At 60.1% G+C, this 136831-nt stretch overlaps 6 protein-coding genes across 7 annotated transcripts; 2 read left to right on the forward strand and 4 right to left on the reverse strand.

Moving 5' to 3' along the window:
• Positions 1 to 12284: 12284 nt before the first annotated feature.
• On the reverse strand, positions 12285 to 24114 carry HDAC3 (histone deacetylase 3). Its single transcript, XM_021550242.3, has 15 exons — positions 23994 to 24114; positions 23580 to 23662; positions 20571 to 20713; positions 18692 to 18773; positions 18463 to 18519; positions 18317 to 18372; positions 16981 to 17114; positions 16652 to 16732; positions 16488 to 16561; positions 16290 to 16354; positions 15492 to 15581; positions 15333 to 15391; positions 14794 to 14873; positions 14355 to 14512; positions 12285 to 13468 (listed from the first exon to the last, which is right to left on the reverse strand). The coding sequence occupies exons 1-15, from the start codon at positions 24046 to 24048 to the stop codon at positions 13399 to 13401; spliced, it is 1287 nt and encodes a 428-aa protein (XP_021405917.1). The 5' UTR covers positions 24049 to 24114; the 3' UTR covers positions 12285 to 13398.
• On the forward strand, positions 23706 to 40736 carry RELL2 (RELT like 2). 2 transcript variants are annotated; one of them, XM_077786715.1, is made up of 7 exons: positions 23706 to 23740; positions 30653 to 30866; positions 32550 to 32612; positions 32692 to 32755; positions 33014 to 33202; positions 38339 to 39014; positions 40521 to 40736. In XM_077786715.1, the coding sequence occupies exons 2-7, from the start codon at positions 30659 to 30661 to the stop codon at positions 40551 to 40553; spliced, it is 1233 nt and encodes a 410-aa protein (XP_077642841.1). In that variant the 5' UTR covers positions 23706 to 23740; positions 30653 to 30658; the 3' UTR covers positions 40554 to 40736. The 2 variants fall into 2 exon arrangements, with proteins under 2 accessions (XP_077642841.1, XP_021403756.2); XM_021548081.3 differs by lacking the exon at positions 23706 to 23740 and adding an exon at positions 29646 to 29978.
• A 790-nt stretch (positions 40737 to 41526) lies between these two features.
• FCHSD1 (FCH and double SH3 domains 1) lies at positions 41527 to 46983 on the reverse strand. Its single transcript, XM_031506006.2, has 18 exons — positions 46963 to 46983; positions 46611 to 46708; positions 46250 to 46295; positions 45349 to 45422; positions 44975 to 45119; positions 44763 to 44899; positions 44625 to 44688; positions 44402 to 44530; positions 44122 to 44244; positions 43947 to 44042; positions 43763 to 43870; positions 43555 to 43659; positions 43151 to 43381; positions 42982 to 43065; positions 42718 to 42874; positions 42429 to 42634; positions 42089 to 42325; positions 41527 to 41928 (listed from the first exon to the last, which is right to left on the reverse strand). The coding sequence occupies exons 1-18, from the start codon at positions 46981 to 46983 to the stop codon at positions 41863 to 41865; spliced, it is 2127 nt and encodes a 708-aa protein (XP_031361866.2). The 3' UTR covers positions 41527 to 41862.
• Positions 46984 to 49281: 2298 nt separating this feature from the next.
• On the forward strand, positions 49282 to 51763 carry LOC116184135 (proteinase-activated receptor 3-like). The gene is made up of 2 exons (XM_031506053.2): positions 49282 to 49411; positions 50703 to 51763. The coding sequence occupies exons 1-2, from the start codon at positions 49318 to 49320 to the stop codon at positions 51761 to 51763; spliced, it is 1155 nt and encodes a 384-aa protein (XP_031361913.1). The 5' UTR covers positions 49282 to 49317.
• A 217-nt stretch (positions 51764 to 51980) lies between these two features.
• ARAP3 (ArfGAP with RhoGAP domain, ankyrin repeat and PH domain 3) lies at positions 51981 to 72999 on the reverse strand. The gene is made up of 33 exons (XM_077786716.1): positions 71867 to 72999; positions 71258 to 71316; positions 70919 to 70983; positions 70428 to 70498; positions 65873 to 66142; positions 65474 to 65543; positions 64954 to 65074; positions 64575 to 64762; positions 62084 to 62190; positions 61780 to 61979; positions 61549 to 61634; positions 60753 to 60935; positions 60379 to 60541; positions 59941 to 60072; positions 59712 to 59868; positions 59465 to 59567; positions 59063 to 59261; positions 58916 to 58979; positions 57947 to 58110; positions 57601 to 57813; positions 57355 to 57460; positions 56733 to 56880; positions 56502 to 56570; positions 56156 to 56230; positions 55929 to 56043; positions 55647 to 55775; positions 55327 to 55460; positions 55101 to 55183; positions 54858 to 54893; positions 54369 to 54432; positions 54138 to 54275; positions 53823 to 53861; positions 51981 to 53175 (listed from the first exon to the last, which is right to left on the reverse strand). Exons 1-33 carry the CDS (start codon positions 72904 to 72906, stop codon positions 52609 to 52611), a joined length of 5358 nt encoding a protein of 1785 aa, XP_077642842.1. The 5' UTR covers positions 72907 to 72999; the 3' UTR covers positions 51981 to 52608.
• A 6788-nt stretch (positions 73000 to 79787) lies between these two features.
• LOC110480252 (START domain-containing protein 10) lies at positions 79788 to 85428 on the reverse strand. Its single transcript, XM_021548080.3, has 6 exons — positions 84994 to 85428; positions 81823 to 81970; positions 81627 to 81730; positions 81424 to 81541; positions 81186 to 81238; positions 79788 to 80711 (listed from the first exon to the last, which is right to left on the reverse strand). The coding sequence occupies exons 1-6, from the start codon at positions 85156 to 85158 to the stop codon at positions 80499 to 80501; spliced, it is 801 nt and encodes a 266-aa protein (XP_021403755.1). The 5' UTR covers positions 85159 to 85428; the 3' UTR covers positions 79788 to 80498.
• Between the last annotated feature and the right edge of the window lie 51403 nt (positions 85429 to 136831).

Consider the following 136831-nt stretch of genomic DNA (forward strand, 5'->3'; position numbering starts at 1 on the left):
CACGTACTCCTGCTCCACACAATGCTTGCTTGACTTCTTTCTATTTACAACACACAATACTCTATTGTTAAGCTTAAAACTTCTCCTGCCTTGCAAAGCATATTTTTCTGCAGTCTTAAGGTCTGTCTTGGCCAAGCCTAAAATTCAAGCTATTGTTTCATGTCCTTGCTTGCTGTACCATTGTAGCTTTTCTACTTTCAGATTTGCAGCAGGAGCTAGATCTAAATTTTCTGGGTTTATTGGTTTTTTTTTTTTTTTTTTTTTTTTTTTTTTGTTTGTTTGTTTGTTTGTTTTTTTTGTTGGTTTTTTTTATATTTTTTAATTTTTAAATATTTTTAAATTTTTAATTTTTTTTTCCCCTTTCTGTTTCTGAGGCCTGCTTTCACACCTTCCTAGAAGTCCTCTTACTTTACTGTGTGTCGCACAGGGCTCCCCCTGCTCGGTGCCTGAACGCTCAGTGCCTCACCCGGGCTGGAGCAGGCGGGAGCGGGGGCAGTGCCCGTCCTGGGACAGCCACAAATCCTGCACCATGAGCACAAACATGCCTTAGGATTTCAGCTTTTATAGCTTCCATCTATTCCTAGCCCTGCAGTTCTTTAATGGAGAACTCTAAACTCCACATAGAGTGTGAGCTGCTGCTTTCCATTTTGGGAAACAATTCCTCTGTAGGCCTGCGAGGGATGTGAACAAAAGGGACTTGGGGGAGCAAACCTGGGGTCAGTGACTTCGTTACCTGAAGCTGGAATTGGAAGATTCACCCTCAATATGCAAAAGGACCAAACTTATAAAAGTGTGAAAACCTGTGACCATTTTTGGATGTAGACCCTGTCCCATAATCTGCTATCAATCACGTTTAGAAGCCATTTTTGGAATCCCCTGTCCCATAATCTGCTATCAGTGAATTTTGGAATCCCTCTCCACAGCCTCAGGTCAAATGCAGTGTCCTCTTGCTGGTCTGTGTCTTTCAGCACAGAAAGTTTAAAATTCTCAGCATGCAGGATTCCAACACCCCTGGATGGGCTCCATCTGCCCTAAAAGTACCTGAGGGCCTTTCAATAAATACACTTGGTTTTATTCCCTGTTAGAATCTGAGGTATTGATGATGCTGAGATTGGAAAAGTCTCTGTCTTTCAGCCCCCTGCCAAAGCAGAAGCCATCATTGGTCTGTGCTGGTTTCCAGGTTGTTTATTCTGTTTATCTCTCACATGTTCTGCTGCCCTGCCCAGCTCTGTCCTGCAGGGCAGCGTGTGGGGCTCTGCCCTCAGTGGGATGTGACAAACATTAAATACCAGAAACTCCCTGGGCTGGATTTACAAGAACGTGCCAATATCTGTCACCTACGTTGGACAGTGTGTCCCCAGCCTGAACCAACAGAAAAATGCCAACACCACAGTGAGACATGGAGGGCATGAAGAAGGAGAAAAAGGACAAGGCACACCCAATTTCCTCCACCTTGTCCCCTTTGGACCCCTAATCTAGAATCCTAAAATTTTACTTTTGCACCCATGCCACACTTAATTATGACTTATATCAAACACTCAGAGCTGGTAATTCATCCTGTAAGACTGAAAACTCTTTTCCATGGGCAGAGATCACAGCCAGTGTCTTTGGGGGCTCTGTCCAGGGGGGTTCCTGACCCCTGCCAGGGTCCCAGGGCAGCCAGAGGGAAGCCCTGGATTCCCACAGTTCCCTTAATTTCGCCTGATTTCTATTTTTCGCTAATCCCTAAAAGACATCGCGAAAAGGCGGAAAAGCATCCTGGAATTGCGGCAGCGCCGCTGCTGCCCGGGGCGGGCTGGGCGAGCATCCCTCCCCCGGCGCTGGCCCCGCGCCCGGCCGCCTCCGCCCCCCGAGCCCGCCCGGGGCAGCCTCGCTCCGCCAGCCCGGCACGGAACCACTGACCTATTTTCGTCCAGGCAGGCGCAAGATCACAGACAAAGGCAGCTTGAGCTCGGGGTGTTTAAAGGAAAAGCGGCTCGGAGTGGTCTGAATGCCCGCAGAGAGCACAGAGGCTCTTTGGGGTTTGGTTTCTCGCCCAGGAGCATCCTCGGGAGGGGCTGCGGGAAGGGGATGGGGCAGCTGGGTGAAAACTGACCAAAAAGATCCCTTTGGTGCGAAATCAGGGTTTTAGGAAAGGAATAAAAGAGTTTGGAGTAAAGTGGGTGTAGGATAAGCACAAGGACAAGCGGGATGTGGAAGGAGCAGATTTGGGAATTGTCCCACAGGGATTCCTCCCCCTCCCCGGCTCTGATGGACGAGCTGCCTGAGCAGACTCAGCTGATCACGCTGGAGACAAGTCAGCTCTCCCAGGGGCTTTTTGTTCCAGTTTGCTGGTGGACTTGGCCCAAATTTGGAAGTGTTTAATCCCCACCTCGGGCAGGTTTCGGAGCTGGTGGCTCCGGCTGGTTGGAAGTTTGTTGGATGCACAGCACTTCGGTTCTCAGCTATGAGGTGCCTCAAAAAACCCTCCCCAAAGCCTGAACTGCGCTCCTGAGCCTGGAAACCACACACACAACCCCGGGAGGCCTTTGGAAGCTCACAGACCCCTCGTGGAAGGGAGAGATGTGCTGTGCTCATCACAGGCACAGAGAGGCAGGGGCCAGGAGGGGACCACAGCCCCGAGCCCATCCCCGAGCATCCTTTGCTGGCTGAAACTGGAGTAATTTGGAACCCTGGGCTGCCTCATATCCCGGGCTGGGGGGTGCCTGCTCCCCCTCAGCACTGCTCAGCACAAAGGAGGCAGCGAAGAGTAACAAAAAAAGGCTCCCACAAATCGGGATGAAGACAGCAACTGCTCCATAAATGCTGGCAGCTCTCCTGGGACTCTCCACACAGCTGGGAAAGGTGCTGCTGCCAGGGTTTGTTGGTCATGGAGCTGGGGCAACCCCCTCCCCCTCCCGAACGTGTGCGGGCAGGAAGGAAAGAAAGAACAAGGACAGATCTCGGTCTCCCGAACAATGAAAACAGGAAAGTCCCTCTGGGCTGGGGAGCCTGGCAAGGGCTGAAAGCTGAGCTCCATCCTGAGCTCATCCTGAGTTCATCCTGAGCTCCATCCTGAGCTCCATCCTGAGTTCATCCCGAGCTCATCCTGAGCTCCATCCTGAGTTCATCCTGAACTCCATCCTGAGCTTATCCTGAGCTCCATCCCGAGCTCCATCCTGAACTCCATCCTGAGCTCCATCCCGAGCTCCATCCTGAACTCCATCCTGAGCTTATCCTGAGCTCCATCCTGAGCTCCATCCTGAGTTCCATCATGAGCTCCATCCCGAGCTCCATCCTGAGCTCCATCCTGAGCTCCATCCCGAGCTCCATCCCGAACTCCATCCTGAGCTCATCCTGAGCTCATCCTGAGCTCCATCCTGAGCTCCATCCTGAACTCCATCCTGAGCTCCATCCCGAGCTCATCCTGAACTCCATCCCGAGCTCATCCTGAGCTCCATCCTGACCTCCATCCCGAGCTCATCCTGAGCTCCATCCTGAACTCCATCCTGAGCTCATCCTGAGCTCCCTCCTGCTTCCAGGCAGCCTGGGGGGATCTGCTCAGCCTCCTGTGGAGACAGGGGTTAAAGAAAGCATCCATCTGCAGCATCCTGGGGCAGGGAGGGATGCAGGGAAGGAGGGGGCATCACCCAGCCCCGGGGGCTGCCAGGGGGGTCCAAGCAGCATTCCAGCTGGAATTCCACCTCCCCCCTCGCCCACCCTGCCCTCCATCCCCTGCAGCCCCTCTCCCTGCACCCCCTGGGTACCAGCCCCTCAGTGCCCCCCTCTCCAGCCCCACATCCCGCCCCGGCACCCCAAAAACCGCAGCCAAGCTCTGCCTCAGCACATCCCGCATCCCCCCCCGGCCCATCCTCCCTCCCCCCCGTGCTGACCTTTTTATTTTCTGCGTCAGGAGCATAAAATGGAGACTGCAGGGATGGGAAACCCTTCCCTAAGATGGCTGAGGGAGCAGCAGGATTTGCTCAGCAGTGCATGAGCTCCCTCTGCTGCTGGATGAGCCTGGGGGGGGGCACGGAGCTCGCCAGCCCTGCTCCAGCCCCACGGGCCCCAGGCAGCAAAAAACCCCCAGATTTTCCGAACGGGGTGATTAAAATTCTCGTGATAGTCAAAATATTGGGTTAAAAAGCATCAACATCCTTGTGACCTCCTGAGCTCTCCTGGCTGCCTCTCCCTGCCACGTATTTTACACTTATATTTTCATTGCTGTGTTACAGTCAAAATCCTCAAAAAAAGAGCGGTATTTGGTATTAAAACCAAAATATTTCACGCACACAGCTCCTAAAAATTATTGTCAGTGTCACACAAAATGATAGAATTTTCCAGGTTTGAAAAAACCCATTAAATTTCATTTATTTCAAGTTCCACATTAGGACAAATACCCAAAACTCGGTGTTTTCTCTCATGGGATGGCAAAAAGGGTTAAAGATGGATACGAGGGGAGGACCAGCACTCACCTGAAATGGGGTGAGCAGGTGTGGTCCCCAGGAAAGGTTTGGGGATGAAAGGGAACATGGAAAACCCTGCAAGCTGCTCCCTGAATGTCCAACCCTTAAGCCAGGACTGTGTCAGTGTAGGGCCAAATCCTGCAGGATCTGAGGCTGAAATTCTTTTTGCTTAAAATTTTTCAGCATTTTTGTCACCCCCTGAGCTCCCCTGGTTGCCTCTCCCTCCCCTTTTACCCTTCTATTTACCTTGCTGTGTTGCATTTAAAATCCTCAGGAAAATAAGAGTATTTTGTATTAAATCCAGCATTTGTCACACCCACAGCTCCTAAAAATTATTGCCAGTGCCCCACACAATTATATAATTTTCCAGGTTTGAAAAAACCCCATTACATTAATTTATTTGAAGTTCCACATTAGGATGAGCACCCAAAACTTTGTGTTTTCTCCTGTGGGATGGGAGGAAGGGCTGAAGGTGGGTATGAAGGGAGGACCAGCACTCACCTGAAATGGGGTGACCCCATTTAGGGCCAAAATCCTGCTGGATCTGAGGCTAAAATTCTTTTTGCTTAAAATTTTTCAGCATCTTTGTCGCCCTTTGAGCTCCCCTGGTTGCCTCTCCCTCCCCTTTTACATTTTCCTTGCTGTGTTACATTGAAAATATCCAGGAAGAGGAGAGGATTTTGTATTAAAATGAACATATTTCACACACACAACTCCTCGAAATTATTGCCAGTGCCCCACACAATGATTTTATTTTCCAAGTTTGAAAAAACCCATTAAATTTCATTTATGTGAAGTTCCACATTAGGATGAGCACCCAAAACTTGGTGTTTCCTCCTGTGGGATGGGAGGAAGGGTTGAAGGTGGATATGAGGGGATGATCAGCTCCCACCATTTAGAGCCAAATCCTGCTGGATCTGAGGCTAAAATTCTTTTTGCTTAAAAGTTTTCAGCAGCCTTGTCACCCCCTCTCCCTCTCCTTTTACCCTTCTATTTACTTTCTATGTTAACACATAAAATATAAAATCCTCAGGAAAATAACAGAAATTTGTGTTAAAACCAACCCATGTCACACACACCACCCTTAAAAATTAATGCCACTGCCCTACATAGTGATAGAATTTGCCACGTGTGAGGAATTTCATTAAATTTCATTTATTTTTAGTTCCATGTTAGGATGAGCACCCAAAACTCGGTGTTTTCTCTTTGGGATGGGAAAAAGGGTTAAAGATGGATACGAGGGGAGGACCAGCTCCCCCTGAAATGGGGTGAGCAGGTGTGGTCCCCAGGAAAGGTTTGGGGATGAAAGGGAACATGGAAAACCCTGCAAGCTGCTCCCTGAGAATTTCAAGGCAGGAGTGTGTCAGGGTAGGGCCAAATCCTGCTGGGTCTGAGACTGAAATTTCCAAGGAAATTGTGCAAAAAATTTTTCCCAAGATGAGTTCAAAAAGGGCCAAAAAGCATCGCTCGGGAAGGAGGCGAAAAGCACAAAAAAATCCCAGATCCAAATTCCATTTGTTTTTTGGTAAGAATTCAAACACTGAGGGGATGAGGAAGAAAAGCAAGGAGTTTTAAAAAATGGAGGAGACAGATGGAGGTGATGGGGGGTGAAATGCAGCACTGAAGGCTGGAATTCGGGCAGGAATGGGATGCCCAGCACCAACCTGAGCCCCTGGCTGGGCTGGGTGTGGGGCAGCAGCTCTCAGCCAGCAGAGCTGCACAGGGAAAGGCCTTATATAACTTCAATAATTTATATAACTGCAAGAATTCCTCCAGGGGCCTTCCCTGCGAGAGAGCAGAGCTTTTTGTGGGAGCAGGGTGAGCTGACCCAGAGCTGGAGCTCTGGGGTGATGCCTGGCAGTGTGCAGGATACCCAGGATGGGACACCCAGGGAGCCTTGGTTTTATTACTGCTATGAATATATATACATAATATACACTTTAATATATAGAATATAAAATACATTCTATATAATGAATATATATATAATATATATTTAAAAATATATATGAAAAAAAAAATAGGGGCATGTCCCCCTGCACGGCAGGGGACAAGTGAGGGTGGCACTGGGGCAGCTTGGCAGGAGCTTGGCAGGGCAGTGGCACTCGAGGAGAGGGAGTTTTTGCAGTGTTGCTGCATTAAAAGGGGCACCCAGAGAAGGGGCGCCAGGACAGCTCATCCCAGGAGCAATGGGGGACTGAAAAACTTGCAAAACCTGGCCCTGGGGCTCCGAGCCGGCTGAATTCCCAGCACAGCCCGGTGACTCAGCCTGGCAGGGCTGGGAACGCACGAGTGACACATCAGGGTGGCCCCAGGCTGGGCAGGACACGGGGACAGTGTGCGAAGGCAGGATTTGGGGTGGGATTTGGGATTTTGGCACTGCCGGGCCCGAGCCCCCGCTGCGGGGGCACTGGAGAGATGGGGGATCCCCACAAGAGGGGCAACGCACAATCCCTGATTCCTGATCCGTTTCACGGCACAAATTTCACTCAAATCCCCGCTCCTGCTCCCAAAAACGCCCCGTGCGAAGCGCCCCAAAGGCCGGACGCCGCCTCGGTGCGACCCCTCCCCGCGACCCCCCCTTTCCCCGGCAGCAGATGGAGACCCACTCCCAAATATGTCCCCGTCACAGGCAGAAGAAAGAAAGACAAATGTGGCCAGAAAAGCTCTTTGGGAGGACAAAAGCTCCTTGAAATCGGAGCTGAGCTGTTTTTTCCAGGTTGGGAGCGGGGGGAGGAAGGAGCGGGGAGGAGAAGGGGGGATGGAGGGGCGGGATGCGCACGCAGGCGGCACTTCCCGTCTTTGTCTGGGAAAGGAGGTCACAGGGGGGCCGGGGGATGCGGGGGGACGCGGGGGAGGATTCGGGGAGGATTCGGGGAGGATTCGGGGCAGGATGCGCGGCCGCGTCAGCGCCGCGTCAGGGCAGCAGCTGATCCCGGCTCCCAATCCCGGCGCGCTGAGCTCATCCCGGGAGCGGCGCCAGCGCGGCTCAACTGCGCTCACCTGGCGGGGGAAAGCGACACTGCGGGGACACGCCACGGCGCGGGGGGCACCCGCAAAAAGCCCCGCTCCCACCGCCGACACCCCCCCGGCACCCGCACTAAGCCGCGAATCCCCCGGAGAACTCCTTGCTCTAGCTCGGGGTTCAGGCAGGGGCTTCTCGAAGTTTAAACTGACAAAGAAATTCGCTCCTCAATGGTGATGGCACAATGCGAGCGCTCTGGGGGGCTGCGGTGGGCACTGCAGCCCCCCAGTGCCTCCCAGTGCCCCCCAGTGCCTCCCAGTACTTCCCAGTGCCCCCCCAGTGCCTCCCAGTGCCCCCCACCCAGTGCCTCCCAGTTGTGAAAAACGCCAATCACTTGGTTTTTAAAATTTTAGAAGTTTAATAATAATAAAATGGTTACGAAAATAACAATACAATTAGAGTAATAAAGTTTTAGAGTTAGGGAAATTGCAAGACAATAAAAAGCAAAGAATTACAGACGTCCAGATGCTCTGGGACACTAAGTCATGAAAAGCATGACTTGTGAAAAAAGGAATCACCCTTAAACCAATACACTTGTTGCATATTCATACATCTTTCGTGGTTATGCATACGTCCTATTCTAAGCAATAAACTCTGTCTGTTGTATGTCACCTGTTTCCTTTAATCCCCAAGGTGTCTTCGAGTCTGAGCAAGGCCTGAAAAAATTAGCTTCTTCTGATTAGAAGGCATAAATTCCTCTCCTTTGGAAGATTTAGGTGTTCCTCAAAGTGAGTATCTCATTCCTAAACAAACAAACAAACTTCCCCCACATACATAGTCTCTATTTTAACATTATGTTGTAACCTAAAACTACCCTTAACACACTACGTAAGAGAATGAATACAGCATCACTTTCTAACATTACACATATAATATTCACTGTAACATTTGCGAAAAGCCAATCATAAATACGTATTTTTCACACAGTTCCTCCCAGTTCCTCCCAGTGCCTCCCAGTGCGCCCCAGGCACCAGCACGCAGCCCCAGCAGTGACAGCCTGAGCGCTGCTCGCAGTGGCATCACCCCAGGACAGGCTGGGTGCAGGTGCCACCTGCAGCTCCCCAAAAAGTGAGGGGTGACAGGGGACTGGCACCAGGTGAAGCCACCACGGTGGCAGCAGCGATGGGGACAGCAGCAGCTCCTCTCTCCCAAAGATTCAGCCCTGGGACACAGCCTGGCCTCGCTGCCACTCGCTTTTCCACGTGTCCTCTGTTAAAAGCACCACTTCCAGCCAGGAGAACACCTGGGCCAGGGTGGCTCCGGGGGCTGGACCCGGCCAGGTGCCCCAGGCATGATGCTGAAATGGCAGGAAAGGAGCTGCTGGCCCTAAAACAGCAGGAAAAGTCAATCCGAGACAAGCAGGCAACACCTGGTGTGAGGTGCAAACTACTGCTAAAAATCCCAGCTGTGCTCCAGAAAGTTTGTGAGATGTTAACTTCTGCTAAAAATCCCAGCTGTGCTCCAGAAAGTTTGTGAGATGTTAACTTCTGCTAAAAATCCCAGCTGTGCTCCAGAAAGTTTGTGATGTGGCAAGTGCCACTGTTGAGATGGACACACGACGCACACACTCGTGCAGTGACAACAGTGGCTTCTTTTTTATTATAAGTTGTTCTAAAGTTTTATACTCTTAACAAAGTGTGATTTTAAGTCATTTGTTACATCAAAACAGCTCATTATATTCCTTGGACAGAGCAGTAGTTTATTGTATTTTATTGGTATAAAATAATTAATGTCAATAATTAATTGGGAAGAGTTTATAACAAATTACCAAGGCATGTACACTGCTCACTAAGGCAGGCATCCTCTAACTGCAAATATCCCTTATGTGTCTATTTTATTGGTTTCCATGCTGGCCTTGCTGTCTTCTTTGCTATGGATAAACTCCTATTTTATCAATTTCTTCTTCTGCTAACTCAGTCCTCTGGCCTGCAGAGCAGCTGCTAAGCCCATGCACAGGCACGTCCCTCCAGGCTCTGCTAAACACAGAAAAGCTGGGAATCAGGGAAGGTACAAACACTTCCCAGAGCAGCCAGCACCCTGCCTGTACCTGTGCACTGTGTGTGTGAGATTGGGAACATTGCGGGTTCCAGGAACTGCAGGAACAGCCTCAGACCCCTCTCCCAGGGCTCACAGGGAGTAGGTACCCCACACATCCTGCAGAAATCACTCTCACCACAAAGGCCAGGGAGAAAGTTCTCCAAACATGTTCCAGAAAGCAAAGGAACATTAATTCCCTGTCCCAGTTGAGATGGAGACAAAGCAACACACTCCATTTTCAGAAGGTTTCAAATCTGTTTTTATTATAGCATGCATGCTTTTTATATATTCTTACAAACCTCCTAAGTTTACTCACTTATAAGGAGACAAAGTGCTCATTGGAACAGGCAGCTGCAGGTTTCTCTGATTTCTCCTTCTTTCTTTCTTGGTTTCTGTGTCAATGACCTTGGTAGGAAATTCTTTCAGGTGTAAAGATGGATCCTCTTACCAAACATGGATCTTATCAGACTTCTCTCTGGCCCACAGAAGTTGCTGTAAACCTCTTCACAATTTCCCAGCAGTGCTGCTCCCAGAGCCCTGCCAGAGCTCCCTGGTGCTGGCAGTGTGTGTTCACACCACCACTCCAGGAGAAAGGAGGAGGCAAGAGCAGGATGAGAGCCACCGGCTCCCATCAGGTAAATCCTGATTTATTTACAGAGAATATTTTCACAAGGGTGGTTAAATATCAGAGAAGGGAGATCAGTTATGCTGAGAGAGGAGCTGGGACAATGTCTGGCCTTGCAGGGACTCCAAGTTGACTGCAAAACGCCCTGAACAATCCCTAATTTTGGACTGGCCTTACCTGGGGCCGGAGGAATGTGCCTGAGCCCTCCAGAGGACCCTTTGAACCAAAATCATCCTGTGATGCTGATGGGAGCCTGGTGAGCTCCCCCTGCTTGTTCTCCTCAGCAGAAACTTTTGGATTTACCAGTTTTTGGACAGATTTCTCCATTTTTCCTAAGAACACTCCAGGCGGAGAGAGAAGTTTCTGTCCCTGTTTGCTGCCACTCCTCAGCCAAGGTTGGCACATCAGAGCAGATGGAGGGAGAGGGGAGCCACAGCTGCAGAGTCCCAAAGGCCGCTGAGGGGACAGAGCTGGGGACACTGGGATGGACAGGGAAGGGGAGGCGTGAGAGCCAGACCTGGCACATCCCAAAATCAGCTCCTGACAGTGCCACTGTGTGCTGGGCGTCTTCCACAGGGGAAGCAGGTGCTGGTGTGGTGCAAACATCAGCTACAAATCTCAGCTGTGCTACAGAAAGTTTGTGAGGTGGGAAGGTCCCTCCAGGCTCTGATAAGCAGAGGTGGGAATCAGAGAAGGATAAACACTTCCCAGAGCACCCAAAACAAGGATGCTCTTATCCCAATTTCCTACCCAGGCACAGGGGTGCACAAGAGGGGTGCTTGTGCCACATTTGTGGAACAGCCTGAGCTCCAGGAGAAGTTGCAGTGAGTTCATTACCTTGGGGTTACTGTTTTGGGGCTCACAGCCAGGACAGAGTCAGGTAAAGCAGGAAAAAAAAAAAAAAAGTGTTTTATGTGATTCTTTATGGGAAATTAAGACAGAATATTTATTTTTCCCCAGGAGGGAATCTCTGGGAGATTCTGTGGAGGAAGGGCAGTGCCAGCCTGGCCTCATCCCTGGTGCCAAGGGATGTGCTGGGCACGGTGTGGAAGCTCACACAGGGAAGTCCCAGAGGTGCAGCAGGAGCAATCCCTGCCCCTGTGCCCTGTGCCAGCCAGGCCTCTGACAGTGCCCAGAACCCCCAGACCTCCCTGAGAACACAACCAGGACTCTGCTCCCACCCCAAGCCCCAGTCTGGGGCGGCAGTGACTGGCAGTGACTGCACACAGGGGCTGCAGCAGGGCCATGCAGCCTCCATAGAATTCCAGCGATCCAGCTGCCACCTGGTGTCCAAGCACAGCCCTGCACAGGGAGCCCAGCACACTGAACAGAGAACTCAGCCTGGTTCAGGTGTAAACATCCTTCCACCTGGGACATTTCCAGGGTTGGGGCACCCCCAGCCTCTCTGGGCACCCTGTGCCAGGGCCTCCCCACACTCCCAGGAACAATTCCTTGCCAATATCCCATCCATCCCTGCCCCCTGGCTCTGGGAAGCCATTCCCTGTGCCCTGGCACTCCAGGCCTTGGTGAAGTCCCTGCTGTTGCAGTCTCTGACTCTCATGGTTATGACACTGATGCCTTTCCCAATTTTCCCTCCTCAGCTGAAGGATCCTGATCCACCAGACCCTTCCTCACACAGGAGCTGTGTTAGACTTTTGATCATCCTTCTCCACCCCCAGTCTAATTCTATCACAATTTCTATCTGAGGGATTTCTCTGGACACCCACTGCAGTAACCCTAACCCCCTTCTTCATGTTGTAGTGACCAAAACTACAAAACAGTCCCCAAAAGGGCTGTGGGACAGTGGGAGTGCAAAGTGCAGAAGCTGTTATGGTCCCTGCAACTCACAGAAATGGTGGCATTTTAAATAACTGCAGGAAAATTCTCCTCAATCAGCTCAGCAGCTCCCTGCAAAGCTTTGGTGGACTGAGAGGCATAACAGGGGTGTCCACCCAACCCAGCCTCTTGAAAAGGAGTTCAGGGTGCTCCCCTCATGTGCAGTGATGCAAAAAACTCACCAACATTTGCTCTGAGGAGCAGAATTCCCTCCATTCCTTCAGACAGTGGATGACACTGCCCTGCCAGGGGCATGCTTGACCCTTTGGAGAACAGGAGCCAAAAAGGTGTGGGGATGAAACAGACAAACAACAGGTCAGGTAAGAAAAATACTGCCTCTTCTTTAATGTTCAAAGACATCAGTAAACAAACAGAACCGTACAGACAGAGGCTGAACCCCCCTCCCCAAACAGCACGTTCCAAACCACCACAGGTACCAGCTGAGGCCTCGGGAGAAAGAGCAGCAAAATCTGGCATTGGAGGGATGGCCAAGGGAAATCTCTGCTGGGTGAGGGCAGAACAGAGCACTTGGAGGAAGCAGCTTCCCTCACCCAGCAGCAGAGCAACATCTGCTGGGTACAGCCCAGGAACTGTTTCCTCTCAGAGCAAACAGCCCAGATCTCTTGCTGACACACAGGAGGACCATGTGTGAACTTGGGAAACACAGCTGGAAGCTACATTAGAGGTGCAGGACACACTAAGTACTGACCTGGGCAGCCAAAACTCTGTTCCACAGGTATTTAAGCCTCCCAAGGAATAAACGCAACAGGGATGTTGTGTCCAACTCAGCCAAGTGCTGCAGAACTCGTTTGTAAATGCAGATGTGGGTGTGGGGGGAAGGAATGAGCCTGTGCTCTGCACACATCCTTCCATCCACTCCACTGAGCTGCTCCAAGGACATCCTGACCCCTACCCCACAACTGGCCTGGTCTTCTCCAATAATTCCTGGAGCTGTGGGGAGCATCAGCTGCTTAGAAGGGACATCAGGAGCAGCTCTCAGTGCAGGCTGCAGAGGACACCGGGCGGTACCTGAGTGCAGGTCAGGGAGAGAAGGATGGATCCCGAGTGGTGCAGAGAGGCAGAGATGGTAGGCACAGCTGCTCCAGCTCCCAGCTGGCTGGCAGGAGCCTGCAGGGGAACCATGGAGCGTGGCTCAGGCTCTGAGGGCAGTCCCACAGCTGCCAGCCAGGACTCAGCACGGCTCCATCCCCACAGCGGTGACAGCCGGAACCATGACATGGTGACAAGTAAGGCACTCACGTCACCTCTGTGCCTCTCCAGGTGGCAGGAGCCTGCAGTGGGGCTGTCTCTGCTGCCACCACACGCAGTCCAAGATGAAGTCAGGGCTAAACTGGCTCCTGCAGGACCAAGGTATGTGCTCCAAGCATCTGTGTCCAAGGCGGGAGGCCCCGCAGCCCAGGGCAGTGCCCTCAGATCTCCACGTCGCTCTCCTTGTCATTGTCGTGGTCACCGTCGTAGAACTCGTTGGGAGCTTCAGGCCTGGGGGAAGAGAAATCCCTGTCAGGGAGGGAAGAGGAACTGGAACCCTTGGGGCCTGAGGGAATGTCATATTAGGAGACCACAAAAGCTCCCTGGGTTTAAACAAGAGACTCAGAAGTGACTTAGCTGCCCATGAAAATGAGATGGGCTTTAAGGTCCCTTCCTGTAGGAATCCAGAGCTTCCCTCTGGCTGCCCTGGGACCCTGGCAGGAGTCAGGAACCCCCCTGGAGAGAGCCCCCAGAGACACTGGCTGTGATCTCTGTCCATGGAAAAGAGTTTTCAATCTTACAGGATGAATTACCAGCTCTGAGTATTTGATGTAAGTAATAATTAAGTGTGGCATAGGTGCAAAAGTAAAATTTTAGGATTCTAGATGAGGGGTCCAAAGGGGACAAGGTGGAGGAAATTGGGTGTGTCTTGTCCTTTTTCTCCTTCATGCCCTCCATGTCTCACTGTGGTGTTGGCATTTTTCTGTTGGTTCAGGCTGGGGACACACTGTCCAACGTAGGTGACAGATATTGGCACGTTCTTGTAAATCCAGCCCAGGGAGTTTCTGGTATTTAATGTTTGTCACATCCCACTGAGGGCAGAGCCCCACACGCTGCCCTGCAGGACAGAGCTGGGCAGGGCAGCAGAACATGTGAGAGATAAACAGAATAAACAACCTGGAAACCAGCACAGACCAATTATGGCTTCTGCTTTGGCAGGGGGGGCTGACAGACAGAGACTTTCTACAATCTCGGGATCATCAATACCTCAGATTCCGACACCTTCCAACCCCAAATTCTGGGATTCTATGACTTGCTCTAGGAGTTGGGTGGATTCCTCTGCACCCCCTCCCAGGGGCAGGAAGGGAAGCCCATTGCTCAGAAGAAGCTCTGGTACCTGTTGTAGTTTTCCTCGGAGCCCCTCTCCTCTGGATCGGGCTCATCCGTGCGGTCGTAGCTGAGCAGGTCCGAGGGGACGTCGTGGATCTGCACGCTGGGAGCGTGGTTCAGCATCTTCAGGTTCTCAAATATGGTCTGCCTGATCTGATCCAGGTACTGCAGGGACAGAACATGCAGGGATCACCACAGTGGGATGTGTCACAGCTCTGTCACCTACCTGCATCACTTCTGTGCTGGCCAAGAGCATCAAATTTGTTCAAAAAGTCAGAACAGAGTGAATTCAATTATCGACACTCAATAACGAACACTGAGACAACCCAGTTGTTGTTTCTCATTTTTTTTTGCCCTGGGCTCCAGCTGGTTTCACAGGACAGAGCGTCAACCATAGGATTTTGGAAATTCCAAGCTGACATTACAGCTTGGCTGCAAGCACTCACCTGCCTGGAGTTCTGATTCTCAATCCTCGTGCTGACATCAGGGTGAAGGGTGAAGTCTGGAGCGAAGTATTCAAAGTACTCTGAGATGGAAAGAGGCAAAGTTAGAGCACAGAGGGCCAGAAGCTGTGCAGTGAGCAGAGCTCACCCTCAACCTGCCTGGGGGAGAGCAGAGCTTAAAAAGCACAGTGATATTCAACCCTGAGTGCAAGGGATTAGACAAAACAACAGGAAATGGTGCAAACTAAATCACCCTGGCCACACACAGCTCTGTCTGCCCAGCAAAGTGGGTGGTGGGAGATCACAGAATGATTTGGGTTGGAAGGGACCTTAAACCTCATCGCATTCCAACCCCCTGCCATGGGCAGGGACACCTTCCACTAGACCAAACCCCATCCAACCTGGCCTTGGACACTTCCAGGCATGGCTAAGGCCATCTCCAAGGTCAGGAAGTGCTGACACGTTGGCCCTGGTCAATGCAGAATAAAACATGCCAAGAATTTCAGATGAGCTCATGAGGAAAAAAGGCAACTCCAACTTACCACTGTATGGGAGCTCGTCACTAATTGGTTCATCCACGAGCAAGGACGTTTCATAAGTCCTGAAAACACGGGAAAAGAGGAGCTCAGGACATGGGAAATGCAGGGACAACTCCCACAGAAGTGCCCAAGCAGTGCCCCAGGCAGGCAGAGGGGACTCACCAGCACCGTGCCACGTTCCGGACCGTGTAACCTCCTCCTCCCAGCACCAGCAAGGGGATGTTGAAGCTCTTCACGTACTCCACACACTCCCTGCAAACCCCAAAGAGGAAAATGCCAGAGCTGGATACTGCAGCACAGGTTCATGAGTCATAAATACCCCCCTGAACTCCAACACCACCATGGCTGGTGTGATACACCTGGAGCTTCCACCCAGGGACCTTAAAATTCATCTCATCCCACCCCTGCCATGGCAGGGACACCTCCCACTGTCCCAGGCTGCTCCCAGCCCTGTCCAACCTGGCCTTGGGCACTATCAGGGATCCAGGGGCAGCCACAGCTGCTCTGGGCACCTGTGCCAGGGCCTGCCCACCCTCCCAGGGAACAATTCCCAATTCCCAATATCCCATCCATCCCTGCCTTCTGGCAGTGAGAGCCATTCCCTGTGTCCTGTCCCTCCATCCCTTGTCCCCAGTCCCTCTCCAGCTCTCCTGGAGCCCTTTTAGACACTGAAAGGGCCTCTGAGCTGTCCCTGGAGGCTTCTCCTCTCCAGGTGAGCATCCCCAGCTCTCCCAGCCTGGCTCCAGTCCTAGAACCATCTCCATGGCCTTCTCCCTCCTCCTTCACCATCCTTCTGCAGCACCTCATACAAAGCCTCATTCTCAGACCCCCTCCAGTCACACAAATGTTAAAAAACCCTCAAAAACTTCTGGCAAGCCAAAGCCAAAGGTCCAACCTCACAGCACAGACTCCTCAGAGCCCTTCAGGTGGTTTTTCTGTGCCCAGCCCTGCTGTACTTACCCATGGCCTCTTATACTGAGGTTAAAACATCCCAACCGGTCACAACCCAGAGAATCAGCACCACACTGGGGAACAGAAAAACAAGGGAATTTTGGTACTACTCTCCAGATCCACACCAGGGGACAGAAGGTTAACACAGACACAGCTCTCTGAGCCCTCTGAAGGCATGGATGTGTGCACAGAGGTTTGCTTCCTTACCTGCAGGACTATGCAGGTGGGCTGATAGTAATCTACCACCTGGTTAATGACTGGCTGGAAGAGGTGCTTATAACCTTTGGAGAGAGAGGTGGATTTGTCATGGCTCTGGAGCAGGAGGACCAGGAAACCCCTGGGGCCAAGGGGAAAGGGAAGGGAACACCTACTTTGGTCATCGATGCCATCTCGGAGGGGCACGTTGAGACAATAGTAACGGCCACTCTCTGCACCCACCTCATACATGTCACCTGCAAAACAGCACAGGCACAACAGCCCTGACACTTCAGAGCTGTGCAAAGGCCAGGTCTGAGCTGGGCTGAGTCTTCCCACCTAATCAGGACCCCTTTCTTACAAGCAACTACAGTTCTGTTCCTCTCTAATCACCTTCTTCCACCATATCCCCCTGCAGGTTGAATTTTGTGATTTGCTCTTTTCTACTCCAGCAGAGCTTCTAAGGGGTTCTGAAGCAGGTTCCCACTAGAAATTAAAAACTTACCTGTGCCAGGAAAGAAATAGTTGCCATATTTGTGAAATGACACTGTCATGACACGATCTGTCAGGTAGAAAGCCTCCTGCACCCCATCCCCGTGATGGATATCGATGTCGATGTACAGCACCCGGGGGTGATACCTGTGGGATACATCAAAGTTGGGATTCCAGCCATTTGTACACACTCAAACATCTTCCTTTAATGTGCTTGGAAGTTGCTATTTAAAACATTTTCTTCTGAGGTGGCTGGAAATGGATATTAGAACAAAAAGGTTTTTAGATGGGGCCAGAAATGTCTTGGACAAGAACTTGTTTAAGCGGCTGGGTGCTCAAAAGTTGCAGATTCTTGTTTTCCATGTGCTCATAGTTAATCTTTAAGAGCTCCAGTGATTTTAATCGTATCAGGAAATGAAAGGCAAGCTGGCATGGGGGAAGTGGGAAATGGAGCACTGTGTCCCAGCTGGTGAGCACCAAAAATTCCAGGCTGAGCTGAATTTACTGGAGAAGCAGCCAGAGACACAGAGTAAGAAGCAAACTCAAAATGCAATCACCTAGTGCAGAAATGGCTCCTGGAAACAGGCAACAGAGAACAGGGACATAAATAATATCCCATGAGGGGTAACTGGGCTGTATTTGAGGTCTCTGGTGGATGGGATTAGGAAATGGGAGTGCAGGGAAGGAGGAACAAGAAACCCCAGTACATCCCATAAATCTGACTGAGAGCAAGTAAACTTGCCAGCAGTCATGTAACTACTGTTTGATCAACTCCAAATCCTTTTTAATTCCATGACAACTTGTCTGAGGTTCAGTGACAATGAAGGCACTTTGAAGTACCAAAAAAAAAAAAAAATCTCAGATCAACTCAAGACATTAAAGGTATTTCTGTAACTTTTCCTCTCATTCTGAATTTATTTTTCATTTCCTAAAGTGAAAAATAACCTGACTCTTTTCTATGGAAACCAAGTGTCCTTTGATCATCATGTGCAGCCCAAATCCTGTTCTTAAGGTGCCCAACAAAGATTTGAGTCACTTTTGTGTTTCCAGTTAACCAAAACTTGCATTTACCTACAAAAGGCTCACTGTGGCAAAAGGGCTGAGACTCAGGAGCCCCTGAAATGGGATTGAAGAACTCTTCTGTACCCCTCAAGCTCCCTGCAACAAAACTGGAGTCAGATGTTCCAATGCTCAAACCCTTTCTTGTGTCTTAAGGATAAGGCCAGAACAAAAATGAAGTTTTTGGGCTTCTTGGATTCCATAAAGGCAAATGAGGCAAGGAATCAGAGAAAAAGGAGAGGGAAAGCACAAAGCAGCCAGCAGAGCTCAGCCCTTGGCCCTGTCCTTACTTGAGCAGCTCCAGGATGCCAATCACGATGTCATTGACATAACAAAAGCCCGAAGCCTGGAAGAGAGAGAAACCCCAAGAACTTTAGGATGAGATCAACACAGAACCCAGGCCCCAAAGACAAGAGGAATCCACAGATCTCATTACCTCAAACTTTTTGGCATGATGGAGGCCCCCTGCCCAGTTTATGGCAATGTCACAGATCTAAGAGAGGAAAGAGAAGTGAGTTTAAAGTGACAATATGGTGACAGCAACCCTGTACCCTCCTTCTCACTCCCACCTGCCCATCCCAGGGGTCCAGGTCCACAACACCCTCCTAGCTTTTCCCCCAAAGCTCCAGCTGGGTTCCAACAGACCAGCTCCTCAGCCCCCTTACTTTGTTGTTCAGCTGTGTTGCTCCCTGCAGGGAGGCCCCAGTGTAACGAGAGCAAAACTCAAAGAGGCCTGGAAACACTGGGCTGAAAGAGAAACCACATTCCAAGTCAGAACTTCTCATTCCTCCCTTCTCCTCCCCTTCTCTGCAGAGCACAGCCAGGAATCAAACTGGCCAGGGGTAACACCTGAGCAAGAATAAAGCTCAGTTTCCTGTGAAAGAGGTAATTTGGAATCAGGATCACTCTGACCCTGCCTGTAACTCACGGAGCCCCAGTAGGGGAGTGAGCTGGCTGCAAACACAGTGGGGAACACAGGGAAACTGAGAGTGATTCCCAAAGCTTCCAAACCAGCCTTGAGAAAGCTTCACAGTTCCAAAAAGCTGTCAGTCTGTCCTGCAGCTCTGCTGGTGTGTGCCCAGCATGGACATGACAAGACACTGCCTCAGGAGAGGGGGGGACTGTAATAGCTCCCAATCCCAGAATGATTTGGGTTGGAAGGGAACTTAAAAGTTTATTTCCACTGTCCCAAGCCCGCTCCAGCCTGGCCTTGGGCATTGCCAGGGATCCAGGGGCAGCCACAGCTGCTCTGGGCACCCTGTGCCAGGGCCTGCCCACCCTGCCAGGGAACAATTCCCAATTCCCAATATCCCATCCATCCCAGATCTCTGGCAGTGGGAGCCATTCCCTGTGTTCTGTCCCTCCATCCCCTGCCCCAAGTCCCTCCCCAGCTCTCTCGTCAGCTCCTCCAGGTACTGGAAGGCCACAATGAGGTCACCCTTTCCCTTCTTCAGGCTGAACGATCCCAGCTGTCCCAGCAGAGCTGCTCCATCCCTCTGCTCAATCCTGGTGCCTCCTCTGGATTTGCTCCACCATGTTCTTTGACCCCCAGAGCTGCATGCAGCACTCAAATTCTTACCAAAGACAGTTGCCACACTCCAGAAGAACTGGAAGCCCTTCCAGAACAAGCAGAGTCTGCAACCCACAAAGCCCAAGTCTAGATCCAAAAAGGAGCACAGCAACACCCCCATGAAGGGAAAGGAATCAAGGAGGCTCCACACCCTTATCCACACATGTCTTAGGCTGGAAATGGGGGTCTGTACTCTATTCCCATCTGTCAGAGCTGGGGCACTATCCTCTGCTCATGGGGCAGTTTTTTCTTTATCCCTCTCACAGCCAATCCTCCCTCCGGGAGATCTCTGCTGTCCATGGCCACTGAGTGTCCCTGCATGGCTGAGAAAATTCCATCATCCATGGGGAGATGCTGTGCCCAGGGGAAGAGCCAAGAATTCCTACCTGGATCCAATCTGACCTGGGAACAGCACAGCAGCCTTTGCCCCCTGCATTCCCAGAGGAGCAGCTTTCTCCCCACTGCATTCCCAGAGGAGCAGCTTCCTTCCCCCTGCATTCCCAGAGGAGCCCAGGCCCATCTCCCCCAGCCCTGGAGCTCCAGAGGAAAACTCCCCCCTTGCCCAGGATCCTGCTCCAGCAGAAGCACAGCTGGCACTGCAGGAGGGCTGAGCTCCCCTGGGATGGGGCTGAGCCACCTCCCTGACCCACAGGGGACAGGGCTGCTCTGACTCTGGCAGGGGTTTGGTTTTGTTTGTACCATTGCACTTGTAATTTTAGTTTTCCTAGTACAGAACTGTTATTCCTATTCCTGTATCTTTGCCTGAGAGCCCCTTAATTTCAAAATTACAACAATTCAGAGGGAGGGGGTTTGCATTTCCAGTTCAGGGGAGGCTCCTGCCCTCCTCAGCACACGTGTCTGTTCAAACCCAGACAGGGCAGGAGGGTCACGCTCCTCATGCTGCCTACACCAAGGCAGAAATGGAAGATTCCAGAAGAGCTGCAGGGCCCAGGGCAGCTCCTGGGGGCACTCACCAGTCGTCACCCACGTTGAAGGCGTTGAGGCTCTTGGTGAAGCCCTGCATGTTGTTGGGGCTCACCCTCTGCAGGAAGTCGATGTAATCCTCGGAGTGGAAGCGGCACATGTCGTGCTGGGACGCCTGGTAGGGCTTGAACACCTTCCAGAGACAAAAGCAGGAGTTATTCCCCATCCAAACTCTGGTTCCTTGGGCTGGAAGGAATCTCAAGTTAATTGACAAATGGCCTGCATGAGGTACATAAACAATCTGCAAACACTGGCACTTGTGTTCATTTGAATTCAACAGCTGCTCCATGAAATCTGCTTCTCCTTTCATTCTTCCCTTTCACAAATCCAAATCCTGCCTCTGCTGACTGCAGCTCTTGCCATAAGTTTTCTTCCTACCCCAGGGCACATTCGCCTGCTGGGGCAGCAAAATAAACCACAGTCTTTCCTTCCCTGGGGGGATCCTTCCTTCCTCACTCACCAGTTTAAGACCTTGATTTGGGGTGGTTCTGATCCCTCTGTAAGATTTACTGACAGGCTCCAAATTATTTGGGGAAACCTCCCAGACAGATGGAAGAGCTGCATAAGTTTTGTTTCCTTTGGAAAGAAAAATGGGGGGAATGGTCAGGGAGGTGGATGGACTCAAATCCAGGATCTTGTGACAACACAGTTTTGGCACTTAGGGCACATCTCTCAGTAGAGGGGAAGTTAAAAATTAACACCACCATCTCTTATCAATTCAATTGATAAAAGAGATTTTCTGTGATTACTCTTATTATTTTAATTTCTCTTATTTTAAGCAAGCACTTGACAGAAAAAGTGGAACATGAACACAACAGAAGATGCACGAGCTGGTCTCCAAAGGGAAATTCCTCAGGACAACTGCACCATGCTCCTGCTTTCTGTGCTGAGCAGAAAACCTGGTCCTTTTCAGAGCCACAATAAACCAGAACAATCCCATCTCCTCCTCTCCTGGTGCTTTCCATGTGGAATTTGGTGTTCCTCAGAGGTCTGCTGCCTCTGACAACTCAAACAGAGGATGAGGCAACTCCTTATTCCCAGGGATCCCCCAGGAATCCTGAAGTTCATTAAACCAAACCAGACCAAAACTGATGGCAAGGAGAGGAGAAATGGCTCTCACTGCGCAGCCAGAGGCTCTCAGAGTAGGGATGTGGGGATCAAACAGAAAGGGAGGGGAAAACCAGGCTGGAATGTTCACCCAGCTGCTGGCAGAACAAAGCTGGCTCCTTGCAGCCTTCCCAGCAATCCCAGCCACGTTCCCGAGCTGGGGAAGGTGGGAAGAGGCAAACCCAGCCCAACAGGATCACAAGCTTTGGTTGTAAGGAGGCAGAAACAATGCAACCACAGCACAAAATCAGCAGGAATTTCCCAGTCCCAATGCTCCAAACCCCTGCTTTTATTTGCTCCTGACTTTGCCAGTCCCTGACTGTTTGGGGATGAAGTTTTCAGCTTCCCAGTGCAGCTTGTGGAAAACAAAACCCCTCAGAAAAAGAATTTCAAGACTGAAAATGTAAAAGAGCTCTGCCCACTGCCTCCTTCAGGAAGGGATTTGCCATTTAAAAGTGTTAGGTCAGAACATGTTTTTTGGTTGTTCCTGCAAGGAAAAGCCTGGGGAAGTTTCTTGTGGAAATAATAATAATTAAAAAAACTCTGGGGAAGTTACTTGTGGAAATCCACACAGTGACAGTACAGATCTAGAAAAGAAACTTTGCGAAGACTCCCCACAGTCTTTCCAAGTGCTGCATTTCCACACAGTCACTGCCCTGGATGTGGTTTTATTTGGGAATTGTATTAATTAAGGAAATTTTTGTCATGTCTAAACACCTAAAATTGTTTTCATAGATTGCATCTCTACAGATGCCTGACCTCAGCAGCTCCTTGGAATCCTCTACAGCTGCACCAACAGCACAGGACTGAGGTGTAAAACCATCGTGAAGCTGTCACCCACCCGTGGGGCCCAAAGCTCTGCAACATCACTGAACACATGAAACGTAAATTTTAACGAATTTAGAGATTTTAGAGGAGCTAAGATTTGAGTTAGAGATAAGCCTTACTAGAGTTAATTAAAATAAATAAAATAAATGAGTAGGCCTTGATGAAGTTAGGAGTTAGTAGTTAACTAATAATTGATTGTTTGTCAGCACAATGTTTAGTTAGCTGGGTTTATAATGAAGAATACACAAACTGACAAAGAGCTTTTAGGAACATAAGACAATTGTGGGCCTCCTCTGTTCCAAAACTAACTGAAGACAAGGAATGGGAGTTCTACCAACAGTTCATTTGTCATATTTGCATTGAAAAGGTAGAAAGGTCACAATGAGGAAGACTTCATTGACTTCCTCATTTTGGGACCCCTCCCCATGAAAGGGACACCGACCCATTTCAAGGGACAAAGTAGGCATGCTGAATGGCTTTTGAAATTATTAGCATAGGAAGTGAGGAATGGGATGTACTGACATGATGAACATGTATTTGTATTTTGGGTATTCAATACTTGTATGGATAACAGGGCTCTGTAATCACTTGGAAGGGGAGGTGTGGATTTGGGAGCAATCCCTCATGCTGCCCGGCATTGAATAAACACACATTTTCTAACTTTAAACTGTTAGAGAGATTTTATCCGTCACAGTTGGATATCTGTGCTAGATCAATATCCATATTTTTTAAATAAATCACACATCACCCACCCGTGGGGATCCAAACCTCTGCAACATCAGTGAACACGTCACCCACCCGTGGGGCCCAAAATCTCTACATCACCCACCCGTGGGGATCCAAACTTCTGCAACATCAGTGAACACATCATCCACCCGTGAGGATCCAAATCTCTACAACATCAGTGATCACATCACCCACCCGTGATACCCCCCAAATCTCTACAACATCGCTGAACCTGTCACCCACCCGTGGGGCCCCAAGCAGCCCCGGGGGCTCGGTGTGGAGCCCTCCTTGGTGCCCCGCCGCCCCCACCCCGCCCGGTTGGGACACGCGTGGCTTACGATCATTTTCTTGTAGAGGCCGTAGTGCAGCACCAGGCTGTGCGTGAGCGCCAGGCGGTGCGGCTTCATGGGGTGCCCCGCGCCTGCAACGGAACCGCGCGGGATCAGCGGCGCCACAACGGCCCCGCCGCCGCCGGGCACCGGCACCGCGCTGCGCACAGGTCCGGTTGGGGGGAGAGGGGAGCGGGGCTGGGGCACAGCGGGGCTGGGGCACAGCGGGGCTGGGGGACAGCGGGGCTGGGGGACAGCGGGGCTGGGGGACAGCGGGGCTGAGGGGCTGGGAGACAGTGGCGCTGAGGGACAGCGGCGACCGGGCCGCGCCACACCCCCGCCTCCAGCCGGCTCCGCCCAGCCCCAGCCGCGCGGCGGCCGCTCCGCCGCTCCGCCCCGGCGCTGCCCCGGCCCCACTCGCACCGTAGTGGAAGTTCCCCACGTCCGGGTCGTAGAAATAGGCCACGGTCTTCGCCATGGCGGACAGGCCGCGCCGCGCGCCGCGCTCCTGCTTACGTCATCTCCCCGCGACAGCCGCCCGGGGATGGGGCGGGGCCACTACAGGGACACGCCCACAAGGGGCATGGCCTCACCGGGGCGTGGCCGCCGCGGCCCCGGTGCCGCCGCCGCTCCGCCCGACCGGTCCTGGTCACCGCCAGCGCCCCGGGCTGGCCCCGCTGCTCCCTGCCGCCCGCACACCGCCCCCATCGGCCCAGCTGCCCGCAGGACACATCGCAGGCTCGCCTGCCTGCCCCGCGCCTGCCCCCGCTTGTCCCAGTTACCGGCTGGGCTCTCTCCGGTAACCCCGTGTCATCTCCCTGCTCATCCTCAGCTCCCACCGTTATCCCTCATGCCCCTCTCCTACTGCCAGTTACCCTCAGTTACTGGCAAGTGCTCCCAGTTACCCCCCCCAGCAGATCACGGTTACTGCCAGTGCTCCCAGTTACCCCCCCCCGGCAGATCCCAGTTACTGCTAGCTGCTCCCAGTTACCCCCCCAGCACATCCCAGTTACTGCCAGTGCTCCCAATTACCCTCCCGGCAGATCCCAGTTACTGCTAGCTGCTCCCAGTTACCTCCCCGGCAGATCCCAGTTACTGCTAGCTGCTCCCAGTTACCCCTGGCAGATCCCAGTTACTGCCAGTGCTCCCAGTTACCCCCCGGCAGATCCCAGTTACTGCCAGTGCTCCCAGTTACCCCCCAGGCAGATCCCAGTTACTGCTAGCTGCTCCCAGTTACCCCTGGCAGATCCCAGTTGCCCACAGGATTCTTTTCTCCAGGCCCACAGCTGGCCCCCAGTCACTCCCAGTCACTCCCAGTCATTCCCAGGCCCCCCTTTCACCCCAGTCCCCACTCCCGGGGCACAGGGGATGGGCAGGGGGGTTTCCATGGGACACTCACGCCCTGATGGGACTCGTTCCATTCCAGTCCCTGAAGGATGGGGACCTGCTCCTGCCAGCTGTCACCAGGTGCCACCCTGGGGGGTGCAGGCTCTCCAGACCTTTGGCAAGAACCCTTTGGAGGCAGCGCCAGGCAGGAGAAGGACAAAAGCTGGGTGGGAAATTGCTGGATGTCAGGAGGAAGCAGAATGGGGAAAGCTGGAGCTGACAAAGGATGGAAACAGGAGCATGGCGTGAGCAGGGCTGGCTGGGAACGGCAGCACAAACCTGCTCCATGGGGGCTGGAGAGGAGGAAGGACAGACAGAGCATGAAGCCTTGTTCAAAGGCTTGGAAATCCAAGGCAAAATCCATGCTTGGTCCTGCCAGCCTCCTGCCTGAGGCTTCCTGCAGTTTGGGATGAGGGAAGCTGTGCTGGAGACAGGCTCCTCAACCCAGCGGGTCTCAGAGACGGGCAGGACCCCCAGAGCTGCCTGAGGATGGGCACCAGGGCATTCCCTGGCATCTCAGTGGATGCCAGGCTGGGATTTCCAGGGGATGGCAACCCCTTGGAAGCAGCAAGAGGAGCTGCCCGCCTGTATGGGATGGGGCATGGCGGGATGGCCGGGGGTTCTGGGGCTGTGCTGGCTGCAGGAGTCAGGGTGGGATGGAGTGGTGGGGTCACTGAAGGATAGCTCTGGCTGCCTCTGCCCCCCCTGCGGGGACACTGCTCCCTCCACATCGCTCCTTGGCTGGTTTCCTTTCAGGATCCCAGCTCCAGCATGGGGCAAGGATCACAGGATGGTTTAGGGGATAGGATTGGAAGGGACCTTAAGGATCATTTCATTCCAATCCCCTGCCAGGGGCAGGACACTTCCAGAGGAGACCCAGGACCTCTCGCTGTGACCCCGCAGGGCACAGCTGTACCTGGGGACACTCAGAGAGAGCACCTGGCACCGAGCCCAGCACCCAGCGTGGGAAATTCAGCACTCCTGGACAACTGACCAGTGTGATTAAGCAGAAGCTGTTTGTTGTTTCTATTATGCACTTATTTATATATTCTAACTCCACTGCACACACTGGTCACACATTTCTTATCGGTTCTTTTGTCTTGTCCACGTGTTCTGCCTGCACCTCTCAGAATCTGGGACTGATCACAGTCCAGGTGCTTTGCTGCTGTTATTTGGAATTCTGTTTCTCAGCTTCTTCTTTCTTATTTAGCACAGTTTCTGTCTTAGTAAGCTTGATGGATTCTGGCGGGTTCTGAGAAAACTCTGGTGAGAACAGTTACAAGCTGGGTGGCCGGTGCACGCTGAGGCCTCAGTTCAGATACATTGCTGCAGGAAATCACCCGGATTTCAACGTGCTGAGCAGCACGGCTGAGCTGGGAGCTCCCAAAGCTCTGACGGTGCTCCCCATGACGACTGTCCTGTCCCTGCTCCACCAGCTGCTGCCACCAGATAACGCCTGGCTGGGGACACGGAGCCACCGGGGAGCACGTCCCAGTGCCCGCCTGGGGACGGGGTGAGAGAGCAGAGACACATCCCTGCTCGAGGAGAGCAGAGACACATCCCTGCCCGAGGAGAGCAGAGACACATCCCTGCTCGAGGACAGCAGAGACACATCCCTGCTTGAGGAGAGCAGAGACACATCCCTGCTCGAGGACAGCAGAGACACGGCCCTGCTTCCAGCTGGGATCACTCTGCTGCCTGAGCTCTCCTTCTGGAAGCCGGGTGCTGTTCCGGGCATCTTCACGGGTGTTGGAGCAGAGCAAGGGAAGCGTTGGAGAGGGATATTTTTAGATGCTCTTTGTGCTCAGAGAGCAGAAGCAGGCTGTGGTTTAACGGCCATTAGCTGCTGGGCATGTTTGGAAAGCTGGAGCAAGGCTGAGGATTCAGGGACATGTTTGACACGATGGCATGGAGCAGCTTTGCAGACGTCAGGACAATTTTTGGGCTGAGCACTGAAGTGAAGATCCCAAGATGAGCCTGGATCTGGGCACTCCAGCCCGTTTAGCTGCCACATGGACAAGCAGCGGGGCCAGAGTAGCTGATCCCCCAAAAGGACGTGGTCACATTGTTTGTGGGGTGACATTTGCTCCAACGGCTGCGGAAGAGGTGCGGGAAAAGAGCAGACAAGAGGTAATGTGGAATTTCACTGGGGCTGGGGCCAGCTGAGGGACAGGGTGACAGGTGACAGCACTGTCCCACCAGCTTCTCCTCAGCCACTCTGTCCCCTTCCTCCCAAGCCTCCAAAGCTTAAAATTTCAGTGTTTCCAGGCAATGCCTAGAGAGGGAGTAAAGCCTCCAAGGACTTCCAGGATTCAGGGAAGCCCCAAGGGGGGGACCTGGGAAGGAAGGGCAAGGGATGGTTTGGATTGGAAAGGACCTTAAATCTCATCTCATTCCAACCCATTGTCATGGGCAGGGACACCTTCCACTAGACCAAACCCCATCCAACCTGGCCTTGGACACTTCCAGGCATGGCTAAGGCCATCTCCAAGGTCAAGAAGTGCTGATATGTTGGCCCTGGTCAATGCAGAATAAAACATGCCAAAAATTTCAGCTGAGTTCATGAGGAAAAAAGGCAACTCCAACTTACCACTGTATGGGAGCTCATCACTAATTGGTTCATCCACGAGCAAGGACGTTTCATAAGTCCTGAAAACACGGGAAGAGAGGAGCTCAGGACATGGGAAATGCAGGGACAACTCCCACAGAAGTGCCCAAGCAGTGCCCCGGGCAGGCAGAGGGGACTCACCAGCACCGTGCCACGTTCTGGACCATGTAACCTCCTCCTCCAGCTGGTGCTGCTGGATGAGGTGAGCAGGCAGAAAGAAGGCAGCTGCCTATCCCAGAGCTCCAGTCAGATTGTCCTGTGTCTCAGACCCACTGCCTCGGCTGGTGGGGTCACACAGGATGGCAGAGGAGCGGGGATGGGGTCAGGAGGGACAGAGGATGCAGAGCCCAGACTGGATGAGCCATGAGCAGGCAGGCCCCAGCCACAGCTGCACCTCCCTGCCTTGGTGTGGGGCTTTGCCCCATGTGGGTTCTGTCCCCACACAGCCAGGATGAACTTCCTACTCAGAAGGGGAGCTCTGTTGTGTGGATTCATGCCTCAAATGCTGGCTGCTTTTGGGGCAGAGAGGTGCCAGGGTGGTGTTTGTGTTTGCGAGGTGCTGTGTGGGACCATTAAAGTGATAATGGGGTCCCACAGCAGGACAAGGACAGAGCCCCTGAAGGGACACTGAAGCTGAGGTGGTGGAAGCAGCACAGAGACTGGGAGCAGGTGATCCCTGGTTGGGAGAATTAGAAAGAGAAACACTCAGCTGGGGTGATCCAGGAGGGAGCAGCTTGACAGCCACAGAACCCCCTCCTCATCCTGGCTCACCCCACGAAGGCCAGGATTTGTCCTCAGGCAGGGCCAGGCTGCTGTGCCACGCTGTGTCCCCCAGCTTGTGGAAATGCCTTGACGCCAGAGGCTGTGGGAAAATGGGAATGTCCCCTTGAATGGGGAGTTCTGATCAGCCTGGCATGGCTGGAATCGGGACAAGGGGGCAGGGAGCTGGAAGGGGGTGAGGAGCTGGAAGGGGATAGGATGCTGGAAGGGGGTAGGGTGCTGGAAGGGGGTAGGGTGCTGGAAGCGGGTAGGGTGCAGCAATGCTCTGGGTGGGTGGGAATGCCCAGGAGGAGAAAAAGCGATTTATTGTGCAGGACAGCGTGCGTGGGCATGAAGAGAACGGGAATATGCTCACCATGACTGCGTCCCCTCAGGGCACTGCAGGAACCCAGAGCTGCCAGTTCCCCCTCTGCACAGAAACAAGGGCAAGGAGCAAACTGCCTTTGAGCTTTACTTTGTGAGCTCTTCCTCAGCAGAGACTTGCATGATGCAGCAGCTTGTTGGTCCAGGGTTTGAGAGCTCTCCTCTCCTGTGGCTCAGAGATCCATGGCAGGAGGAGAAGTCTTGTTCTTGCACAGAGGTTCCATTGCTGTGTCCCTGTCAGGACAGCGGGCAGATGAGTGTCACCTGTGATGTGGTGACCTCCTGAAGTCACACTGATGGAACAGGCTCCTGAGAGACAACTTGGTCACCTGTGCAGAGGGACAGGAGCCCTCAGCTGAGAGCCTGGAGGAGTCACAGGCTGTGTCACAGCAAGGCAGACTGCTGTGGTGGGATAATTCCCATGGGATAATTCCCACAGAGGAATGTGTGCATGGATCTGAGCTAGGTTCAATGGAGATGGGCTGGGAGGGGTTTCAAGGGTTGCATTCCTCACGGTTTGGGGGAGAACTGGCAGGTGGCTGAAGGATGGAGAGGAGCGGGTCTAATTTCCAGTAGCAAAGGAGTGGTGGGCGAAGCCTCCCAGAGCGAGGATAATGTGGTGGAGATGGAGAAGGAGGTCATGGGATCACCACAGCATGAGATTTCAGATGGCTCTTTTCTAGGAAGGAGGGAGACACAGGAGTCTCCCGGGGCTCTTTTTCCACCCTCTCCTCGGTGCTGGGATGCCGTGTGGGGGTCTGCACCCCTCTCCCCCCTACACCCTGCTGTGTGATCAGTCCTGCTCTCACTGAGCCCCACTCCCACCCTTCTCCCTCCCATCGCCAGGGCTCAGTGCCCTAAAATTCAAGGAAAGGAAGGTGCCAGGGGAGCTCGGGGCTGGCACGCGTGCGGGTGAGGTTGTTCACCCCGGGGCGGGCGGCAGCCTGGCAGCTTCCCTGAGCAGCGCTCCTGCGTGTCCTGCTGCAGCCTCCGGCACCCCCGAGCTCCTCTCCGCAGCTTCCTCCGCCGAAACAGCTCCGGGGAGATTTTTTTCTGCGATCGGGACAGGCGGGTGCTCTTGTGGCAGAGAGCGGCAGAGAGCGGCGGGCAGAGGCAGCTGGCTCCCTCCCGGGGAAGGCAGGCAGGGAGCGGGGGCCCGGGGCCGGAGGATGCTCGCCGCGGTCCCCGGCCGCGGGGATGCGGGGTTGCTAGGCGGCAGGTGAAGGTGAAGGTGAAGGTGAGGAGAGCGCTGCGGAGGACCGCAGGCCCAGGTACCGCCACAGCGGGGCCGGGGGACAGGCGGGGGGGACTTTCTCCGTGCCGGGAAGCGGAGCCGGCGAGTGGGAATGCGGGCGCCGAGCCCTTGGGAAGGGAGCCGGGGCGGAGGGAGCCGGCTCGGTTCTGCGGGAGGACGATGCGGGAGCAGCCGGCGGCTCGGCCCTCCGCCAGCCCGGCCGCCGCGGCTCCCTGCCTGCCGCTGCCGGTACCGGTACCGGTGCGAGGGCCTCGGCCGTGAGTACCGAGGGCTGCGGGGGAGCGGCGCGCCGCGGGAGGATGCTCGGCCATCCTCCGGCAAGGGCGAGCCGGGGATGCCGCCCGCCGCAGAGCCCCGGGCAGGCCGGGGCACCGGTGCCCTTGGGAAGCCGCCTGCAAGGGACGGGGGAGCGCCGCAGCCCGGGGCCGCAGCCCGGGGACGCTGCCGCCGCCGCTGCCCTTGGGATGCCTCTTGCCGGGGCCGTGCGGGGCAGCGGTGTCCTTGGGAGACACCTCCGGCCGCTCCTGTCTCCATGCGGCCCCGCACCTCGCCGGACCTTGCGGGGCGAGGGCTGAGCCCCGGGCAGCCGCCCCAGCTGGGGGCTGCCCCTTGCCCCCGGGAGGAAGGGGAGGATGGGCACAGGGTGGGGGTGAGCGCCACGGCTCTGACCTGCCTTCCCCCTGTTCCTAGATCCGCATGTCAGACCATCACCACCCCAGCGATGGGGAGTCAGACCCCCAGCACGGCATTACTGTGGTCTTCCTCCTTGTCCTTGTCTTCTTCATCATGGGGCTGGTGGGGTTCCTGATCTGCCATGTCCTGAAGAAGAAGGGTTACCGGTGCCGGACCTTCCGGGACGATCTTGACCCAGATGACAAAGACGAGGTGGAGGAGCTCCAGGATGGTGAGTGCTGGGGCTGTGGGGGCTCGCTGGGGGCTCGGCCTTGTGCCTGGTGTGGGCTGGTGCTCCTCATACACCCTTCTGGGACGTGGGATGGGGCTGGGAGGGTTACCTGTCACGTGTGGCTGCGTTGGGAAAAGGGGCTGGGAGGTGAGAACAGCGCGTTCTCTGGGGATCAGGAGTGTGAGGGCCAGGGCTCCCTCTGATCCATGAGCTGACAACGGCTGGCGGTGACAGGGAGGTGGGAACCAGTGCCTGGCCCTTCCCAAAGGAGCGTTATCACCAAAAGGTAATTCTGATGAACACCCAGGACTTGCTGAATGCCCAGCATCTCAGTCATAACCCCTGTTTCCTCAAGGAAAACCTCTCCCAGCTGGAGCACAAGCGCCTCGGTCCCTCTGGCATTAGGATGTCTGGCAGGGAGCCAGCTGCTGTTTGTTATTGGTCATGTCTTCTTCTAGTCCCTGCTGTGTTCATGCACACCAGAGAAGCAGGGCTGTTGCTAGAAGGGGAAGGGACCTGTAGGGAATTTTTTCCTTGGCTTCAGGGCACTGCAAGTGGCTCTGGGGTGGCTGGATTGGGAATGCTGCATCGAGCGTGGGTGCCTGGCCCAAGCGAGCTCTGTCATTCGGTGCTTTCCTGAGTCTCTGCTGAAGTGGGGAACACACATTCATTCCTCCGGCTGCTTCCCAGGCTGAGAACAGCCACATGGTGCCACAGAACTCCTCCAGCTCCCGCGTGCCGTTGGCAGTGCTGGGGAGGATCAGCACCTCCTGCTGCTGCTGCCGGTGCTTGGGAGGGAAACACGGCTCCTCAGCACATCCATGGCTGCAGCCAGAGCTTCCAGGTGTCCATGATGTGCTCCTCTGCATGTCCTGGCTGTATGTGACATGGAGACAGTCTCTGAACCTTCCAGGAAGGGCCTTGCCCTCTGGAGACACCACAGCCCAGGGACACCTCTCCATGGGCTTCCAAAATCATGCTACCAGCCCTGGAGCCTTTGAGGCAGCTGCCTGCCAGACTATAGCTCCAACCTGCTTACAGGAACATCTCACACTGCTGACCAGGCTGGAGGTCCATCCATCCATCCATCCATCCATCCATCCATCCATCCATCCATCCTTCCTTCCTTCCTTCCTTCCTTCCTGCCTCCAACAGTGGCTGGAAGCAGGTTGAGTTGAAAGCTGTGGGTGAACTCCACAACAAAGCAGGCACCAGCCAAGATTCCTCAGAACAGTCTTTAAAGCTTTTAATAGTGTGCAGCCCTGGTGCTCTCCCTGTCACTGTGTTCCCCATTTCTGTGTTTAGTGGGTCCCAGTGGGTTTATTTTCCGTGGACGTGTCCTGTTTACCCTTGGAACCTTGAGCACTTGCAGCATCCTGCAGCCAGGGGCTCCAGGGCTGGGCAAGGACCCTCCTCTTTTGACTTTTTGGAACCTGTTTCCATCTCAGTTCTCCAGATGCTCCTCTGTTCTGAAGGAGCAACACAACCCCCTCTCCCTGCACACGCAGCTGCTGGCTCAGCCATTTCTTTTCCAGGATGAGGGATCTGGTGTTCCCCAGTGTCTTCCCAGTGTGACAGGAGACTTGAGGTTTCTCCAACAACTCTGCTGATGCAGCTGCTCCTGGGAAGGGATGAGTGGAGCCCTGGAATCCCAGCTCTCAGTGCCACATTGTCTCTTTTCAGATGAGGCCGAGAAGAATGACGACACCGTGGAGAAGATCGTGAAGATCATCATCCAAAATGAAGGTGAGCACTTCCATGGGTCGGCCCGGAGCCATACTGACCACTTTGGCTGATGCATTCCTGTTTTTCCCTCTCTCTTCAGCAAATGTGGAGGCCCTCAAGGAGATGTTGGGGGAAAATGAAGAGATGCCAGTGCCAGTGCCCAGGTGAGGGAAGCTCATAGCAACTTGTGGCTACTCCACAGTGAGGGACAAGCAGCCCCTTTCCAGCTGCCTCAAAGCATCTTCCCACCCCTCTCCTGAGGGTTTTGAGGAGTGCTTCACCCCTTGTCAAGTGGAACAGCTCTTCCTCATTCCTGTCCCCAGCAGAGATCCCCCCAGAGCTGCTGCTCCCAGGGCTTGCTGCAGTGGGGCTGCACCAGGGCGTCTCTCGGAGGTGACACAACCTGTCCTCTTCTATTTCAGCCTTTGTCCCCACAGTAGCAGCCAGGACGGGGGCCCACCACATCACCACACGGTGCACCTGGGCTCCACGCAGGCCCCCTGCATCCACTGCAGCAGGAGGAAGAGGCAACCGCTGCAGCGCCAGGGGCGCTCCAAGGAGGGCAAAAGCAGGATGCATCCCGGAGAGACCACCGTCTTCTCAGTGGGCAGGTACCCAAACGAGCTTTGCCAGACATTTCCCTGCTGGAATGAGCACCACGGGCTCTCCTCAGTCCCCCTTTTCCTTCCCCCTTCCCGCGTGCCCAAGGTTCTCTTGCTGTCCTGCACGGAGATGCCCCAGCAGGAGCTCTGCAGCTGGAGTTCCTGAGCACCCAGGTGCTTCCTGCACCTGGCAATGCCTGTGGGATGTGGCAGGCCGTGATGCACCGGTGGCTTTCCTCCTTCTCCGGGAAGGTGACTCAAGCTGGGTTTTCCTGCTGAGTCAGTGCTGGGCACAGCCCCAGCTCCGTGTCCTTTCCACTGTCCCAGCTCGGTGCAAGCAGGGCCCTTGCTGCCCAGCTGGGGGCTTCAGGGACCTCACTGGGGGAACAGAGGGGACAGCATGTCCCAGGTGCAAGCCACAGCCTGCTCAGAGTGAAAGAGTGGCTGTGCTGCTCCAGGTTGCTGCCTCCAACCATGTCTGTAATTAGATGACACGGCAGCGATGTAAGAATAGGGGAGTGTTCCTGATACTTCCCACAAATGCTTTCCAGTCCCCACCTGGTTTCACCTCAAGGGACTTCCTGTGGTCTCTGTGTAGTCACTAACCTGTAGAGCTGTCTGAAGGCTTGCCCAGGCTGCCCCATTCTCCAGCAGAAAGGGTTAGGAAAGTCTTCCTGGGCTTGGCTCCCTCCGGCTGTGGAGACTGGGGCAGGGTGACAAGCAACTGCTGGTCCCTGGATGGCCACCGTGGTGAGACACAAAGCTCTGTCATGCTCAGATTGTGCACAAGGCCCTCATTCAGGGCCTGGGCCTTGATGAAACTTCATGTTGTGGTCCAGAGAGACAGTCATTTCATGGGAATGCTGAGCCAAAGTGGGCATGGAATCGTGGAATGGTTTGGATTGGAAGTGACCTCAAAGATCATCTCATTCCTCCCTCTGCCCTGGCAGGGGCACCTTCCACTGTCCCAGGCTGCTCCAAGTCCCATCTAGCCTGGCCTTGGACACTTCCAGGGATCCAGGGGCAGCCACAGCTTCTCTGGGCACCCTGTGCCAGGGCCTCCCCACACTCACAGGGAACAATTCCTAATTCCCGATATCCCATCCATCTCTGCCCTCTGGCAGCGGGAAACCATTCCCTCTGTCCTGTCATGTGTATTTTTCCACCGCCATGGGCAGGAGCCTCAGCAGGGAGGTGAGCTGGGGCTTTCTGGGCAGCTGGAGAAGCAGGGAGACCTGCTGGACCTCCCCAGGCCAAGCTGCAGCTCGGATCACATCTCTGGACACTGCCAGCTCCCGGCTCCCTCCGTGCCCGTTGCTGTCCTTGGAGGTGGTGCCCAGCAGGCCAGGGCTCTGCACAGTGGTGTACTCACCGCTAATTCATTCCCTGGCTGGTGCCCAGCTCCATCCACTCCTCCATGTCCTGTGTCCGTGCTCTTCCCAGCCTCCTCTCAGCACTCGGAGTGCTGGAGAAGATGTTCTTTCCCAAAGGCACCTTCCCGCAATTCCTGTTTTTTTCTCTTTAACCCTGTAATATCCCACCCCACACCAGCCTTCTCCACAGGGCATTTCTCCAAGGCTTTATCTTCAATCCTGAATCTCTTTGGTACAAGGTCCAGCTGTTAAGGGACCTATGTGCCCATGAGGTACGATCCCACCTCCAAATCCTACTTCTTATTTCCAAGCTGGCCCCTTTTTTCTTCCAGATCCTGGATGATTTTTCCAGGATTGCCCTTCCTGTGTCTTATTTGTGGCAAATATCTTGAAGTACTTTGTCCTAGCACTGACCCTACAAAACAGGGCTTCTTTAACTGATCCCTGGAGTTAAAGACACCCTCAGGTCTTGTTCTCCTGTATTTTTGGTATTGTTCTTGCTTTGGACACAGTGGTTGAGAATCCAGCCCCCTCCTGCATGGAATGAGCCCTGGTAGGCACAGGCTCATCCCCAAGGAGTGGAAAGGATGGGAGCTGTGGAAGTCCACCAAGATCATCCAGGGCTGGAGCATGGGGCATCTGAGGAGGCATTTTTGGCCTGGAGAGTTAGAAAGGGCTGATCTAATTGTCCAGTTCCCAAAGGGTGTGTGGAATTTAAATGAAGATGGAACAAGACTCTCCTCAGAGATTTGCACTGGGAAGGGCAAGAGTCAATGGCCATGAGTTACAACAAGAGAAATCCAGAAAAGATACAAGGAAAAACTGTTGTGCCATGAGGATGGTGCAGCCCTTGACAGGGCCCTCAAGAGTGAAGTGCCGGAGCCCACCCTAGGTTGTGGGTGACTCCATGTGGTGGAAGAATCTCTCCTCCAACCCTCCTTCCAAAGAAAGGCTCAGCAGTCTCTGTTGTTCGGTCTCAAGGCAGTTTATTGTGAGTTATCTAAAAGATTTTCTTCTGGGGCTGCTGTGGTTTGCTCACAGCTCAGGCAGAGGCACACACACACCCTGACATCCTCTCTGACCCCGACTGCTTCTTCTCTCCCCGCCAGGGCTGCTGCTCTCTTTTATATGGGACATTACATGTTACATGTTTACAGTTTTTCCCCAATGCCTATTACCTATATTAAATGGTGCTTTTCTATCTTTTATATGGTACATTACTTGTGACATGGTTACAGTTTTTCCCCAATGCCTATTACCTATATTAAATGGTGCTTTTCTACTCTAAACCAATCTGTGAGTGCCAACATCACCAAGAACATGGAGGTAAGGAAGAAGAAAGAGGGAGGACAGGACAGGCCCAAATCCCTACATCTTAAAACCTCTGACCCCCATGTACAAAACCAAACCCCCCTGTACAGCACTCAAAAATTCTTCCCTTTACTTTGTGACTACTTCTACTCTAATATCTAAATTTTTGTGACTTCTTGTTCTTCCTGCAAGGTTGGTAAATCATTCCATGGCTCAAACCCAAAATCACAGCTGTTTCCAGCTGCCTGCCAGGGTCTCAAATGCTTCTGACCTGGGCCCAGAGCATCCAAAAATGTCTGAGGGACATTTTGAGTTCTGACAGTGGAGGAATCTCCATCCCTGAAGATTTCCAAAACCTAACAGGGCTCTGGGCAAAGTGCTTGAGGGTGGGAGGGGGCCTAGACATGAGCAGAGGTCTGGAGTGGAGACCTCCTGAGGGCTTTTTGCACCTAAATTGTTCTAAACTTGTGTGGCAATCAGGGCTATGTATGGTATAGGATGATTTACCACTTAGCTCAGCGCTTTCCCTCAACCAGTAGCAGTCAGTGACTGACAGAGGTTGTCCATAAAACATCTCTGTCCTCAGCCCCATCAGCCAGAGTGGGACCCATCCCACTGAATCCCAGGGATGCTGATGAGGCAGCCAGCCAGGGCTCCTCTGCTTTCCCTCACCAGCCAGAGGTTGGCTACGTTACCTCTTGTTTCCCCTCTAGTCCAAACCCTTCCTGCTCTCTCCATCCACTCCCAACCCTTCCAGGCTGACGTTGCTCAATGGCATTACAAAGAAGTGATTCTGTCACTTGTGTTCCCTTCCTGTCCCTCTTCAGGGCCAGAACATTCTTTGGTCTTCCCAAATGGCAGTGCTGGTGTCTTATCTCCAAATATCTGGCTAGACCTGAAAGGTCACCTTTGCTGCTGTTTGGCCTGAGTTGAGCAGTCCTATGGGAACCTTCTCTGGAGCTGGAGCATTTCTCTTCTCCACCCTCCCGATCCTGAGCAGCTTTCTGGCCCTGCTGAGGGGTTGGCGCTGCCACAGGTTGGGCTCCAGCCTGGAAGTGGTCTCCTTCATCTCTGCCAACTCTCCTGGCATCTGTTCTTGTCTTTTGGATCTCTCTGCTTTTTCCTTTGGAACAGCAGTGCTGCCATGTGCTTCACCTTTGTGTCTTGCTCATCTTTCCACACCAGCAGCACTTAACTTTCTGAAATTGTGCTTTGCCCTGACACTGACACGCAGCTGAACTTCAGCAGAGCCAGGTCCAATGGCTTTTCCCTCTGCGATCCAAGCGCAGTGAGAGTGGCTGTGGGTGAGCCATGGGCTGCACGAGGTCTCACTGGTGGCCCTGGATTGCTCTGGCTGGTGGGCACCAGCTCCCGTGGAGGAGATTTCCTGTCTGCTGGTGCAGCACAGCTGGCAGTGCTGGTGAGGAGGAGTCACGGTGTGTCACAATAAGCACAATCACAATTCAGATTCTCAGGCTTTGCTGACACCTTACCCTTCCCAGGCTGAGGGAACTGGGAGAGGAGAAAACTCCAAGGAGACTTTAGAGCCCCTTCCAGTGCCTAGAGGGGTTCCAAAAGAGCTGCAGAGGGACTTGGGACAAGGACACAGAGTGATAGGACAAGGGGGAATGGCTTCCTGCTGCCAGTGACAGGGTTAGAAGGGATATTGGGAAGAAATTGGTGGGGAGACCCTGGCACAGGTTGCCCAGAGAAACTGCGGCTGCCCCTGGATCCCTGGAAGTGTCCAAGGCCAGGTTGGATGGGGCTTGGAGCAACCAGTTGAAGGGAAGATGTCCCTGCCCATGGCATGGGGGGGGGGGTGGCAGGGGTGGGGAACTGGATGATCTTTTAGGACCTCGTTCCAACTCAAGCCATTCCATGACTCTATGTTCCCTAACCCCTCTCTTCTCCCCACGTGCAATGTTGCACCACCTCTGATTATTAATCCACATTTTGAGGGTGTCAGACCCATTTCTGCAGCTTTTCTCCTGCCCACCCAGGAGCTCTGAACTGTTACCTGCTCATGGTGGAACCTTGGCGAACACTCAGGTCCCATCTGCCCCTTCAGGGGATGGTGCAAAATGTACTTTGGCAGATTTTAACCAAACAACTCTCCAGCCTTTGATCCCTGTATCCAAATCACTGCCAAAACCCTGTCCCTGCCCTCACTGAGGGCGCGCTGTCACCCAGCTTGTCTCAGAGCATTTCCATCTCGCTGCTGGGAGCACAAGCTCTGCCCCAGCCAAGATCTGGATTGCACAACCCATCCTTCTCTTTCTGTTTGTTTTGCTCAAAATGAAGGGGAAAAATCAGTTTGGGAACATGGCTTGTGTAGATGCGAATGGGTCAGAAAGGCTGGAGATCACGGCAAAGAGGAGATGCGGGGCTGGAGGTACAGGCGAGCTGGGAATCCAGCGGTGGGACAGCACGGAAAAACTGCTCTGTCCTGCCCCCGTTCCAGGTTCCGTGTCACACACATCGGGAAGAAGCCGTCGGTGCAGGAGCAGCAGGACGGTGTCCTGCCCGCCGGCAGCCGGGAGCCGAGCACGGAGGAGCTGGAGCACAGCAGCGAGATGCTCCAGCGGGAGCGGGCTCTCAACGGGACTGTCCCCACGGCCGGCCTGCAGAACGGAGCCATCCCGACGGGCACGCAGAGCGGCAGGAGCGCGGAGCAGAGCCTGTCCGCCAGCCCAGCCGCCAACACACCGGCCAGCTCCGGCAGCCGCGACAGCTGGCGGGCGGCCGTGGGGCCTGGCACGGCACGGTCTGGCCCGGTGGGGCCTGGCACGGCACGGTCTGGCCCGGTGGGGCCCGGCCCGGCACAGTCCGGCCCGGTGGGGCCTGGCCCGGCACAGTCTGGCCCGGTGGGGCCCCTGCAGGATGCTGGCTCTGCTCCCGGGAGCTCGAGCCGCCAGCGAAGGCTCATGAGCATGCCGGCGCTGGGAGCGTCGAGTCCCAACATCCCAGCAGAGCTGGCGAGGGAAGGAGCCGGCGTCTGCCTGGAGGAGATGGGACTGGCGTCGGCGGATGAAGTGTCGGATATTCACGGGAGCCTGAGTCTGCAGGAACAGGCCGATGAGCTGGGCAGAGACGACAGCAGCAGGAAACAGTCCGGAGGGGAGGATGGGAAGCAGCAGGTACGTTCCTCTTCTTCCCGATCCACCAGGTGGTCCCCTGGGCTGGAGGGAAATTGCTTTTCCCCGCTCATTTTCCAATGTCTGAGGCAGTGGAGTGACTGTGACATGTCCCACTGTGCTTCAGCGGCAGCGGGAGGTGCTGCAGACCTGCTGCTGGTTCCCCTTGGCAAGGGACTCCTTTTCCTTTGTGGTTGAGCTCTTGGGGACATCCACTGGGATTTTGACCTGGGAGAGCTCCACTGCTGCACGTGGTGTCCCCAAAACGGTATCCTCAACAGGGCCCAGTGTGGCCAGTAAGGAACAGGCAGGGGCAGATTTCTCCAGGAGCCTTTCTTACCTCGAAGGCCGGGAAATGGCAAAGCCAAGTGGACTTGGCTGTTTTGCCCTGCTCCTGAAGAGCTGTGCTCAGAGAGGAGGAAAGCCCACCCTGCCTGGAGATCCCTGCTACGTCCCAATATCCCACCCAACCACCTTGCTGGAGGGGTTAGGAAGCTCCAGGGGATTTTCTCCCTGGAATTGCCTCTGTGCTGTTACCAGTGAGCAAATGAGGCTGCTGGTGGTGGTTCAGACACCCAGAATTTCACTCACAGGCTTATGCACTCATTTGTGGTTCTGCAGCTGGGAAAAGGTGATTTTCCTGGAAGGGGGCTGGGAAACACCCCCCATTGTAGTGTCAGAAGCTCCAGGAGCTGGGCTTTGACTTTCCTTACAAAACCAGACCAGAGCACACGTGGCAAAGCCCTTGGAAGAAAAAGGAAGCCAAATGCCTGGGTAAAATTCCTGGCATGCTTCAAAGCCATGGAGATCCCTTGGGGCTGATTCTGCACATGCCAGCAGTCCTTGGCAGGGGGTGGGACGGGGCAGGACTGGGTCAGCATGGGAGAGGCCTTGGAAAGGTGCCTGGCTGGATGCTGGTTAAGGACAAAGCAGGATCCCACTGTTTCCCTCTTTGCTTTCTGGTGACCAGGCTGGAAGGTCTGAGCTGTTTCATGGGGAAGGGCAGCATGGCAGGACAATCTGATGGGCTGCATCCCTTCCCCAGAGACCTGGCGAGGTGGTGACAGAACCTCCAGTGGCCCACTAAGCCTTGGGAATCCCTCTGATCCCTGGGGAAGCAGTTAGGTGCAGGGCAAGCCCAGGCACATGGCGATGTCTGCCCCCTCTGCAGTGCCAGGCTCTTGCCTGGCTGCTGCCCGTGGTGCTGGGGTGCTGCAGGACACAGGGTCCCAGGAGAACGGTGACAGGACATCCCAGGGATGTTTGTCCCCAAGCCCTGGTGCCACTTGGACCCTCCCCCGTGCCTTCAGTCGCAGTCAGAGCCAGCATGAGGGAGGTTGGCTGCTGCTCCTCACGTCCTGCAGGTGGTGGGGAAGGGCAGAGATGGTGCCTGGGCTGTAGTCGCTCCTGGAGACTCAGTGCAGTTCTGCCCCTTGGGTCACTGCTGTGGCCAAGGGAGAGCCCCAGTCCAGCCCCTGGGAGCACTGACATCCCTCCTCCATCCCACAGGAGCCCAGTGCCACGGAGCAGGAACGTGTGTGACGTGAGTGCTCGTCCCCTGCCCCTGGGACAATGTGTGGGGGGGTGGGAGGGCACTCAGTGTCCCTGCCCTGGTGGGTCTCACCTTGGTGCTGCAGATGGAGACAGGGCGAGCTCTTTCTCCAGGGGGTCGGGATGTGCTTGGCCCCCTGGAGAAAGACTCTGGGAAGTCCCATTTGTGGGTGGTGGGGAGGTGGCATGGCTGTGGGGACAAGCCCTGTCCTGCCTCTCTCCCCCAGCTCCTCTCCGCTCCCGGCTGGAGCGTGCACGGGAGGCGCGCAGCCCCCGGACCCCTCGGGGCTGGGGGCTCTGCCGTGGGGCGGCCGCGGGGCAGCCGTGCCCGGCCCCGGGTGGGCAGCTACGCGCTTGGCATGGCCGGAGCGACGCGCCGGCGTCACCGACAACCGCGCTCGGCGCCAGCCTTCATCCCATTGGCAATAGGTACCCGAGAACCACCCACCGCACCCTCCCCGGAGACCCCCGAGGGACCCTCGGGCCTGGCAGGGGTGGGACAGCACCCAGAGCCCGCTGCCCCCGTGGCCCCCCAGCCCCGGGGGAAGGATCAGAGGGGGCCGCGGCGAGGGGCAGGGATGGAGGCAGCGGCTTGAGCCCCCCCGGGGCGGTGGGGAGCACCCCCCACCCACCCGGCACGTTCAGCACAGAGCACAGCCCCCCGGGCACCCCTGCCACGCAGAGCGGGCACAGGCACAAACCCTGCACCGGCAGGTCCCTGGGACATGCTGGCGGAGAGAGGAGCTCCCGGCCCCATCCCGGGACAGGAGGGGCCGGAGCCCGGCCCCGGGGGCAGGATGGCCCCGGGCCAGGCCAGCGGGCAGCCCCGGGGCCGCGCGAGCTTCGGTGTGTAACGCCCTGTACATAGACGAGCTACAACCATTAAAGCTGCTGAACCCCTTGCCAGGGCCAGCGGGATTTATTGATTTATTGGGAACAGCCCCCCCACGCCCGCTCCTGCCTGTGGGGAGGTGCTGTGGGGGCTGGCAGGGTCCAGAGATGAGCCCCCCAGGAACCAGGGCTGGGAGTGCACGGGCGATGCCAGGCAGGACGGGCAGAGGCAGGAGGGGGGTGAGATGGGGCCTGGATGTGGCACTGGACACCCCAAAAAAGGGGCTCTGTGGGGTGCTGTACTGGGATGCAGGACCACTCTGCAAGCAGCACTGGGCAGGATGCAGCCCCTGGAGAGACCAGCTCAGGGCATGGGACAGCTCCAGCCCCTGCTGCTGGGACAGCAGCCTGTGGTGGTTTGCTTGGGCAAAGCTTTTTGGGGGACGGGGGGCTGGGGGGACCCACAGGGTCAGCTGAAGTGAAGCTCGGGGTCGGGCTCGGGGGCTCTGCCGGGCGGCGGGGGCGGCGCACGGAGCTGCAGAGAGGGAGAGGAGAGGGAAAGGGAGAGGGAGAGAAGTGGTGCCTACATGCTGAGGCCACTCATCCCCCTTCTGACCCCCCAAAACACATGGGAGGCTCCATTACAGAAAGGCTGGGGCAGGTTCTGGGGTCACAGCATCCCTGTGGGGACTTACCGGCCGCAGGCGCGTGGCTGCCAGGTCTGGAGAACTCTGCCCGCTGCCCGTGCCATCCTGCCGGCAACCTGGGAGGGCCCAGCAGCTCAGCCTGGCTTCCCGGGCTCCCCCAGCCCCCTCCCAGTTTCCCCAGCACTCACCTCCCAGCGCCGTCTCAGGAGCAGGGCTGGGCACCAGGCTGGCCCCGGGCGCGAGGCCAGGAGGGGAGAAGGGTGGAGGGGATGGTGATGGCAGCTCCTGGGAAGACACAGCCAAGAGGGATGGGCATGGCGGGAAGGGGGTCTTCACCTCAGCACTCGTGGAAGTGCCAGGGTGACACAACGACCCTCCTGCTACCAACCTGCCCGGCTGCCTCCCGGGCCCCGGTGAGCTCCTCCACCACCAAGGAGGGGAAGACGCCGACGCGGCCGTCGAAGTCGCCGGTCCAGAAGCCATCGTCCACCTCGCCGGCGGCGCGGGGCAGCACCCGGATGATGGCCCCCTCGGGGAAACTCAGCTCCTCGGGGCTCTGCCCCTCATAGTCGTACAGGGCTCGCACCAGCCAGGCTGTGGGGAGGGCGGGGAGGGGGCTCAGCACCCTTTGGATCCTTCCCCCCCTCCCTGGGGTGGGGGTAATGCCCAGCACCCACCTCCAGGCTCCAGCACCAGTTCTGCAGACATGATGCTAGAGAGCTGGCGCTGCAAGGCAGAGGGGCCTGGGGGGCCAAGCCCAGCCCCCAAGTCACACCCCACGGACAGCAGATACTTTTCGGGGACGTAGCCGACCTGCCCAGCCTTGTTCCGAGCCTGAGGAAGCAGAAACCACGTGAACATCCCAGGCTCCAGAGTGGGGCCAGCCTGGGGACCTCCAAAAGGTGTCCTCCAGTATAGAGGGGGGCTCAGCCTGCTCCCACCTTCACCCACTCCTCTGCGTCCCCATCCTCGATGATCTCCAGCTCCTCGCCCTGGCTGATGGACAGCTCATCCGCCTGGCAGCCCTGCAGGAGATGGGGACAAAGTGGCAGAGAGGCTGAGGTGCCATCCCTGGGCAGGCAGGGTGAGGCCGGGCAGGCAGGGCCATACCTGGTAGCCAAAGATCACCCGGCAGGTGTAGGGGTAGGAGCGAGCAGCAGGCCCAGGCTCATCGTCCTCATCCGGCTCATCACTGTCCTCGTAGTCATCGAACTCGCCCGGGTCCAGCCCCGTGGGGGTCTCCTCGCCTGTCCCCACCATGGCCCCGGCCAGCCAGGCGTCCACGTCCAGCCCTGCTGCCCGCAGCAGAGCCAGCCGTGCCTCGGCCTTCACTCGGCTCACCTGGGGACACCATCCATTGTCACAGTCCCCAGGATATCACGGGTGGTGTCCCAACCCCATCGCCCCCATCCCCAGGCGTGGCGGCATCCCCAGCATCCCAGCCACCACCCCTCCCTGTCCCTACATCCCTCACCATGGGGGTGACAGACCTCGATGCCACCCCAAGCTCCCACCTCTGCCTTACGGATGTTTTCCCTCACTTCCTCCATCTGCCGCTCCACAGCCGCCGCCTCCGCCTCCAGCCCCTGCTGCCGCCTGGCCTCCAGCCGCTGCAGCACCTGGGTGGGCACCCACAGCTCAGAGGGTGGTGGCAGCTGGTGAGGGGCTGCAAAAGCCCCTCCCTGAACCCCCTGGTGCTCTGTGGGGAAGGACAACACCCACCTCCTCGCTGTGTGCCCTGTTCTTACGCTCCCGGGCCACCCGCGTGGCCCAGCGCCGCGCCTCTTTCTCCAGGCTGGCCCCGTCGTCTGCTGGTGGCAGCAGGCACACCTGGGCAGGGACACGGGGGTGACAAGGGGGTGGCTGTGCAGACCCCCACCTTGCTGTAATGACCCCCTCCACTTACCTCCTCCACCCCGGTGAGCTGGAAGCGCTGCTCGGGCGCCAGGGAGAAGGCGGGGTGGTCCTGCAGGAAGAGGAGCAGGTCCTGCTCCCGGCACACCTGCAGCAGGGGAGCAGTGTGGGGTGGGGGGCTTACCTGTGCCCTCGTGTCCCACCCAGCTCAGGAACAGCCCCATTACCCGTGCAGATGCCTCCACAATGCCCTGGAACCAGTCGCGGGTGGCCCGGCAGGTCTCCACCTCCGTCCGGCTGGCGGCCGACAAGTGCTCCCGGAGCCGCTCATAGAGGTCTCCATCCAGTGCCTGGGGAAAGCAGGAAACCCCCTCAGCACTGCCACATGCCCCCACTGGAGCATCCCTGAGCCCCCAGGGCTGCCAGCCCTGACCCTGTGCCAGCAATGGGGAGATGCTCCTTGTGGGACTCCGTGGAAGGGGCACGGGGGGTCTGGGCATCTCCTACCTGCATGGCTGCAGGCAGCTCCACACGCTGGTAGTGCTCCAGGTGGGCAGAGGCAGACACCAGGGCGAAGCTGTACTCGTTCTGCACCCCTGCCAGCTGCCTCGAGTGCTCGGCCAGCCGTGCTGAGAACTGTGGGGATGTGGGCAGTGAGGCTTGGCGATGGTGCCCCGCGTCCCCCTGTATCCACCCAGGTGGGTACCCTGCCAACCCCCGCGCCACCGACCTTGGCACTGAGCTTTTGCAGGCTGGCCTTGGTGTGAAATATCCGCCGGTCGCTCCTGCGGAGGCTGGGGAGGGTGGGAGGGGGGTGTGAGACCACCCCGCAGCCACGGCAGCCCCCGGCCCCGTGCCCCCCACTCACCGCGCCTCCACATCGGCCGCCTTGTCCTTGGCCACCTCGCTGCTGCGCTGGAGGTGGCTGAACTGCTTCTTCGCCTTGTCCAGCTCCTTCACCGTCTCCAGCAGCTCCACCTGCGCCTTCTGCAGCCTCTCGATGCCCTGCGGGGAGCGTCAGCTGCGGGGGACAGCTGTCCCCACCGCCCGGGCGCAGGGGACATGTCCTTGCCCCGGTACCTTCTTGAGCGTCCTCTCCTTGGAGAGGCGGGCGCTGCGGGCGGCCTCGGCGGCCAGGGCGCGGTAGCTCTCGGAGGCAGTGACACGGACCTGCCCGGCGTGTGCCGTCCCCTCGATGACGCCTTTCCAGACAGCGGCCACGCTCCTGTGGGCACAGGGTTAACACAGGGCCGGGCACTCCCTGCCCTGTGACAGCTTTTGGGGATGCCCAGCAGGACCGCCAGCACCCCCAGTCCCAGCAGGGCCCTGGAATTGGGGACATCCCGCCCACAGCTGTCCTGGTGACACCCAAATCCTGGTTGGCATTAAGCATCTCCAAGTGGGGATGCATATGGGCAGGCATAGCCAGCCCCAGCTGCTTGTCCCCAGCCCACCTGGAGTCGCCAGCCTCGCCACGGCCCCGCTGCCAGTCTCTCTTCACAAACTGGCTGGCCAGCCTCTGCAGCGCCTGCAGACAGACCCGGCATCACCGGCACCGCCCGACCCTGCACCCACCACCCCCCTCAGGGCCCAAAACTGGGCTGCCCCACCCTGGCTGCCCACCCCATGGACCTGGGGACACACACGTGGCCCCGCAGAGCACAGACACATCCCCATGGCTCGGTGTCAGCAGGATTCCCATCGTGCTCCCCATGACAAAGCCTTTCTGGGGGCAGCCACCTCAACAAAAGGACCACCCCCCGCTGCGACTTTTGGGACAGAGCACCTGCAAGGGGACATCAGTGAGGGACACTGGCTACAGAGAGAGAGTAGAGGAGCCCCAGCAAAGCCAAGCACAGCAAGACCCCAACCCTGGGGAAAAGGATGGTCACCCCCAGCCTGGGGGGTGTGAGGGAGATGAATGACACAGTGACCAGCTGCAGGAAGGGGGGACACAATTCTGCTGCAATATATGCCCAAGGGACACTGCAGGGACATCTCACATCAAAACCAAACTGACATTTCAGAGCAGCGCCCTGCGATGACCCAGCAGACAGCAGAGTCCAGCAGTTTCCTCCCGCCACAAGGTTTTCCCTCCAGGCTCCCAAAACACCCAAGGTTTGGCCATGCTGAGCTCAGCAGAGTCCCCAGCGGGTGCTGAACGTGGCCAGGGTCCTCCCGGCAGGATGAGCCATCTGCCACCACCCTCCGGGGCCGGCACGGAGCAGCCACGCTCCGGTAATTTCCGAGGCTGCCCTCCGCCGGCGTGGGGCCGTGCCCAGTTCCTGCCCCAGGCAGGCAGGGTGGGGCCTGGGCCCCCCCAGGGTGATCCCAAATCCCCTGGCAGATCCTTACCTGCCCGTACTCCCTGTCAATGGTGGCCCTCTGCTTGCTGTAGGACCTGGGGGGAGAGGGGACACGAGAGGACACACAGAGAGGGGCAGGGATGGGATCCCTCCCATCGCCTGCTGCCACCATCCCCTGCCACCATCTGTCCCCATCAGGCCACCCCAGGGGGTGATGGAGCCCATGACCTCGAGGTGACAGGCTCAAGGTGAGCCGTGCCCGCTCCCTGGCCCACCCGTGCCCGGCCTCAGTTTGGGGAACACGCACACAGACGTGGGACGAGCTGCTTCATCTCCGCCTGGGCACACGCACACACGGGATGAGCTGCCCGCTCTCAGCTTGACCCGAGCGTCACCTGTGCGGGCCCTACCTGATGTCCTCCAGCAGCTCGGCGTCCCGCTGCTGTTTGCTCTGCAGGCCCGACAGCTGCTCCAGGAGATGGACCCGCAGCTCCTGGGTGAGCTTCACCTGCGGCAAGGTCCCGCTCAGCCCCGGCGGGCACGGGGCGCGGGGACGCGCTGTCCGCCCTGCCGGGACCCGCTGCCCACCCGCCCCCACTCCTGAGTGCCACCCAGCCGCGGCCTCGCCTCCCCAGCCCCGGGAGGCTGCGCGAGGGGCGAGTCTCGGTCACGGCTGCAGGACACGGCGGCGAGGGAGGACGCGGCCCCGGTGACCCGCCCCGCGGCCCGGCGCGGCCCGGCCTGGCCCGGCCCGGCGCTCACCTTGCGCGGCGGCGGCTGCATCGCTGCGCTGGCCCGGTGCCGGCGCCGAGCCCGATCCCGGCGCCGGTCCCCGACCGCCGCCGCCCCGGCCCGCGTGTGCCCAGCCCGGAACTGCCGGGCGGCCTCGCCCCGCCCACAGACCCGCCCACCGCAGACCCCGCCCACAGCAGACCCCGCCCACAACACACAACCCAGACACCGCCCCACAGACCACGCCCACCACAGACCCCGCCCCGCCCCTGCCCTGCCCCATCAGGCCCCGCCCACTCTCACGGACGGACACGCCTCAGGCCCCGCCCATCGACCCCGCCCTCTGCCCCGCCCCTTTGTGACGCACAGGGAGCCCCGCCCAGCGCGCCCAGCGCGCCCCGCCCCTCGGGGCTGCAGCGCCGCCTGGCGGTCGGTGGTGCGCGTGTGCGCGGGGCGATGCGACACGGGGACAGGGGACAGGGGACAGGGGATATGAGAGAGAGGGACATGGGACACGGGGATATGAGAGAGAGGGACATGGGGACACAGGGATATGAGAGAGAGGGACACGGGGACACGGGGATATGAGAGAGAGGGACACGGGGACACGGGGATATGAGAGAGAGGGACACGGGGACACGGGGATATGAGAGAGAGGGACACGGGGACACGGGGATATGAGAGAGAGGGACACGGGGACACGGGGATATGAGAGGGACATGGGGACACGGGGATATGAGAGAGAGGGACACGGGACACGGGGATAGGAGAGAGAGGGACACGGGACACGGGGTTATGAGAGAGAGGGACATGGGGACACGGGGATCTGAAAGGGACATGGGGACACTGGGAATGAGAGAGAGGGACATGGTGACATGGGGATGTGGGAAGACAGGGACATGTGACAGGGATATGTGACACAGGGACATGGGGATGTATAGGTGGGGAGACAGGGACATGAGAACACAGGAATATGAGAGGCAGGGACATGCAGACATGAGGACGTGGGAGACAGGGACATGGGGACACAGGGATATGTGACATAGTGACGTGGGGACATGGGAGATGGGGACACGGGGACATGAGAAGACAGGAACGTGGGGACACAGGGATATGTGACACAGGGACGTGGGGACATGTACATGCAAGGAGACAGGAAGATAGGGACATACATGGGAACACAGGGATATGAGAGATGGGGATGTGTGGGCACAGGATCACAGGGACATGGGGTGATGGGCAGCACTGTGCTTGGACAGGGGGACACGGGGACATGGGGACATGGGGAGTGCTGGGGCACACAGCACTGGGATCACTGGGGACCAAGTCCTTGTGCATGAGGACACACAGGACACTGGTCCCAGGATGTGGTGACACATGGGTGCTGGGGGACTGGTCCTGGGATGTGGGGACATGTGGGACACTGAGGGGACAGCCCCCAGCGCAGGGACGTGTGGGGTCCCACATCACATGGAGGACACAGAGCCCCTGGCTTGGCAGGACCCTGCCATGGGGACATGGACACAGAGCTGAGCAGTGGCATTCAGTGGAGGCCAGCTGGAATCATGAGGGGCCCCCAGCCAGTCCCCGTCTGCTCCCTCCCAACCCTCTCCCCTCCCCTTCATGGCTCACTTCTCCTTCTGTCTGGATTTCTCTCTGTGTTTCCTGCACATCTCGTGCCTGCCCTCACTGTCCCCTTCTTTCTGTTCCCATGACATTTCTGGGGTTGGCTGCACATGTCTGGGTCCCCCTGGGGTGTGACAATGCACGAGGATGGGCTGGGGATGTGTCTCTGGCTCTGTTATTTCCCTTCTTAGCTGGAAAAAGAGACCAGAGGTCACCCAGCCACCCACTTTGGTGACAAGAATGGAACAATGCAGGGTGGCCCCATCTACGCTGTGACACCAGCTCATCAGCCTGACCCCACTGATGGATCCTGGGCATGTCTGGCCTGGCAGGGCAGGACAGGCAGGATGCCCAGTGCCCCGGAGCGCTGCAGTGGGGCAGGGCCACATGTCACCAGGCTGGGGACCCGCCGCCACCTTCCTGTCCCACACACGGGGCACAGACAGCTCCATCGTCCCGCCGTGTCTCCTGCCTGCCTCCGGCTGCCTCTTGCCCACTTCCTCCTCGCCATGGCATGCGGCTGTGTGACGGCAGCTGGAAATTTCCCCCCTCGATGGTGTGACCCAGATGCTCGCTGTGGTGACTGTCAGTGACCCCACGCCTCTGTCTGGCTGCCACGCCGCAGGGATGTGGGCAGGACACCAGTGTGACGTACAGAGGGGGGTGTCAGCGGGGAAAGGGACGGGTGACAGCCCCGCCGTGTCAGCAGCCCTGTGCCATTTGTGCAGACCTGGCTGGCACGGCGGCCGCTCCGCAGAGATGTCCCGGCGGGGGCTGTCACCTTCTGCTGCTGCCTGTGTCACCCTCCTGCTCAGCTGGGCCTGGCTTGGCTCTGCCACCCAGCCCTCCTCAGGTAAGTGCCCTGGTGGGTCTGGGGGTGATGGGGTAGGGCAGGGACACCTCACTGGGACACCCCAACATCACGTCCTATGATGTCCAGAGGAGGCAACGAGGTTGGTGAGGGGCTTGGAACACAAGGGAACGTCTGAGGGAGTTGGGGTTGTTTAGCCTGGAGAAGAGGAGGCTCAGAGGTGACCTCATTGCTCTCCACAGCTCCTGAAGGGAGGCTGCAGACAGGTGGGTGTTGGTCTCTTCCACCAGGCAGCAACTGGCAGAACAAGAGGACACAGTCTCAGCTATGTCAGGGAAGGTTTACGTTGGGTATTAGGAAAACAATTTTCACTGAAAGAATAATAAAATACTGGAATTGTCTTCCTAGGGAGGTGGTGGAATCACCATCTCTGGATGTGTTTAAAAAAAGACTGGATTTGGCACTTGGTGCTATGGTCTAGTTGTGGTGTTAGGGCATAGGTTGGACTTGCTGATCTTAGAGGTCTCTTCAAAGCTCATGATTCTGATATTCTGTGATTCTGTGACACTTGGAGGCGATGGCTAGGTGACATGGGGAGAGTTCAGGGCCCTGCTCTGCTGCCTTCCCTCAGTGTCCACACTGGGAATCTGAGTGAAGACCTGAAACCCAGACAGCATTTCGCCATTTGGCAGCAAAATTCAGACTACTGCTCTGGTAACCTGGATTTTCCATCCCCAGGATGCAGAGAGGGGGTGTGGGAGATGTGTTGGATGTAACCAAAGCCCCCTGGGGTAGGGTGTTCTGGGGACCATCAGGATAGAAATTCTGCAGCTGGGGTTGATGTGCATAGCTTGCCTGTTTTTTTCTTTGAGCAAGCCAGAAAAGGGATTTGATCCTGGGTTGTTTCTCTGGTGTCCTGGTGTCTTCCTGTTATTCACTTTAGTTCTTTGCACACAATGAAAAACCCCTGACCACAGGAAGATGAGGAGATGTCTCTGGCTGTGGTGGGGAGCTGAGCTGGGGACATGGCTGGGACTATTCCAACCCCGTGCTGCCCTCCTGATCCCGCTGTGCCGGGCTGGGTGGGACAAGGGCCATCAGCAGCACCAGGGATGTGGGAGCAGAGCCTGTCCGGGCTCAGAGCAGGGCACTGCTGCGCTGATGCCTGGCACAGGATGGGTCACAGCTCTGCAGGGTCAGGGCAGCAGGGCGCTGGGGGCTCCCCTGATGTGGGACAGGGAGATGCCACCTCCTGTGGTCACACTGCAGGGAGGGGTGACAGCTCCTGCCCTCGGCTGAGCCCAATACCTTGTGTCCCCTTGTGTCCCCGCAGCGCCCAACAAGAAAGGGCGAGCCCTGGTCCCCCTCACTCCCCAGGAGAAGAACATGTGCTCCCAGGCCTCTGAGGAAGATTTTCTCAACAGCACCCTCAGCACCCGCCTCCTGCCTGCCCTCTACTCCATGGTGCTGCTGGTGGGGCTGCCAGCCAACGCTCTGGCCTGCTGGGTCCTGGCCACCAACTTCAGGAGATGCTCCAGCACCATCTTCCTGCTCAACCTGGCTGGGGCTGACCTGCTCTTTGTCCTCCTGCTGCCCTTCAAGATCTCCTACCACCTCCTGGGCAATCACTGGCCCTTTGGGGACTACCTGTGCCGCACCATGGTGGCCTTCTTCTACGGGAACATGTACAGCTCCATCCTCTTCCTCACCTGCATCGGCCTGGAGCGCTACATCTCTGTGGCACACCCGTTCCTGTGGAAGGGCTCCAGCTGGACAAGAGGCAAAGTGGGCATCTGTGTGGGCATCTGGCTGCTGGTGGGGCTGGGCATGAGCCCTCTGCTTTTGCGCTCCCACACACACAATATCTCCAGCCTGAACATCACGACGTGCCACGATGTGCTAGAAAAGGAAACCCAAAGGTTCTTTGGTTACTATTTCCTGTCCCTGGTGGGGCTGGGCTTCGGCCTGCCCTTCGTGCTCATGATCATCTCCTACAGCTGCATCCTGGCGCGGCTGCTGGCCAAGGGAGGGAGCCACGGGCAGGTGGTGCGTGTCCTGGCCCTGGTCCTCCTGGTCTTCATCCTCTGCTTCACGCCCAGCAACGTGATGCTCTTCATCCACTACATGCTGGAGCCCACGGGGTGCAACAACGGCACCTACATCTCCTACGCCCTGGTCCTGGTGCTCAGCGCCTGCAACAACTGCTTTGATCCCTTCATCTACTTCTATGTCTCCCGGGATTTTCGGGCCTGGGTCCGGGATGCGGGAGGCTGCTGCCTGCTCGAGACCTCCTCGGTGAAGTCCACGGAGAAAACAGCCCTGCCCCTGAGGTCCAGTGGGCAGAGCCAGGGCTGCCAAGATGTGTCCTCCTGCTCCGGGGATGGGGGAGCCTGAAGCGTGCCCACACGAAGGGCTGGCAACAGACTTGGGCAAAAAATCCCACCTGGGTCTGAGGTTCACAAGGATTTTGCCTCAGTTTTGTCCCCCTGATGACATCAGCGCTGCCCAGTCCCATGGGACCCTCAGCTGGGTGCCTGGCACCCCGATCTCCCCACCTGCCAGACCCTGGCATCCCTCAGCGCTCCTCCTGCAGTGACCAAACCCTCCAGAGTACAAATAAACCTTTATTTCTCACTGCTGGTGGCAGGAATAGGTACACCCTCGCCGAGGAGGGGCTGCCCTCCATCGCCAGGACTACACGCCAGGCACACACGGCCAGCCCTGCTCCTGCTGCTCCCCCTTTCCCCCAAAAATATGCCACAGTGGATGCAAGAAGGGAAGGGGGGATGGCTTGGGTGTCCTGGCCCTGCCCCGCAGGCCCAGTGCTGGAGAGGGGACACGCTGTGATCCCCCGTGCTGGCAGGCACCCCATGGCCCCTGCCTGGCATAGTGCCGTGCTGCCAACACATGTGGGCACCACCTTCCTGCTTTTGTTTTCTGCTTTACTCACGTCCCTCGGTGCTGGGCTCGATGAGGAAGTGCCACTCACGAGCCAAGCACGGGTGGCAGCAGTCCCAGCCCTCCCACGAGGGGGTACCATGGCCCAGCATCCTGGTCACCACTTGTCCCTTTGGCTCCCGATCCCAGCCTGGCTCTGGGATGAGGAGGAGGAGCAGGGTGGGGGCTCCACGATGTGGCAGTGTGGGGTACCCCTCATCTCTGCCACTGGGGTACCCACCATCGCTGCCACCGGGCACGACTTGACCCCCAGGTCGGTGGCCACCCCTTTGGCACAGCGGTCACGTCACCGGCTGGCCAGGCCCCGGGGGTTGGCCATCGCTCTTCCTGAGGATGACACTGCTGAGCTCCTGCATCAGTTTGTCACTGATGGGTGAGGGAGGCTGCAAGCTCCTCTTCTTGGGCAGCTCCAGGGAGGTCTCTGCTGTGGGGCTGCTCCCCAGTGTGGCTGCCTGTTCCCAGTCCCTGCCCAGCGCTAGGGAAGGCTCCACGTTCCTCTCCAGAGAGGACGTTTTGGTGGGTCTGAGCCCTGGGTTTGGAGCTTTGTTGCTCTCCAGGTTCAAGCCCCTTTCGAGGGACACGGCTTTGGTGACAGAGGGACCTGTCACCCTGTGTGCTGGGCTGGCGGGCAGCGAGGAGCGCAGGGCGGTGGCTGGGGGCTCCTCGGGGAACGGGGATGGCTTCTTGGACCTGTCCACGGGGGGCACGGCCACCAGCTCTGCCAGCAGCCCCTGCCCCAGGTCCAGCGCCGCCAGCTCGGGGAAGTTCCCCACTTCCTCATAGACGGGGTCAGTGTCTGCCTCCTTCTCCCGCTGCTCCTCCAGGGAGTCCTGGTGGATCTTCATGGGCTGGGGAGGGCAGGGGGCAGGGTGAGGGGCACTGCCCACACAGCTCAGCTGTGCCCCTCTGTCCCCCCTCACCCTGCCCTCCCTGCACTGCCTGGGGATCCCTGTCCCTCACCATGGGGCCGATACCTGCAGGGGACCTGCCCTCTACCAGCTCCCTCGGCTCAGGCACTGCTGCTCTTTCTTCCCCATGGTGAGGAAGGGGGAGTTTGGTCCCTGCCTGGGCATGGTCCATGCCACCAGCGCAGCACCCCTTGGCAGAGCGTTCTGGGGTGCGGTGGGCAGGTGGTTGCCATGTAGAGCACAAAGCCAGGAGAAATGAGGTCCAGCCCAGTGGCCTTTTTGGAAATAACCTGATGACAAGGCACACCTAAACCTCTTTTCTCACATTTCTTCCATTGATACCCTATGGGCAACATGTGTGAGATGAGAGAGGCTCTGGGAACTGGGCTGGACTGGCGTGCTCTTGCTTGCCCACACTGGGACCATGCAGGGACCCCCATCCCCAGGTGGGGAACGCGCAGAGCAGAGGGCACCCCCTTGTCTGCCCCACAAGGTGGGCACATCTCCGAGCGCCCGTGGGATGCTGCAGGTGAGCCCTGGCACAGTGCAAAGCCAGCAGCGGGTGCTCCAGGTGCGCAGGTACTTACAAAGAACATGGACAAAGTCCTTCGCGTGTGCAGGCGGCGCTAGAAACAGAGGAGACGGACAGGGGTGAGCACGGAGAGCACGGAGCAGGGCCACGGCTGCTGGGCAGGCAGGGGAGGGCAGAGGGTGCAGGAGCCTGCAGGCACGGAGAGCTGCCACGGACACGGGCACGGACACGAGCGTGGCACACAGCACACACAGCACCCTTCGGTGCGCCCGCCGCTGCACCCTGCAGTGGGCACGGGGTCTTGGGGCGGGTACAAGGACCAGGATGGTGCAGGAGCACCTGTGGGCAGGAGGAGCTGCAGGGGCTTTACCAGGGTTTGGTTGGCAGAGAGCATGGTAGCGTCAGTGCTGTCCCCGTGCAGGGGCACCAGTGGCATCGTCCCGAATTTCTGCTTGGCCAGGTCGGAGGAGGAGCGCCGGCGCAGGACCACGGGGCGCAGGTCGTCGTGCTGCGCGCAGGGACAGGGTGGGCACGGGGGTCACGCCCTGCCAGCCCCGTCCCCGCCCTGCCCAGCTGGGTGGCACCACCAGCCTGCACCCACCTGAGCCTTGAGGATGCTGGTGGTCCAGTCCCACAGCTCGGCCTGCCCTGAGCACACCAGGTACCTGCAGGGCAGATCGTGGAGAAGCTGCCAGGGAGTGGGGGCAGTGGGGCCCATGTCCCCTTGTCACCTTCTCTGTGAGCCTGAAGCTCTCAGGTTCATCTGCACCCCACGGGGTTAAATCTCTGAAAATCTCTGTGTCCAAATTGCTTTAGGGCGAGGTGAGAGCTTTTTGGGCACTCAGCACCACCCAGGGTGCTGGTGTGGGTGGGGAGGCAGGAAGGCTGTGTGGCAGGGCCGTGGGTGGCCCCTGGAGCCTGGCTCCCATCCTGTGCCAGGGACAGCGGCCCCACCACTCTGCCCCTCAAGTGCCCCAGCTCTGCCCTGACCCCAGGGCCTTGTACCACTGCCCCTGGCTGTCCCACGCCCACTAAAACAGGACAGGTCTCGACCTCCTCCAGCCCCAGGATGGCAGGGGACAGTACTCACAGCTGCTGCTTGTCCAGGGTCAGTGTGAAACCCCACCTGGGAAGGAACACAAGGCTGTAGGGCAGCACTGCCAAGCTCAGACACAGCCTGAGGTCTGTGGGCAGTGGGGCAGGGGGCTGAGCTCGCCCCACAGGCACAGGCTCTGTGTCCAGGTGAAGTCCAGCAGCTGGGTTTGGGAGCCAGGAGCAGGGACTGAGGGATGGATATCTGCCCCAGTGCCATGGCTGGGGAGGTCCCACTTACTGAGCTGGCGGCTTCAGCTTCTTCCTAATGCCCATGTAAACCTTGGCTGCGTCCAGGGGCCACTCACGCTCTGGCTTCACACTCTGGGAAAGGACATCCAGTGGGTGCCAGCCCGGCTTGGTGCCAGCCTCCCTGCCAGGAGAACAGCCACCAGTGTGCCGCTGCCGTCCCCAGGCTCCTCCTCCCAACCCCGGGGCTGAGGTCCATGCCACAGCATCCCCCGTACCCTCTTCTCCTTGAGCAGCAGCAGCCTCCTGTCCTGGATGACGAAGTAACGCTCCTGAAACTTGTTCCCCAGCAGCCTGGGGGGCTCCTCACGGCATTTCAGCAGCCCACACTTGGGGGTCTCACGCTTGGCACCTGCCCAGTGGGGGGACATAAGGGTCAGGGGCATGGCAGGGTGGGATTGCAGGGGCATCCCCCGTGGGTCTCGGTGATGTGCCCCTGATGGCGGCAGGGCAGTGAGCAGGGCAAGGGGAAGCTCAGGCAGCGCTGTCCCTCTCTGGGGACACCCCGAGGGGCTGGGTCCCTTTGTGCTCGCCTTACCTGTGAAGAGGCAGCTGCCCTCGCCGATGGGCACCTTCCTCACCAGCAGGTACGCGGCGCTGGGCTCTGGGAGCTTGCACCACTGCAAGGCCTGCTCCAGCACCTTCTCTTTGGGGTGCAGGGGCCGCTCTGGGGACACAGCGACACTCTCACCACCGTGTCCCCTCCCCTGCGCCAGTTCCTGTCCCCTCTGCCACCACCAGAAAGCATGTCCCCCACACCTGCCCCTCCCCAGCCTGGCCATGCCAGGAGCATCCCCCTGGGCCATCCCCCCGTGCTCACCCAGCTCCCCGTTCTCCAGAGCCTCGAAGGTCAGCCAGATGTCCAGGCTGGCGGCCACGTTGCGCATCTCCAGTACCTGGTTGGTCAGCTCCTCTGCTGTCATCGAGGGGGACACCTGGGGCCGGACACACGGGGAGCTGTGGTGGGCGGTGCAGGATGGGTCCCAGGGGCGCCAGGAGCCGCGTCCCTGCTCACCTGCTCTGGCCCAGCCCTGCTTTGGGACTCACCTTCAGGGTGACGCAGCAGTCGGGCACCTTCTGCTCCAGGTAAACCTCGATGATGAGGTCTCCTGCCTGGGAGAGCTGCGGGGAGGCGTTGGTGTGGGTGCTGAGCACACCCCACCTTCCCAGGGATGGAGATGGTGTCCTGGGAAACTGGGGCTGCTCATCCTCCGGGCAGGGCCAACAGGGTGGTGGGCACAAGGGGGATAAGAGGGGGCACATCCTTTCCCAAATGAGGATATGGGACAGTGGGGACCCAGGGTGGGCAGCTGGCAGTGTCCCCATCCAGCAGCCAGTCCCTCCAGCCCAGGGATCCCTGATGTGGTGGGGGCCACAAGCACATTCCCAGTACCTGGGTGTCCTTCCAGGTGGTGATCAGGCTGTTCTCCAGATCCATCTGGGATACCTGATCCTCATCAATCTGCCAGAGGAAGGGTGAACAGGGTCAGCGTGGGGTGGGATCCGGCTTGGGGACACAGGGCCAGGATGGAGGGATGCAGGGGGAGGCAGAGGTGGGCACGATGGGCGATGCAAGGGGTCTGGATCAGACCCAGCACGGAAGGGGCTGCAGGCCCCTGCTTACATTGAAGATGCTGACGTAGTTGTCGATGAGATCTTCCATCACCTTGACCTCGTGCTCCCCTTTGCCATCGGTCTGGAAGAGGCTGGGTGCGAAGAGCAGCGACAGGTTCTTGGTGCTCATCTGGTTGAGGTCTGCACATTTCTGCACCCTGGCATAAGGAGCACAGAGGTGAGGGGCTGGTCCCACTCAGGGTGGGGCTTCAGCCCCGGCCACCCTCCTCTGCCTCATACAAAGAGCCTGGATGTCCCCAGCCCCTCAGCAGTGGGAACTTCAAACTGGGCAGTTCCCGTTTTGAGAACTTCCCTCTGACATCAAACCAGACAACGGCGCTACCTCAAAATCTGACTCAAGATGGGAATTGAGTGTTTTGTGTCTCTCTGGGGCACTGGATGACATTTACATCCTCCAGGGTGGTGTCCCCTAGTCCCAAACCTCCCGTTGCTCCCCCGTGCTGCAGGATGACTTTGGGAATGTTCAAGGTGCCCCAGCATCAGCTGTGTGGGTGGAGCAGGGCATGGTGCCTCCCTGTCTCTTAGGGATAGGAGCCAGCACTCCCTGGGCAGCAGGGAGACCCCAGAGGGCTGGCTGGACCAGGAGACCCTGACGGGAGGGCCCCACTGACCGGTAGAGGTGCCCGATGAGCGCAGCTAGGGTCTTGTGGTTGAGGCGAGGCAGGCGATGGATGAGCTCCTTGTACCGCTCCAAGCGCTGCGGCTTCGAGGAGATCTCTGGAGGGAGGAAAACCAGATCCTGGCTGAACCCAGCAGACCCAGAGGTGACACGGCACCAAGGCTGGCACCAGGACCCATCCAGAGGAACACTGGCCCCAGGGAACCCAGCGTGGAGCAGGCCTGGGTGAAGGAGGTACCTGCAGCCTCCTTCCACTGCGGGTGCAGCTCCAGGGTGAAGATGGGATCTTCCAGCTCCCGGAAGAACCTCTTCAGCACGTCAGTGACATCCTCGATGAAGTTGTCGCTGATGCGCAGCTTGACGTTGCGGGCATCCCGCCGGAACTCCTCCATCAGTACCTTGATCCGGGACTTGGCTCCGTTCTTGCGGTAGATCCCCTCGTGCCGCAGCCCTGGGACAGGGACACAGGGTCACAGGGGCTGGATCCTGCTCAGAGAATCCCTCATGGGGCCGGCGGCCCCGGAGCGGTGCCTCCTGCCTGGGTCCATCAGCCATCCCGAGGTGCCCGAGGGCACTGGGCTCACCGTACTGGGTGATGAAGGCGATGCAGGAGTCCACGATGATGGGGATGTCCCCCCGGCTCAGCTGCTGGTCCCTCAGAGCGTTGCCCCGGCCCCCTGCCGACGCCTGGATGTCACCGTACCACGCTGCCGAGTCCGCCCGCGACAAGCCCTGCAGGTAGAATGTCCTGAGAACAACAAGGGCAGAAAAGAGGGAATGAGAGTTGTCCCAGGGGCAGGTTATCCCTCCTGCCTGTGACAGGGAGTGAGGGCCAGCCAGGCTGAGCCGAGGACACCCCACCTCACCAAAACGGCTCTGCAAAGCCCTTGGTCACAGCCCTGCTGTCCCTGTAACTTCCCCACCAGGGATTTGGGATCAGCATCACCCATCCCTGTTGGAACCCTGGTTACTGGGAATTTCAGACTTCCTGTGCTGCCAGGTACCCCCAAGAGAACACTGCATCTAACCTGAGGCCATGGAGAAGGCTTCCAAAATGGAATGGCAGAAATGGGATTGTGAGTGTGGAGTTTGAATAGAAGGGTGTGATACCACATGGTGGAAAACTTAGAGTTTAAAGGTTTAGAATACAGTAATATATATAAAGTAATATGTAGGTTTTAGGGTGGAAGCTGGTCCTTGTTCACCATCCTCTTCACCTCCTTCTCCATGGGTTGAGTGGTATTGTGTAATTGGATAAAAAAGTCTGCACTGTGGGCCGTAGGTGGTTGGTTATTGGGTTAAAAGGAAAAAATAATTTAGGTGTTATTTCTTAATTGGACAGTTAATCTTTAAAAGGCCTTGTAGAGAGAGAGATAGGGCCCTATTTTAATTTGTTAGAGTGAAGTGCTGTAGCACTCATGGTTTGTGAGACCGTAACAGGGAGAAGAGCTGATAAAAATCTGAGTCCAAACACCTCTGGACGTGCCTTTGCCCTGGGCAGCAAGCCCAGGTTGCTTGGCTCACTCGCCATCATCCCCACAGCCAGGACTCACCTCCCCATCTCCACCAGCACCAGCAGCTCCTTCTTCTCCGGGGTGTCCATGGGGGGAACCAGACCTGCAGCGGGGCGAGAAGCTGAGGAGTCAGAGCCAGGCAGGGCCACCCCGCGGGGCCCGCCCGGGCCGTGCCACGGCACTCACTGAGCTCCTGCAGCCGCCGCAGGTTGATGCTGTCCTCGGCCCCGTCCTCCTCGGCGGGGCAGATGAAGAGGTGGCTTTTCTGCAGGATGAAGAAGGCCCGCTGCCAGCGCTCGGGGTTCAGCATGCACTTGTAGCGCAGCTGGCCCACGCGCTGGAACTCGTAGCCCAGCAGGCAGTGGCAGCTCACGGGGGTGAACCACTGTGGGATGGAACAGGAGGTGAGAGGGGTGAAGACACCGCCGAGGGCTGGCCCCCACGAGGATGGGGGCAGGTCACCAGGGAGGACGGGAGCCCCTGGAAAGGGAGGGGAGTGCTTCCCACTGCGGATGAAGAGCATGGGGAGCTGTGAGGAATCACGGCACGAAGCAGGGACACGCTGGGGACACGCTGGGGCTGGCTCACCTTGCCGATGGCACTGGCCCAGCCTTGCAGCGTTTCGGGCCCATCGGTTCCCAGCTGCTGCACTTTTTCCCCAGTGAGGAAGAGCTCAAGGGTGAAGCGAAACCTGCAGAGGATGAACCAGCCCATGAGGGCAACCCTGACCCTGTCCCCAGAGCCAGAGCAGCCACTGCACCAAGCAGGGAGCCCAGCCCTGCTGTCTGTGTGCCCCACACTTTCTGGGCATGACTGGGGGCACGGCTGGGGGTACCTTTCAGTGGGGCCGGGGCTGGTGAGTGTCTGGTGGGCTCTGTTGACCCCCAGGGAGAGAAGATCCCCGCTGTCAATGTGGCCCAGGGGCTCAGTGCACTTCTCAGTCTCGAAGAAGAGCAGGGCTCTCTCCAGGGAGCACCACGTGCGCTGGAAGTCTGCAGCAACAGGGGGTCAGTGGCACTGGGGTGGGCACGCTCTGCCTGCCCTCCCACGCTGCCCACACTCACCCTCTTTGCTCTTCCTGGCCCCTGGGAGCTTTGGGAGGGCTGTGGCCCGGTACAGGTACCCGCTGTGTGCCACTGGCTGGGTGATCTCGTTGTAGACGCCCTCTGGACCCGGGTCCTGCGCGCGGGGGCTCCCTGTGGGACACGGTACAGAGGGTGGGGTGGGAGCAGGCACCCACCAAATTGTGGGTACCAGAAGGACGTCCCCCTCATGTAGGTGTAGGCAATAGGGTGTGCAGGCATGGTCTTCCCTGAAAAGGGACTCCAGAGGAACCTCTCAGAGATTCCAGAGGAATCCTTGACAGGGCGGGTCCCCCAGGGCATCACAACACCTGACACCCCGAGTGTCCCCTGCCTTGGGCCATGCGAGGAGGGGCAGGGCCAGCAGTAAGGAGGAATTTTCTCCACCACAGCCAGATGAGGCTCGGGGGTGCTCTTTACCTGAAAGGTTCCTGGGCCTTTTGCTCTCTGGTCCCCACCAAAGGTCGGCCCCGGGGGTTGCCTCGCTGGCAGCAGGATCAGAGGCCACAGCAGCCTCCGAGGATGAGAAGAACTGCAGGATGGTCTTGAGCAGGGCTGGTCCTGCCACTGCAGTGCACAGCGCCTGGGGTGAAACAGGCGCATTTAGCGACCCCGCCCTGGCTCAGGGAGACCCCAGCTCCCTCCCAGGGCTGCTCCAAGGCAGCCAAAGCAAGGCACAACCTCCCAAAATCTGCCTGGCATGAGGGGGTGAGCACACACAGCCAGGCAGGAGGTGCTGGCACCTCAGACCAGGAGCTCTGGGGTGGCTCCCAGCACCTCGAGGTGTCCCTTACCTGGAGCACCTCCTCCTGGCTGGCGTAGCAGGGGTGGGGCAGGCGGTACCGTCCCTCCCGGTACTTGCGGGTGATGAAGTCCCGTCTCTGCTCGGCGCCGCTGTCCGGGGCGATGGCCTCGGCGGCAGGGAGCCGAGCGGCCCAGAACCGGTTGGCTCGGTCATTCCCCAGCACGATGAAGAGCTGTGGGAGAGTCCCACGGTCATGGCGGACCCCCGGGTCAGCAGGACAAGCAGGATTCCCAGTGTTCCTGAGGGAGACCACGGGGCTGCTGCCCTGCCAGGAGCAGCCTGGCCCCTGAGCACAGCAAGCTCTGGCCTGAGTGCCTCACCTGCACCATTTCACGGCACCCAGAGTGCCTCACCTGTATGATTTCAGTGCACCCCGAGTGCCTCACCTGTTTGATTTCACTCCACCCCAAGTGCCTCACCTGCACCATTTCACTGCATCCCTGAGTGCCTCACCTGTATGATTTCAGTGCACCCCGAGTGCCTCACCTGCATGACTTCACTGCACCCCGAGTGCCTCACCTGTTTGATTTCACTGCACCCCAAGTGCCTCATCTGCACCATTTCACTGCATCCCTGAGTGCCTCACCTGTATGATTTCAGTGCATCCCTGAGAGCCTTACCTGTTTGATTTCATTGCACCCCGAGTGCCTCACCTGCACCATTTCACTGCATCCTGAGTGCCTCACCTGTATGATTTCACTGCACCCCGAGTGCCTCACCTGCACGATTTTATTGCACCCTGAGTGCCTCACCTGCACCATTTCACTGCACCCCAAGTGCCTCACCTGCACGATTTCATTGGACCAGACGCTGGTGTCCAGCTTCAGGCTTTGCACCTTGGAAATGTTGGAGCCCAGGCTGCGGTGCTGCCCTGCAGGGAGCAGGACAGTCAGCACCCTGACCTGCTGAGGAACTGAGCCCCAGGTTATGCCCACACCCCAGACAGCACCCTGCCCGCACAGCCAGCCCCAGCCCACACCCCGAGGATGCCCCTGTGTCCCCAGGAGCTGTCCCACCTGCACACTGCTTGCAGATGACCACGCACAGGTTGATGGATGCCCAGTCGGGACTCTGAGCCCAGCAGTCGGCGCAGTATTTGTTGGCTTTGTTGGACCAGATCTTCTCCGCCACCTCGTAGTCGTAGAGCATCTCGGCGATGGCCTCCTGCAGTGCTTCCATCCACTCCCGCTTCTCCCGCTCCGACTCCGCCACGAAGCTGGGAGCACCAGCAGGGCCGGAGCTCAGGGGGCTGCAGCCGCCAGCACCCAGGCCCCGCTCCGGGCTGCTCCTCTCTGCTCACCCCCCTGGATGCCAGCATACCTGAACGTTTTGGAGGGGGTGATCAGCTCGAAGCTGCGGGTCTTGGCCTCGCGGATGGTGGAGCCGCGGATCTCGATGAAGCACATGGCGATGCCCATTTTGAAGAACTGCAATTCAGAGTGACAGCGCTGTTCGTTCTGCTGGGCACCACCCTGGGCACGCCTGTGGTGTTGGGGCTGCAGCCACGGCACCTCCAGCACCCCGTCCCTGCTTTGCCCGGACAAGGCCCTGCCGCTCTCTCAGCCACCTCTCATCTGACATAAAACACCCTGAAAATACCTTCAAAAGAAAGGCAGGTTCTGCCCACAGCCCTTGAGATGTGGCCACCCAGGTGTCCTGGGCTGTGTTTTGGGGTGTGAATTCCATCCCCATCTCTCAGAGGTGGGGCAGGTATCCTCTGCTCATGGGGCAGTTTTTTCTTTATCCCTCCCACAGCCAATCCTCCCTCTGGGAGATCTCTGCTGTCCATGGCCACTGAGTGTCCCTGCATGGCTGAGAAAATTCCATCATCCATGGGGAGATGCTGTGCCCAGGGGAGGAGCCAAGAATTCCTACCTGGATCCAATCTGACCTGGGAACAGCACAGCAGCCTTTGCCCCCTGCATTCCCAGAGGAGCAGCTTCCTTCCCCTGCATTCCCAGAGGAGCAGCTTTCTTCCCCCTGCATTCCCAGAGGAGCAGCTTCCTTCCCCCTGCATTCCCAGAGGAGCAGCTTCCTTCCCCCTGCATTCCCAGAGGAGCAGCTTTCTCCCCCCTGCATTCCCAGAGGAGCAGCTTCCTTCCCCCTGCATTCCCAGAGGAGCAGCTTTCTTCCCCCTGCATTCCCAGAGGAGCAGCTTCCTTCCCCCTGCATTCCCAGAGGAGCAGCTTCCTTCCCCCTGCATTCCCAGAGGAGCAGCTTCCTTCCCCCTGCATTCCCAGAGGAGCAGCTTCCTTCCCCCTGCATTCCCAGAGGAGCCCAGGCCCATCTCCCCCAGCCCTGGAGCTCCAAGGAAAACTCCCCCCTTGCCCAGGATCCTGCTCCAGCAGAAGCACAGCTGGCACTGCAGGAGGGCTGAGCCCCCCTGGGATGGGGCTGAGCCACCTCCCTGACCCACAGGGGACAGGGCTGCTCTGACTCTGGCAGGGTTGTTTTGTATTACTGCATTTTAAATTTTATTTTTATTTTCTTCCCTAATAAAGAACTGTTATTCCTACTCCCATATCTTTGCCTGAGAGCCCCTTAATTTCAAAATTATAACAATTCAGAGGGAGGGGGTTTGCATTTTCCATTTCAGGGGAGGCTCCTGCCTTCCTTCGCACACACCTGGCTGTTCAAACCAAGATGCCAGGTCCCTTTCTTTAGGGGATTTGAGTCAGAGGCACTCATGAAACAAATGTCAACCTCAGCCACCTCCTTAAAGCTGATGCTGCTTCATGCACAGCAGGCAACCTGGAAGTGAGGTGATGGAAATAAACGCAGGGGTGCTAAGAAAATTCATCAGGAAGGAAGTGAGGTGTCCTCTGGGCAGCAGCAGCAGCGTGGGAGGTGACAGTGACCAGCTGTCACTGCGAGTGCCCCTCGCAGGAGATGTGTGTGCTGCTGAGTCCGTGGCCATTGATCCACCTGCCCTGGGATGGATTGGGGTGCTTGGTGTGACCCAGGCCAAAATGCCTGGTGGAGATGATGATGATGATGCAGCAATAGTGAAAAGATTGGGCAGGGCCTCTGTTGGAGTTTATTTTAGGTTGGGGGTGGTTTTGTTTGGTGGAATTTTTTTTTTAATTTGTGTTTTTAAGGAAAGATTTAGAAGTTTTTTGTTGTTTGGTTTTAAGGTAGTTTATTGTAAGTTATTTAAAAGATTTTTTTTGAGCTGCTGTGGTTTGTTTAGCAGCTCAGGTAAAGGTATAGATACACTTTGATTTTTTTTTTTTAATTTTGTTTTTTGTTTAGCGTTGGTGCTATCTTTTATATGGTATATTATGTGTTAAATGTTTATAGTTTTTAAAAATGTTTATTATTTATATTAAATGGTGTTTTTTATTTTAAACTAATTTGTGAGTGTTAATATTACTAAGAATATGGAGGTAAGGAAGAAGAAAGAGGGAGGATAGGGTAGGCTTAAATTTTTTTATTTTAAAATTTTTCCTTTTATGTTGTGACTACTTCTACTGCAATATCTAAATTTTTGTGACTTCTTGTTCTTTTTGTAAGGCTGGTAAATTATTTTATGGTTTAAATTTAAAATCACAGCCGTTTTCAGCTGCTTGCCAGGGTCTCAAATGCTTTTGACTTGGACCTGGAACATCTAAAAATGGCTGAGGGAGATTTTGAATTCCGACAGGGGTTCACTCCTGGTACCCATCACTGCTCCCTGGGTAGGATCTCCAGCTTCTTGCTCTGCCATTCCCTTTTTCCTGCCCACCCATTTCCTCTCTGCTCTCGCTGTGGCACCAGCCCTGGCTCAGCTCCCTCCATCCCTCTCATCCCATGTGGGGCTCTGGCCACAAACCTGCTCGCTCTTGTACAGCCACATCTCAGGCAGGCTCAGGGCTGCAAACACCTTGGACTTCTGGCCCTTCAGCTCCAGGGTTCCCGATTTCTGGCAGTGGGCGGTGTTGGCAGGCCGGGGCCGGGACCCCACCAGGCGCTGCTCCATCACCTTCTTCTGCAGCGTGGAGCACCACTCATTCCTCTGGGCTGGGGACCAGGCAGGAGGGAGCGGGGCTGAGCCCTTCCCAACAGCCCTGGCAGGGAGCAGAGCACCCAGAAGGCAGGCAGGGATGGTTTGGGGATGGGGTGAGAGCTGCCTGCGGGATGCTCTGCCTGGGAGAAGGGAGGCAGGGATGGCTCCTCAGGGCTGGTGGGCCCTGACCCAGGTTTTCACTCACCCTCGTTCTCAGCGCGGAAGACAAAGATCCGGTGGCTGGTGATGACCTGGAACTTGTTGTCCTTGGTGGAACGAGCCATTTCAATCACAGACAGTGGGATCACTCCTTTGGGATAGGGCTCCTGGAACGAGCCCCAGGTGGAGTTACCCGCTTTGCCCTTTCCACAGAGCACCTCCATGACCTGGCACATCCTCCGCAGCCCCTGGGCGCTCTGCTGGTGCTGCCTCAGAGCACAGGTGGGCGCTGGGGATTCAGGAAGGGCTGGATCCATGGCTGGGACCCTATTCTAGCAGGACCTCCCCTTTCCTGCTCCCTGTTGGCAGAGGGACCTTGCAATCCTGGGCTCCCCGTGGCTGAGGCTGGGCTGGGAGCCTGCCAGGCATCGGCTGCTCCACCCTGGTGATGGCAGAGCGCTGCTGGCTCCTTCCAGAAGGACAAGGGCAGGCCAAGGGATGTGGCAGCTCCCCAGGTGGTGTCGAGGTTCAGCCTCCCCACCCTGCCCCACTGTGCCCCTTGGTACCTTCTCACTGCTGAAGTACATCAGGTTCTTGCCATCGAAACGGACGTAGCGCCTCTGGAAGACATAGTTCCTGTTGGGATGGCAGAAAAACTGTTGGGAAGGGGATGATTGCCCCTCCTAGACCCTCCCTCCTCCCAGGCACAGCTGCACAGAGAGCACCCAAGAGGTTCCTCTTCCAAGGGGAGCACAGTGACCAGCGCAGCCACCTCACCTTGCCCACGGGAGCTTTACCTATGGGGGCTGCCCCATCCCTGGAGGTGTTCCAGGGCAGTTGGACGGGGCTTGGAGCAACCTGGGATAGTGGAAAGTGTCCCTGTCCATGGCAGGGTGTGGAGTGAGATGATCTTAAGGTCTCTCCCAACCCAAAGCCTGCTGTGACCCCAGGCCTGCCCCACGTACCCCTGTGGGGACAGCTTGTCCAGCCAGCCACTGAGCATGGTGGGCCGGGGCTCGCACAGCGACGTGAAGCTGGCGTACGGGGAGATGGTGAGGTCATCCAGGGGCTCGTCGGGGTACAGGTGGGCTGGCAGGCTGAACGGGGCGCCCTCGGGGCACGGGGCCTCCACGGTGGAATACCCCTCGGTGTCGTTGTGGGCGATGCGCTCGATGAGCCGGCTCCGGCTCTCCTCGTCCTCGCTCCGGCCCTCGCTGCTGCACTCGCTGCTCGTTCTGTGGAAAAGGGGCTGGGAGGAGCTGGGCAGCACAGCGTGCTCCTGGGCACTCCCACCCCATCTGGGGACACCTGGCACAGCTCCTGGCCTCATCCTGACCTGCTTGGGGCACCCGGGGATGTTGGGGTTTGCATCTCTGTGGGAACTCAAAATGTCCCTCAGACATTTTTGGAGGTTCCAGGCCCTGGTCAGAAGCATTTGAGACCCTGGCAGGCAGCTGGAAACAGCTGTGATTTTGGGTTTGAGCCATGGAATGATTTACCAACCTTGCAGGAAGAACAAGAAGTCACAAAAGTTTAGATATTATAGTAGAAGTAGTCACAAAGTAGAGGGAAGAATTTTTTAGTGCTGTACAGGGGAGTTTTAACACCTGTACAGGGGGGGTTTCAGTTTTGTACATGGGGGTCAGAGGTTTTAAGATGGAGGGATCTGGGCCTGTCCTGTCCTCCCTCTTTCTTCTTCCTCACCTCCATGTTCTTGGTGATGTTGGCACTGACAAAGTGGTTTAGAGTAGAAAAGCACCATTTAATATAGGTAATAGGCATTGGGGAAAAACTGTAAACATGTAACACGTAATGTACCATATAAAAGATAGAAAATCACCATTTAATATAGGTAATAGGCATTGGGGAAAACTATAAACATGTAATATGTAATGTACCATATAAAAGACAGCAGCAGCCCTGGGCGGGGAGAGAAGAAGCAGTTGGAGTCAGAGAGGATGTCAGGGTGTGTGTGTGCCTCTGCCTGAGCTCTGAGCAAACCACAACAGCTCAAGGAGAAAATCTTTTAGATAACTTGCAATAAACTGCCTTGAGACCCAACAACAGAGACTGCTGAGCCTTTCTTTGGAAGCACGGGTTGGAGGAGAGACTTTTCCACTACACAGACCCACCCCTGACCCAGGGTGGGCTTCAACACATCTCCAGGAATGCTCAGGAGCCCTGAGGCCACCAGCAGCCCAAGACTCAGCCCTACATGATGGCACAAAGGCTGGGGCTTCCCAGCTTTAGGGAATGTCACACGGGCCACCACCATGTCGTCAAACCCCTGGCATCACCTCCTTCCCCTCTTCTCAGGCAGTGAAGGAAGCCAGGCAGCTCCCCAGTCCCATATCCTGCTCCCTGCTGCACACCCACCCCAGCTGATCCCTCTCTCTCCTCTCCAACATTCCTGGCACTGTGAAACTCCTGCCACGACACCTTCATGCCTGCTCTTGTGTCCAGCCAAAATGCTGGGCTGGTGGAACTCCTGCATCCATCTCCACCCCTTGGGAAGCCATGCTAAACCCCCAGCTAGCCCTGCTGCGGCTCTCCAGCCATAACAATAAAAGGAAATTATAAAAATAAACTGCAAAGCCTGCCTCTTCCCATCAGCCCTCTCAGCCAGGCATTTTTCTTTCCATGGAAAGGAAATGTGCTGGAAAATGTCTGACAGTCCCAGGAGGTCACAGGGGGCCTGCCCAGGTGCTATGGTGATGGGCAGGAAGATGGTTGTGGCAGCTGGGACATCCCAGTACCCACAGAAGGGCATCTATGCCAAATTCCCCTGTGGAATCCAAAGCCAGGGCAAAGAGAAGGCTCATAAAAAGGCAACAGGGATGATCCAAGACTTGTCCCAGCTTCTGTCTGAGTAGCACCTGAGCAAACTGGGCATCTCCAGGGGACAGGGTGAGTGATGGGGACAGGGTCATGAGGAGAACTGGAAGGACTCTCTTGGCCATCAGTGCTTCAGCCTCAGGAGCTGGAAGCCAAGGAGCAAGGTGGGAGAGGAGCAGGTGAGCTGTGGGAATCCTTGGAGATGGAGACAATTCTGGAGAAGAAACCCAGAGAATGTGAGAAAGTGTCTCCAGTGTAACTTCATGAGAGGCTTCAGGAGCAGGAGAATGACCCCAAACACTCCTAAAGGCTTCCAACACCTGGGTTTGGGCACTGCCTCATCCTGGGATAGGCCCTGGACAGGCACACTGGACATCAGATGTCCCTGATCCACATGGGACAGGAGCAAGCCCTAAATCTGCTGGGAAGATGCTGGGCTGGAGCTGTCCCAGCCGGGGACTGCTCCAGAGAAGTGGGGTAGTGACAGGGCTGAGGAGGGGATGGAGAGGGAAAACCGGGCTGAGGAGGGGATGGAGAGGGAAAACCGGGCTGAGGAGGGGATGGAGAGGGAAAACGGCCTCTGTGGCTCCAGGAAAGACAAGAAATGGCCCTGGCTGGCCGCGAGGCTCGGAGCACAAGGAAAATCGCTGTTTAATTAGCACAACAGAGCCTTGGCAGGGTGACTCATCTGGCTGGAATCCCGGCCTTGTCTGCAGATGCTTCAGGAAGGACTGGACAGGGAACGGTGTGGCTGGAGGACTCGGGGTCACAGCGGCACACAGCAGCCGCGAGTGCCAGGGCTGAGTGGGAGGCAGACCCACGGCGTGGGTCAGGGCAAGAGGAGAACGGGAAAAAATCCCAAACAGCCACTTCCTGAGCTGGGATTTACAGTCAGTGAAGCTGTAAAGAGACTGGAGCACTGAGCATCCGGCAGGGACAAGCAAAGCCCACCCACGGTGCCTGGTGAGTCTGACCCAGTCCCCTGAGCTCCTTGGGGTGACACGGACACTGCTGTGCCACCTCTGTCCTGCTGAGACTGATGGCTGGAGCAGGGCACCAGCATTTCAGGGGGCTGAGCATCACCAGCGTGGATGAATTTATGTGGGATTTACGTGCTCAGACTCAGAGCAGGTAAATCCCACCCCACGGTCCTGCTGCACCCTCAGAGACCCAGCTCCCTGTTTGCTGGAATTCTGCATTCATCTTCCTTTCTCCGGGGGTATTTTCTTGCTGGGGAGGTGGCCCTGCTCACCCCTGCCACTGACACTGCCACACCCCAAGCCAGGGAGCAGTGTGGGCCAGACAAAACTCCCCCAGAACAGGGCAAGAGGAGTCACCACAGGTAGGAAAAGGGGCAGAAGGGCTTTTCTGAAGTTTGGGACTGGGAAATATTTCCCATGACAAGTGGATTGGTGGGCTGCAGAGGACGCCTGGGGATTCCCAGTGACACAAGGATGAGGACTGGAGAAACACCGCTGCTGTGGGGGGGGGATCAGGAGGTCCCACAGAGGCGGCAGAGCCGGGGCAGGGCTGGCCAGCAGCCCCCAGCAGCTGAGCAGCATCCCACAGCTCTGCTCCAGGGAATGCGGTGGGAGCAGTGGGGCTGGGGTGGGGGGAAGCACCGGAGCAGCGGGATGATGGAGTCTGTGAGCACAGTGCAAAAGGTGCTCAGAGCTTTTCTGTCTCCTCTTCCACTCTCCACACCCCAGCCCTGCTTGGGCTGGGAGAAAAAACCTGTGAACTGCTGATGGTCACATCCTGCCTCTTCTCTGCAAGGGCAGCTGCAAACCCCACAGCTGCCAGTGCCTGGCCAGCTCCCTTGGGATGCTCTGGATCCCAGCTCCTGGGAAGCCCCTGGATGCACACAGGCCAGTGCCCAGCTCCTCTCTGAGCTGATGCAGAGGCTCCACAGGAGATTTCAGTATTTCTGCTCACAAAACTCCAGTTCCCAGCTATTTGCAATTCCCCATCTGTGGCTGAGATCTGTGCCACCACATCAGGTGCCACCACGGTGCCACACACCCAGAGCACCAGAGGTGCTGGGAGTGTCCCCACAGTGCAGAAAGGCAGGATGTGGACGTGCACTGGCCAGCAAGGGCACAGCAGAGCTGAAGGCCACAGAGCTGCAGCTCACCTCCTCCTCTGAGCAACACAGGAAAAGGAACCCTCCCCATCTGAAATGGGAAGAGCAGCTTTCCTTCCTCTTTCTGAGATGCTATCAGGAGTTATGGAAAGTACATTTCAAAAGTGTTTAAAGGTGCCCCTCACAATTTCACTGCCCACCACCGCAGAGTGACTGAGCAGCAGATGCTGATCTGAGGCTGCTGGAGCCTTCAGGGATTGCACAACCCCTCATCTGGGGCTTGGAGCCATCTAATTCCTGAGTAACCCCCGTCCCCCATGGTGTTTCCCTGACCCCAGAGGCCAAATCTGGGTTCCTCTGGGTGTACAGGTGCACAGTGCCACTGGTGCTGCCCTGGCTGTGCACTCAGAAACCTCTTGCCAAGAACTGTCCCCCAAGGGCCACCCACCAGCACATCTCATCTCCAAACCTGACAGCTCTTCTGGAGACTGCTGACACATCCCAGACACTCCTGATCAGCTCTGCCATGGGGTAAAAGCCCCCATCCCCTCTCGGGCTGTCCCAGGGCTGTGTCCTGTCCCCTGAGCCCTGCTGATCCCTACCTGCAGCCTTCTCGCTCCAGCTCCAGCTCCGGCACGACCTCGTAGCTCTGTTCAGAGGAGATGCCAACACCCTGGGAAGAGACAATGGTCACATCTCGTGTCCCCTGTGCCCTGTCCCAGCCCAGACCCCTTCGCCTGCCTGGCCTGCAGTGCAGGGGCTCAGCCTGAGACCCTAGCCCAGAACAGAATCCCAGAATCTCCTGAGCTGGAAGGGACACCCCCAGTCCAGACCCAGGCTCTGCCCAGACCCCCCAACAATCACCCCTGTGCAGCCCTGGCAGCGCTCTCCAAAGGCTCCTGGAGCCCTGGCAGCCTCAGGCTGTGCCCATTCCCTGGGGAGCCTGGGCAGTGCCAGCACCTCTCAGGGGAGACCCTTCCCCAGGCACTGCTGGGCACCAGGGCCTCACCAGCTGCAGCTCCCGACTCTGCAGCAGCCGGGGGGATGCAGAGTGACAGCAGGGGACAGCCACCACCCCACAGTGTCCCCTCACCTTTGGCAGGGCCACATGGCCAAAGATGGTCTCGCTGTAGGGGCTGACGGGCGGATCATTCACCTCTGTGGGCAGAGAGGGGAGGGGAAGCACCAATGGTGAGGGAGAGAGCAGCCAGGACTCCCAGTCCTTGTGAGGGACCCCCGAGCCCACCACAGCGCACCCCAACACCAGGGCATGTGACACAGGGACACGGGGGGCTGGGCTCTGCCTGGCACGGGCTCCCCGGTCCCCGAGGGAGGCAGAGCAGGGGCAGGGCTGGACAGCAGGGGGTGTGGGTGGCCCCCTGTCCCCCTTCCCGGGACACCGGAGGTCCCTGCTGTGCCCCGGGGGTCTCACCTGGCTTGCCGGTGGGTCTCTGTGGGATGGGGGGCAGGGCCCCGCCGGGCCAGCCGGGACTGCAGGAAAACAGGACAGGGGTCACTGCATGGGGGTCTCTGCTGTCCAGCACGCTGCTCCCCAGCCCAGCTTTGTCCCCTGGAATGTGCAGCATCCCCTCCCTTGCCCCCAGTGCCCTCCTTGCTCCCTTCTCTTCCCAACCCTGGGACTGCCGGGATGTTTCTGGGGCTGTGGGGCATTTCCCACCGCAGCATCTCCCCCCTCTGACACCTCCCACCTCGTTCCCAGCAGGAGGCAGCCCCAGAACCTCACTCAGGCACGCCCTCAGCATGCTGGGGACCGCCAGCTCTGCTGCCAGAGGGGCAGAGAAAGGGCAGCAGCCCCTCCCTGCATCCAGAAGGAGCCATCGGGGGGCCCAGGGCCGTCCTGTCATCTCGGAGGGATCCCAGCTGCCGCATCCAGAGCTCGGGGAAGGCACGGGGAGGGTGGTGAAAGGGGAGTGTCAGCACCTGGAGGCAGGCAGGGCGGGCTCTGGGGTGGGTCCCGGGGGCGGGGGGCACTCTGGACCCTCATCTCTGCTCCCAGGACTGAGGGAAAGCATCGCCTTACTCAGACCTGCCCTCTGGCTGGGTGTGCTCCTGCGGGGACAGAGCGGGGGGCTGAGGGACCCCCTCACCCCGGGGCCCATCCTCCCCTCCCGGCTCCTCCGCGGCTGCCGCCGGGCGCTCGAGTCCTTCGTAGATGGCGTTGGACACCATCTGCAGCCGGCCCTGCCCCGAGCCCGGCGGCGAGGGCGCTGCCCTGGGGCACGGCGAGGGCTCTGTCCCGGCCGGGGCAGCGCCGGGGGCCGGGGCAGTGCCGGGGCTGGGCTCAGCGGCCGGGCCCCGCTGCCTGTGCCGCGGGGGGACGCACGGCGCAGCCGGGGGGGATCTCTCCGGTGTCTCCGGGCTTTGTCCGTGCCTCGGGGGTGGCCGTGTCTCCTCCCGAGCGCCGTCCCGCCCTCTCAGCCGGGACGCTATCGCACCCATGGCCACGGCTGCCCCCGGAGCAGCGCCGGGCTCCGGGCTCTCCAAATCCGTGGAGCTCTCTCCTGGCACAAACCCCTCCAGTACCACGAAGGCTGCCGGTGCCCTCTCGCTGCCCGGGCCGTGCGCGGGCACCGTGGAGCGTGCCGGGGGCACGGGCACTAATCCCTGCTCCGGCTTTGAGCGAGGGAAAACCGTCCTCGGCTTGGGAACCGGCTTCACGGCGGCAGGAGCAGGGTCCTTGTCTCCCGGCGGCGCCTGGCTGGGCACGGTGACACGCGGCTGCGTCCCAAAGGCGTCACTGGTCCCTCCCGGCTCCGCTCTCATGGCATCCTTGCCCTCCTGGGGGGCATCCAGCGCCTCCGAGCCTCGGGACTGGCCGTCTGCTGCTGCAGCTCTGCCCCGGGACTGGCTCAGCATCCGCGTCTGCTGCGCCAGCGCCAGGATCCGCTTGCGGTGCCCGGTGGCCGTGATGCCGATCTGCTGCAGGTGGTGGCTGTCCAGCGAGGTGGCATCTCTGGCCACATGGTATCCGTGCTGCTTGAAGACATCCCGGTACCTCTCCAAGTGGATGGTGGCCAGCCAGTCCGCAATATCCGAGTCAGGGCCGCACGGGGAGCTCATGGCCCTGCGGTGCCTCCGCGACGGATGCTCAGCCCATCATCTGTGCGAGGAGGGGAGAGAGGGGCTGAGGGGGCGGCAGGAAGGGAAAGGGGGTGGGTTCAGCTGCCGCCAAGGGCGCGGATCCCGCGGCTGGGAGCTCGGGATGCTCCCGGAGGTCGCCGCAGCTCGCTGCTGTCCCCGCAGCCGCTCACCTCCTGCCAGCTCCAGGAGCCGGCATCCTGCTGTTCCCCTGCCCCAGCCTCCGCACCCCTCCCGGGGGCTGCCGGAGCCGGATCCTGGCCCCGCTTTGGGACCCGAGCCCGGGCAGGAGCCGAGGGTCCGGGGCTCTCGGGGAGCGGGCGGTGGGGCTGATGGCGAGCTCCGGGCTCCGCGGGGCCGCGGGCGGGCCAGAGCCGCGCACCGCGGGCGTGTCCCGGGCAGATACCGGGGGAGCAGCGGGGCCCCTCCCGGGGGATGAGGAGCTCCCGTGCCGGCCAGCTCGGGGAGGGCTCTGCGGCCGGAAGGGCCAGACCATAATCTCTCTCTCTCTCTCTCTCTCACTGCTGGCGAGGGCATGGGAGAGGTCAGCATGACTCACGGGCAGACAGAGCGGGACAGCCTCCCACCCAGCCAGCCCCCCACCCCCGGCCGGGCCGGACCCCACCGCCCGCACATGGCCCCGAGGCACGGCCAGGCTCGGCTGCCGCCAGGGACGCTCAGCCCGGGATGACTCCAGCGCAGCCCACAGCCTGCTGAGGGCCTTTTTCCCATGAATCACGCAGCTCCGCACTAAACCATCTGTGCTGACTGTGCTGCCACTGGGTCTTTTTCCAGTTCCTCCATTTCCCTCTATTGTTCGGCTCCGGCTTCCTTCCTGCTGCCTGCACGCTCCCACGCATCCCCTGCCCCCTCCCGCAGCAGCCGCGTCCCAAACCCGGCCCGGGAGAGCCGGGCTGAGCCCCCGTGCCCGGCACGGGCCCGGCCCCGCTGCCCAGCCCCGCCTGCCCAGCCAAGGGGTGCGTGGGTGCCGGGGGAAGTGCCCTGCGAGGCTGCGGTGTCCCCGGGCACGTGGGGACGCTGTCAGCGAGGAGGAGGGACGGCCACGGCAGGGGCTGGGACACGGGGAGCAGGGGGACAGGGCAGCTGTCAGGCTGTGTAGGACCGACAGAAATGTCCCACAGCGATGTCCCACAGCGACGTGGGCTGGGTGTCTGTGCCGCTGGGTTAAAGCGGGGTACCCGTTTGTGCCCAGCAGCTGGGGCCGAAATGGGGCAATTTCCCTCTTTTTCACGCCTCTATCACCCTGAGGGATCTGAGGCTGGCTCTGCCCTCTGCCTGCCCTGCCTGAGGCTTCTCCAGTGGGGAGATGGCTGCTGAGACCTCCCCGTTCCTGGGGCTCTGGGGCCGTGCCGGGCACCACGTTGTGGTGTGGCCCTTTGGGGCAGTGCAGGGCATGGGCAGTGACGCCTGATGGGCAGGTGGGCACCATCCCTGTGCTTACAAACCCATGCCCAGCTGGCACAGTGAGCATGGACTGTCCCAGTCTTGGCCCCTTCCCCACCGTCCCCAAATCTGTCCCATCCATCTCCTGCCGCCCCCGCGGTTGTCCCTCACCTCTGGCGGCCCGCAGCCCCCCGGGGACAGCTCCGGCAGGGCAGCACGGTGGCAGTGTCCTGTGGGCGCCGGGGCCACCCCGCTCTGGGCTCCCGGGGATGCCAAGGCAGTCCCGTGCAGGAACTGCTGCAGGCTCCGCAGCACCCAGCCTGTGCCTCCCACTGCCGGTCCCTCCTCCAGGCCAGCCCTCTGGTCCCCATCCCTGTCCCACCCTCTGTCCTGTCCCTTCCCAGGCGTGACGCTGCACCGGCTGTCCCTCAGCCAGCCTCTGCCTTCCTTTGGGCTAAACTGGGGAAAACGGGCTCAAATGTTCATGCTGATGAGGGGAATGGAAGGGCTGGCACTGGGGCTGGGTGGGTGAAATGTTGGGAAAATAAAAACCTTTGTGCTGATGCTGGGAATGCAGCACCTCAGCCCACTCCTGGTGCCCCGTGGGCAGGGGGATGTGGGGTGAGTTGAAGGGCAGGATGGCAGCAGGGGCTGGGGTGGCAGAGGAACATCCAGTGGGATCCTCCTGCAAGGAGCCTGAGCTTTCAGCACAGCCTGGCCCAGCTGATTTTAACACAACACCTCTTGCAAGAGCCCCAGCAGGGCTGGCTGTTGGTCCAGCTCAGCTCTTACCCAACCTTGAGGGTGCCGAAGGCTGATATCTCACTCCTGATGCCATGCTGATAACCTCTCCCTGCCCTCTGAGGGCCCAGAGCTGAGCACTCCCTTGCTCCAATGCCAGCAGGTCCTTCCCCACCCCAGCAGTGCCCCCAGAGCCACGGTGGGGTGGTGTGGGAGGGCCACCCGATAGAAAGCCCTGTGTGCAGTTCAGGGGGAAAGGCACTCACCACAGGCTGCTGCTGCAAAGCAGAAGCAGAATTCAGCACGAGCCTGGCAAGGCTTTTGCCTTCCCCCCCTTTCCCCAGCAGCTGCTCCAGCAGGCAGTGACACATCCCCTGGCATGGGTGACCCCATGGACCCGCTTGTGGGTGGGGTGTGGGGACCCTCAGGGTGCAAGGGGACCCACAGGGTGTGCAGGGACCCTGTGGCCCTGCAGAGCAGACCCTGCCATCCCGCTGCCTCGTAGAGGAAGCTGTTAGGGCCTGCTGTTCTTGGGAAGGCTGCTGAGGTCTGTGGGGTGACTGCGAGGGACAGAGCACAGCTGGGTGTCACCATCTCCGTCCCGCTGTGCTGCAGGCATTGCAGCAGTGAACACAGCCTGGCACCTGCAGCAGTGAATGCAGCCTGGCACCTGCAGCAGTGAATGCAGACTGAATCCCGGGCAGGGTCAGGCTGGAAGGATCCACAGTGGCTGCTCTGGTCCAAACTCGCTGCTCAGACTGAGCACAGGGCACAGGGCTGTGTCCAGGGGCCTCTGCAATGGCCCCAGCAGGGACAGCCACAGCCTCTGCACCCTCTGCCCACGGCTGGCACTGCCAGGGCAGGAGTTCTGCCTCCTGGGCAGGGGCAGCTCCTGGGCTCAGCCCTGCCCGGGGCTCCGGGGCCATCGCTGGGGCTGGAGCAGAGCCTGGGGCTGCTCTGAGTGCTGCACACAGGGACAGACTGGGACAGACTGGGACAGACTGGAACACACTGGGGAACATGGGGACAGACTGGGACACAGGGACAGACTGGGACACACTGAGACACACTGGGACACACTGGGGAACATGGGGACAGACTGGGACACAGGGACAGACTGGGACAGACTGGGACAGACTGGGGAACATGGGGACAGACTGGGACACAGGGACAGACTGGGACAGACTGGGACAGACTGGGACACAGGGACAGACTGGGACAGACTGGGGCACAGGGGCAGGGTCACCCCAGAGGTGCTGCCAGGGCTGGGAACGGGGGCAGGGTCACCGCTGACCTGCTGGCAGTGCTTTTGGGAGCCCTCAGAACCTGCTGCTGGGAGCAGGCTCCTCCCTGCTGCCAGGAGGGCAGGGATGGGCAGCAGGGGAGGGAAATGTCCCTGGGACATCCTTGTGATGGCAGGTCACTATCCTGGCAGGGTTGATGTACCCAGGGACAGGGCTCCCACACCCTCCTGGCTGCTGACAGGGCAGTTTGGGGCAGGAAACCTTCTCCACTGCACCCTTCTGCCTCCAAAGTCACCGAATTCCTGGGTTTGGGGCTCTGCTCCCTTGGCAGGAGGAATCCCTGCTCAAGCACCTGGTTCAGTGGGGGGAGTGCTCCTTCCCAGAACCCATCCAGGACATCCCCCAGCCATGGGACCACCCTGGAGCCCACAGAGATGGCACAGGGAGGGGAGCAGGGCACCGGGGCAGGGCACAGGGATGGGATGTTTCCTGAGTGCTTCCTATCAGCTCATGTATTGCAGAGCAGGTTTCAAAGCCTCTGCTGGCTCCCAGGGTTTGCCAGCCTGCTGGTGTGATTTATATATATATATATTTATTTATTTATTTATTTATATATTTATATTTATATTTATATTTATATTTATATTTATATTTATATTTGTATTTGTATTTATACTTATATTTATCTAGACAGCAGCATGTTTGGGCACAGGCACAGAGCCCTGTCCTGCCACAGTCACAGAGCAGGATGCTGGCAGGGGCTGGAGGAAGCAAACATCAAAGTGAAGGTTGGATCATTCCAGCATGAAGCTCTGTTTGATCCTTCCCTTTGGTGGGCAGTACCCAGGATGACACTGTCCCTCAAGATTCCTGTGTCCATCCATCCATCCATCCATCCATCCATCCATCCATCCATCATCCATCCATCCATCCATCCATCCATCCATCCATCCATCCATCCATCATCCATCCATCCATCCATCCCTCATCCATCCATCCATCCATCCATCATCCCTCCATCCATCCATCCATTCATCCATCCATCCATCCATCCATCATCCATCCATCCATCCATCATCCATCCATCCATCCATCCATCCATCCATCCATCCATCATCCATCCATCCATCCATCCCTCATCCATCCATCCATCCATCCATCATCCCTCCATCCATCCATCCATCATCCATCCATCCATCCATCCATCCATCCATCCATCATCCATCCATCCATCCATCCCTCATCCATCCATCCATCATCCATCCATCCATCATCCATCCATCCATCCATCATCCATCCATCCATCATCCATCCATCCATCCATCCATCATTCATCCATTCATCCATCCATCCATACATCCATCCATGGATCCATCCCTCCCCACCCCTCAGTTTTTCCTGCTCCCTGGGGCACATTCTGCTTTACCTTCAGCCCCACCCACGGAGGTTCCTGCTGAGGGACATGTGGGGCGATGGTGGGAACATCTCTGGGGGGCAGGACGGGGTGAGGGACACTCAAGGCTCATCCCCAGAGAGGAAATACCACACTGGACAGCTGGAAATGTGGGACTGGGACTGACCCTGAGGGTGTGCAGGGCACGGCAGAGAGCTGAGCCCCTGCGAGGGAGTGCAGAGGAGGAAACTGGAGTCCTGGAAATCTGCTGGACCTCTCCAGGCAAAAGACCTGCTCAAGGCCAGTCCATGAGGCTGCTGGGGGGGCTCCTCGCTGGGCTCAGAGCCCTGGTCTGGGTGGTGGGGCCAAAAGCTTCTCAAGACCAACCCATGAGCTCAAGAGTCACAAATCACGGGATCCAGGGATGGAGTCACATCCTGCCCCAGCAGGGGCACGTTTGACGCGGTGTGTGGCCAGATGGGGCCGGTGCCACGCTGCCGCTGCCCCCATCCATCAGGAGGGCTGACATCACTGCCTCCGGCCTAATCTCCCGTCCAGCAGCAGCTTCCCGTTTCCTTTCCAATCTCTGCGCTCGGAGCCGGGCAGGAAAAGCTCCCAGCTGGGCTCTCGTGCGGGGCCGCAGCCCCCGCGTGTCTGGCCCTCGTCCCACCGGGTCCTGGGCCACCCACCCCCCCAAAATCCCGGCCAGGGCCCCTGGGGGGCTCCGCGCTCCCCGCACCCTGCCTGCAACATCGGGATGCCGCTGGCCGGCCCCTTTCCTGTTTGTGCTGCAGGAAACCCACGGCGTTCCAAAAGAGATCCCCGCGCTGGGGCTGCTGGCACCCCACGGTGCCCCCCAGTTCCACCCCGGCTCACACTGGGGGCCAGGAGCTCTCCTAGAGCCCGGTGCTGGATGAGCACAGTGACAGGGACGCTCCCTGTGCCGCCACCATCCCGGTTTCGGGCCGCATCCCGGGCTGTGGGCTCACTCAGGCTGGCACAGCTTTCCCTGCGGTTTTCAGTGCTCAGGCAGCAGCTCCTTACTCCCACTCAGGGCTGGCTAAAAATAACCCCGGCAGAGCCGCAGCCGGGATCCTGCAGGGAGACATCCGGGGAATGAGGAGGATGAGGCTCCTTCCCGCAGGGAAGGGTCTTCACCCCAGCACCGGGCTCTGGGTGATTTTCCAGAATCATCCAGGGGTGATTTTCCATGGTTCCCAGCTCTGCCAGAGTGGTTTTGGGGCAATTTGGGGCTGGGTTGTGTCTTTTTAGAGGTAAAGTAATCCCTGTCTGCTGCCAGAGGTGGGAGCAGTGTGGGGAGAGGGAGCACCCCTCGGTGGCTGTGTGCTGCCAGGTGCCAGCTGCACATCCCCTGTCCCCGTTTTCCACATTTTCCTTGCAGAGGTGGCTTCTGTGCAGCCAGCCCAGCTGCAAACCCCCAGATCCGGCTATCCTGACAGCCAGACCCTGCTGTCCCCTTCCCAGCACTCTGTGTGTGTGGGGTGTCCCCTGAGGCAGTGCAGGGGACATTTGTGACCTAACAGGGTGGCTAAAGGGGACAGCAAGCATCCATGCCTGAGATTTTGGGGTGGAGAAAAGCTCCAGGTGTGGGAGAAGCACACACAGGGCAGCTCTGGAGGGAGGCCAGGCTGTCAGGGGGCCAGGGGGGTGAAGCTGGGTCAGAGGGACCCCAAAAGCTGCAGTCACATCCCCATTTGCACTGACCTTGCACAGATTAGGCTCAAACCCAGCTGGGGACAGAGCCCAGCAGCCACTTCGGAGGATGGGGGTGAGGAGTGGGTGGAAAATCCCTCATTTGTCAGCGTTTTCCCACGGCAGTGCCTGTCTAGACCAACTTCCCATTGTCCGGTGGAAGCCGCCCCCTGCCCACACACGCTCCCGTGGGGGTGCAGAGCCTGGCATCCTTCTGCCCTGTCCTGCTGCCACTCCTGTCCCTGCTGAGGGTCACCCCAGGGTGCTGGGGCTGCGTGGATGGACCCTCCTGTCCCACGCAGAGCTGGGTGCCTCTGGGTGGGCTCCGTGCCAGCCCCCTCCCCATCCTGTGCCAGCCCCACGAGCTCTGCACACACACCAACCCCTTTATTGTTGTGCCAGGAACCACAGCAGCAGCAAACACTGGGACAGTGGGGAGGGACACAGGTGGCCCAAGACCCCAGTGCCAGGACAAACCCCACAAACCACCAGGGGCAGGGGTCCCCAGAGCCAGCTGGGCTAGAGCCAGCCTGCAGAGGTGAGCCTGGTGCTCAGGAGAGGGCCTGGGAGGGCTCCCTGAGATGGGGGGGTCACACTAAACTTGAAGGGGCACGGAGGGCTGGAGGAGGTCCAGCCTGACCTCGGGGTTGGCAGAGCTGGACCTCAGGCCAGACGGGGTCAATCCAAACCTTGTGCTGCTGCAAAGCCTGGGCAGGACCCTCACAGACCCTGGGCCTTTGAGGGTCTTAGAGAGGCAGAGCCGTATCCTGGTGGCAGGAAAGCTCCTGCCCACCTCAGCCTGCCCAGCCTCTGCTGGGCAGAACACCCACTGTCAGCACTGTCTCCTCCGAGACATCTCCACGGGCACAGGGGCCACCAGGGTGCCCATCCTGCCTCTTTCCAGCACCTGTGGCACAGATCCCACGGGACAGTTCCCTGCTGCCTGGGTAGGGGGGGGGGGGGTCAATGATGAAGGAGTCAGAGAGCAGATGTGACTATTGGGAAGCGGGGAGCCAAATTCCCAGCTGTGCCCCTGGGTGCCAAGCCTCGGTGGTGAGGGCATTCCCTGGGCAGAGGGCTCAGGCCTCGTGGTCACTGGTGCTCAGGTGCTCCTCGGGCAGGCCGGTCTCGTCGATGTTTTCCAGGGAATCCGCGTGCTGCACGGAGAGCTCGGCCAGGCTCACGCTGGGCAGCGTGTTCTGCTCGGGGTACACCCAGGGCTTGTACTCGGGGTCGTGCCGGCGCTTCCACTCCGGGTACTTCAGCCCAGCCTTGTAGATCTTCTTCATCGCCTGCGGGCACAGCGGGGCTGCAGCTGCCTCGGGCTGTGGGCACAGCTCCCCCGCTGCAGGGTTTGGGGTGTTGCCAGGGGATAAGAGCCTGGATGCCCCAGCAACGTGCCCTGTGTCACCCAGCACTCATCCTGGGAGCTCTGCATCACTGAGGATCCATGCTGTGAGCTCTGGATTGCTCAGCACCCATTCTGCCAGCTCTGGGTTATGCAGCACCCATCCTGTGAGCCTTGGATTACCCGGGACCAATCCTGTGAGCTCTGGGCCACCCAGCACCCGTCCTGCAGGTCCTGGGTCACCTGTTTGGTGAGCTCTGGGTCTCCCAGCACCATTCCATGAGTTCTGGGTCTCCCAGCATCCACCCTCAGAGCCCTGTGGGCCCTGGGCTCACCCACCCTGGCCCCACCCAGGGGTAATTGGGCAGCTCATCCCTGCTGCCCGGGGCTCCCACCATCAGCCATGCATCCCCCTTACCTTTGGTGCCACAAACTGGGACACGCGGTTCACCACCCACTTCGGCAGCGACCCTGTAAGAGCCCAAAGCTCCATCACCCGGGGAAGCAGGGCCAGCTCCAGGGGAGGCTCCACGAGCCCTCAGCACGCCCAGGGCTGGGGTGGGCACCCCTTCACCCTCCATTCCCGGGTGCCTGGGTGATGCAGAGCCCGGGGGGTGAGCTCTGGGTGAGCCCCCTCCCCTGCTGTGGGCACTCACCGCGAGGGTCCACCTGGGTGAGGTAATAGAGGATGCAGGCACCGTCCCCGTTGGCCTTGATCAGGTACCCGGTCTGCAGGGACACGGCCCTCACGAAATCCTTGCGGGGCGGGTATTTCTGCGGGGACATTCCGGGCACCTCAGAGCCTGCCCAGCCCTGCCTGTGCCCGCGGGCAGCGCTGCCAGGGCTGGGGGCAGCTCACCGGGTGCTTGACGCTGTAGTTGATGATCATGTAGTCATTGCCCAGGGGCAGCCAGGAGCGCAGCGTGACGAAATCCCGGTTCTTCAGGGGGCTCGGGCACTTCCCTGCGGGCAGATCCCGTTACCCGCGGCCCCACACACACTCACGGGGGGCGTGGGGCTGGGGAGGGGGGCCCGGGGGTCTCAGGGCTGCTCACAGGAGTAGTATCCCACATCAGCGTTGACGGTGAGGCGCCCGATGTCGTAGGTCTCGATCATGTTGGAGTCCCACTTGCTGCGGTAGCGGGTGTCGTGCAGCACGTCGTAGAGGGTCTCGGCGGGGACGTCCTTGCAGGAGATGCGGGTCTGTGGGGAGAGGGGCGGGGGGCAGCACCCAGCGCCGGGGCTGTGCCCACCTGGGCACGAGGACTTTGGGCTGTCCCGTGTCCCTGTGCCACGGAGGGTGCTCTGCAGGACAGCCCCGGAGCCAGCGCTCCCGCAGCCAGAGCGGGCTTAGGATGAGCCTCACAGGATGGTCTGGCTGGGCCAGGCTTTGGTGCCTGTCCCCTGCCCCGTGTCCTTGCAGGGCAAACAAAGGGGTGCCCGTGTGCCTTCATGGTAGTCTTGGGTGTGGGGTCCGCTCCTGGGGGGTGTAGTCAGGCCCATTCCTGGGGGTGTCAGGCCCATTCCCGGGGGGGTTTTGGGGTCCATTCCCTGGGGGTGTCAAGCCCATTCCCGGGGGTTTCAGGCCCATTCCCGGGGGGTTTTGGGTCTGCTCCCAGGGGGTGTCAGGCCCATTCCCGGGGGGTTTCAGGCCCATTCCCGGGGGGTTTCGGGTCTGCTCTCAGGGGGTGTCAGGCCCATTCCCGGGGGGTTTCAGGCCCATTCCCGGGGGGTTTCGGGTCTGCTCTCAGGGGGTGTCAGGCCCATTCCCGGGGGGTTTCAGGCCCATTCCCGGGGGGTTTTGGGTCTGCTCCCAGGGGGTGTCAAGCCCATTCCCGGGGGTGTCAGGCCCATTCCCAGGGGGTTTCAGGTCTGCTCCCTGGGGGTGTCAGGCCCATTCCCGGGGGGTGTCAGGCCCATTCCCAGGGGGTTTCGGGTCCGCTCCCGGGGCTGTCGGCCCGGCTGTAACCGGAGCCGCGGAGCTGCCCGTGCATTATTGATGAAGGCGGCCGCGCTGCTCCCCTGAGCGCCGGCAGGAGGGAGATGTCATCTGCTCCTCGTTAGAGCCCTTGCATCTTTGATGAGGCGCCGGGTAACCCGAGATGGCCCTCCGAGCGCGGCAGGTCCCATCAATCTCGGGCCAGCTTTCCCGGTGGCCCGGTACGGGTGGACTCGTGCCCAGGAGATGTGCTGCAGTGCCCAGGGCACCGGGGAGGGTGGGCGCACCCAGCCCCTGCTCCTGCTCTCCCTCCTGCTGCACCCTCGCAGCGGGGTCTGGAGGTGCTGCTGCTGCAGGGTGAGGGATTTTTCCAGCTGCAGGTGGAGCTCATGGGCTTCCTGGAAACTCCGGTTGTCACAGAGGGACCATCGCAGACTTGCAGCCCCAAATTCTCCACTAAAGGCTGTCCACCATCCCCCCCCCCCCCCCCCCCAGCCTTGGATAAGCAGCCCTGCCAGGCACAGCAGCTGGGATGGGGAAAACACAGAACTCAGACGCGTCCACAGGGAATTCAGGTGGAAAAAAATCCAAAGCTCCAGCTGCTCAGGGAATCTGAGATAATTAGCTCCCTCAGTTAATGGACAGAGCGAGGCTCTCCTTACCCCAAGGGAGCTGTGCAGCTCGGACTGCATCCCATGTTTTGGGAAGGGGCTCTGGGCAGTGACAACCCCTGCACCGTGGCCAGGCCCTCTGCAGGGCAGGAAAAACCCCATTATTGCACTGAACCAGGCTGGGTGATGCTCCCTGACTGCCCGGACCTGCCTGGGGTCCCCTCAGAGGGGACAGAACTGCAACCCCTCTGCCAGGCTGGACTCCAGGGGCTTCTGCCAGCCTGTCCTGGTCCCTCTGGGCAACATCCACTTCTCCAGTCCAGATCGCACTATGGGGAGCCCTGTCCAAGGCTGGACCCGCTGGATCTGCCCACACCCGCAGAGCCAGACCTCTCCCTGCAGAGGCAAGCAGGCTGCTCAGGCACGATTTACCCTTGGCAGGTCCTTGCTGCTGTCACCACTGCCCTCCTCCTTCAGGACATGGCTTCTAGGAGCACATTCTCCATGTCCTTCCCAGGGATGGAGGTGACACAGCAGCCCACAGTGCCACCCTGGAGCTTCCTTTTGGGAGAGGATTATGATTTTTGCCTCTTTCCAGGTGTCAGGGACCTGCTGTGATCACTGGGATTTTCAAAGGTGCTGGCCTGACCCCTCAGCCCCCTTTAATCCTGTGTATGCCCAGCTGGTTTAAATGCTCCCTGATCCAGGTGCAGAAGCTCTTCCCTGGCTCACGGCAGCAGGGAAATGTGTACTGCAGCTGCAGCTCTGCTGAGAGTGCTGCTCCTGCTCCTCCCCCTGGCCTGAAGGGTCTCTGTCCACAGCAGCAGCGTGTGCCCAGCTCCTCCTCGTGCCCTGGCTGCAGGAGAGGAGCTGCTGGGTGTCCCGTGCTCAGCACAGCGGTGGGAGAGCCTCTTCCAGAGCGCTGTTCCCTCCTCCCCACCTCCCCATGCCCTCCCTGCTCCCCAGGCCATGCTGACCCTCCCGCGGCAGCCTGTTTGAATGCTCTCCACAGCTGGGCTTCCTGCAGGTCGGCTGTTCTGCCTCTCCTCGCTCTGGCAGATCCCATCCCTGCCCAGGGGTTGGGATTCTTGGTGCCAGAAAAGCCAAAGCCCGTGATGCCCACCCTGGGCTCACGCCGTGCCCCCAGCCCCCTGCAGCCACTCCTGACGTGCCCAGGGTCACCCGGCAGTGCCACTGGGGCTGTGCAGATCAACCAAAAGAGACCTGAGGGATGGCTGAACCTCCTTGTCCCTCTGCAGCACCCCAGATCCAGCCCCTGGCAAGCGACAAACCTCCCAGAGCAGCACCTGGCGCTCCTGCAGGATCTCACCCCGGGGCGCAGGGCCGGAGAAGGACACCAGGGACGCGTCCCATGAGCTCCCGGCAGGGCCAGCCCCGCAGTGTGACCGACCCCGGGGCTGATCGGGACCGGGGGCAGCCGCCCGTGAGCCCACCCGGCGGGACCGGCGGCATCCCGGCAGGGGAAGCCGCGGGCGGGCAGCAGGAGCCGGCGGAGCAGCTGGGAAACACCTCCGGGGCTCTAACCCTGCCAGCCCTGGAACTGGGGGCACGGACAGCCCCAAGCAGGCGGGACTGCGCATCTCCAGCACGGGGCAGTCCCCAGGGACCCTCGGGAGCCGCCGGGCACACGGCCGGGGCAGGGAAGCTCTGCTTACCTTGATTTTCTGCACGGTGCAGCTCTCCTCCTGGCCCTGACTCCACACGGTCACGCCGGCCTTGTTATACCGGCAGTGCCAGCCCTCCAGGCTCTCGCACTGATCCCTGAAGGAGCTGAAGTCGGAGTCATCGGGGATATAAACCACCTCCCCTCCTCTGGACATGGGGCTGAGCTGCTGCCCGGGCGCGGGCACTGCCTGCGGGCAGCCTCCGCCTCCCCTCCCGGGAAACCCAGCTCTGCCCTTGAGCTCTGCCTCGCTGGGCGCCCGCCGCAGCTCACATCACCCTGGCAGCCCCGAGCCCGTGCCCTGGAGCGGGCCCGGGCACGCCGGGCTGGGCAGAGCGCTGCGGGCAGCCCGGGCACGCCGCGCGGGGCTCCTCGGCCGCAGTCGCTAGCGCGGCTGCCGGCAGCTCGGATGTCTTCCCGGGCTGGCTCGGCAGCATCACATTTCTGCCCGCTGCCTGTCAGCTCCTCTATTATTCAGCAGGTAGCAGCGCGCAGGTGGCTCGGCTTTCAGGGCACGGCTGCCCCCGGCTCCCCGAGCCCCCCGCGCTGCCACCCCGCTGTCCCCTCGCCGGCGCCCTGGCAATCTCTGTGCCTGACTGCAGCACGGGCACAGGCAGGGATCAGCTGATGCCGGAGCAGCGGCCGGGCCTCGGCCCCGCGCCCGCAGCAGCGCGGGATGCGGGGCAGGGTGCGGGTTTGTGAGGGGGACGCGGCCCTTGCTGGGCTCACAGCATTGCTGCACCCCGGGGCGTGTCCAGCCCCCCTCCCACCGTGAGCAGGACACCACCGGCACAGGGAAGGACACCCGGGGCTCAGCCCAGCCTGCCACCTCCCCAGGAAAAAATACCAATTCTACTGCCCAGCCTGGAGCTGCAATGGATGTCCCTTGTCCCTGGGTACCAGTCCTGTCCTACCGAGAGAGAGGGACTGGCTCTGTCCCCAGGGCACCTGCAGGTTGCTGGTAGATCCCAGCCCAGCTCTCTCCCAGCCCCAGCCTGCAGCCCTGCTGGTCCTTTTCCAGCCCCTCCATCTCTCCCTGCACTGGGAGCCACTCTGAGCACAGAGCCTGGGGCTCCCTGGTGCTGCACAGAGCAGCCAGGCTGGGGCCCACACCCTCCTCGTGCTGCCCAGGGTGCAGCTTGTCCCATTTGTCCATCCTCCTGTCCAGAACTTATCTGGGACCTTGTCCCCGTTCCTTTCACTGGGATCCTGCTCAGCCCCTGGTCCCCAGCCTGCCTGAAACCTGGGGTTACCTCGCCCATCCTGTTGATGTCCACAAGGTTTCTCTTGACTGGAATTTTGGGGTTCTTGAAGTCCACCTGGAATGAGGCTCCACCACTCTCACACCCCTTCCCCCTGGATCAGCCTCACCTCCCAAGGCCAGGGTGCAATTCCCTCCTCATCCCACCCTGGGATGAAGTTTGGGAACAGCCCCGGTGCTGATCCTGGGACCGGCATCACCTGGGCACTGGGAAATGGGGAAAAACTGGAGAGGAGAGCAGGGAGAAAGCTGGAGAGCTGCAGCTCTCCTGGAGAGCAGAGAGCTGCCTGTGGCTGCCCTGCAGCTCTGGGGGCACAGGGGCTGTCCCTGTGCTGTGCTGCCCTGCAGCTCTGGGGCACAGGGGCTGTCCCTGGGCTGTGCTGGGGCTGCTCTGGGGGCACAGGGGCTGTCCCTGGGCTGTGCTGCCCTGCTGCTCTGGGGCACAGGGGCTGTCCCTGGGCTGTGCTGCCCTGCAGCTCTGGGGCACAGGGGCTGTCCCTGGGCTGTGCCGCCCTGCTGCTCTGGGGCACAGGGGCTGTCCCTGGGCTGTGCCGCCCTGCTGGGGCTGCTCTGGGGCACAGGGGCTGTCCCTGGGCTGTGCTGCCCGCTGGAGCTGCCCTGGGGCAGAGCTGCCAGCGCCACGCTCCGTGACAGAGCTGCCGCAGTGGAAGGGAGGGGAGATCCCGCTTGGAAAGACCTTGGGGTGGCCTTGGGGCCCTGGAGCAGGGAGCAGCTCTGGCCGGGCAGATTTATGGCCCGGAGCTGTCTGGCCCCATTGCTGCAGTGTGCTGTGAGTGTGTCCCTGTGCAGGGGGGGCTGTCCCCCAGGTACAGCCTGGAGGGACCTCGAGTGGGTGTGTGGGGAGGGCAGGAGCCCAGGCTGGTGGCTCTGGAGCTCCAGACGTGTCCATGGGGTGAGAGAAAGGAGGGCCTGCAGTGCTGGGATGGAGGAGCCCCCAGGCTCCATGGGAAGGAGCAGCACTGAGGTGGAACCAGCCCTGCTCTGCACCTGGCACGTGGCAGCATTTTTCTTCCAGCTGGAAAGTGGAATGGAAAGTTCTTCCCTCCTGCAGCAGCCTCTGGGGTCAGTGCTCAAGCTGGGAAACTGCACAGCCACCCAGGAGCTGGCTGGTCGCCATCACATCCCCCTGCAAGCCAGCTGGGCTGAGCTTGGCTCCCATGTCCCACCTGGAGCACTCAGGGCTTCAACCAACCCCTTCACCACCGTCTTTGGCTCTTCTGGAGCCAAGGTTTGGGTCTGGGTGGTGCCCTGGGAGCTGCCCAAGGGAGGAAGAAGATCACTGCAGCAAATGTGGAGCCTCATGATAACGCTGCCTCTGTCACATCTTGTTTAACTTCTCCTTGTGGAGCTGCTGGGTGAGTCCAGAGAGGCCAAGGGGATGCTCCAAGAGCTGGAGCCCCTCTGCCCTGGAGCCAGGCTGGCAGAGCTGGGGGTGCTCCCTTGGAGAGGAGAAGCTCCAGGGAGAGCTCAGAGCCCTGCCAGGGCCTGAAGGGGCTCCAGGAGAGCTGGAGAGGGACTGGGGACAAGGGATGGAGGGACAGGACACAGGGAATGGCTCCCACTGCCAGAGGGCAGGGATGGATGGGATATTGGGAATTAGGAATTGTTCCCTGGGAGGGTGGGCAGGCCCTGGCACAGGTGCCCAGAGCAGCTGTGGCTGCCTCTGGATCCCTGGCAGTGCCCAAGGCCAGGCTGGAGGGGGCTGGGAGCAGCCTGGGATGGTGGGAGGTGTCCCTGCATGGCAGGGGTGGATGAACTGAGCTTTAAGGTCCCTTCCCACCCCAACCATGCTGGGATTACGATGATTCTTTCATCTCAGAGGCAATTTTGTGATGTGCCCTTGAGGCCCAACAGTGCCACCAATCCCATCCTGGGCTGGGGCTCCATTCCCTGGGCTGACCAGGGCTGCTGTGAGCAGCAGGGTCCCGCTCTTGGCCACGCTGTCCCTGTGTGGAGATGACACAGGGGACTGTCCCAGCAGCAGCTCCAGGGGTCCCTCTGTGCCCTCTCCAGAGCCTGGTGGGGTCAGGGCATGTGGGGCCTGCTTAGGGCACAGGGAGGAGAACCCATCTCTGTCCTGTCTGTGTCTCACTGGTCCCTCCCTCCTCCTGCTCCTCCTTCCATTCTCCAGAACCATTTTCAACCCTCCAAGTGTCTTCACAGACCCCAGAGCTGGGATGTGGGATTTCCATGCTGGCAGTGGGGTTGCAGGGCATTGCATGTGGGTGTTCACAGCTCCATCAATGTCTTGGATGCCTCAGCAGGATGAGCTTCCAGCCTCTCCAGAGCTGGAGAAGAACATCCAATCCCCTCTGCAGAGGCTGCTCCTGCTCCTCTGAGAATCACCTTTGAAAGCCTTGGCAAATTGCAATGAAAATGTTTTTCCTACAGAAGACAGTTCTGCTTTGGCTCCATGTGAACCACAGCACTGACTCCCCTCAGATCCTTGTTCCTTCGGGGTTTATCCCCTGGGGAATGAACAAGAGAGTCAGGAGGAAAAGCCAAAGATGGATTCAGAGTTTCTTGTCCCAGAGAAACGCAGCTGGAGTGGCCAGGAAGGGTCAGAGCTGCACCAGGAGAAGGGGCTGGGAGGTGAGGATGGTCCCGGGGTGGGAGCAGGAAGGTGCTGAGTACCTGAGAGACATCAGGGGCTTGGAGGGACACAGACAGGGGCAGGAAGGGTGGGAAAAAGCAAGATCCTGACCCAGGAGTGGTGCAAGGCAGCAAATACAGGCTGCAGAGGGAGGTCCCAAAGCTCCAGGCCTGCAGGTACCCTGGAGCTGAGTGTGGTCCCAGGACTTCAGGAACCATCCTGGGGTCCCAGGGCTGCAGGGGCCCACAGGGGCTCTGGAAAGATCCCAAAGCCTGGGGGCTGCAGAGGCCCCGGGGGTCCCTGGGAGACTCCAGAGCTCCATTGCCACCAGAGCCATGGGGCTGCAGTGAGCCCAGGGACCCCAAAGTTACAAGGACAAGATCCTAGAGAAATTCCAGAGCCTCAGTGGGACCCTAGAGCCCTGGTGAGCCCCAAATCTGCAGGATCCTGAGTGCCTGGAGAGACCCCAGAGCCTCAGGGCTGCAGGGACCCCTGAGCACCTTGGGGAGACTCCAGGGCCCCGTGGCACCAGGGACCCGCAGATGCCTGAAGAGAGACCCAGAGCTGTGGGCTGCAGGGACCCCTGAGTGCCTGGAGAGACCCCAGAGCCCCAGTGACACCCCAAAACCCCAAAGTTGCAGGACCCACTAGGCCCTGAGGAGATCCCAAAACCCCAAAGTCACAGGACCCATTAGGTCATAGGGGGACCCCAAAACCCCAAAGTCACAGGACCCACTAGGCACTGAGGAGACCCTAAAACCCCAAAGTCGAAGGACCCACTAGGCACTGAGGAGACCCCAAAACCCCAAAGTCACAGGACCCACTAGGCACTGAGGAGACCCCAAAACCCCAAAGTCACAGGACCCACTAGGTCGTGGGGGGACCCCAAAACCCCAAAGTCACAGGACCCATTAGGTCGTGGGGGGACCCCAAAACCCCAAAGTCACAGGACCCACTAGGTCCTGGGGGGACCCTAAAAACCCAAAGTCACAGGACCCACTAGGTCCTGGGGATCCCCAAAAACCCAAAGTCACAGGACCCACTAGGTTCTGGGGGGACCCCAGAGAGACCCCACAGCCCTGGGGACTGCGGGGCCTCCCCAGCTATGCTCCCATGCAGCCCAGCAGGTTCAACCCCGCTCCAAAGCCATCGGGCAGTGCCAGCCCGTCCCGCAGGAGCAGCCGGTGTCCCGCAGGGTGACAGCCCCCGGCCAGCGCTGTCCCAGTGCCACCCTGCCCGGGGACCCGCGCGTGCAGTCCGGGGCTCGCCCACTGGGTGTCACGCGTGCTCCACGGACCGCAGCGACACGGCCAGCACGGGGAGCGGCCGGGGAAGGGGACGGAGAGGAGCAGGGCTGCCGGGCGGCCACCAGCAGCGTCCCCCTGCTCCTGTCCGATGTCACCCCCTCGGCTGCGGGGGGGACGCTCTCCCGAAATTTTACCGTGAAACAGAGGATGGGATGGAAATTGCGCGGAGATTTTCCTCCTCCTCCTCCTGCCATTGCATCCCTGCTGCTCCTGGCAGCTCCCAACAGCCCCAGCCCTCCACCCCGGGCACCCCGAGCCCCCCAGTGCGGGGACAGAGCGGGGACAGCACGGACATCCTGCGCCGGGGACCTGCAGCTTCAACACGGAGCTTTTGCTGGCACTCCGGGAGTTTCTGGGGTCAGGAGAAGTCTGGGTGGGAGTGGGGTCACCCCACACAGTCCCTGGAGCTGGGAGCCTGCACACCCGGCGTGCCCAGCCCTGCCGGGTCCCCGCTGGCAAAGCACCAGGGGGTGTGGCAGGAGCTGCCCGGCACATTCCCAGCGGCTGGCACTGCCCACAGGGCATGGAAGGCTGGGGCAGGGTTCTCCTGCTCATCCCTGCGATGAGCTTTGGCCTCAGCTCTGCCCTCGGAGCCCCGGTGGAGGGCAGTGCATGGGGCGGGCTCCCGGGGCTGCCACAGCAGCTCTGTCCCACTGCAGGTGGCTCAAAGGTGCCGTGGATGATGGGACTCCATCCATGGGAGGGGTGGGGTGAGATGGGCTTCAAGGTCCCCTCCAACCCAAGCCATGCTGTGATTCATCTCCTCAATCTCTGCCACTCCTTCATGTCCTCCAACTGCTGCCACTTCCCCCTGTCCCTGTCCTGTGACCCTGTGTCCCTCCTTTCCTGCCCCCTTTAGCCGAGTCCTCCTCCTCAGGTGACAGCCAGGCTCATGTCCCCCCTTTTTTTGTGCCCTGGAGAATCCCTCCCTGCCCGCCCTGGCTCCCTGCACCACCCGTGGCTCCCCAAATTCCCTCCCTGCCCACCCTGGCTCCCTGCACCACCCGTGGCTCCCCAAATTCCCTCCCTGCCCACCCTGGCTCCCTGCACCACCCGTGGCTCCCCAAATTCCCTCCCTGCCCGCCCTGGCTCCCTGCACCACCCGTGGCTCCCCAAACTCCCTCCCTGCCCACCCTGGCTCCCTGCACCACCCGTGGCTCCCCAAACTCCCTCCCTGCCCACCCTGGCTCCCTGCACCACCCGTGGCTCCCCAAACTCCCTCCCTGCCCGCCCTGGCTCCCTGCACCACCCGTGGCTCCCCAAACTCCCTCCCTGCTCCCCCACATGATTCCCATGCTGGCAGCAGGATTTGGCACCCACAGCCCCACGGTTGCCAGGCCAAGGCTTATTTGCACCGAGCCCAGGCGGGCATCAGGATGATTTAAAAGGACTGTGAAAAATGTAGTTATTTTTTCCCCTTTCAGCTGCAAGTCAATACTCAGGGAAGGATGTTTAATTATCTTTGTCACCCTCCTAAATCTCTTTATGAGAAGGTTTGGCTGCAAATCTCCACATCATTTCAAAGTTATTGGCTAGCGCGGCGCACAGCGACACAGTAAATTAGCCGGGCGCGGCAGGCGTGGGTGCTCCCGCCACTGCCGGGCCTGCTCCCCTCCTCCCGGGGCTGTCACAGGGTGGGTGGCAGCAGGGAAGCCCCTGCTAGCTCAGGAGTTGGGCTGGTGCCCCTCCGGGTGTGGGCACAGCCGGTTGCCGTGCCCTGGCACACGCCCCATCCCTTGGCACGCGGCATCTCCTGCAGGGTGCAGGATCCAGGGACGTGGCACAGGCAGGAGCACCCCCGAGTGCCATCCTGCACCCTGAGAGCTCCATTCTGGGGGGATAACCCAGCCCTCCCCCCAGCCTGGCAGCGCTCTCCCCAGGCTGCCTGTGCTTACCTGCTGCAGGGTCGCCCTGGGCTGGATGGAGCAGGATGAAGCTGAGGCACCCTAAAGATACCGGGTCCCCCCGGCTGCTCTGAGCCCCCCGAGCTCCCCACGCCCCCGTGAAGACGGGCTGAGACCCAGTGCTGGGTGCTGCTGCCATTCCCAGGCCAGGAGGCACCCTGGGTGCAGGGCTGTGAAACGGCAGGATGGAGAGCAGGCATGGAAAGCGGGTGGGAGCTCCCCATCCATCAGCATCCCTGGAGGCAGCACCCAGCACCCGCCGTGCCTTAACCCCCTCCCCCCCCGTTCTCACGCAACCCAGCCGAGCCTGGGATACAGAACCAAATCCCACCTTCCCGATAATGCCTTTTATTGGACTAGGTGACACGCAGGCTTTAGGGGGATAGCGGGAGAATCCTCTCGGCTCATCCGCAGAAAGGATTTCCACAGCCCTCCCGGCGGCTTGTCAGTCCCTGAAGGGTTCTTACCTCCGAGCAGGGCTGTGTCTGCCGGGGCTCAGCGCCCGCCCTGCCCCTCCTGGCTGCTTACACAGATTATTCCGCCTCGGAATAAGCTCCGTGGAGCGCTGCTGCCGTCGCATCAGACAGCGGCTAATCAGAAAATTAGCAGCCAAAGAAACTTTGCGGCAGGAACTTATCTCTGGCGCTGCTCCCGCTGCTCCCGCACCCAGCCCTCAGGGTAAAACTTCCCTGGATTGCAGCGCTGAAACCTGGGGAAAAAATCATCTCATCCCACCCCTGCCGTGGCAGGGACACCTCTCAGTGTCCCAGGCTGGTCCAACCTGGCCTTGGGCACTGCCAGGGATCCAGGGGCACCCACAGCTGCTCTGGGCACCTGTGCCAGGGCCTGCCCACCCTGCGAGGGAACAATTCCTAATTCCCAATATCCCATCCATCCCTGCCCTCTGGCACTGGGAGCCATTCCCTGTGTCCTGTCCCTCCATCCCTTGTCCATTCTCTCTCTCCAGGTTTCCTGGGGCTCCTCCAGGCCCTGCAAGGCCACCCTGAGCTCAGCCCAAAGCTTCTCCTCTCCAGGTGAACAATCCCAGCTGTGCCAGCCTTTCCTGCCAGCAGAGCTGCTCCATCCTCTGCTCATCCTGGAGCCTCCTCTGGCCTGGCTCCAGCAGCTCCAGCTCCTCCTGTGCTGGGCCAGGGCTGGGGCAGCTCTGCAGCTGGGGGCTCACCTGAGCACAGGGGCACAATCCCCCCAGCCCTGCTGTGGGATCAGCCCTGGGCTCGGGGGGTTCTGGGTGCTGGGGCAGGTCCAGCTCCCACCCCCAGCACCCCCAGGTCCTTCTCCCAGTGCTGCCCCAGTGCTCATCCCAGCCGGGACTGACCCCAGGGCTGTCCCCACCCAGGGGCAGCGCCAGCACTGGGTGCTGTTAAAGCTCCTGGGCCACTCCTCGGCCTTGTCCAGGTCACCGTGGCCACTCCCGGGCACCTCGGGTCCCCTCCCAGCCCCGGGGCTGTGCCACCGATGCCGCTGTGCTCAGGACACGGGTGGTGTCCCTCCCGTGCGGGTGTGACATCAGTCCCCGCGCCGCGGTGGCACCTCGGGGAGCAGTGCTGGACACCCAGTGCCACCCCCCTGCCAGGGCAGGGCCCGGAGCCGCGATGGGGGCAGGGAGCTCTCAGGGTGATTAAAATGCGCTGTTTGCGCTGTTCAAGCCCCCGCGTCAGGGAAAGTTACAGGGCACTGAGCTAGAAAATGGCATTTGCAGCCCGCTCCCCCTGCCAGCCCCGGCCTGTGCAGACTTCATCAGTGCCACCAGCGTGTCCAGCGAGGGGACACACAGAGGGACACCCCTCCCCACTGCCCCCAGCCCCACAGACCCTCTGTGGGGTGTCCCACCGGCCAGAGGGTGAGGGCTGGGATCCTTCCTGCCACCCCCAGCCCCACAGCCCCTCCCTGGGACCCCAAACAGAGCGAAAAGGGGAGGGCAGGGACCCCTCCCCACTGCCCCAGCCCTACAGACCCTCCGTGGGACCTCAAACACAGCCAGAGGGGTAGCACAGGGACCCCACTGTCCCTACAGTCCCTCTGTGGCACCCCAAGCAGAGCGAAAAGGGGAGGGCAGGCACCCCTCCCCACTGCCTCCAGCCCTCCCGAGGCACCCCAAATGCAGTCACATCCCAGCTCGGGGCTGCCTGAGCCCCGTTGGTGGCACTGGGGGCGGGTCACAGGGCTGTGCCGGTGTCCCTGTGCCCGGTGCTGGGCGATGCCAGCGGCCCCGTGGCACTGCCACAGCCCCGGCTCGGGCAGGGCGGCTCCAGCCGTAGCAACAGTTACTACGATTTGCTTTTCCCATCCCCTTTTCCCGACTCCATCGTCTTCCCAAGGCGGCTCTGGCGCTGCCGGGGATGTGTTTACAGGCAATTAAAGCTCATTAATCGCACGCAGAAGCAACAGAAGCCTCGCGGCTATGTGGGAGGGGTGAGTCCCGCAGGGGACACAGCCAGCCCCGGCCATCCCTGGCTGGAATTCTTTGGAATTACCATCCAAAGAGCGAACCCATCCCTCTGCTGACAGGGCTGCAGCATCTTCTCCTTTCCAGGTCACACGGGATGCCCCTTCCCCTCCTCCCCTTGCTCCACTCCTGGCCCCAGGTGCTCTTTGTGCCCCAATGCGGTGGCACCGCTGTCTCAGTTGGGGACAGAGCCTCTCTCGTCCCTGCTGCGCTTTGTCACCGGCATGCACAGTCCTGTCGTGCACCCTGCCGGCTGACAGCTTGCACGCCTTGCACAAGCGCTCCCACCTCGCAGCACCCCCTGCTCTCCGGCCGCCCTCACACCCCGCCCAGGGCACTCACAGCTTCCACACCCCCACCCCACACCCCGCCCAAAATCTCATTCCCGTGGGTGCTCTCGCATTCCCGGGGTCCTGCACGTGCCCCACCTGTGTGTCCCTTTCTCCCTGGCACATCCAGAGGGATGCGGGGGACGAACGGGGTCTGCACCCCCTGGGCGAGGCTGGGCAGAGCCTGGCCTGGGGCGATGGGCGATGTCCGTGGGTGCTGGCATGGGTGTCACCTGTGGGGACATTAACCCGGGCACCGAGTGCTGCCAGCACCAAACTGAGGGGCAGAGGGGTGAAGCCCGCAGCTATCTCCTCCTCCTCCTCCTCCCCCGGGGGTGCCAGCCCCACGTTCCCTCAGCCCAGCGCTGCCCCGGGGGATGGATTCGGGCAGGAGGGAGCGGAGCGGGATCCGGCTCCAGAGCTGGCACCGGCGGGGCCCGAGCGCTGCTCCCGAGCTCGGGAAACAGCGGGCAGACAATGGCGCTCGTTAGCGGGAGGAGAAAAACCTTCCGAGGGCCGGAATGAGGCTTTGATTGGGAACAGATGCGGGAGAGAAGGAACCGGCACGGATCGGGCACAGGGCCAGCACCCAGCCCCTCCTGCTCCGCGGGGAGGGAAGGGAAGGGAAGGGAAGGGAAGGGAAGGGAAGGGAAGGGAAGGGAAGGGAAGAGAAGGGAAGGGAAGGGAAGGGAAGGGAAGGGAAGGGAAGGGAAGGGAAGGGAAGGGAAGGGAAGGGAAGGGAAGGGCTCTGTGGGGTGCTGCAGGCTGGGCTGGCTAGCTGGGTGTGCCCCTAACCCTACAGGACACACCTGGTGAGGGCAAACCTCCCTCAGCACCTCACCCTCCCCCTGGGCTGGGGGTGCCCCCAGCAGCCTGGGGACAGTGACAAGTGGTGGGGAAGGGAAGGGTCCCTTGCCCCAGGGCTGCTGGGGTGCCCTGGCAGGGAACAGGAGCAGGTGAAGGATAGAACAGCCTGGGATGCAGTTACCTGTCAGACACAGGCTGTGGGATGCAGCCCTGGGTGCCAGGGGCAGCCGGGATCCCGCGGCATTCCCGGAGGGATGAGCCAGCCCTGGCTGCCAGGGGTTCATGCCAAGGGTGCCCTGCCCTAAAGGCAGGAGCTGCGAGCCCAGGATTTCTCCTGCCAGGAGGGATGTGGTGCTGTGTGTGAGGCTGAGCCCGCCCTGTGCCCCACACGCTGCTGCAGGACCAGCACAAAAATGCAGGGAAAATCCAGGGCTGGCATCCAGCTCATCTTCCTCCTCTTCCTCCTCCAGCGCTGGGCCCAGCAGGACAAACTCGCAGATCTGCTGGGCTGAGGCCAAGGGCACAGCTCAAAATAGAGACTAATCATGCTGTGCTGAGATCCCGTGCCCTGCTGCCCACGAAGAGCCTGGTGTGTGTGGAGCTGGGCCCCGGGTGCCGGCAGAGGTGCCCGGGGGTGCGGTGCTGTCAGCAGGAGATGGAGAGAGGCTCAGCAGGGTCTGACCCGGTGCCAGCTCTCCCTCCTTCCCCCCTCGCCCGGCTGTCTTTCCCTGCAGGGCTGTGACGGAGGCTCGTGGGGGGAGCAGGAGGTGCAGCAGGGGTGTGGAGTTGCCCACATTCCTGATCTCTGATTCCCATTCCCTGCTGGATCTGGGCTCAGGAATGTCCTGAGGGAGAAGAGAGCACCACGCTGCCCTTGGGGAGCCCCCAGATTCCCCCAACGAGACCTGCAGAGGGTCCTCACCCCCCTGTGAGGCAGCACAAGCCTCTTCCTCTCCAAACGCCAGCTCCCGAGGCTGGGAGGCAGCCGTGCCCTCATTCCTGGGCAGGGATGCAGCAGGGTGGAAGGGATGCAGAGCTCCCCCGGCGGGGCTGCAGACCCACCCAGGCCCAGGGGACCCCACCCTGCTGGGGGGACACAGGGCTGGGGGCGCTGCCAGGACCCAGCCGGGGGTGTCAGGATCGATACTCACGTGAGCCAGAGGATCCCAGCACCCCAGGGAGCGCGAATGGCTCCATCCACCTCTCCCCCTGGCTCGGTGGCAGCGGCACCAGCGCCTCTGGAAGCCGCTTGGCCCCCTTTAACCCTTTCCCGGCAGGGCTGGTTCCAGCGGGCCGGGTCCCCCCGCGCCCCCCGCCCGCGGCTCCGGCGGGAGGCAATCGGCAGGCACGCGCTGCGGAGCGGCGCTTTTCTTCTCTAATCTTCTTATTTCATTTTAGCATTTACAATACAGCCAGCCGGTAATCCTGACATCAAACACGCCACGCGCGCTTTCAAGGCGCGCCGACGTCAGGCTGCGCCAGCGCTGGCAGGAGCTGCCAGCTCCGACGGCTGCAGATAACGCAGAGACAAGGAAAGCGGCTCTGCCAGCGGGATGAGTGGGCACCGCGGCCTCCAGAGCCCCCGGACCACCCACAAGGTGCCCCTCGGCTGCAGGAGCCACGCTGGGGTGAGCTGGGTGCAGGTTTGGTCTCTAGGCAGGGGCTGGAGTCACTCAGAGAGGCAGGGCTGGCTGACCCTGCTGGTGCCCACTCGTCCACCTCCCTCTGCCCTGGGGCTGCACGGAGCTCTGGCATCCCGGGGAGCAGAGCTGGACACCTTCGGGTGGTCCCAGGGGCCATCCCAGTGCTCGAAGCTCTTCCCAGTCTCCACCTCACTGGAGCATCCTTTGGTTTCCAGGCTGGGCTGTGGGTCTCAGATTCAGTCAAAGAAAGAAACAGAGAGTTTTGAGCCAGGCAGAAGCCTGGGAAAGAGCTGGGAAATAATGTAAATAATTCTTTGTCTCTCTTGTTTTCACATTGCTTATAGTTAAGTTCTATCACTGTGTGTCAAGCACTGTACACCAATGGTGTGGGCTGTTTTCACTTCAGAACCAATGGAGTTGGTCCTCACGAAGCTCTGTATAAAAGAGCAGTGTATTTTTAATAAATCGGAGTTTTACTCTTACAGCCTTCTGAGTCAAGTCTCTTCATTCCTGTCCTGCCTTGACAGCGACACTGGGGTGCCTGGGGAATCCACCTGGAATGCTGGAATGTGCCCCCTCCCCAGCAGGAGGGCAGGGCTCGGCACGGGGACAGCGTGTGGCACCCAACAGCCACAGGCAGCTCCTCGCGGGGTGCACTGGGCTGCAGGCACAGACCCAAGGGCTGGACAGCCCACGGTGCCCGTCAGTCCCTTTCCCCAATCCCACCAGCAGCTCCTCTTTGATGGGCACCAGCTGCTGGCACAGGAATTCCTGAGGCTGGGCAGGCCCTGGCAGCTGTGCCAGCCCTGGATCCCTGGCAGTGCCCAAGGCCAGGCTGGACAACCTTGGTGCTGCCTTGGACAGTGGAAGTGTCCTGGCCTGGTGGAAGGAGATGAACTTTGAGGTGCCTTCCAACACAAACCAAATGATTCTGGGATTCTGTGCAACACTTCCCTGCTCCCACTGCAGTGACACAGATCCAGCAGCTTTTGCAGAGTCCCTGGGGTGGCTTTTCTTTCCCAGCCCCGTGTCCTGAACGGATTTCCAGCTGCTAGGAGGTTCCTGGAGTTTCCTTGGAGCTGAAATGTTCCGCAGGGCTGGATCAGGGGAGGAGGATGAAGGGTGAGATAGGCAGAAAATGATGAGCCCCCTCTCAGGCCCTGCTGAGGATCAGACCCCTGCCCAGATCCCTCTCATGGCAGCTCTTGAGGGCACCCTGAGGCTCAGTGAGGTTTTTCTGTGCCAGGGCGGTGTCCTGTGCCCACATGGCTGCACCATCCTCTTCCTCGGCCCATGGAGAAGGAAGGAGCCCAGCAAGCACAGGCCCTGCCCAGCACTGGCAGCACCAGGGGATGTGAGGAATGAGCAGGAGGAGAAGGATTCGTGTCCCCATGCCAGCCTCAGAGCTCCCCCTTGCTCTGTGCCAGGTGGGCACCGGTTCTGCTGTGGGGTCATCTCCCACAGAACAGCCTCGGGTCTAATCCAGGTCTCAATATTTAGGATTTAATCAGCACTGAAATAAGTAGTTTCTTTATTTTTTCCCCCCCTCTTTTAAGGCAGCGAAGAGCTGCGACTCAATAGGAATTAATTTGACTAATTAGCGTCTTTGGGAAGCTCTCCCTCCCGCGCATGCCCCACGGGGGAGATTCCAGGGCTGGGGATGCGCTGTGGAGGCTGTGCCCGGCGGGAGCTGCCCAGGATCCTTCCCGCTCCTCCTGCCGCCGCTGCAGACCGCGCTGCCCGCATCCCGCAGGATCCCGCAGGACATCGGGGGGTGCCCACGGCCGTGTGGCACCGCGGGCACTGCCGGGTGGGCACGGGGCGGGGGCCGGCCCGGGGCTGCGGGAGCGGGCGGCTGCCGGGGAAGATGAATGGTTTTAATCACACCGCTTACAGGGCACCATCTGAAGTTTCGTGTAAGTTATGATAGCGACAGTTTGCACGAAAATTGTATTTCCAGGCTTCATTGACTGGCTTAATGAGAATCTTTACGTGTCAGATATTAAATTAAGAAATTAAAGAGCTGTTTCGGTGTGTATAGACTCCTTCCCTCGCACTGAGCTGCTCCTTCCAGATCAATCAGGAACGCGCCTCTAGAAAAGATGGGAGAAGCCTTTGATTTTCTGTCACCGGGGAAGTGAATCTAATACGCGTTGGCACCTAATTCATGTTTTATTAAAAGGCATGAGGTGGATGCTGCCGGCCCCCGCCTCTGCCCGCTGCCCTCTCCCGGAGGAGGGAGCAGCCCCGGCACCGCCACGCTCGGCTCCCGGCGCTGCCTGGCTGTCACACGCGTCCCAAATGCCAGCATCCCGGGGCTGGGGACACCGGGAGGTGACGGACACTGGCTGTGCTAGCCAGAGATTAAGGTCAGCTTGGAAGAAGCCACGCTGGAATCAGCAGGTTGGAAAATGTTGCTGTTCTCCTGTGTGGCATCCCTGTTTCCTTCCTGAGCTGGCCGAGTGTGACCTGGATTCCCTGATCCTTCGGGTCTCTTCCCTCTGATTTTGCTGAAAATGGGTACTCGGCCAGCGGGGAACTCCCCAGCTGGAATGGGGATGATGTCACAGCCATGGGGAGGGACTCGGGTGGCCAGAGGAGCAGGGCTGGGCACGGACAGGCTCTTGGGCACGGTGAGCTGGATGGGGCAGAGGATCCCTGAATGCCACGGCACTGGAGGTGAACACCTGGCACAGGGATGTGGAGAGTAACCCTGAGATCAGGGAGCCCAGGGATCGATGTCCCAAGGCAAGGACACCCAGGGACAGCAGGGATCAATGCCTCGGGTGGGGACAGCCAGGGACACCAGGGATAGGTGGCCCTGGATGGCCTCAGCCAGGACCACCAGGGATAAATCCCCCTGTTCAGAAGCACACAGGGACACTGGAGATAACCCCTGGAGCAGGGACATGCTGGGACAGTGCAGATAAGCTGGGGACACCAGTCAGCTCAGTGAGAGTCCAGATGGGATGTGGCTGTGTTTCTTGATCCACCTGGACCTGCCACAGAGGACCTTGGGGACCCTTTGGTCCCAGAAGAGGGACAGGGGCATCAGGCTCTTTTAGGATTCCTGGATGAGCCCCAAAACCCCTGGTGCTCAGTACTCCTGGGTGGAATCCTGGCACTCTCCCAGCCCCCTCACCACATCTGCACCTTCCAAAGCCGAAGGTGAGGAGAGGAAGGTGTTGTTGTTCCAAACTATCTGTCAGGGCAGGAAAAATCCCCCCTCCGGGCCCTGAGCACCACCATCCATCTTGTGCTCCCTGTGCCAGCCCTGGCTTTTCCTTGTGTGGGGAAACTTGGGAGTAAACAGCTTAATTTGGCACTAATCTGTGCGGTGACATCGTGTGCTGTGTCACCATCGATTCGCAGCCGCACGGCCCCATCAGTCATTCAGGCTTTTCCACTTTTTGGTATTGCAAATGGAAGGGATCAACCTCCCTGCAGCCCTGGGCTGGGCTCGCTGTGTGTCCCTGGGACTCTGTCCCTGAGGGAGTCTGGTCCCAGTGTCACCAGCCCTGTCCCCACTCTGTGGGACTCTGTCCCTGCAGGAGCCTGGTCCCAGTGTCACCAGCCCTGTCCCCACTCTGTGGGACTCTGTCCCTGCAGGAGTCTGGTCCCAGTGTCACCAGCCCTGTCCCCACTCTGTGGGACTCTGTCCCTGCAGGAGTCTGGTCCCAGTGTCACCAGCCCTGTCCCCACTCCCTGGCACCCCGTGTCCCTGCAGGAGCCGGGTCCTGGTGCTACTCACAGCGTTGCTCCCACATCCTTTGGGACACTTGTGGGTGCGGAAGGGGATGTGGGGGCAGCTGGAGCCACGGTGCCCCCTCCAACCAGGACTGAGTGCCGGGTGCCTGCGGGGGTGGTGGCCATCTCCCGGCCCAGCAGCACGGCGGTGCCGCTGTCCCCAGGCCCTGGCCAGGCTGGCCGAGGCGCCGCCACCGCCTCGCCAGCGCACCCCGGCAGCCGGGCACCCCGCTGGCCCTGCCTAAATGTCTCATTAAAGGGATTTGCGGGGCTGCTGAGCCGAGCTGTAATCTGGCGCTTACCGTTCATTTGTTCCAGCTCTCAGGCAGCCGGCAAAGGTCGTTGGATGTTTAATTACGGGGAGACAAGCGGCGGGCGCGGCGGGGAGCAGCGGCGGCGGGCAGGCGGCCCGAGAGCGGCAGCGCAGAGCGCTTAACGAGGGAGACGCTTTCCTTCCTGCCCTCGGGACACGAGCCGCCTTGTCGCAGCGCCCTTGTCACAGCGGCCTTGTCACAGCCAGCCAACCCACGGCCTGGCTGCGCAGTGACCGCAGCCTTGCGTGGCGTTGCCCCCGCGCTCGTCCTCCTCCTTTCTGGCGCTGTCACCAGCCCCGCAGCGCCGGCACAGCCCGGCTCGCCTCCTTCCCACTGCTCCCGTGCTGTGTGACACCGTGGCTGCCCAGCCTGGGCATGGCTGTGCTGTGCCAGGATCAGCTGGGTGGCTGGAGCTCAGCTGGGACAAGCCAGAATTCCCAGGTGGGATGTGTTGATGCCTGGCGTCCCCAGGCAGGAGCCCGTGGGTGCTCCGTGCCCCCAAAACCGTGTCAGGGGGAGGTGGTGGCTGTGGGAGCACTGCAGGGGTGCTGGGGCCGGGCTGTGAGTGCCTGCAAGCAGCTCCCAGGGCTGGGCATTCCTGAGGGTGAGGGCTGTTCGAGCCCCTGGGGGTGTTTCCCGAGTGCCCCCATCCCACAGAAAATGTGTGGCTGTGTGCACAGACACGGCTTGGATGGAGCTCTGAGCCACCTGGAATGGTGGAAAGTGTCCTGCCGGTGGGAGCGAGATGGGCTTTGAGGTCATTTCCAACCCAGCCCGCTCTGGGATTCCGTGAGTTTATGATCCAGGCTGAATTGCAGGGATACCCGCGCACACCTGGCTCCGTGTGTGACCACCGAGCGCCTGTGCCACACGGAGCCGTGGGGTGTTCGTGCTGCAGAGGGTCCCCAGGGCTCCAAGGAGCGGGTGGCAGCAGGGTGGGCTGCGGGCAAAGTCACCCCATTGCCCCTCCCCTGCGTCGGAGCCACTCTCGGGCTGTCACCTCCCGTGCTGACGGCTGGCATCAGTGCCTGACACCTGCGAGGAGGCGCTCCGGGCCGCGGTGCTCTTGGGGTGCCGGGCAGGGGCCGCAGGTTGTGCTGTCACCTGTGTCCCCCTGCCCTGCCTGGCCCCGTCCCCCCAGCCTGGGGCGCCCGGGTGACGCCGAGCAGGCTCTGCTGTCCCTCCGCTGTCCCTCCTCTGTCCCTCCGCTGTCCCTCCTCTGTCCCTCCTCTGTCCCTCCGCTGTCCCTCCGCTGTCCCTCCGCTGTCCCCGCGGGCTGCCGGCCGTGCAGGGGGTGCGAAGGCTCTGCCCTCCGCTGCCAGGGGTCCCTGCGGCGCTCGGAGTGCCCCGGGGCTGGCTGCAGCCTGAGTGACAGCCTGTCGCGTTAATGAGCCGCTGCCAGGCCGTGGCTGACACCCGCGGCCACCTCCCCGGGCCAGCCCCGAGGGCTCGCCACCGTTCGGAGAGCTCTGGGGCAGTGGGGGCGACACTGCTGCCGTCCTTTCTCCTGGACGCCCCTGGGAACCGCCTGAGCCCGGCGCTCTGAGGGTTCAGGAGGTGCAGGGCGCTGCCCGTGAGTGTGCAGGACTCAGGAGTGTCCCCTGCCTGTCCCCAGCCATCCTGGGCAGGGTGGAAGGGGCTGGAGACAGGCTGAGCCCGGCCAGGGCTGCAGGTCATGGTGGGCACGGGACACCCTGAGTGATTCTGGGGCACATCATCACCCTCCCACCCTTCCTGGAGCATCCTCCTGCCTTGGCATGGCAGTTCTGGTGCGTCCTCTGACTCAGTGTCAGCATTTTTGGAGCATCCTCCTGCCTCAGTCCTACCCTTCTAGAGCATCCCCTTGCCTCAGCATTTCTGGAGCATCCTCTGGTGTCAGCATCAGCATTTCTGGAGCACCCTCTTGCCTTGGCATCACTGAAGCATCCTCTGCTCAGTTCCTGCATCACTGCAGCTGTGCCCACGGTGCCAATTCCAGCTCCCAGCCCCATCCTTTTCACCGTGAGAGTCCTCGTCCCGTGTTTCCCTGTCTCCTCTCTCTCTCCCTTCCTCCCACGTCTCGCTGGCTCCCTGGAAGCCTCACATGCCTAATCCTCTTGTTAGCCTCTCCCTTCATCTAAAACCAATATGCAGCTGAATGCTGGAGATAATTAATTGATCAATTAGATAGAGAACTGCCTGTGCTTGTGGCACCGAACACATGGAGGAAGGGGGGCTGTGCCAGCACACCTGGCAGTGCCCACGCCTGAGTGGGGGATGCTCTGTCCACCCTGGCTGTGCTTGGTGTCCCCATTGGAGGGGACAGGCCACCAGCCAAGGTGGCCACGGGTGCAGGTCAAGGCACGTCCTCCCTGTGCCACATACACCGTGTGACAAAGTGACACCAAAGCTGGGAGGGTGCAAGTGCTCCAAATCCTCCCCAAGGGGCTCCTTCACCCTGGCACCCCCTAGTCCCCAGCGCTGCACTTCTCCTGGCTGCTGCTGTGCCTGGCTGCCCCCAGCCACCCCAGAGCACACAGCAGGGTGCTGAGCACCTGGAGGGGTCCCAGCTGTCGGGGGGGGGTCCCAGCTGTCAGGGTGGGGGTCCCAGCTGTCAGGGTGGGGTCCCAGCACCCCGAGGGGTGGCTGCCAGGGAGGCAGGGTGTCGCAGGGAAGTAAATAATGCAGCAAACCCATGTCTGCCAACCCCCTCCTCCCCGAGCTTTGAAAAGCAACACATTACCCTGATCTCCAGACATGAGTTTTTGTCACCAAACAGGGTGATGAGGAGACTTTGAAGCAAATACAAACACCGGGAAAGGGAATACATAAGAAGAGAGTCGCGTGTTCTCTTCAGAAAACAATTGCGGTGTCAACTACACGGAGCAGCTCCGCGGAGGGGGAGCTGCTAACCAGGAACCTGACAGCCCCAAACGCCGGGAATTACCATCCAAAGAGCGAACCCATCCCTCTGCTGACAGGGCTGCAGCATCTTCTCCTTTCCAGGTCACACGGGATGCCCCTTCCCCTCCTCCCCTTGCTCCACTCCTGGCCCCAGGTGCTCTTTGTGCCCCAATGCGGTGGCACCGCTGTCTCAGTTGGGGACAGAGCCTCTCTCGTCCCTGCTGCGCTTTGTCACCGGCATGCACAGTCCTGTCGTGCACCCTGCCGGCTGACAGCTTGCACGCCTTGCACAAGCGCTCCCACCTCGCAGCACCCCCTGCTCTCCGGCCGCCCTCACACCCTGCCCAGGGCACTCACAGCTTCCACACCCCCACCCCACACCCCGCCCAAAATCTCATTCCCGTGGGTGCTCTCGCATTCCCGGGGTCCTGCACGTGCTCCATCTGTGTGTCCCTTTCTCCCCGACACCCTCCCTGGAGCTTCCAGAATAACATTTACCTGTGTGGGGAGGTAAAGGCAGTGCTAGCTATAGCCTGGGAGATGGCATCACCCCGTGGCACGTCCCTCTCTCAGTCTGGGTTCCACCTGGGCATTTAAGAGGGGAATTGGGGCAGGATTTGGGGGTCTGTCCCTGAGCCAGGCCCTGCACTGGGAGGGTTCAGGACAGTGCCAGGCTGTGCCCAGTTGATACCCTGGTGTGGGGACCCCGGCGATGTTGGGGCGCAGGGTGTCAGGACATGCCCTCAGTGGGCCAGGATGTGCTCTCAGTGGCACCTTTGTGCAGCACACAGGCACCTCCTTGCCTGGAGCTGCACCTGCACTGGTGCCCTGCATGTGCACTTGCATGCCCTGCATGGTCAGCACATGAACACTCATCCCAGCACGAGCACTCCCATCCTGATCACACTCATCCCTGCACGAGCACTCCCACCCTGCTCACACTCACTGTGAACACCCCTCTGGCCCTGCATGCCTTGCACACTCACTCAGCCCTGCACAGCCCTCACCTCCCAGACCCTGCACTCCCTCACCTCTCAGGCACACCCTCGTGTGCCCTCTCACACCCCCCTTGCCCTCCCAGCCCTCCCCGTGTGCCCAGACCCAGCGCCCTGATCCCCCCTGCCCGTGCCATCCCTTGTGCCTGGCACACCTGCATCCTGGGCCATGCTCCGTGGAGCTCCCTGGCATGATCCCAAATGTGCTTCTTCCCATCCCTGTGGCTCCAGGCACTTCTCACCCCTTCCTGCACCCCTGGACCCCAAACCTTGCTTGGCCCCCACCCACACTATGCTGGGCACACTGCTCATTCCCTCACACCCCTGTGGACACCTCTCCACATTCCCTCCTCCCTGCTCTGCTCATCTTGCCTCCATCCATCCATCATCCATCCATCCATCCATCCATCCATCCATCATCCATCCATCCATCCATCCATCCATCCATCCATCCATCATCCATCCATCCATCCATCCATCCATCCATCCATCCATCCATCCATCCATCATCCATCCATCCATCCATCCATCCATCCATCCATCCATCCATTCATCCATCCATCATCCCTCCATCCATCCATCCATCCATCCATCCATCCATCCATCCCTCCCTCCATCCATCCATACCTCCATCCATCCATCCATCCATCCATCCATCCATCCATCATCCATCCATCATCCCTCCATCCATCCATCCCTCCATCCATCCATCCATCCATCCATCCATCCATCCATCCATCCCTCCCTCCATCCATCCATCCCTCCATCCATCCATCCATCTTCCATCCATCCATCCATCCATCATCCATCCATCCATCTTCCATCCATCCATCCATCCATCATCCATCCATCCATCCATCCATCCATCCATCCATCATCCATCCATCCATCCATCATCCATCCATCCCTCCATCCCTCCATCCATCCATCCCTCCATCCCTCCCTCCGCCCGTCTCCTGACACTTGCCCGCTCCCGGTGCCGTCTCCCTTCTCCTCCCTCTTTATCTCTGGCTCCCAGCTGCTTCTCGCCCCTCCCTGCTGCTCCCTCCATCCCTCCTCTCCCCATCCCTCGCTCCCGCCGCGGTTATCGCTCCCTCGCACACATCCCTCCTCCCTCCTCCCTCTCCTCTCCCCAGCGCTCATCCCTCCATCCCCACATCCCATCCCTCTCCATCCGCCGCCTCTCTCATGCCCGGCCTCGGGGCCGCCCCCGCGCCCGCCCGGCCGCGTCCCCGCGTCCCCCGGCTCACATGTCGCCCGGGGGTCCCCGCCGTGCCCCGCTCTGCCCCGTTTTTGCCGCAGCCTTTAAAGTTTCAATCAGCTCGGCTGGGAGAGGCGGGGAAGGCTGCGCCTCCCGCTCCCAGCCCCGCGACGCCGCGCTGCCACTCTGAGTGCTCCCGCCTTATAAATTTTACATTATTACCCTCTTTAAAGTATATAAAATAACTATTCATAAATTATTGAGGGGAAATTTAAAATACTACAAATGTTTATAAATGTTTATCAAGAGGTCTTCAGAAGTGAGCGAGCGGAGCCTGAGTGACTTCCCACGGCTGGCAGGAGCACGGCAGCCGCCCCGGCCCTGCCGAGGGGGGATTTTGGGAGAACCCCCAGCAGGAGACTGGGGCAGGCTCCCGCAGCCTCGGTAATTCCTGTTCCCGTGGATGGAGAGGAATAAATTCCCTTTCCCGTGGATGGAGAGGAACAAATTCCCCTCCGTGCTGTCTCTGGGTGCCAGCGGGGCTCCGTGTGCGGGCGGCCCCATTGCCTGCTCCGGTGTGGTGCCACCCTGGGGCTGCCCCTGGGCACGGACAGATGGCCTGTGCTGCTGGGGACCTGTCCTGCCCAGCTGGGGACCTGTCCTGCCCAGCTGGGAACCTGTCCTGCCCTGCTGGGAATGTGTCCTGACCTGCTGGGAACGTGTCCTGCCCAGCTGGGGACATGTCCTGCCCAGCTGGGGACATGTCCTACCCTGTTGGGAACGTGTCCTGACCTGCTGGGGATGTGTCCTGCCCAGCTGGGACATGACTTGACCCACTGGGGACACGACCTGACCCACTGGGGACACGTCCTGACACACCAGGGACAGGTCCTGACACACTAGGGACATGTTCTGACACACCAGGGACAGGTCCTGACACACCAGGGACAGGTCCTGACACACCTGGGACATGTCCTGACACACCAGGGACAGGTTCTGACACACCAGGGACATGTTCTGACACACCAGGGACAGGTCCTGACACACCTGGGACAGGTCCTGACACACCAGGGACAGGTTCTGCTCTGCTGGGGACCTGTCCTGACCCACTGGAGACATTCTGACCCACTGGGAGTATGTCCTGATGCACTGGAGGCCTGTCCCAACCCACTGGGGACATGTCCTACCTCATTGGGACATGTCCTGCTCTGCTGGGGACACATCCTGCCCCACGGGGATATATCCTGCCCCACTGGAGATTTGTTCTGCCCAACAGGAATCTTGTCCAGCCCAGCTGGGAATGAGTCCTACCCTAGGGGGACATGTCCTACCTGGCTGGGGACAAATTCTACCCCTCTGGGGACACATTCTGCCCTTCTGGGCTCATGTCCTGCCCTTCTGGGAACATGTTATGACCCATGGGAGACACATCTTGGCCCACTGGGGATATATTCTGCCTTGCTGGGGACATCTCATGACCCACTGGTGACACATCCTGTCCTGCTGGGGACACATCCTGCTCTGCTAGGGACATGTCCTGCCGTGCTGGGGACACATTCTGACCCAGGGGGACATGTCATGGCCTAGTGGTGACACGTTCTCCCCCTCTGGAGTGACATCCTGTCCAGCTGGAGCCCTGTCCTGCCCTGCTAGGGATGAGTCCTGACCCACTGAGGACATGTACTGACACTCTGGGGGCACATTCGGACCCACTGGGGACACGTCCTGACCCACTGAGGACACATCCTGACACCCTGGGGACACATCCTGACACCATGGGACACATCCTGGTGTCCTGGGACATGTCCTGATCCACTGGGGACATATCCTGACATCTTGGGGGCATGTCCTGACACCCTGGAGGCATATCCTGACATGCTGGGGACACATCCTGACACCCTGGCACACATCCTGACCCACTGGGGACATGTCCTGACACCCTGGAGACGCGTCTTGACCCACTGGGACACGTCCTGACATCCTGGGGGCACATCCTGACCCACTGAGGGCATGTCCTGGCACCCTGGGGACCTGCCCTTTCCTACTGGGGAAGTGTCTGGGCCAGCCTGGGGGGATGTCCTGCCCCACTGGGGCTGTGTCCTGTCCCCAGGCTGGCCCAGTGTCCCCAGCGAGGGACAGAGGGGCACACAAGGCCCTGTGCCCATGCAGTGCCAGCTGGCTCAGCCATGGGACAGGTGGCACAGAGTGGAATAACCAGAGCCCTGGAAGAGCCATGGCACAGGTCCGGCACAGGCGTGGCACAGGTCTGACATGGCTGTGGCACATTCTGGAATAACTGGCACAGCCCTGGCACAGCCCTGGCGCTCTGAGCAGCGCGGCAAAGCCCCTGCACAGCGACCCTGCCCATCCTCTGCTCCTCTCCTCCAGAGCCCGGCGCTCACCCACGGCCAGGGCGGTGCCAGGGAGCTGCCAGGGTAGGACACCCTCCCCAGGGACAGTCGGTGACCGGGACAGCCTTGTCCCCGTGCACATCCCAGCTGCCACCGCCCGCGGCCACCGGGAGGGGACAAATGCCCCGGCTGGCCGCTGTGGGAAGGCCAGCACCGCCTGGAGCCCGTGCCCACCACGGGGTGGCAAAGGAGCGCTGCTAGAGCCCGGAGCGCGGCTGCCGAGGGAGCAGGAGCCGGGCGGGGATGCTCAGCGATCCCGGCGCTCCCTACAAGAGCCGCCTGCAGGGATTGTGTTTAAAGCGCCGGCTGATTGGGGTAATCATGGGAGCAGGGAGTGCATTAGCTGGGAAGGTTTATAAAGGGAAATTAAAATAAAATTGGATGTGACAGAAAAGTACATGGAAAATTAGGATAAGAATATGAATATTTATGGCTGCTGGAGCACGCCTGGGGAAAGTGCTCCTGTGCTCCAGGCCACCCTCCCTGCCGTGGGGCTGGGGCAGGTCCTGGGGGTGGCACCTGGCTGTGGGGTTGGGGACAGCCCTGGTGGGCACTCTGCACTCAGCCCTCGGTCACCGCTGGTCACCGCGGTCACCGCTGGCTTGCCTTGCAGCGGGGACTGTGGGTGACGGACGCTGTGACATCCCAGTTGCGCTGCCACGTGCCCCTCACATCACCCAGGGGTGTCTGCAGGGCTGGCGTGTGCCAGTGCCGGTGGTGGCACCGTGCAGGGCCACGCGGCCGCCGTGGTGGCGCGGGGATGGCATGGACACGGCCGGTGGCAGAGGCCAGGGGGCTGGCACCGCGCGAGGCGGGCACACGCCGAGGCTGCTCCTGCAGGAATTAGGGCACTGGGACAGAGCCCGGGCTGCCAGGGTGGCAGGGCACAGCTGTCCCCTGCCTGCCGGGCCCTGTCCCCACAGCGGTGACCCCCCAAAGTGCCACCACCCCGCTGGGGACACCAGGAGCGCCGTCCCCACCCAGAGCAGCGGCTGCACCGCCGGACCCGGGGGCAGCCATCCCCCGCCCCTGTCCCCTCCCGCTGTCACACTTAGAAGCCATTAAAATAATTGAATGCTTTAAATATTCAGCGCTCGGCTTAAATATTCATCAGCGGAGTTATTCTGATTGCTGAGCTGCATCAGCACGGGCTGGGAGATGGCTCCGCTCAGCAGAGCCCCCGGGCCCGGGCACAGCCCCGTGTGCCAGCCTCACGCGGGCACGGGTGGGCACGCACGGCCCTGCACGCGTGTGCCACGCATGGACACGCGCATGGAAACCCCTGGCAGCGGGGCTGGGCTCTGGGGACACTGGGGGGCACTGGGAGCAGCTCTGGGGGCTGGCTGTGCCCCACTCCCGAGCTGGGGAGGTTCTCAGTGCCCTTGGGCATGGCAGGGTTGGCAGATCCACCCAGCTGGGCCCATCCTTCCCAAGTGCCCCACCCCTCAGGCTGCTCTCCTGGTGTTTTCCTCCAGCTCAGCAGATGTGGCACCACCAGCTGTGTGCCAGGGAGGTGGCAGGGGCATGGAATCCCAGCAGGGTTTGGGTGGGAAGGGTCCTTAAAGCCCATCCCATTCCACCCCCTGCCATGGCAGGGACACCTCCCACCGTCCCAGGCTGCTCCCAGCCCTGTGCAACCTGGCCTTGGGCACTGCCAGGGATCCAGGGGCACCCACAGGTGCTCTGGACACCTGTGCCAGGGCTGCCCACCCTGCCAGGGAACAATTCCAATTCCCAATATCCCATCCATCCCTGCCCTCTGGCAGTGGGAGCCATTCCCTGTGTCCTGTCCCTCCATCCCTTGTCCCAGGTCCCTCTCCAGCTCTCCTGGAGCCTCTTCAGCCTCTGAGGGGCTCTGAGCCTGGAGCTTCTCCTCTCCAGGGGAGCACTCCCAGCTCTCCCTGGCTCCAGATCAGAGGTACTCCAGCTCTTGGAACATCTCTGCGGCCTCCTCTGGGCTCACCAGCAGCTCCACATCTTTCCTGGAGGCAGCTGTGCAGGTGGGGTCCTGGATGGCAGAGCAGAGGGGGATCCTTTCCCTGACCCACTGCTCCTGTCTGGGGCAGCCCAGGCCAAGCCCAGTTTCAGCCATGCCCCCGTGCCCCTGGCTCCTCACCCACGGCTGTTTTGGCCCTCAGATGCCAGCCAGCATGGCCAGAACTGGGGTGTGGGGAGAACAGCACAGTGGAGCCTCTCTTGCAAAGCTGGGACTCCAAGTGGGACCTGAAAAGAGCACAAAGAGCTCTGCTCCATCCTGGGAGTATCGATCTCCTCATCTTCTGCTGGCTTGGACATCACCCTGGAGTAATCTTCCCTCAGCAGACAGAGGATCCCTCTGCACACCTCTGTTCCTGGCTGAGGGAAGAGCAAGGGGAGGAGGATCGAGGGCTGACACAAGCCATGTCTGGGAGCAAGGGATGCCTTGGAAACAACTCGCCAGGGGCAGCAAACCCTCTGGCAGGTGAGTGAAACCAGAGCCAACACCTGCTGCTGGGAGGATTTTCCTGCTTCACCCAGGTGGGAGCCTGCAGGGAGCTCTGACACACCCAGCAAGGCCCAGCAGCCCGTGTGCAGGTGGTGAGCAGCAGGAGCTGCAGAGCGCCTTCAGGACGTGGGCACCAACCCCAGCGGGTGCAGCCTCTCAGCCCACCCTGCCTCAGGGTGCCCTGCAGAGCCCAGAGCCTTGTGGGGCGAATCCTGCAAGCCCAGCCGTGCCCTGGGTGCTGGTGGTCGGTAAAAACGCCTTTCCTGGCAGCCGGGGCTGGATTTCCCTGCGGCAGAGCTGGCAGGGAGGGTGCTCCCGTGGGCACGCTGGCGTGTGCGGGCACACGGAGAGGTGGGAACGGCCCGCAGAGCTCTGCGAACAGCCCGGATAAAATTGCTCCTCAGACTCCTGGAGCAGGCTTAGCTTTCGGCGATCTGCCTCCAAAGACGGCTCCCGCCTGCGATTCTCGGGCTGGGGCTGCATCTTCGATCCCGAGCAAGCGGGAGCTGCAGCCGCGCTCGCCATTCGGAGTGGCACAGCAGCACCCGAGACAGGGGCAGGAGGGGTTTGGGGGGGTCCCGGCCTTAGAGAGGGGGCAGGAGGGGTTTGGCGGGGGGGTCCCCAGCCCGAGAGAGGGGGGCAGGAGGGATTTGGGGGGGGTCCCAGCTAAACAGAGGGGGGCAGGAGGGGTTTGGGGGGGATCCCAGTCTGAGAGGGGGGCAGGAGGGATTTGGGGGGGGTCCCAGCTAAACAGAGGGGGGCAGGAGGGGTTTGGGGGGGATCCCAGTCTGAGAGAGGGGGCAGGAGGGGTTTGAGGGGGGTCCCAGCTATACAGAGGGGAGCAGGAGGGATTTGGGGGGGTCCCAGTTCAAGAGAGGGGGGCAGGAGGGATTTGGGGGGGTCCCAGCTATACAGAGGGGGGCAGGAGGGATTTGGGGGGGGTCCCAGCTCAAGAGAGGGGGGCAGGAGGGGTTTGGGGCAGGGCTGGCTGCAGCTCTGCACGACTGCTGAGCTCTGGGAAGGAGTCGCTGGTTTATCTGATATGATTTAATCAGCCCTATAATTAGATTAATTTGTTGATTTGATAGCAACCCATTTCTCGCCGTTAGATTTGTTTATGTGTGTTTTATGCTCCAGTTTGGCAATAAAATAGGAACTGAGGAGGTGGGAAAAGTCCCTCGGAATGCCCATCCTCTGACCCTGTGGATGTGTGCATCCCGGGATCCTCGTGTGGGATGGGAACGGGCAGCTGCAGGGCTGGGCACCCAGGATGGTCCCAGTCCCACTCCAGCCACTTCCCCACGTCCTAATGCCAAAAAAGAGAAATAACCCCAAAGTGGGTCAGGGGGGGAGTGCAGGGCTTGTGGTGTGCTGCAAACCAGAGGATGTTTGGCAAGGCACGGGGGGAGAGAAAGCTTTGGAAAGGCTTTTCTCCCTCCTCCAGGCTCTGCTTGGCACGGCAGGGCACAGCCTGGCATGGCAGGGCCTGGCACAGCACGGCCTGGCAGGCAGCAGCTGCTGCGGATGGATGTGGATGGACATGGGCCTCGTGGTGCCTTCAGGAGCAGCCCTGTCAGCCCCAGCCCTGCCAACCCCAGCCCTGCCATCCCCAGCCCTGCCATCCCCTGCCCTGCCAGCCCCTGCCCTGCCATCCCCAGCCCTGCCACCCCCCTGCCCTGCCATCCCCAGCCCTGCCATCCCCTGCCCTGCCACCCCCAGCCCTGCCATCCCCTGCCCTGTCAGCCCCAGCCCTGCCACCCCCCTGCCCTGCCACCCCCAGCCCTGCCATCCCCAGCCCTGCCAGCCCCCTGCCCTGCCAGCCCCAGCCCTGCCATCCCCAGCCCTGCCAGCCCCAACTCTGCCATCCCCTGCCCTGCCATCCCCAACTCTGCCAGCCCCAGCCCTGCCATCCCCAGCCCTGCCAACCCCTGCCCTGCCCTGGAGCATCACCAGGGTGCCCACAGGGACAGGAGGATTCCCAGCCTCATCCGCCTCCCCGCTGCTCCCCAGGGGTCTGGCAGGACGGGAGGTGTTGCTGGCAGTGCCAGCGGGTGCTGGGGACAGCAGTGTCACCTCCTGCCACCGCCCCGGGGCTGCTCCCCAGCGGGTGATTCCTTCACCCCCGCGTGCCGGGCTGGCAGCCAGCGGCCGGGCGGAATAATTCCAATTAAAGCGCGGGTTCGGGGAGGCTGCGGGGCGCGGGCAGGGGAGGAAGGCAGGAGCGACACGGAGCGAGCGCCGGGGTTTGCCGGAGAAGCCGGAGCGAGGAGCGCTTTGATGGGCAGCTCCTTTGATCAGAGATCTGAATCCAGCCCTCACGTTTCCCGTGTGAGCCCGCTGCCTAATTACCACATGGCAGGGCTGCTCCGAGCCCTCGGCACGTTGCTGGAATAGATTTCCCTGGTCCAGCCTGGAGAAGGACATCGATCCTGCCCACAGCCGCAGGCTCATGCTAAACATTGCGTCCTATCGATTTTTTCCTCCCCCCTTTTTCCCCTTTTTTCCTTTTTCTTTTTTTTTTTAATAAGAATTTTCTTTATTTTCATTAAATCATTAATCAGGGAGAAATCTACATTTTTATCATTTCTATGGCTGGAGAGGAAGAGAGGAAAGTTATATTGCCATAGAAACCGTTCCCTACCATTCTCAGCCTCCGAGCAGTCCCTCTTGTGCTGTCTCTTGTCAAAAGGCGTAATTGTTGCTCCTGATCTTCACTGCTCAATTAGCAGTGATGTCTCCCTTCAAGTTAATTGCTGGAGATGGGAGGAAGTAGGACAAATGTAACCTTTTAGATGAAAAGATCTCTCCCCCCTCCCCGCTCCTTCTCCTCGCTGGCAGGCACTGAGGGCTGCGCTGGGGGGAGCCCCCCTGGCCTGGGCACGTCCCATCCGTCCTCTGCTCCCTTCTGGAGACCCCTCCCCACCTCCCTCATCCCCTCATCCAAGGCAGGACCCCTCTGTGTCCTCCCTCCGTTCCCCCTGCCCCTTCCAGACGCATCAGCACCACTTCAGCCGCTCCCTTGTCACCTCCATGCTGCTGGTGTCACCTCCACACCGCCGGTGTCACCCACGGCAGCCCCCCCTGAGCTGGGACAGCCTTCCTGGCTTCTCCAGGACTGCCGTGGGCTTCTCCAGGGCTGGTTCAGCTCCATGGCACCATGCCATGCTGCAGCAGAGCTCGTCCCTGCAGCAACAGTGCTGGGGTGCTCCAGGAGCAGGGGGACCCCTGGGCACTAAAACCTGGTGACAAAAGCGGGCTGAGGGTGAAGGCTGGAGGTGGAAAAACAAGGGAGGGTTTCATCCTGCAGGAACAGCAGCTCCCTGCTCACAAACCTGTTTGATGGGAGCAGTAACCCCGGGCAGGAGGAGGGCTCGGAAGCGCTGCCTGGACAGAGGGTTTGTCACCCTGGAGGGATGGCAGATGAGCCAGGCGATCCATTAAGGAGACGAGAAGTGTGGCAGCTGCCTGGACCTTGGCAGTCTGAAGAGGAGCCCTTAAACACTGACTCGAGTGTCTGTAAGACACAAATCACCCGGGCCAGGCGTGGTGAGCAGGGCACAGACCCAGGTGGCACTGCCAAGTGTGTGGGCTGGCAGTGCTGGCACGGGGACAGGCAGGGACAGGAGTGGGGACAAGACAGCCTGGTCAAAGCTGGGGCACAGGACCCCCTCCTTGTGCCATGTCATGAAACAAATGAGCCCTTGAAGCTCAGGATGGAGGGAAGGGCCATGTGGATTCCTGGAGGATGGAGGTGTGAGGGCACCCAAAGGGCTGTGTGACAGCTGGGCACAAGGGAAGAAGGGGTCACCACCCCTGGGTGAATCGGGGGCACCCTGTCAACCCTGGAAGACACCAAGAAGGTCCAGGGCAGGTCCAGACTGACACAAGGAGAGCTGATGTTTTCTCCTGACAGCCACAGAATCAGGGGATCATGGAACAGTTTGGGTTGGGAGAGATCTTAAAGCCCATCCAGTGCCACCCCCTGCCAAGGGCAGGGACAATTCCACTATCCCAGGGTGCTCCAACCTGGCCTTGGGCACAGCCAAGGATCCAGGGGCAGCCACAGCTGCTCTGGGCACCCTGTGCCAGGGCCTCAGCACCTTCTGAGGTGTCACCAATGTCCTCGGCCACCTGTCCTTGACATCTCCCCTGCAATGACCCAGCTGCTCCCAGCAGAGCTGCAGCAGGGAGAGCCCTCACATCCCTGCCCGCCTCTGCCTGAGCTGCACCCCGGGACTCTCAGCTCCTGAGCACCCCGGCTGCAGAGCCAGGGCTGAGGGGCCTGTGTGGATGGGACCTCTCATCAAAGCCCTTTTTTTGGGCAGCGCTGTTCCAAGTGCCAGATCCAGGCAGAATTTCTGCTTGAAACGCCCCAAGGATGCTTGAGGAGCAGCCCACGTCACTCCCAGAAGATCTGGAGCTGAGCTGAGGCAGACCCACCTCCTTCAGCAGACCCAGGGCAGCAGGAGGCTGAGCCAAACCTGCTCAGCACAGCCAGCCCTTGCAGAGCCCAACCTCGCTGTCGCTCAGCACATCAGTGTGAGAGGAGCCAGCTGAGAGGCCAGGGGGGCACGCTCAGCCCTGCTCTGCTCTTGGGGCTCCCCCAGCCCCAGGCTGGTTACTGCTGGGCTAGATTTATCATGGAATGATGGACTATCCTGAGCTGAAGGGACCCACCAGGATCATCCAGTCCAGCCCCTGGCCCTGCCCAGACCCCCCAGCAGTCCCCCTGTGCATCCCTGTGCCCAAAGGCTCCTGGAGCTCTGGCAGCCTCGGGCCGTGCCCATTCCCTGGGGAGCCTGGGCAGTGCCAGCACCTCTGGGGGAAGAAACTTCTCCAAAATCCAGCCTGGCCCTGCTTTGTCCAGCTCTGGCTGTTCCCTGGGTGCTGTCCCTGTCCCAGAGCAGAGCTGGGAGCTGTCCCTGCTCTGCCCCTCGGGAGGAGCTGCAGCTGTGGTTGGGATCGAGGTGTGAGGGTGAGAAATTGGAAGCAGGGGCAGGCCTCACCTTGAGGTGCAGGCAAGGGACGTGTACACCACTGCTCACACCTTGAGCCGGGGCAGGAGCTGCTCTCCAGCCCTCACAGCGATGGTCCCCAGAGCTGGTGGCCTCTGGCTGATTGTCCCCTTTGCCCTCCTGCCCAGTCTGACAGTGACTCCTCATTTTCCTTGCACAGAGTGGGACTGTCTCCCAAATCAGGACTGGGTCACTCACTGGATTGCTGAGCAGATCCACCCTCAGCCCCTGCTCCGGGGCCATCCTTGCCTTCCCAACCCACAGCCACCATCTCCCGGCCTGGGCGCTGCTGTCCTGAGCAAATCCTGCTCCAGTGCCACCTGTCCTGGCTCCTCCTGGTCCCAGACACACCCCACCACCGTGCATCAGCCCCAAAATGGGGCCACCTCCAAACGCTGCCCTGGCCACAGATGCACCTCCCCTGGTGCTTGGGATGCTCCTGCTGCAATGCTTGGGAAGCTCTGGAAGGCCTTTAAACCGAGCTAAAACCACCGTGTGAGGCTGAAAAGCGACATTTTGGGGCTGAGCACATGGAGGAATCACTCGAGGGCGCTTCCCCGCTTGGATGAGCACTTCCCTGTCTCCGGAAGGTGCGGAGGAGCAATTGGCAGCCGGGGCTGGATGCAAACAAGCCCTTAACATTTCAGCAAGTGGCTCCGCTGGTGGAGACACGCGGGGTGCCGAGAGCTCACTCCAGAGCCCCTCGGGAAGGTCGGGAGGAGCCCGGCGGGATGAAGCATCCAGCGGCTCCGGCAGCTCCGTGCCGCGGCGGAGGCGGAGGGGCCAAGGGCGCCCATCCCTGCCCCCGGCCCCGCCGCCAGCCCCCGGCTCCGCGGCTCCGGCTGCAATTAAAGCTCACCCTGAACGCTGCATTAATGTCAGGTTTGCATCTCATTTCCCCAGCGCCAGGTAAGGAGGGGCCGGCAGGCTTGGAGAAGGATCACACGTGGCAGCTTTTAATAGAAACCCGCCCGCCTGTCACTGGCGGCTCATCATTCCTCTTGAAACGGTTGCTAATTACCAACGAGCCGTGTTTGTGTTTCGGGTGTGACGTTCCCCTCTGCAGCCCCGCTCCCCCTCCTCCTGCTCCGCACCCAGGCTGGCGGCAGCGCCCGGGGGCTCCGGGGGAGGTGGGAGCTGCGGGGTGGCTCCAGAGGGGCTGTGAGGACACGGCTCCTTCAGGGCTGGACTCAGGGCTGGCTGGAAAATGGCTCCCTCCAGTTGGTCTCTCCTCCCTTCCCATTTTCCATGAAGGACAATTCCTTTGGAGCTCTCTGCAGTGTTAAAGCTGATGAGGTAAAGCTTCGGGATCGCTCCTGCCACCCTCTGCCATCCCGGTGATGCTCTGCTGGACCAGACAGTCCTGATGCCACCAGCTGTGCCTCAGGATCAGCCTGCCCCATGCCACTGTCCCCTCGGAGCCTTGCCATGGGCTGTGCCCGAGCTCCTGAGGGCACTGGCACTTGGTGGTGGCACCATCAGCTGCTCTCCTCTCCTCTCCCAGCTGCTTCCCAGGGATGTGCCAGCTTTTTCTCCCTGGCTGGTGGGACAGGGCTGAGGTGGGACCTGCTGCAGGGATGCTCTGTGGGGACTGAGAGAGCCAATCCTTGGGGCTCTGACCCAAGGGAGGTCTCCTTTGCCTCTCACCTGGGTTTGGGAGCCCTCCTGGGGCAGAATGAGCCCAGGGGCTGGGGAGAGGCATTGGAGGGGGGAAAGCAGGGCTGGGAAAGGAGCTGGAGCCGTTCCAGAGGTGTCCCAGGGAGGTGCAATGCTGAGGGGTCCCCACCACTGGGTCTCACACTATCCCACACCCTGGGCCCCTCCTGGTGCCCAGCTGGATGTGGCAGTGAGCACTGGAGCATCTCCTCATGGCATTCTGAGACTGGAGAGGGGCTGAGGGAAGGAACTATTTGCTGAGTCCAGTTCCAACCATTCCCAGTGCAGGGAAAACCCGTGGGACACCCCCAAAGTGGGGGATCCCTGTGAGGGCTCCTCCTGCTCCCCTGCACGTCCCAGCGGTGTGCAGAGCCCAGGGGTTTTCCCTGGGGGATCAGGAGGGCTCCTTTATCCCAAAGAAACCCGTTCCCTCCTCCCAGCAGCACCAGGGATGGTGTTGGGGTGGGAGAAGGGCGGGAGCTGAATTGGAGACCCCCAGCTTTACCCACCCACCTCTCGAAGGCTGAGGCAGCCGCGGGTGGAGCGGCTGGAAGGGGGCCAAGGCAGGTGCCTCGCTGGCTGGGGAGCCCACCCGGCTCGGGGGAGGCACCCCGAGGCTGCCAGCGCCCCGAGGGCTGCCCGGCTCCTGCTGCCACCCGGCTGAGTGACAGCTCCCAGCCCCCAGCCCACCTCCCCCCTCGTCAATCCACTGGGGAATTATTTATCCTGACAATAGCAATTGTCTGCACGGGCCCTTCCCCCTCTCCAGCACCTACCCCAACAAAGGAAATCATCCTGATATGAAAGGGAAAATTAAATTACCCCAATAAAGACTTAGTGCTGCTTTAATGACATCACCAGACTCAGGCGCTAATTAGCTGAGTACAAAGGAAAGCTAAATGTGAAAACGTGAATTTCTGTTCCCTTTTCTCCTGTCGTACAGTCTCGGGAGTGGGAGTCTTGGCAGGCATGGCAGGAGGAGCTGCTCCCACCCGGCCGGGCGGCTGCTGAGCGCCAGGCTCTCCCCCAGAGCTCCGGCAGCTTTTGGGAGATGGGTCCAGCAGCCGGAGCCCGTCTGGATCCAGCCAGGGATGCCCGGGCTGCCCGTGCTCGGCTCCTGCCCGCTGCCATCACTCTCTGCTGCAGTCCGTGCTGGTGTGGCCGAGCTCAGGCTCCCACACACCCGGCGAGGAGCAAAGCTCACAGCTCACACCGCGCCCGGCCCGTGCCCGAGCTCCCTGTCCCCTTGCTCTGGGCCAGCACCGCCTATGGGGCATGTCCCCAGCGCGTCTGCACGACCCTGGCACTGTCACGGTGCCAGCAGCTCTCCCGGGGCCGTGTCACCGGCAGCGCACCCATTTCTGGTGCTGCACCCAGGTCTGGGTGTCTCCCGTGCCCTGTCCCCACCGTGGCTGCAGCCCCCGGCCCGCGGGGTGGCCCTGGGGCCCCAATCCTGCCGGGCACGCCCTTAGGGGAGCAGCTCGTGTTTCCTTCCAGCCCCGGGAGCGGGGACAGCCACAGCCACGGAGCTGCTCACCGGCGTTGGGGGACCCCCAGAGGGCCCGGGGACAGCTGGCCACGGGAGGGACAGCAAACACCCCACGAGCAGCGAGTGTGCCCAAAGCAGAGCGCTCCTGGGGTGAGTGGGGGGAATTCACATCCCCTGTTCCCCTCTTCATTTGGGACTGGTTTTCCCTGTTGGAAATGCTGCTCCATCGAACCCCACCCGGGACAATTCCTCCCTCCGGCGGGGCCCTGGGAATGCGCAGGGGATTCCAGCAGAGGCTCCAGAGCTGCCTGCAGGTGCTGAGAGCCCGAGCTGCTCCTGCTCCCGCCAGTGGTGGGAAAAGGGGGGCTGCTCATACATAACACTTCATTTTAACTAAACCTTAAATTATCCCCAGATCCTGAGTATTCCCATTTTTACTCCTGGGTATTCCCATTTTCACCTCTGGGTATTCCTGCTTTCACCCCTGGGTATTCCCATTTTCACTTCTGGGTATTCCCATTTTTACTCCTGGGTATTCCCATTTTCACCCCTGGGTATTCCCACTTTCACCCCTGGGTATTCCCATTTTCACCCCTGGGTATTCCCATTTTCACCCTTGGGCATTCCCATTTTCACCCCTGAGTATTCTTGCCTTCACCCCTGGGTATTCCCATTTTCACCCCTGGGTATTCCCATTTTCACCCCTGGGTATTCCCGCTTTCACCCCTGGGTATTCCTGCTTTCACCCCTGGTATTCCCACTTTCACCCCTGGGTATTCTCATTTTCACCCCTGGTATTCCCACTTTCACCCCTGGGTATTCTCATTTTCACCCCTGGGTATTCCTGCTTTCACCCCTGGTATTCCCACTGGGGCTCACCCCAGCCCCTCGGTCAGCACTCACAGCCCTTCCCAGCACATGGGGCCATCCCAGAAAAATGGAGGGGGCCACATCCTGGTCTCTTCTCCGCGGGCTGTCCCCATCCTCTGCTGAGGCCGGGCTGGTGGCACCACCGCTCTGTCCCAGTGCCACCAGTTGCTCCCAGCTGGCCCCGAGGGAGGCTGGCCCCGGGGCTCGCCCTGGGCGGGCAGCCCTGCCCGCAGCCTCGCTGCCGGCTCTCATGTGAGGTGGCACCTCTGGGGACCTGCCAACCCCCCTGGGACGTGCGGGGATGTGGGTCACCCCCCGCCCCATCGCCTCCCGCTGCTGGGGTTCGTGCGGGAGGGATGGGTGCGAAAGCCGCCGTGCCTCCTTAAAATGACATAGCCGGTCTCCATGGCAACTCTGCTCTGCCTTTCGCCTCAGACCAAAGCATCATCTGCTCCATCATCCCCGCAGGCCGGGCCCGCCGTGCCTGCGGAAGGGCTGGTGGGGTGCCCAGGCCTGCCCCACGCCTCTGCCCTGCTGGCACTGCCAGCTCTCCCGGCTCTGCAGCCAGGCTGCTGTCCCGCAGGAGGGGACCCACCTGGCTGCAGCCCCCTGCATCCCTCTGCATTCCCCTGTAACCCCCTGCAGCTCCCTGCATCCCCCTGCAGCCTCATGTAGTCCCCTGCATCCCCCTGCAGCTCCCTGTATCCCCCTGCAGCCTCCTGCAGCCCTCTGTAACCCCCTGCATCCCCCTGCAGCCCCCTGCATCCCCATGCATCCACCTGCAGCCCCCTGCAGCCTCCTGTAGCCTCCTGTAGCCCCCTGTAGCCTCCTGCATCCCCTTGCAGCTCCCTGCATCCTCCTGCATCCTCCTGCATCCTCCTGCATCCCCCTGCAACCCCCTGCAGCCCCCTGCATCCCCCTGTATCCCCCTGCATCCTCCTGCATCCCCCTGCAACCCCCTGCAACCCCCTGCATCCTCCTGCAGCCCCCTGTATCCTCCTGCAGCCCCCTGCATCCTTCTGCAGCCCCCTGCATCCTCCTGCAGCCCCCTGCATCCCCCTGCTGCTGGTGCCCGGCACAGCCCTGGCACAGGGCTGGGGGAGCAGCAGGGCTGCGGCCGGATCAGGGGACCGCTGCTGGCCTGTCCCCATCCCAAACGCTCGACAAAGCGATGCAAAGCCCCTCGCTGGCGCCCACCTCCTCCTGCAGACAGCCTGGCGAGCCGGGAGGCCGCGGGCAGCCCGGGGGCCGAGGGGCTGGGTGGGGGTCCCGAGGTGCCTGGGCAGCGCTGCCGTGGGGACAGCGCCCGGTCCCCAGCGCATCCCGCCCTCTGCCAGCCGCGGGCACCGGCCCTGCCCTGACGTGGCACAGCCGGCCCCTCCTCGGGCCTCTCAAGCCCGATGTGACGGCATCTCCGAGTCTGCGGGCAGCAGCCGGGCTGCCACGGAGCCACCCGGCCGCGTCCAGCCCGGGGATGGAGGCAGGACCCTGGGCATGGGGGCCCCCCGGGCAGGGGGAGGGTGATTTTCCATGGGGATGCAGCGGGGAGGAGGGAGAGGTGCCCACGCAGAGGTGGCATGAGGGACGGGGACGCGTGTGGGGGGAGCACAGGTCCCTGTGCTGGGAGCAAGAGGTGTGGGGTGAATTCAGGTGTACAGGGAGCTGCACACGGGGATGGAGCGATGGAGGGCACAAGCAGGGTGGTTCGTGTCCCCTCGTGCCACTTTGTCCCCTGACACACTGTCCGGCTGGGTGGCTCCAGCTCTGTCTGTGCCCTGCAGAGCCACAGCACTGCCAGCTCCTCAGGGAGCTCCTTCCTCCTGCTGGCTGCTCTGCCAGGTGCCTGGTACCCACACAGCATGTCCCTGTGCTCGCTCTCGTCCCGCTGTTGCTGTGCTGGCTCGCACGTGTGTGGGTGTGTTTATTTATAGGGCTGCGCAGAGCCCGGCTGCTGCGTGGGGCCTGCAGCCCCCCACCCTCCCCAGCTCCCCTCCCCACTTCCCTGCCTGGGCACGGCTCAGCCGAGGTGCCCTGGTGCCCACTGGGGCACAGGCCATGGAATCTTGGAATCACAGGTGGGACCTCAGAGTTTGTCTCATTGCATCCCCTGCCCAGGGCTGGACACATTCCACTAGCCCAGGTTGCTCCAGGCCCTGTCCAGCCTGGCTTGGAACACTTCTGGGGATCAATTGCAGAGGGAGGCTGGTACCAGGGATGGGATGGCTCCGGTGCTTTCCCCCAGCAGCACCGTCCTCATCCCCTCTCCTCTCCTGCACCATGTTCCCAGCTGGATCAGCCCTGCTGCAGCCTCCGAGGGGCCACACATCCCCTGTGGTCTTCTCCTCCAGCCTCGCTGAGGTTCTTGGAGCACACCTGGTGATCCCAACTTGTCCTGGCACCCTGTCCCTCCCTGTCCGTTCTCTGGGCACAAGGAGCCCAGGGGCTCAGGGGTGTGCTCCTGCCAAGGGCTGTGTGCTCAGCCAAGGCTCTGATGGCCTTTGGATCACAGGGACACTTGGAAGAGCCCCGCAGGGATCCTGAGGAGAGCCTTTGGGTCCCGTGGTGCAGCAGGGTGAGTGTGCCAGGGTGAGGCACAGAGGTGGCAATCCCCCTGCCCTGGGATGCCCAAGGGGGCACTGGCAGCTCTGGAGCTGCTCAGGGGATAACTGGCAGCTCAGCAGATCCAGCTGGCATCCAGATCCCTCCTGCAATGGGATGGGTCATGGGGGAGAGGGCCAGGCAGGGCAGGACCTTCTTTGTGTGGAGCATCATCTCCCAAAAGGACTTGGAAAGGAGCAGGAGATGGGGTTGGGAATGGGGCTGCCTTTGGGGTGGTGCCCAGCGCCCTACAGAGCACAGGCTGCTGCAGGGGGTCCTGCTGGGGCTGGCAAACTCTGCCCTGATGCCAGAGCTCCCTGGCACAAGGGGTTGAGCTGCTGTGACCAGCCCCTCACGCCCCGATGACAGCAGCCACCAGATCTCCGAGGGCACCGTGCCAGGGCCAGCACGTGGGACGGGGTCTGGAAGCCGCAGCCCAGCCCCGCACTGGCTGGCCTCTCATTTGTTCTCATTAAGGGCTGGCAGGGTGGCTAATTAGGCGGTGTGAGTGCCAGCGCCCTGCTGGCAGACACCTGTGCAGACAGCCCTCCTCCCCGGCCTGCCTGGCAATTACCCTGCCGGAAGCTGCCGTGTGCCCGCAGGTCCTGCCCAGCCTCGCCGGGACGGGGCGTGGTGCCAGGCCCGGCTGGCACTGCATCCCCACGGCACTCAGACCCCGCCGCATCCTCGGGGACAGCGCCCTGCATCCCGCCCTGGAGCGTGCCACCAGCACCCAGCACGTGTTGGCACCTCTGGGTGCCCGGGGCACGGGGCAGAGTCACCCCAGCCACGTTCTGTGTCCCCTTTTCCCCCCTGGGCAATGCCCTGGGAGCTCAGAGCCACGGATGGAGCGAGTCCTGCCCGTGCCAGCCCGTGGGCACTCACCTGAGCAGGGGCACGGTGAGGACAAGGCTGCCCGTGCATCCTCGTGGACTGCGTAGGGATAATGAACCAGTGGCTGCTTTAATTAGATTAATTGGCTCCCATTCGGCTCCAGAAGAGCTGTTAGGCTGCAAGTGTGCTCCTGCTGTACCTGGCTAATTACGGCACCGCGGCCGCCGCTCGCGGCCACCGAGAGCTGGCACTGGGCAAAGCCGTGCCAGGGAGGTGCTGCTGGGCAAGGAGGGGGCTCGGGGAGCTCCGGCTGCCAAAATACACGGGAAAGAGAATGGGGAGGACCGGGGGTCCTGAGGATGCTGCAGAGCTGCGGGAGAGCAAGGGCTGTGAGGAGCTGGAGCGCAGGGCTGGGCTCTGGGGAGTCCCAGGAGATTGGATCAGAGCTGGGGAAGGGGCTGGGACAGGAGCCAACCCATGGGGAGGGTGGGAGGGTCCCCAGGCTGGAAGCTGTGCCCGGGCTCTGGGGCTGGCAGGGAGGGGTGGACACCAGGCCAGTCTTTGTCCCTGCTGTCCACGCCCTGAGGAAGAGGATGGCAGCAAGCTGGGGCTGGGCATGCTCTGGGCAGGGTCTCCCACAGCCATGCCAGGGACAGAGCTCCTCATGGAGCTCCTGCCTGGCACTGGAGCCGCTCTGAGGCGCTGGCTGTTGATAAAAGCCACCCATGAGAGGAGCAAGGAGGTGACAGCCTAAAAATAAGCGGCTGGGCTGGGGTGGGGAGGCACCGCTTCCCCCAGAGCAGAGAGGGGAGGCAGCGCCGGGGGAGATCTTTATCCTCTTGTCCCCAGGCTGTTATTACGGTGCCCATTGCAGCCCTTGCCCAGCACTTGAGCCGTGCTCCAGGGCACCGTGTCTTCCTGGAGGAACAGCCCACCCTTCTCAGAGTGCCACCAGGCTGGGCAGCAGGGCAGGGCAGCTCCAGAGGGAAATAATGGAGCCCAGACCCCCTTGCACATCCCCACGGTCCCTCTGGGACCACACAGTGGCACCCCGAGGGTTTGCCCAGCTGGGGGATGGCAGCAGCTCCCAGGGGTGTCTCCCAAGAGAGACCAGCACACAGGGATGTGTTGGGAATTCACCTGCACGTAGGTGTGGGCAGAATCCAGCTGATGCTGGGCACAGGGATGGGCCGGACCTTGCGTGCTCTGGGGCTTGCAGGTGCAGCAGGACAGCCCTGTCTGTGCCACCTGTGCCAGAGCTGTCCTGGCATCGCTGGGTGATCCCTGCGGGATTGTGAGGGTGGTGAGGGTGGGCTCATCACACAGCTCAGCAAGGAGCCCCCCAGCCCCACTGCAGCTCTCCAGGATACCCCTGCACAGCACCTGCACGGACCCTGCAGCCCCCAACCCTCACCTGACCCTGTCGGATACCCTCCTGCCAACCTCCTGAGCGCACAGCCAGCACCTCCCTGAGTGCCAGTGCAATGCCCCGATCCTCTGCCCGGCCTCTGCCGCATCCCGGCCGTGCGGTGCCCGCACAGCCCCGGCGCTGCCCCGCACGGGTGCCCGGCCGGGCCGGCGGCGCTGCGGGGCGGCAGACGAGGGCAGCAGAGCGGGGAGGAGGCGAAGGCAGCCGGCTGCATCCTCAGGTGTGCGTAGGACACGTTCAGCGGGGAGCTCGTTAGCCGAGGCAGCAGCAGCCCTTGCAAAGAGCTGACGCGGCTGCAGCGCGCACATCCCGGGGGCTCCCGGGGGATGCTGCGCTTCCATTCGTGCCGCACACGAGGCCCCCGGAACAGACGCGGCTCGGATGGAGTTATTTTTTTCGCCGGTGAATGTTAATCCTGGCTCAGTGAATGCCTCTGCAGCGCCTCGCCCGGACCCCCCGCTCCCCACTCCAGGCTGGCTCCCACCCGGAGCATCCCAGGGGGTCCGTGGGGATGGGGTGGGGCGTCACGGGGGTCCGGTACCGCCGGCTCTGTTGCCAGGGTGGATGTGGAAAAGAGCAGGATGGTGGGAGCGCAGAAAGGGATTCCCCAGCTGGCGAGGAGGAGGAGGAGGATGTAATTGTACGGTACAGATTGAGCCTGTCAGGCGTCCCTCCGACAGCACATCCCGGGGCACCTTCACCGTAAATAATAAAGAACAGCTCGGAGAGGAGGGGATTAACAAGGACAGGCGAGGCACTTATTCCCTAATTGATGGGTTCATATTCCTGCGGAGGCTGCAGCCACAGCCACCCTGATGCCATCGCGGGCAGCGGGAGCCTCCTCCCCGCGCTGCCGGGGAGGTGCGGGAAGGGGGAACCAGGCTGGGAAATGAAGGAAGGGAAACGCAGGCAGGGGAAACCAGGCAGGGAAAATGTAGGCAAGGAGATGCAGGAATGGAAATGCGGGCAGGGAAAATGCAGGGAGGAAATTGCAGTAGGGAAATGCAATAAGGAAATTGCAGGAAGGAAAATGCAGTAGGGAAATGCAGGCAGGGGAAATGCAGGCAGGGAAAATGCAGGGAGAAAATTGCAGGAAGGAAAATGCAGGCAGGGAAAATGCAGGAAGGAAAATGCGTTAGGGAAATGCAGGCAAGGGAAATGCAGGAAGGGAGATGCAGGCAAAAAAAATGCAGGAAGGAAAATGCGTTAGGGAAATGCAGGCAAGGGAAATGCAGGAAGGGAGATGCAGGCAAAAAAAATGCAGGAGGGAAATGCAGGAGGGGAAGTGCAGGCAGGAAAATGGAGGGAGGAAAATGCAGGCAGGGAAATGCAAGAAGGAAAATGCAGGAGGGAAATGCAGGTAGAGGAAATGCAGGAAGGAAAATGCAAACAGGGAAATGCAAGAAAGGAAATGCAGGCAGGAAAAGGGACATGGGGAAATGCAGGGAGGGAAAATGCAGGAGGGAAATGCAGGCAGGGGAGATGCAGGAGGGAAAATGCAGGCAGGAAAATTCAGGAAGGAAAATGCAGGAGGGAAATATGGGAGGGGAAATGCAGGCAGGGAAATGCAAGCAGGGAAATGCAGGCAGGGGAAATGCAGGCAGGAGAAGCCAGGCAGCTCCAGGGCACAGCAGGAACTGGGGCACAGCACCAGCACAGAGAGGGGATGAGAGCCCCATCCCATGGGATTTGCCATCCCCTGGATCTTTGGGTCTAGCCAGGTCTCTGTGTTTTTCCTCTCATCCTTGATTTAACCCCTTTTCTATTAAATCTTTAGAAGGGGAACCAAAATCCTGGTGCCTTGCCCCATCCCTTGCTCTCAGAGGTTGGGGTCAGGTTGCTCCACCTGCTTTTCCCGGGATTTGGGGCATCCCAGCTGGGCAGGAGGGGGAGCAGGATGGGGTCCAAGACAGCTTGAATTTACATGTGGGTTTAGCTGAGCTAAAAGCAGCTCTGGGAGGAGGCTGGGCCACTTTGGGAGATATAATTATGTATAAAAAAAAATCTTATTCTGGTCTCTGCAGGGAGGGGCTGTGTCCAGCTCTGCCTCTCAGGGTGTGCTGGGACCCGCTGGGACCCCAGGTCCAGCTTGGCCACTGTGGGGCTGTCCCCTCCTGGGCAGTGCCAGGGCCGGTGCCTGTTCCAGCAGCATGGCCTGGATCCTGTCCTGGATTACCCTCTCCCCACCAGCGGGAGGGGGAAGAGCTCCCCGAGTGCCAGATGGTGCCATTTAATTCCTTTTCTGGGTGAGGCTGGGATCTGTTTGTGCCGTGTGAGCAGGACCCCAGGAGAGCAGCGCGGGCTGCGAGCCTCCAGCCTTTGGGCACAGCAGTTTCCCCTCTGGAAATGGGAGCAGAGCGTTCCCAAAAGCTCCTCCTGAGCTGCAAACCCCCTCACTGCACAGGGCAGCGTGAGCCTGGGACCCCAGCTCCTTCTGGGGGGATTGGCCCTGGTGTGTTATTGGAATCTGAGGTATTGATGATCCTGAGATTGTAGAAAGTCTCTGTCTGTCAGCCCCGCTGCCAAAGCAGAAGCCATAATTGGTCTGTGCTGGTTTCCAGGTTGTTTATTCTGTTTATCTCTACCATGTTCTGCTGCCCTGCCCAGCTCTGTCCTGCAGGGCAGCGTGTGGGGCTCTGCCCTCAGTGGGATGTGACAAACATTCAATACCAGAAACTCCCTGGGCTGCATTTACAATAACGTGCCAATATCTGTCCCCTACGTTGGACAGTGTGTCCCCAGCCTGAACCAACAGAAAAATGCCAACACCACAGTGAGACATGGAGGGCATGAAGAAGGAGAAAAAGGACAAGGCACACCCAATTTCCTCCATCTTGTCCCCTTTGGACCCCTCATCTAGAATCCTTAAATTTTACTTTTGCACCCGTGGCACACTTAATTATTACTTATATCAAACTCTCAGAGCTTGTAATTCATCCTGTAAGATTGAAAACTCTTTTGCATGGACAGAGATCACAGCCAGTGTCTCTGGGGGCTCTGTCCAGGGGGTTCCTGACCCCTGCCAGGGTCCCAGGGCAGCCAGGGGGAAGCTCTGGATTCCCACAGTGGGTGATCCCCCTTCCCTGCCTGCAGCCCTGGCAGCTTTCCCAGGGCTGGACAAGCAGGCTGGGGTGCAGCAGCTGAGGAAGAGAAGGGTGAGGAAGGCAGGAGATGTCTGTGGAGGCAGTGGTTTCCCAGGTGCTGCTGCCAGATTGCTGCCCGTGGCCTCGCTCAGCTCACTATTATCTGGGGTAATGGCAGGGGAGGGTGACCCAGATAGCGCGGGGAGGAGGATAATAAGGAAGATGTAACCGAGGCTTTGGGAAAAGGGAAATGGGGGGGACATGGGAGAGGGAGGAGAGAAGCTCCGGGATGAACCCTGAGCTGGGATGCTGATCCAGCACTGCTTGGAGCATCCCCATGGCCCATGTCATCCCTGATGCAGGTAATGCACCCCTGGTAAGCAGAAATATCCTTTCCTGGATCGATGGCCCCACAGGGTTTGAGGTGGGACAGGGGCAGGCAGAGGACAGGGCTGGCAGCTGGCTCCCAGATGGAATTTTCCTTCCCGGTGAGCTGGGATGAGTGTGGGGGGTTGGCCAGGATGCAGCTCTCAGCGTGGAGCTGTCCCCAGGTGTCACACCCCAGGGCCCTTTGCTGGAGGGCACCCTGGGGACAGCACCTGTGGGGCAGCACGGAGGGGCTGGGGCTGCTGCCCTGGCTGGCCACCTCCGCCCTCCCAAAGGGCCCACGCAGCAGTTCTGGCACAGCCAGAGTGATATTCCTGATAAATTGCCCTCGGCCATCAGCCCTGCTCCACGAAGAGCTGAGGAAGCAGAGGTGCGAGCCAGCGCTCGTCCATCACATGCAGAGGTGTCCCCACGCTGCTGCCACCTGCTCCGGCCACCTTGGCAATCTGCTGTGCCTGTGTCCCACGGGAATTCCGCTGTCCCTGCCCGGGGCTGTGGCTCCTCTCACTCGATTTTGCCCCTGGCCCATCCTGGGCTGGGGCAGAGCTCACTGTTCCCTCTCCAGTCAGACTTTAGAGCTGATTTGCTGAGCCCAGGAATTCAGAGGACAAAAAGTGGGCAGTGCCCATCCCAGCGTGAAATGCTGTGGGATCAGGACAGCAGTGCCAGCACGGGAGGACAGCCCTGACTTGTCCCCAGCCTGGTGGCTGGCTGTGCTTGAAGGGAAGGCTGAGGGTCTTTGTGCCAGCAGGGTGGCACAGAGATGGCACATGCACAGCACGGAGCGAGGCCCCAGCGAGGCACCGGCTCTGATTCCAGGCTGTGATTCCAGGCACTGATTCCAGGCTCTGATTCCAGACTCTCATTCCAGGCTCTCATTCCAGGCTCTCATTCCAGGCTCCCATTCCAGGCTCTCATTCCAGGCTCCCATTCCAGGCTCTCATTCCAGGCTCCCATTCCAGGCTCCCATTCCAGGCTCTGATTCCAGGCTCTCATTCCAGGCTCCCATTCCAGGCTCTCATTCCAGGCTCCCATTCCAGGCTCCCATTCCAGGCTCCCATTCCAGGCTCCCATTCCAGGCTCTCATTCCAGGCTCTGTGTGGGAGCAGACTCTGCCCTGCCCCTGCAGGAGGAGCAGCCCGGGACAGGAGCTGCAGCAGAGGGTCTCCGTGCTCCCCCTGGGTGTGCTGCCGGTCCCACGGAGGATTTGGGCTGGGAAGGAGTTTGCTGGGGTGGGAGATCATCGCCCTGGGCACGGCAGGGGAACCTGTGGAGCAGCAGCAGCACTCCCAGCAATCCTGGCTCATCGTCGTGTGATATTTAAGTGGCAGAAAAGAAAATAAAGCAGGGGAGGGTGGGATGAGGATGAGCTGGAGGGAAGGGAGGAGCTGCCCCCCTTCCCTCCCACACCTCCCCACGGCTTCGGGGGACCGGGTGGGCTGTGGTGACGCTGGTGGGGGCTCAGGCTGGGTTTTGAGGGGGGGGACACCAGGGAAGGACGATGTGTTCTGTGACAGGCTCGAACGTGACTCAACGTCACCTACTTTCCACCACGACAACTTCTGCTGCTTCATCTTCTCCGTGCAAATCTGGGGCTCAGGGAGCTCCAAACGTGGCTGTGGACGGGGGCTAAGGGTTGGGCCCATGAGGAGGAGGAGGAAGATGGGCTTCTTCCCTCTTCTCCTGAGCTGTCTCTGAGGGTGCGTCCGCCCCAGGGAAGGGAGCACCGAGAGCCCTGCAAAGCCACTCTTTATTAATTGAATATTCAATTTTCAAAATAACCTTGAGGAACTAAATGAAGAGGCTGGGAAGAGATAGCTAATTGTCAGCTGCACCTGCTCGGCACACAACCACGAAAATGCTGCTTCCAGCTTCCTTCCAGCCCACTCACACAATTCAGAGGATTTTTTCCCCTGAGCAGTTTATTGTCAGTGCAGAGGGCACAACAGCCTGGCAGGGCATGAGGAGCAAGCACTGTGGGCACCAGCGTGGGGTGTGAGGGGGAGATGGGGCTGGGAAAGCTGGCAAGTGGCTCATGTACCCCGGGAGATGACTTTGTAGGGCTGGGGGGGGGCAGCTGGGATGTGCAGGGGGCAGGCAGGGATGTGTGGGTGCTGCATTTTGGGGTGCCACGTTACCAGCGTCCCCAGACTGTGCTGGCTCCGTGGGGATGCAATGGCTGCAGGGGCTGGCACGGGTTGGGGACACCCCAGCATGTCCCCAGTGTCCCCAGGACAAGGCTGGGGCCCTGCTCCATGGCTACCCACAGTGCTGGTGCAGGCTTCTCCCTCTTCCTTTGGGCAATCTACCCACCCCTGCACCAGAGCCACATCCTGAGCCTGCCCTCACTCTGCAAAAGTCCTGGTGTCCCTCTCTGCCAGCTGTTTACACCCATGGAGCAGGGATGTCTGCTCTTCCTGGGGGTCCTGAGCCCCCCAGCCAGGGCATCCTGGGCATCCTGAGCTCCTCCAGCCTGGGCATCCCAGGGGGTTCTAAGGTGACCCAGCTTGTGCATCCCGGGGGTGCTGAGCCCTCCAGCCTGGACATCCCAAGGTTTTGAACCCCCCTGCCCCCAGCTGGGCATCCTGATGGTTCTCATCACCGGCTGTCCCAGGACATCCCAGGGCTTCTGAGCCAGGTTTTTATTCCAGGTGTTCTGAACTGCCCTCCCCATCCTGGCCAAACTGGGGGTTCTGAGCCCCCAGCCTGGCGATCCGGGGTCCTGACCCTCCCCATCCCGGCCACCCCGGGCAGAGCCTTCCGTGCCCACCTGAGCCGGGAGCCGCAGTGGGCAGGAGCCGGGTCCCCCCCGCGCTGCCCGGGGACGGGCAGGACACGGCTCCCACGGCGGCCGGGAATGGGCAGGGAGCGGCAGCATCCCCCGGGACGGTGCGGGCCCCGGGGCAGCGGCCCGGGCGAGATGCCGCCCGTCCCCGGCCCCGTTCTCTCCGACTCGCCGGCTGCCTCCACACTTGGCTGCATTAATAATCAGCCGGCTGATGGGGAAGGATTTACCAGCTGTTTTTCACGACTCCATTGGCCTCAGATAAATCAGGGAGGGGGTGTCGCGCGGCGCTTGCCAGGGGCCTGATGGATGTGCCGAGCGAGCGGATCGCTCACACGCTGACACTCGCGGCTCCGTCGGGCTGTCGGAGAGAGCGCGATTGATGAATGGCCCCAATCGAGCGCGGAGGAATCGCCGGGGTGGTACCGGTACCCAGCCCTCGCCCCCTCCCCAGCATCGCCCCGCCCCGGCTCTGCCCCCCGCGGGAGCTGCTGGGGGACCCTTCCCCTCCCCTTGTTGCCCAGTTTGCCCAGTTTGCCCAGTTTGCCCAGCTCGCCCAGCAGCCGGGCTGGCGTGGGCAGCTCCGCCAGGCGCGGCTGCAGGATGGAGATTAGCTCGAAAGAGCTGAGCACACACAATATTTCCAAAGCAATTGCAAGCCAAGCAGGGAGCAGCTGCGGGCTGAGCAGCCCTGCCTCCCTCAATTCCGGCAACATCTGGACGCGGCAGCTGTGCCGGCGAGTGAAACCTGTTCGGGGCGCGGGGGAAGGGTGGGGACCCCCTCGCTGGTGATGGAAACCTGCCCGCGGCTCCAGGTCCTTGCGGGCAGGAGAATTCTCCAGAGGCACCGTCCCCTCCCTGTGCTTCAGGGCAGGGGACGGGGGAGCCCCTCTTGCCCCCATCGCCCCGGGAAAGCACCGGCCTCATTCCCCCATTCCCGGGGAGCTGGGGAGCCCCTCCTGCCCCCATCGCCCCGGGAAAGCACCGGCCTCATTCCCCCATTCCCGGGGAGCTGGGGAGCCCCTCCTGCCCCAATTGCCCCGGGAAAGCACCGGCCTCAGGCTCCTTTGTGGCCCCTGTGGGGCAGGATCCCCCCGTGGGGTGGGTGCTGAGGAGGGTGGGTGCCCCAGGACGGGCTGGGTGTCTCAGTGGGGAGCTCTGACCCTCTGGGCAGCGTTTCTGGGGCTGGAGGATGTTTGAAAGGAGAACTTTCCAGTGAGCCCAGCCCAGGCGTGGGGAGGATGTTGGAGTTCAGGGGTTGCAGTCAGACATCGGGGGCTGCTGTAACCCCCCCGGGAGCGAGGGGAGCCCCACAGCAGGGTCCTCAACACAGCAGCCCTTGGTAGTGTTGGTGCAGTGCTGCAATGTCAGTGTTGGGCCGCTGGTGCCACCTCCCAGCGCCCCGTGGGGATGGGCAGAGCAAACTGCTGGCACACAGGATGTCCCCTGTCCCTCTGCCCTGCTCTGGGGCACTGGGGGGCAGTCCACGTCCCCACTGAGCCCCACTGCCCTGCTGGGAACAGTCCTTGGGGTGCCGAGGCAGAGCCATCCCCTGGTGCCAGCCATGCTCTGTGTGCCAGGGAACAGGGTGGCACCAGGCAGTGGCTGCGTTTCTCCAGCAAGAGCCTCCTGGAAGGCAAAACCACGGAATTATTCCATGTAATCTGGGGGCAGGAGCAGCGCCGCAGGTGGCAGTGCTGCCTCTCTGGGCACAGCAGCTCCCAGTTCCCCTCTGTGCCCCCAGCACCTGATGGGCTCTGTCTGTGCCCCTGGGAGCTGCCAGCCCTGCGGCATGGGACGTGTGGGTGCAAGGGGCAGGACAGGAGCTGGAGGGGGGCCTTTTCCCGGCCATCCCAGGGGACAGCTTCCAGCAGGAGCCCCGTGCCCACCTGCGGGCACTCCGTGGTGCTGTGGACACGGGCTGCAGCTCCTGGGTGAGACCCACCTGGACAGGCAGAGCCACCCCTGGACGGAGGGCACAGGCAGTGCCCAGGCCAGCGCAGCCCTCGCAGGGGCAGCAGCCAGCTGTGCTGCCCAGGTGATGCCCCTGCCCCGCTCCTGCCCGGGCTGTGATCCCAATCCTGCCTGCCCTGGGGGACGTGCCCATGTGCTGCCTCCCCGGGTGCTGCCCCGTGGCTCTGCCCAGGGCTGGTGAAATATTCACAGCCCACTCCCCTTTGAAGTGTGCTGTGCCCCCAGCCCCCTCCCGCAGCCCCTCGGGACGCTCAGCTCGGTCCCACTGTGCCAATCCCATGGGATGAGCCATGGCACACCCCACTGAGCCCCCTGCTCCTGCTCCTGCCCTCCTGTGCTGCTCAGCCTCCTGGCAGGGGGACAAAAGATGCCACGGTGCCAGCCAGAGGCACCTCCAGCCTTGCCTGTACCCACAAACATCCCTGCTGCATCCATGGCTTGCCGTGCTGTGCTCCCTCCCTGCTCTGGTCCCACGGAATCGGGGTCAGGGATCAGCACTGGGCTCTGCAGGGGCTGGGGGGCCCAGCAGCACGGGGTGAGTGCTTGGGGAGTCTCTGTTTGGGGTGTCTCTGTTTGGGGTCTCTCTGCAGCAGGGCCAGCACAACGGGATGGGGGAGCTCTCTGCTGGGCCCCGGGCAGTGAGTGTGGCCCTGCTCCCTGCCCTGCCTGTGCCCTGTTTGCTGCCAGCTGTGCCCTGTCCTCGTCCCTGGGGTGCCAGGGAGGTCCCAGGAGTGTCGCCAGCACGGGCTGTGCCCAGTGCCAGGCTGCAGGATGGACTGGGAGCCTCGCACTGGAAATCATGGCGTGGTTTAGGTTGGAAATGTCCTCTAAGATCGAGCCCAGCCACAAGCCCGGCACTGCCAATCCCAAACCAAACCGTGTCTGGAATCCTTCACCTTTCCTCTCTCCCAGGGTGGTTTTGGTGGGCCTGGGTGCTCTCCATGAGAGCGTCCCCTCTCTCATCCCCCCGATGGCCCTGCAGAGCCACCAAGCACAGCCTGGCACCCCGGGCATGGGGTGCTCCAGCTCGTCATGGCTTTGCTCTGCTTTGGCACAGGCACCTTTGGGACTGCGACCCAAACTGGGCTCTGTGGGAAGCTGGATTTGGCACCTGCAGGGCTCTCTGCCCCACCTTCTCCAGGCTCTGGTGCTGCCTCCAAACACCAGAGCCAAGTCCTTCCAGCCTGGGAGCTCAGGGTGCCCTTCACAGAGGGGGGATGTGCCCTGCCCTCAGCCCAGGCACTGGGGTGCATGGGCTGTCCCTGCGGCAAGGCAGGGGGAGATTTGGGGCTGCCCCACAGCCACCCCTGCCCCACGGCTGCCCCACAGCCACCCCTGCCCCACAGCTGCCCGTGGCTTTGCAGCCCTCTGGAAGGGGCATTTCCTTACCTCATCCTCCAGCCTAAGCTCCTGGATTTTGGGAGGGCTCTCCCTGGGTGCAGGAGGCTGGGAAGGGCATCCCGGGCAGGGCCAGGCAGGGAGCGGGATGTGCCCTGTTCTGGGAGGGGAGCAGAGCGCAATTCCCGAATAATTCCCGGATTCCTGGGCTGGGCGATAAAGCCTCGCATCGCTGCAGGGGGAATTCAGCCGCCTCCGAAACAGGGTTAAATAAACAGCTCCTGGGAGCTCTCGGGAATGGAACTCACACACAGACACGCGGGTGGCACTGCTGGGCACGCTGCTGTGACACTCTGACACACACACACACACAGACACACACAGACATGCGGGTGGCACTGCCAGGGCCACGCTGCTGTGACACTCTGAAACACACACACACACACACACAGACACAGACAGACACATGAGTGGCACTGCTGGGTCACACTGGTGTGACACGGTGACATACACACAGAACACATGGACACACAGGTGGCACTTCCAGAGCCATGTTGCTGTGACACAGTGACACACACAAACACACAGACACACGGGTGGCACTGCTGGGCATGCTGCTGTGACACAGTGACACACATATAGACACAGACACAAATGGGTGGCACTGCCTGGGCCATGCCAGTGTGACACAGTGACACACACACAGACATACACACGGGTGGCACTGCCTGGGACACGCTGCTGTGACACAGTGACACACACACAGACATTCACAAGGGTGGCACTGCCTGGGACACGCTGCTGTGACACAGTGACACAGACAAACACACAGACACACGGGTGGCACTGCCTGGGCCATGCCACTGTGACACAGTGACAAACACACACAGACACACACAAACACATGGGTGGCACTGCCTGGGCCACGCTGCTGTGACACAGTGACACACACAGACACACACAGAGGTGGCATTTCCTGGCTGTCTGTGTCACACCCGCTGTGACACCCTGGTGACAGCAGCACCCTGTGAAGGTGACAGGTGGCCCAGAGTCCTGTGCCCAGGTCAGGCAGCAGCAGCCCAGCTCTGTCACCTCTCCAGAGGCCAGCAGTGCTCTTCAAGAGGATGGGATGTTATGGGATTGCTCTGGACACAGCCCGGGGACAGGGTGGGGACAGCCATGGTGCTGTCCTGTCCACACGGGGATGTGGAGCAGGAGGACACAGGGAAGGATGCACCAGGAATTGTGTCCCTGCCACAGACCATCAGCCCTGCCTGGAGTACCGCAGCGCTGCTGAGGCTGCAGCAGCAGGATTTGGGGAGAAAAGGGAATTGCCTGCACATTGCAGGTGGTTACAGAGCATCAGCACTGAATTCCCCCGGGGCCAGCTCCGGGCAGCCCCTAGCCCTGGCGGTGGGACACCAGCGTGTCCCTGCTGCCAGCAGGACCTGCAGCACCCCCGGGAACATTCCCAAAGGGGGCCAAGGTGCCCCGGGGTGCTGCCAGCCCGGCAGGAGGGTGAGGGGCAGGGACCAGGCTGGTGCAGCTGCACATGCACGGGGTGCCAGGGGGACAGGAGGGGGATGAGCACCCCAAGGCCTGGGAAATGTCTCCGTGTGCATGAAGAGCCTTCCCAGCAGGCTGCGAGCACTGGCACATTTTTAGACGTTTTGTTCTCCCTGTAAATCCATCTGTGAGAGCTAGTGCAGTCGATTGATTTTGTGCTGTGCTGTGCTGGCAGCACCTGCTCGTGCTGCCAGCACCCAAAGCCCAGCCTGGAGCAGCCCTGGCACCCAGGGAGGTGGCAGGCAGGGGACAGGGGCTGGGGGACCTCAGGGCTGTCACCTGAACGGGCTGGTGAAGCAGGATGGGCAGAGCACAGGGGGGAGAAGGATGGGAAGCAGCAGTGTGTGGCAATGGGGCTGTGGATGTTTCCCCAGCCTGCAGCTGAGCCACGCCGTGTGCAGACAGCCGATGTCCCCGGCGGAGAAGGGACAGCAGTGC

This window comes from Lonchura striata, chromosome 15 (genome assembly GCF_046129695.1).
Source record: "Lonchura striata isolate bLonStr1 chromosome 15, bLonStr1.mat, whole genome shotgun sequence".
NCBI classification, from domain to species: Eukaryota; Metazoa; Chordata; class Aves; order Passeriformes; family Estrildidae; genus Lonchura; species Lonchura striata.

Bases quoted from the DNA above. Each gene is read 5' to 3' on its own strand.
- HDAC3 (XM_021550242.3), bottom strand. From the start codon at position 24,048: ATGGCGAAGACCGTGGCCTATTTCTACGACCCGGACGTGGGGAACTTC. The intron at 18,774-20,570 runs GTGAGTGCCCCC...TTTCTCTTTCAG, and splicing joins TTCAACGTGGGTGACGACTG to CCCAGTGTTTCCAGGCCTCT. The intron at 16,355-16,487 runs GTAAGGAAGCAA...TCTGTTCCCCAG, and splicing joins CCACCTGCATAGTCCTGCAG to TGTGGTGCTGATTCTCTGGG.
- RELL2 (XM_077786715.1), top strand. From the start codon at position 30,659: ATGTCAGACCATCACCACCCCAGCGATGGGGAGTCAGACCCCCAGCAC. The intron at 30,867-32,549 runs GTGAGTGCTGGG...GTCTCTTTTCAG, and splicing joins GGTGGAGGAGCTCCAGGATG to ATGAGGCCGAGAAGAATGAC. The intron at 39,015-40,520 runs GTACGTTCCTCT...TCCATCCCACAG, and splicing joins GGGAGGATGGGAAGCAGCAG to GAGCCCAGTGCCACGGAGCA.
- FCHSD1 (XM_031506006.2), bottom strand. From the start codon at position 46,983: ATGCAGCCGCCGCCGCGCAAG. The intron at 44,900-44,974 runs GTACCGGGGCAA...CGCTCCCCGCAG, and splicing joins AGGAGAGGACGCTCAAGAAG to GGCATCGAGAGGCTGCAGAA. The intron at 44,689-44,762 runs GTGAGTGGGGGG...CACCCTCCCCAG, and splicing joins GCGGCCGATGTGGAGGCGCG to CCTCCGCAGGAGCGACCGGC.
- LOC116184135 (XM_031506053.2), top strand. From the start codon at position 49,318: ATGTCCCGGCGGGGGCTGTCACCTTCTGCTGCTGCCTGTGTCACCCTC. The intron at 49,412-50,702 runs GTAAGTGCCCTG...GTGTCCCCGCAG, and splicing joins TGCCACCCAGCCCTCCTCAG to CGCCCAACAAGAAAGGGCGA.
- ARAP3 (XM_077786716.1), bottom strand. From the start codon at position 72,906: ATGAGCTCCCCGTGCGGCCCTGACTCGGATATTGCGGACTGGCTGGCC. The intron at 61,980-62,083 runs GTATGCTGGCAT...TGGTGCTCCCAG, and splicing joins ACCCCCTCCAAAACGTTCAG to CTTCGTGGCGGAGTCGGAGC. The intron at 56,044-56,155 runs GTGAGTCCCAAA...GTCCGGCCCCAG, and splicing joins ACTGCTGCGTCACCCTGAAG to GTGTCCCCCTCGATGACAGC.
- LOC110480252 (XM_021548080.3), bottom strand. From the start codon at position 85,158: ATGTCCAGAGGAGGGGAGGTGGTTTATATCCCCGATGACTCCGACTTC. The intron at 81,542-81,626 runs GTGAGCTGCCCC...ATGTCCCCGCAG, and splicing joins ACTACAGCGTCAAGCACCCG to AAATACCCGCCCCGCAAGGA. The intron at 80,712-81,185 runs GTAAGGGGGATG...CTGTGCCCGCAG, and splicing joins CCCAGTTTGTGGCACCAAAG to GCGATGAAGAAGATCTACAA.